This window comes from Scyliorhinus torazame, chromosome 2, assembly GCF_047496885.1.
Source record: "Scyliorhinus torazame isolate Kashiwa2021f chromosome 2, sScyTor2.1, whole genome shotgun sequence".
Taxonomy (NCBI): Eukaryota; Metazoa; Chordata; class Chondrichthyes; order Carcharhiniformes; family Scyliorhinidae; genus Scyliorhinus; species Scyliorhinus torazame.
Genome location: NC_092708.1, coordinates 44,879,336 through 45,023,514, shown reverse-complemented (window position 1 = coordinate 45,023,514; position 144,179 = coordinate 44,879,336).

Below are 144,179 nucleotides of genomic sequence, written 5' to 3'. Positions count from 1 at the left end.
TGGTGGGGGATGAATGTAATGCGACATGAATCCCAGGTCCCGGTTGAGGCCGCACTCATGTGTGCGGAACTTGGCTATAAGTTTCTGCTTGGCGATTCTGCGTTGTCGCGCGTCCTGAAGGCCGCCTTGGAGAACGCTTACCCGGAGATCAGAGGCTGAATGCCCTTGACTGCTGAAGTGTTCCCCGACTGGAAGGGAACATTCCTGCCTGGTGATTGTTGCGCGATGTCCGTTCATTTGTTGTCGCAGCGTCTGCATAGTCTCGCCAATGTACCACGCTTCGGGACATCCTTTCCTGCAGCGTATGAGGTAGACAACATTGGCCGAGTCGCATGAGTATGTACCGCGTACCTGGTGGGTGGTGTTCTCACATGTAATAGTGGTATCCATGTCGATGATCTGGCACGTCTTGCAGAGATTGCCATGGCAGGGTTGTGTGGTGTCGTGGTCACTGTTCTGAAGACTGGGTAGTTTGCTGCAAACAATGGTTCGTTTGAGGTTGCGCGGTTGTTTGAAGGCAAGTAGTGGGGGTGTGGGGATGACCTTGGCAAGATGTTCATCGTCATCAATGACATGTTGAAGGCTGTGAAGAAGATGACGTAGTTTCTCCGCTCCGGGGAAGTACTGGACGACGAAGGGTATTCTGTCGGTTGTGTCCCATGTTTGTCTTCTGAGGAGGTCGGTGCGGTTTTTCGCTGTGGCGCGTTGGAACTGTCGCTCGATGAGTCGAGTGCCATATCCCGTTCGTACGAGGGCATCTTTCAACGTCTGTAGATGTCTGTTGCGCTCCTCCTCGTCTGAGCAGATCCTGTGTATACGGAGAGCTTGTCCATAGGGGATGGCTTCTTTAATGTGTTTAGGGTGGAAGCTGGAGAAGTGGAGCATCGTGAGGTTATCCGTGGGTTTGCGGTAAAGCAAAATGCTGAGGTGACCGTCCTTGATGGAGATGAGTGTGTCCAAGAATGCAACTGATTTTGGAGAGTAGTCCATGGTGAGTCTGATGGTTGGATGGAACTTATTAATGTCATCGTGTAGTCGTTTCAGTGATTCTTCGCCGTGGGTCCAAAGGAAAAAAATGTCATCGATGTATCTGGTGTATAACGTCGGTTGAAGGTCCTGTGCGGTGAGTAGGTCCTGTTCAAACTTGTGCATGAAGATGTTGGCGTATTGGGGTGCGAATTTGGTCCCCATGGCTGTTCCGTGCATCTGGATGAAGAACTTGTTGTCGAAGGTGAAGACGTTGTGATCCAGAATGAAGCGGATGAGTTGCAGAATTGCGTCTGGAGATTGGCAGTTGTCGGTGTTGAGTACTGAGGCTGTTGCAGCAATGCCGTCGTCATGGGGGATACTGGTGTAGAGTGCAGAGACGTCCATTGTGACGAGGAATGTTCCTGGTTCAACTGGTCCATGGGTGCTGAGTTTCTGTAGGAAGTCTGTCGTGTCGCGACAGAAGCTGGGTGTACCTTGTACGATGGGTTTCAAGATGCCCTCGATGTAGCCAGAGAGGTTCTCACACAGGGTCCCATTGCCTGAAACGATAGGGCGGCCTGGTGTGTTGGCCTTATGTATTTTCGGGAGGCAGTAGAGATCTCCAATGCGGGGAGTACGTGGGATGAGAGCACGTAGGGTGCTCTGAAGATCTGGATCCAAGGTCTTGATCAGTCTGTTAAGTTGGCGGATGTGTTCCTTGGTCGGATCTGCGGGTAACTGTCTATAGTGTTCTTGGTTGTTCAGTTGTCGGTATACTTCTTTGCAGTAGTCCGTTCTGTTCAGTATGACAGTGGCCCCCCCTTTGTCTGCTGGTTTGATGACGATGCTGCGGTTGGGCTTGAGAGCGCGGATGGCATTGCGTTGTGCTTGGGTGACGTTCGGGGCTGTCTTGTGAATGCGACTGATGAATCTGGCATTGACGCGACTCCTGACGGCTTGAGCATACATGTCGAGTCTAAGGCAGCGGCCTTCCGGAGGGGTCCAATTCGACTCTTTCCTCTTCGGTTGCCGCACCGCAGATCTCTCGGTCTGCTGTTCCGGTTCATTGGTAGTCTGCTTGAGTTCGCTGTTGGCCTCTTGGGGTCTGTGAAAGAATTCCCGGATCCTCATTCGCCTGATGAATTCCTCCGTGTCTGCCGCGAGACTGATGGGGTGCATTTTGGTGGTGGTGCAGAAAATGAGCCCTCTGCTGAGGACTTCGATTTTGTCTGGTTGAAGGGTGTAGTCTGACAAGTTGACAATAGATTTCCCTGTATTGTTTTCTACTGTGACACCGGGGGTGGCTTGGTTGCTGCCGGTGATGATGCCAAGTTTCTCAAGCTTTCTGTTCTTGGTGTGCATATAGGTGGCATAGTATTGTTGTCTCATCTGTTTGGCGGTGTTCCGCAGCTGGTCTGCTGCATCCTGAGCGCAAGTTGAGAATATGGCCTCTATCTTGGATTCCAGGTTGATTCGTCTGCTGTAGAGCTGGCGGACGAGGTGGTTAAGTTCCATCCAACCATCAGACTCACCATGGACTACTCTCCAAAATCAGTTGCATTCTTGGACACACTCATCTCCATCAAGGACGGTCACCTCAGCACTTCGCTTTACCGCAAACCCACGGATAACCTCATGATGCTCCACTTCTCCAGCTTCCACCTTAAACACATTAAAGAAGCCATCCCCTATGGACAAGCGCTCCGTATACACAGGATCTGCTCAGACGAGGAGGAGCGCAACAGACATCTACAGACGTTGAAAGATGCCCTCGTACGAACGGGATATGGCACTCGACTCATCGAGCGACAGTTCCAACGCGCCACAGCGAAAAACCGCACCGACCTCCTCAGAAGACAAACATGGGACACAACCGACAGAATACCCTTCGTCGTCCAGTACTTCCCCGGAGTGGAGAAACTACGTCATCTTCTTCACAGCCTTCAACACGTCATTGATGACGATGAACATCTTGCCAAGGTCATCCCCACACCCCCACTACTTGCCTTCAAACAACCGCGCAACCTCAAACGAACCATTGTTTGCAGCAAACTACCCAGTCTTCAGAACAGTGACCACGACACCACACAACCCTGCCATGGCAATCTCTGCAAGACGTGCCAGATCATCGACATGGATACCACTATTACACGTGAGAACACCACCCACCAGGTACGCGGTACATACTCGTGCGACTCGGCCAACGTTGTCTACCTCATACGCTGCAGGAAAGGATGTCCCGAAGCGTGGTACATTGGCGAGACCATGCAGACGCTGCGACAACGAATGAACGGACATCGCGCAACAATCACCAGGCAGGAATGTTCCCTTCCAGTCGGGGAACACTTCAGCAGTCAAGGGCATTCAGCCTCTGATCTCCGGGTAAGCGTTCTCCAAGGCGGCCTTCAGGACGCGCGACAACGCAGAATCGCTGAGCAGAAACTTATAGCCAGGTTCCGCACACTTGAGTGCGGCCTCAACCGGGACCTGGGATTCATGTCGCATTACATTCATCCCCCACCATCTGGCCTGCAAAATCCTACCAACTGTCCTGGCTTGATGCAATTCACACCTCTTTAACCTGGGGTTACCCCATCTCTGGATCTGTAAAGATTTAATCACCTGCTAATGCTCGCATTCCTAGCATTGTTTGGCATCTTTGAATTTGTCTATATATGTGTTTCTGGAACATACCTCTTCATTCACCTGAGGAAGGAGCAGCGCTCTGAAAGCTAGTGACATCGAAACAAACCTGTTGGACTTTAACCTGGTGTTGTAAGACTTCGTACTGTGCTCACCCCAGTCCAACGCCGGCATCTCCACATCATGTTAGGAAGTAGGTATTGCGGTTGGTGGACGGGAGGGGGCATTTGAAGTCCACACTTAGTTGCTCAAAGGGCCCCGAGGCCTTTACAAGGCGAGCCTTGTCCGGCCGTTAGAAGTGCGGTTTGCACTCCGCCCAGATCTGGCAAGCCCTGGTCATGGCCTTGACCTCCTTGGTGGAGTAAGGTAGGTTTCGGGACTTGATGAAGTGGGTGAGCCGGGTAACCCCCGGGTGACAGAGGTCATCGTGGATAGCTCGTTGAGCTCCCCAGGACGATACTTGATATCGTATGTTTAGGTGGAGCGTTCGATCCTCCACCTCAAGATTTTATCATTTTTAATTTTGCCCCGTTGTGCGTTATCAAACATGAAGGCTACCGACCGTTGGTCGGTAACAAGGGTGAACCTCCTATCGGCTAGGTAGTGCCTTCAGTGCCGCACAGCCTCCACAATGGCTTGTGCCTCCTTTTCGACTGCAGAGTGCTGAATCTCGGAGGCGGTGAGTGTCCGGAAGAAGAACACTTCTGGCCTGCCTGCCTGGTTGAGGGTAGCAGCCAGGCCGATGTCTGATGCGTCGCTCTCTACCTGGAAAGGGATGGTTTCGTGCATCGCGTGCATAGCGGCCTTGATGATGTCGGCCTTGATGCGACTGAAGGCCGACCGGGCCTCAGCCGTCAGGGGAAATCTCGTGGTCTTTATGAATGGGCGGGCTTTGTCCGCATATCTGGGGACCCACTGGGCGTAATAGGAGAAAAGCCCCAAGCACCGTTTGAGGGCCTTGAGGCTACAGGGAAGGGTAAATTCCTTAAGTGCGACGGGGTCGGGACCTAGAACCCCGTTTTCCACGACGTAGCCGAGGATGGTTGTTGGGTTGTGTGGAAAACGCATTTTTCCTCGTTGTAGGTCAGGTTGAGGGCCCAGGCGGTCTGGAGGAACTTTTCAAGGTTCGCGTCATGGTGCTGCTGATCATGGCCACAGATGGTGACATTGTCCGAGTACGGGTAAGTAGCCCGCAGGCCGTACTGGTCCACCATTTGGTCCATCGCCCCCTGGAAGACGGAGACCCCATTTGAAATGAAATGAATGAAAATCGCTTATTGTCACAAGTAGGCTTCAAATGAAGTTACTGTGTAAAGCCCCTAGTCGCCACATTCCGTCGCCTGTTCGGGGAGGCTGTTACGGGAATTTGTGACGCCAAAGGGGACCCTGAAGAAGTGGAAGAGCTGGCCGGCTGCTTCGAAAGCAGTATAGGGGCGGTCTTTCGGTCGGATAGGGAGCTGGTGGTAGGCGGATTTGAGGTCGATAGTGGAGAATACACGATATTGAGCAATCTGAATGACCACCTCTGCTATGCGGGGAAGGGGGTACGCATCGAGCTGCGTGAAGCGGTTTATGGTCTGGCTGTAGTCCACAACCATCCGTTTCTTTTCCCCGGACCGTACTACCACCACTTGTGCTCTCTAGAGGCTGTTGCAAGCCTCGATGACCCCCTCTGCCAGTAAACGCTGGACCTCTGACTTGATAAAAGTCCTATCTTGAGCACTGTACCGCCGGCTCCTGGCTTACAGTCGGGGGTGAGATTCGCGAATAGTGAGGGGGGTGCAACTTTCAGTGTTGCAAGGCTGCATACAGTGAGGGGGGGCAAGGGTCCGCCGAACTTCAGGGTCAGGCTTCGGTGGCTGCATTGGAAACCCAGACCAAGCAGCAGGGCGGGTGCAGAGGTGAGGGAGGATATAGAGCTTGAAGCGAGTGTTTTCGCCGCCCTGGATCGCGAGATCCGCAATACAATACCTCTTGATTTGGACCGAGTGGGACCCGGAGGTGAGGGCTATGGTTTGGGAGGTGGGATAGGTGCACAAGGAGCAGCGCCTTACCGTTTTTGAGTGGATAAAGCTCTCCGTGCTCCTGGAGTCGAAGAGGCAGGGAGTGTCACGCCCATTGATCTGGACCTGCATCATGGAATTCTGCAGGTGCTCTTGGTCAAGGGTGATCGCTCCCAGTTGTGGGTAGTCCGAGTCCTCAGCCGAGTCAGATTCACAAAATGGCCCCCGCCGCACGTGTTGGGTCTAGAAGATGGCCGCCGCCAAGATGGCCGCCCCGTGCCTCACGAGAGGCCGATGACGCGTCAGAAAGGGGTGTGTCTGGCCAGTGCGCAGCCGCTTTGCGGGGCCTGCGGGCCTGTGAGCTTGATTTTGGGGCCTGGTGATCTTTTTATTTCTGGGCCTTGGGCCTGGCCAGGCAGACCCTCGAGAAATGCCCCTTCTTCCCGCAGTCGCTGCAGATGGTGGAGCGGGCTGGGCAGCGTGGACGTGGGTGCTGGCCCTGCCCTCAGAAATAGCATGGTGTGTCCCCTGTCTGGGCGGGTCGCCACGCGGCGCAGGCCCGTAGCGTGGCCAAGTCTGGGCAAGTCCGAGGGGGGCTCGCAGGGTCCGCGGGGTACGTGCCTAGGTTGTGGCGGGGCCACCTCCAGTGAGGTGGCGAGCGTTACCGTGTCCTGAAGGTCTTTTGCTCCATTTTCGAGGAGTCGCTGCATGATATAGATGGAATGGATGCTGGACACGAACGCGTCTCGGATGTGCAGGTTCATGTGGATTTCCACTGTCACATCCTGAAGATTACAGTTCCTGGCGAGCACGGTAAGCTATTCTACGAACTCGTCTAGCGTTTCCCCTGAGCGCTGCCGGCAGGTCGAGAGCAGGTGCCGTGCATGTAACTCATTTATGGGTTTGACGAAACACTTTCGCAGGATCTCGATGGCCTCGTCGTAAGTGGTCGCTTTCTCGATCATGGCGGAGATTCTATGGCTCACCTGGGCGTGGAGTTAGGCACAGCTTGCGAGGCCCGAGGACGGAAGTTTCCAAGGATTCCAGGTAGCCTCGAAGTAGTGGAGCCAGTACTTAAAAATGTCTTTGGCCTCCGGTGTCCGTGCTTCCAGGTTGAGCTTTTCTGGCTTGAGACCGGTGTCCATCCTAACGCAGTCTACTTATTAAATTGTAGTACCCTCAATAACCACACGAGAGTGTGGAATGGTAAATGAAGGCTTTAATAAGCAGAGAACTAGTCAGTGACCGAGACGTGTGCTTACTGAGTGTCACCTACAGGGTGTCACCTTATATACGGCTCCCTGGTGGGTGGAGCCGGAGGCGAAGTCCCCCAGGGTTCCAAACCCTATCTTAAAGGGGCATCACCTACATGGTGTTAAGGGTACAGTAACCATTCACCACACTTGCCATAGAGGGAGTGCAGCAAAGGTTCACCAGACTGATTCCTGCGATGGCAGGATTCCGCATGAGGAGAAATTAAGTCGACTAGGCCTGCATTTACTGGAATTTAGAAGAATGAGAGGCAATCTACTTGAAACATGTAAAATTCTGACAGGATACTGTTTCCTCTGACTGGAGGGTCTAGAACAAGGGGTCATAGTCTAATGTTAACGGGTAGGTCATTTGGGACTGAAATGAGGAGAAACATCTTCCCTCAGAGGGTGGACAACATTCATAGAATTTACAGTGCAGAAGTAGGCCAATGAACCCACCGAGTCTGCACCGGCCCTTGGAAAGTTTCAGTCGGTGATTACTTTGGGAATAGCGATCACAATTCCGTAAGTTTTAGAATACTCATGGACAAAGACGAGAGTGGTCCGAAAGAAAGAGTGCTAAATTGGGGAAAGGCCAGTATAACAAAATTCGGCAGGAGCTAGGGAATGTGGATTGGGAGCAGCTGTTTAAGGGTAAATCCACATTTGAAATGTGGGAGTCTTTTAAGGAAAGGTTGATTAGAGTGCAGGACAGACATGTCCCTGTGAAAATGAGGGATAGCAATGGCAAGATTAGGGAACTGTGGTAGTAGCAGGTATTGCGGTACCTAAGAGGCTGATGACCATTGGTTAAACCCAGGAGTTTACCATTGGCTGTTGTTACGTAGCTCCGCCCTGACATGCGGAGTATAAGAAACGGTGCCATCCCAGCAGCCTTCACTTTCTGTACCAAAGCTGCTGGGGAACAAGTTCTAGTAGATTAAAGCCTTCAGTTATGAATTCACTTTGTCTTGAGTGTAAACGATCGTGCATCAGGAACCATGGATGACGGGTGGAATTGTGAGACTAGCTAAGATGAACAAGGAAGCATACATAAGATCTAGGCGACTTAAATCTGATGAAGCTTTGGAGGAATATCGGGAAAGTAGGACAAATCTCAAACGTGCAATAAAGAGGGCTAAAAGGGGTCATGAAATATCTTTGGCTAATAGGGTTAAGGAAAATCCCAAAGCCTTTTATTCGTATATAAGGAGCAAGAGGGTAACTGGAGAAAGGATTGGCCCACTCAAAGACAAAAGAGGGAATTTATGCGTGGAGTCAGAGGAAATGGTTAAGATTCTTAATGAGTACTTTGCATCGGTATTCACCAAGGAGAGGGACATGGCGGATGTTGAGGCTAAGGATGGATGTTTAAATACTCTAGGTCAAGTCAGCATAAGGAAGGGGGAAGTTTTGGGTATTCTAAAAGGCATTAAGGTGGACAAGTCCCCAGGTCCGGATGGGATCTATCCCAGGTTACTGAGGGAAGCGAGGGAAGAAATAACTGGGGCCTTAACAGATATCTTTGCAGCATTCTTGAGCACGGGTGAGGTCCCGGAGGACTGGAGAATTGCTAATGTTGTCCCTTTGTTTAAGAAGGGTAGTAGGGATAATCCAGAGAATTATAGACCTGTGAGCTTGACGTCAGTTGGAGCAATCTGTTGGAGAAGATACTGAGGGATAGGATCTATTCACATTTGGAAGAAAATAGACTTACCAGTGATAGGCAGCATGGTTTTGTGCAGGGAAGGTCATGTCTTACAAACCTAATAGAATTCTTTGAGGACGTGACAATGTTAATTGATGAGGGAAGGGCTGTAGATGTCATATACATGGACTTCAGTAAGGCGTTTGATAAAGTTTCCCATGGCAGGATGATGGAAAAAGTGAAGTCGTATGGGGTTCAGGGTGTACTAGCTAGATGGATGTTGATCTCCTATTTTCTTTCTCTGTCAGTCTGGCCTCAATAAAAGTTGAGACGGATTCACACGTAAACAGAAGTTATTTATTTAGCTTGCAAGCTTAATCATCTTACAGAATGTAACAGGACATCCTGCCTCTTACACTCCAGAAAACGACTGAACTAACAGACAAAGGAATCTCTGCAAAATCAGTTCAAATGGTATCAAGTTTCACATACTCGACGGACATAGGTCAGCCTAGGTCCCTCCTGACCTGTTTAATCCATTCTGATTGGCTCACTTCCAATCCCTTTCTCTGGCCCCTATCAATGCATCCTCACTATTATAGACACACCTCTTCCTGCTTTTTCCATGCGGTCCCAAATTCCTTTGTTCCTAACTGCAAAAATCAAAGTGGCTTATTTCTACATTACATTAACTAGTATCTCTAAAGTAACTATTTTATATCACATTCGTCATTCCCTCCTTTTATCATTCCATGATAACCGAACTATCCAATCTATAGCTACGGTTCCTCATCTAAAAAGATTCGTCGCTGCATTTCCAATTCCTGTCTTAGCCCCCCTTCATCTGCTTCACCCTCATGGATTTTAACAGTTAAATTTTTTTCTCGGTGATTGGGGCGGTGATCTGATCCAGTGCACCCAGCATTCTACCCATCACACATTTAAGGATGGCCAGGCCCACAAAGATGCAGCCGATAGCTACCACTAGATACATGGCCATATTTATCAACCAGTCCTTCCATCCTCCAAATCCCCAGTTACCCCAAGAGCCAGGATCCTGCATCCCGTCCAAGTGATCCCGTATGCGATCCATAAATTTAGTAATGTTAGCAGTCAAGTCCTGAATCCCCATAATACACTTGCCCTGTACTATGGCGCATACCCCACCCTCACGGGCCAGAAGATAGTCAAGAGCATACCGGTTCTGCATTGCAAACAACCGTAGCTGAGACAACTCCTTAGTTATTGCCCCGAGGGCTCCCAAGGTTTCATTTCCCAAAAGGGTAAGGCCGCAAATAAAATAATTCCGATCACTAACAGCCAAGGAACCCCCCACACCTCCCAGTGTCAATACGCTCAGAATGCCCCACCCGGCTGAGTGGCCCCGGTTGGGTGCAAGAACCTGAGGTTTTTTCCAGTTCTCGCAAAATTCAGCAGAGACTGCCCGGCGTGCTAACTGATTATGCAGGTTCCACGCCGAAGGGCAGGGGACTGTGGTAGGGACTAGAGTCCCTATAGCAATTCGGCAGGGAAATAGGGGTGACAAAACGTTGGTCGCCGTACCATTAAATAAAAAGTAGTATCCTTGTTCCGTGTGGAGACTAGCATCACAATCAGTATATCGGTTGCGTAAGGACCTCCCAGTAGCCCAGTTTATCCAATTTTGAAATGCCCATTCGGGCCGCCCAGCAATGCGGAAAGCCCTATTCCCGACAGTGATATGAGAGACATTCGCCCAGCCACAAAGGAGCTGGAGGCCAGCGTTCAATGGAACGCAAGTGGTGCTATAACAAACGCATTGGCCAGACGCCTGGGTGATATGGCACCTCCTGTCCGTACAGGTGGGAAACAGACATGTTATATTTGTGTCCACCTCTACCAGCAAACAGCCATATCCTTCACTGCTGAAGCAATTCTCGTACGACCGGGAATCCCTATTGGGAGTGAAGTGGCTAGGTATGTACGCCCTCCACCGTCGCAGCCTATCGTACTGTGAATGGGAATTATCCCGAGGGAGGGGAAGGCAAATAGCCGGTGGTGCTGAATCCGGATCGTAAGGAAGAGTGACTTGCTCGGGCAATGGCTCGGAACGCTGACAATGAACCACCGTTTGGGGAGTGCCCCAAAGCGGTGAAACAGAAAATAACCTAGACACCGCTGCGGGGTTTGGGTATCAGACAACCCGTCCCTGGCCATACAGACGGTGGTAAATCTGGTAGAAGAGATTCATACTACCCGGGTTTTCCTCAGTTTGGCCTTTAATTAACTTAAGTGCATCTCCCGGTAACCTACGTTCCAGCTGTACTTCCCTTCTCACACGCCCCGTCCTCTCTCTAGTCCCTTTCTCTTTCTCATGGTCTCTTCCTACACTCTTCTGACAGCTTGATGTTACCTTTATTGTACCACTTTTAACACATCCAAAATCAAATTTACATGTATTCCAAAAACAAGGCAATGTCCATATAATGTTCCCTTCCCATCGCCGGGACCGGTGCAACTGCTTCATGACTCCCGCATTCTCCTTAACTTTGATGACCTTCCATGAGTCGATACCATGTCCTCGTATATGGGGGCAGTGAAGAACATCACCTGTGCATAGGTGATGTATCCTTGTAGATTGGTTGGGGCTACACAGATACATAATATTCCCCTTTTCCATGTCCATCGCCAATAACACGCCAAGCGAAGTGAGGCCAAATATCAGACAGACGATGCGTAGCCACTCCATCATGCTCCACACCTGTAAAATAGCACTGGAGAAGGGAGGCAGGTTAGTATCCGACCTTTTACAGTAGTGGAGATGGGCTCAATTTACAGTGATGTAGGTGGACCCAAGCACTTCGCCCCTCCACTTTAACTGCTGTGGGGGTGGCAAGGAGAACTTGGAAGGGCCCGTCCCATCGCGGCTCCGACCCCTTCCTAGTCCAATTTTTGACCATTACATAACTACCGGGCTGGACTGAAAGTGAGCTAGGTACTGGGGGCAATGGCTGGTGAGCCGCGCGGACCTGGCCATGGAGTTCCTTGAGCACTTGCGTAAGGGCCAGAACATAGGTGGTCATTTCCTCAGTCATCTGATGAAACTGAACCCGTCTGGGAACCTGCAGGCTCCAAGGAGTTCTAAGAGGCCTGCCATAGAGAATCTCGGCGGGAGAGAGCCGGGCTGGTCCCGCAGGTGTAACCCGCAGCTGGAAGAGGGCAACGGGGAGCAACTTAAGCCATGTCAGTCCCGTGTCTGCTCTTAATTTAGCCAATTTAGTTTTGAGGGTCTGATTGTGTCTTTCAACCACCCCGGCTGCCTGTGGTCTGTAAGCACAGTGTAACTGCTGGCGTATGCCCAACTGGGAGCAAAACTCCTTGTTAATTTGTCCAATAAAATGAGGCCCATTATCAGAACTTAACTGAGCTGGTATACCGTACCGGGGAATGATTTCCCTCATCAAGACTTTAACCACAGTAGCAGCTTTACTATAGATAGTCGGATACGCCTCAACCCATCTGCTGAACACATCCACAATGACCAAAACATATTTATAACATTGACACCTTTCCAACTCAATGTAATCCATTTGGAGCGTCTCAAAGGGACCACTGGGCAACGGGGTTTGCCCCTTCCCACAAGGGATACCTTTTCCGGTGTTATATTGCTGACAAATCAAACACCGATTACTGATACTTTGGGCCAACCCCTGCATTTTAGGGTGCCACCAAGTGTCCAGCAACAAATCACTAGTCCCCCGAGCCCCACAATGAGTTGCAAAGTGTACACATTCGATGACCCATAAAGCCAGCACATCAGACATACAAGTCTGATGTGCAGGCGTGGTCCATAAAGAGGAAACAGAATCATATGTACAACCTAACCGTTTCTACATTTGTTTATCACTCTCAGGAGCGTCCTCCTGTAACCTTATGACGTCTTGGATGGTTGGCATTGGCTTGTCAGAAGCAGACACATTCATAGTAGATCGTTTAGTCTGACTTAACATTTTAGGCACCATCACTTGCTGAATTTGTGCGGCTGTGCGCGCTGCACAATCTGCTCGTTCATTACCAACGTCAACTGGGGTTGTACCATTCGTGTGGGCAGCACATTTAATAACGGAAATCTGCGCTGGCAGAAGGAGGGCCTGCAGTAGGTCATTAACTAAACCCCGGTGGGATATTTGACCACACATAATCATGTCAGGTTGTTCTGACGAAATGTCACTCAAATCGCCCCTTATTGTGGTAGTTTCCTGAATCAAGGCTAAACAGTCGTGGCCAGGTGCGTCTTCATGGACAGGGGGACCACTAAGAAAACAGGCTGGATTGATAGTGGTACAGTATTTAAATGTCAGACGTGGATTGTTCAAAAGGTATATCTCATACCTATTCTGACGAGCTGCGGTAAGATGCTGACCATTCGCCCCATATCCCTGGCATGGTACTGGTCATGGACCTGACGTGTAATATGAGGGCTTACCGAAGCTGACTGTGGCCATAAATGTGGTGATATTGTAACAAAATCGGCTGTACCTTCTTTTCCCGTGACTGTGGCTGTAACCTTGACTGGCCATTCGGTCTCAAGTAATGGCCAGTATTTGTCCTCCAACTCCCTGTTTCGTCCAGTTCTGTCATAGGCCAGGGTAACGTGATGCAGTGATAGTGGCTGTTCAATGTCTAACGTCCACCACTGGGGGGTGATAGAAATATAGCACTGTTGTCTCATCCTCCTCTTCGCTGATCCGCCCACCCAAAGTCACTATATTGGAGCTCCTGCTGGTAAACTACCATTTCTGCCGCTTGTTGGGATCGCAGATCATCCTTTTTCATTACATACTCAGTCTTAACCTTTGTAACTGAGCCTCCTTCTTGGCCTACACCCTCCTTCCAGTAAAATCTGACTGCCCTTGCCATCTGGGAAGGGTCGTTCTCTGTCCAATTCATGTTATTACATTTCACAGCAGTAACCACAGAAGGTGGTAGGCAATGCATTAACATAGCACAGTGTTGAGGGGAATTCTGACCATTTTGATACAGCAAATCGCCTGACTGCCCCCGGTAGATTTCATTAAAACGCCCCAGACATTCCTATGGCTCACCAATCTTCCTAGGTTTTAGGTCTAAGATAACAGAAAGATTCATGGGCCCCTGAAATGTGCTATTCAACGCATTCAAGATCTGTGTCCTTCTTTTCTCTATTTGCTCTCTTTTTTTTTTAAAACTTCAAAATGTTTGAAAATTCAAATTGAATTACTGCAACTTGCAAGCTTAGCTCCGATCTCAACTCAGAACTAAATTTACAATTTGCTTAACACAAACTTGTATAACATTTACAACTTAATTATTTCTTTATCTTAACAATTTTTTCTTTTAACAAGTTTTTTTTTCTGTTACATACATACTGTTATTAGCAAAATCAACTATCATAAGTATTAGCAAAATCAATTATCATCTTCAAATTGACACTTTTTAAAATGGTGTCCATTATCTTCTTTAAGTTTCTATTAATCTCCAGATAAAATGAGATAAACCTTATTTCAAGTAAGTAAAATTTAAGATTCTGGCAATTTCAATCAATTGCTTTCGAAAATAATAACTTTTATCAAAGAGGTGGAGAAACCCACTGGTTTCCTTTAATTAATTCAAAACGTAACTTTGCTGGTGTTCACTGACTCAAAGGAAAGGTATCCGATTACACTGCAGACTGTTATCTCAAGGCCTGAGTGAGAAGCACTGTCTGTTTTCAACTCCGCCTGCTGCTGTTAACCCTTTGAGAGACTTCTGCTTCAACCTCACAATCTCAACTAGACCTCGGAACTTTACAGTCCAAGGAGACAATTTTAGCTTAATCAACTATATATTTAAAACACTCACACATAGAGTTGAACCATCTTCAGATTTAAAAACAGTTATACTGGACTGAACCCCCATTTATTTAAGTCACATCAGCCTCTGAACCCCGATAATAGACTGAACCTTTATTATTTAAAGTCACATCAGCCTCTGAACCCCGATAATAGACTGAACCTTTATTATTTAAAGTCACATCAGCCTCTGAACCCCAATAATAGACTGAACCTTTATTATTTAAAGTCACATCAGCCTCTGAACCCCAATAATAGACTGAACCTTTATTATTTAAAGTCACGTCAGCCTCTGAACCCCAATAATAGACTGAACCTTTATTATTTAAAGTCACATCAGCCTCTGAACCCCAATAATAGACTGAACCTTTATTATTTAAAGTCACATCAGCCTCTGAACCCCAATAATAGACTGAACCTTTATTATTTAAAGTCACATCAGCCTCTGAACCCCAATAATAGACTGAACCTTTATTATTTAAAGTCACATCAGCCCAAAACCCTAACCCAAGCCGAAACAACAATATGAAATCCCATCAATTAAAGTGCTAATCCCCAGACTGACCTGTGATTTCGTCGAGGCGGTCTTTCTGTGCCAACCGCGAGTGACCAGACTAATCAGACGATAAGAAGAGGGGAACAATCAATGCTGGTCGTTTTCCATTTCTACATTGAGGGCCCTTTGTTCCCGTCCTCCTGTTCATAATCAGTCTAATTCTGATTTCGCAGTTGGAACAGGATCGCCCAGAGAAATCCCGGTTTTCGGCACCAAATGTTGATCTCCTATTTTCTTTCTCTGTCAGTCTGGCCTCAATAAAAGTTGAGACGGATTCGCACGTAAACAGAAGTTATTTATTTAGCTTGCAAGCTTAATCATCTTACAGAATGTAACAGGACATCCTGCCTCTTACACTCCAGAAAACGACTGAACTAACAGACAAAGGAATCTCTGCAAAATCAGTTCAAATGGTATCAAGTTTCACATACTCGACGGACATAGGTCAGCCTAGGTCCCTCCTGACCTGTTTAATCCATTCTGATTGGCTCACTTCCAATCCCTTTCTCTGGCCCCTATCAATGCATCCTCACTCTTATAGACACACCTCTTCCTGCTTTTTCCATGCGGTCCCAAATTCCTTTGTCCCTAACTGCAAAAATCAAAGTGGCTTATTTCTACATTACATTAACTAGTATCTCTAAAGTAACTATTTTATATCACATTCGTCATGGATAAAGAACTGGCTGGGCAACAGGAGACAGAGAGTAGTGGTGGAAGGGAGTGTCTCAAAATGGAGAAAGGTGACTAGTGGTGTTCCACAGGGATCCGTGCTCGGACCACTGTTGTTTGTGATATACATAAATGATCTGGACGAAGGTATAGGTGGTCTGATTAGCAAGTTTGAAGATGATACTAAGATTGGTGGAGTTTCAGATAGCGAGGAGGACTGTCAGAGAATACAGCAAAATATAAATAGATAGGAGAGTTGGGCAGAGAAATGGCAGATGGAGTTCAATCCAGGCAAATGCGAGGTGATGCATTTTGGAAGATCTACTTCAAGAGCGGACTATACGGTCAATGGAAGAGTCCTGGGGAAAATTGATGTACAGAGAGATCTGGGAGTTCAGGTCCATTGTACCCTGAAGGTGGCAACGCAGGTTGACAGAGTGGTCAAGAAGGCATACAGCATGCTTACCTTCATCGGACGGGGTATTGAGTACAAGAGTCGGCAGGTCATGTTACAGTTGTATAGGACTTTGGTTAGGCCACATTTGGAATACTGCGTGCAGTTCTGGTCGCCACATTACCAGAAGGATGTGGATGCTTTAGAGAGGGTGCAGAGGAGGTTCACCAGGATGTTGCCTGGTATGGAGGGTGCTAGCTATGAAGAAAGGTTGAGTAGATTGATTGTTTTCGTTGGAAAGACGGAGGTTGAGGGGGGACCTGATTGAGGTCTACAAAATTATGAGAGGTATGGACAGGGTGGATAGCAACAAGCTTTTTCCAAGAGTGGTGGTGTCAATTACAAGGGGCCACGATTTCAAGGTGAGAGGGGGAAAGTTTAAGGGAGATGTGCGTGGAAAGTTTTTTACGCAGAGGGTGGTGGGTGCCTGGAATGCTTTCCCAGCGGAGGTGGTAGAGGCGGGCACGATAGCATCATTTAAGATGCATCTAGACAGGCATATGAACAGGCGGGGAACAGAGGGAAGTAGATCCTTGGAAAATAGGTGACAGGTTTAGATAAAGGATCTGGATCAGCGCAGGCTGGGAGGGCCGAAGGGCCTGTTCCTGTTCTGGAATTTTCTTTGTTCTTTGTTCTAACCCAAGCCCACACCTCCACCCTATCCCCATAACCGAGTAACCCCACCCAACCTTTTTGAACACTACGGGCAATTTTAGCATGGCCAATCCACCTAGCCTGCTGGACTGTGGGAGGAAACCGGAGCACCCGGAGGAAACCGGGGGAAAACGTGCAGACTCCGCACAGGCAGTGACCCAAGCTGGGAATCGAACCTGGGACCCTGGAGCTCTGAAGCAACTGTGCTAACCACTATGCTAACGTGCTGCCTGTGGAGTTTTCTACCATGGCAGGCTGTGGAGGCCAAGTCACTGAATGTATTTAAGGAGGAAATAGATTTCAACATCCAGAAGGTTTCAAGCGATATGGGGATAGCATGGGAGTGTGGCGTGGCTAAGGATCAACTGTGATCATATTGGATGGCGGATCAGGCTCAAAGGGCCAAATGGCCTATTCCCGCTTCTATTTACTAAGTTTCTATCTTTTTATAATGAGTGTAGATTAAAAGGTTAACTCTCATAATGGCTACTGAGCATGTGAATAAGGAGCTATGTCATAGTGATGTCACTCACTGAAGAAAAGTGAGTCTGGTTGATCTTGGCGAGTAGGTCACACTTATGTCTTAGTCATACTTAACCTTTGTAAACACTTAGTATGTAAACACAATGGCCGGGATTCTCCAAACCCGCGGCCAAGTTCTGACGCCAGCGTGAAAAGCGGCGCGAGCCACTCCGGTGTCAACAGGCCTCAAACTAACGGGCAGGTATTCACCCCTTCCTCGTGGTGTCTGCAGCTCCGGCGCCCAAATGCCGGCGTACCACGGCCGCGCGAGTCCACGCTTGCACGCCACGGCCGGTGCGAGTCCGCGCATATGCGTGGGTTCCCGTCTCTTCGCCAGCCCCCGGGCAATATGGCGGGCCACGGAACTAGCCCGCCCACCGATCGGTAGGCCCCGATCGCGGGCCAGGCCACCGTGGAGGCGCCCCCGGGTTCGGATCGTCCCGTTCCCCCACCAGTTCGGCCCCCACAGCCAGAACTCTGAGGTCCCGCTGGGTGGGACCAGACGTAACCCACGCCGGCGGGACTCGGCCGAACTCGGCGGGCACTTGGCCCGTCGAGGCCCCGAAATCTGCCCCGGAGAATCAGCGGGCCGGCGTCGGGGCGGCATGGTGCGATTCTCGTGCCCCCCCCCCCCCCCCGGCGATTCTCCGACCTGGCACTGTAACCAATCACTATTTGTCTATGTCTATTTTTCGATGTATTCTGCCGAGTATTCTTTTGGTCTACTGTGTATGTACTGTGTACGTTCCCTTGGCCGCAGAAAAATACTTTTCTTGTACTTCGGTACATGTGACAATCAATCAATCAATCAATCAATCAACCAATCAATGATGCAGAGGCTATTGCAATGGGGCATTGTGGCACACAGGACTGTGATAAACTAACAGCTCCTGTTTCCAGGCAGAGCAAGTTGCTAATACTTATCCCTCACTATTTGGTTTTCTATCCTCTGTTTACCCAGGCTGGTGGCTCCTTATTTGCAACACACTTTAGCATTTATCTTCATGTACATTGATTTATAACAGCCAAATTAAATTACATTATTAACGCCAGCCCAATTTGCGGCAAACTGTGCTGCTATGCAGACCCCTCGCGCACATCAGAACCTGCACAGCATTCTGTTCCCCTGTAAGGATGTCCGGGCTGCCTTGGGGACACAGGAGAACCTCCAGCTGCCATATCTGGGAAAGACGCTCTCCCGCCTTTTCAGAAAGGCTGGAGGGGAACCTGCGGGGGGGCAGTGCTGAACAGTGGGGTTACATGCTGCCTTCAGATGGATACAGAGTTCTTGGCTTGCAGTGATTGAATGGATATATGGGCCCTTTAAATATGGTGCTCATGGCTTTGCCCCTATGAGGTAAGGGCAAGGGCAGCAACCTCTGGCCCACCCTGCTGCAAGATTCGCCGTGCTCCTCGAGCATACATATGTAATGAGCTGAAACATCACAGTGCACCAGCCATCCTGCCCTGAGCAGAAGTGACTATAATTGCTCAAGTTTCTACTCAAATCCATTAAAATAATCATAAATTTTCATGAACCAACACAATCAGGCAGCATTTGAATCAAAGTTATTTAATTGTCCCTTGCTTTAAAGATATTCCTTGATATATGTCGGAGTGGGAAAGTGGTGCAGTGTTATTAATACTGAAGCTGAAATGGGTTTATCACAAAAGATAAACATGTTTAATAAGGGTGCCCAGTCCACCAGCTGTTAATGAACCATTCTGACGTAAAAGTTAAAAATTACTTTTCAAAACGATACATAAAAACATAAGAGCTGGGAGCAGGAGTGGGCAATTCGGCCCCTCGAGCTCCCTCCGGCATTCAATATGATCACGGCTGATCTGCCCTCGGCCTCAACTCCACTTTCCTGCCCGCTCTCCATAACCTTCCAACCCATTACTAACTAAAAATCTGTCTATCTCCCCCTTAAATTTACTCACTGTCCCAGAATCCACCATAGTCTGGGGTAACCTTATCCTAAAACTATAACCTCTCATTCTAGATTGCCCCACGAGAGGAAACATCCACTCTACATCTACTTTGTTAATACCTTTTATCATCTTATATTCAGATCTATTTACTATTAATATTGGTGCATACTAGTCAGTTTCTTATATTCTTCAATCCTTAGAAACTTTTAAAATGTACCCACTGACATAGACACAGCCTTCAAAGGGCCGCATGCAGAAGTTCCCCACGATGATTAATTTGATCGGGGGGTGTTGACATTTCTGTCAGCAGAGTCACTTCCAGCTCAATGTTTTTGAAACCAACACAAAAACATTGTGGAAACAGAGGGCTGGATTCTCTGATTGCCAACGTCGATATCGCTCCCGCTGATTGGCTGGAGAATCTGTTTTTACACCGAAACCAATGCAACGGATACCCCTCAAAAATGGTGTCATCGCTGAGTCCACTGAGGCTCTCCCCCGATGCTCTGCCTCCGATGGGCCGGCTGCCCGACGGTGTGGGGCATGTGTGCTCATGGTTATCGGGGGCCTCACGTGGCGGTTGCGAACTGTCGGCAGGGGGGGGCCATTCTGTTGGCCGGGGGGTTTCGGCGGAGGGCTGGGGGACTGGTGGAGGGTGGTCAGGGGGTGGTGAGGGGATTATAGGGGGCCACTATCTGTCAGGCCATGTCCGCCATGGCTGGTGCCATGTTGAACGGCACGACCGCTGTAGATCGCCGCCGTGCGCATGTGCGGCGACGGAACCAGCAATTATCTGTCCCTATCTGCAGGTAAAGCCGGGGGCTTTACGTGGAGCAACTGCTAACCGCCCCCCCCCCCCCCCCAACGGGCGGAGCATTGGTGAGGGGGCAGGGCCGACCTTCTGGTCGTAGGAATAGACACATGCTCCACGCATAGCCCCACAATCGGAGAATCAAGCCCATGGTTTGAGCTGGACCTAACTTGCACTTCTCATCGCTTGGTCTTTGGTGCTGATTTGGGGTGAATTTTGCTGGTATGACCAGTGCAACTTGGAAAATTTTTGTCACGGTTTTTAAAGATTTCCTTTTTCTTCCAACCAATTATCTCCTGAGCACATGAATTAATTACTCCGGTAAAACTCAGCAGACGCCTGGCAACAACTCAGTCAGTAAGGCCAAGTCTTCATGTGTAAACGTCAGTAAGCTGTATGACTCTCAGAGGCATCACGCATCAGCCAGCCCTTGCCCTCGGTTCCTGCCTGCACACATGCAAATCTAGCAGGGACCACTAGATTGTGTAGCAGTAGCTCCGACTGAATGTTCGGAGATGCTGATGCCCCTTCTGTCATTGCCATCAGCTGGAAGATTGTCTAATTCACACAAGGCAATAAGGAAACCTGCCTTGGTCACCTGCCCACTTGCCTTCGCAAACTGAGTCATCCGGGGAACCTGGAAAAGGCATTTCAGTGGACAATACCAACAATGCAACAACCGGCAAAATCCTGTGCGTAAATATAGTACAAAGAGAGATGGGTGATAAGAAATTTAGAGTATCAGGACCAAGATCCGGGAAAATAGGCTTATTTAGGAGGTTTCTGAGGGTAGAGCTTAAAATGACAAGACAAAATAATTGTCGAAGAAAGTTCTAAATGGTTGAGTGATTAATTACTGAAGGTAGCATGAACAAAGAAGGGACAAGTAGTGATCCAGGGTCAAAGGGGAAAAGGCTGCCCATTGGGATGTGCAAAGGGGCAGAGAGCAGGGAGGAACTTTAAAAATGAGGATATAGTAATTGATTAGATGGAATGAGGATAGAGCTGCTGATGAGTGTTCTGGACTTTGTATAGCAGGGGACTGAGGCCAACAGTCCTTGCTTTGATGACGTTTGTTAAAGGTGGACACTGGCAAGGTCGTTCGTTTAATCTTTGAGACAACATGAACAAGGCTGTGAGTATAAAGGGATTGCAGGGCAGGGCTGTAAACAACCCATTAGCACTTATTAATGTCTGCCTTGAATTAATCTTTCTGTTTCAGTCATTTAAAACATCTCGGGCACGATGTACCGGAATGGGACAGAGTCCCGTAGTGAGCACATTTAGTAGGGTGTTTCCAACGCTCGGAATGCCGAGAAACACCACACTGTCAGGTAGATACGGGTCAGGTAGATCCCTCAGCAGGGAACTCGCTGATTAGGCAGCACTTAGTCCCATTTTCTCCACTGAAGAGATCCATTCGCCAGTTTTTAAATGGCGACCCAATCTCTTTCCCCTTGAACCCCTCCAAAGTCCCAACTCACCCATAAGGGTGACCTCAGGCTTCCTGGACACCTCCCACTCCCGCATATGCAAGGGGCACTCCCAGGCCTGATTGCCGTTGCGTGAAAAATGCCAGGTTGGCTCCACCAGCCTGGCACTCTGGCAGTGCCCTGGCAGTGCCAGGCTGACACCCATGTAGCACTGACAGGGTACCAGGCTGGCAGTGCCAATGTGCCAAGTGGCACCAGCAGTGCCAGGGTGCCATCCTGCTAAGATGGCAAACACCCGGAGGCCTCCGATCCCCTGGCAGACACTCATGACTGACGTTCGTCTGTGCCCCATTTGAGGGATCTCCCTCAATCTACCAGCCACGTTGCACCGCATCGTGTTGCCTTTCGGGCAAAATGTGGCCAGCAGATCATGCCCCTCATTTGCCACATTCTTCTCCGAATATCCAATACATCCGAGCACGTATTGCGCAGGAAAAAGGCTATGCATGTGACGGGGTAAAGTTCAAGGTACGGCGTCAGGTAAGTGTCAGGGAGGTTAGCAGAAGAACCCAGATCGCTAGCTGGCTGTGTGAGTGGGAGGAGAGGCAGAGTAAGTGTCTGTGACATTGATGGAAGATAGCAAGCTGAATCTGATAACTACAGAATGAATATTATTGATGCGAATATTTAAGAGGAAGGTTGGAATGGAAAAGCCATAAACAGAGGAGTTGGGAGGGTTACTAATGGAATATTTTGACCAGCTGAATGTTTTATGTTTTAGTCACTGCCAAGTATTAGCAAACACTCAATAGAGATTGAAATCAAATAGACATCCAGCCACAATCAGTCCCTAAAGAGACATAAATGCCCCCATTAATTGTTCTCAGCAGACATGTTGTAAGCCGATCCGTTTTCTCAATGTCAGTTCACTGTAACTATCCCATTCAGAGTTCCTGGAATAGTCATTGTTTGTTACGAGGATTCTAAAACACAGTCATTTATGTTTTATTCATTTTTACGGGATGTGGGCTTGGATGGCTAGGCCATAATTTGTTTCCCATTCCTAATTGCACTTGAGAAGGTGGTGGTGAGCTTCCTCCTTGAACCGCTGCAGTCCATATGGTGTAGGTACACCCACTGTTCTATTAGGGTGGGAATTCTAGTATTTTAACCCAGCGACAGTGAAGGAATGACAATGTATTTTGATAGGTTGGTCATGAGACACATCAACTCCATACTCCCAGAATGCTTTGGTCCACAGCAATTGACATACCGCCTCACCCGGTCCACAGCAGACGCCATCTCTCTGGCCCTACACTCATCCCTTGAGTGTCTCGACAACAAGGATCCTATGTCAGACTCCTATTCGTTGATTACAGCTCCGCCTTCAGCACCATAATCCCAGCCAAGCTCATATCAAAACACCAAAACCAAGGACCTGGCTCCTCCCTCTGCAACTGGATCCTCAACGTCCAGGCCCATAGACCACAGTCAGCAAGGATAAACAATAGTCCTCAATACCAGGACTCTGCAAGCTGCATACTTATCCCCCTACAACACATCTGGTACACACATAACTGTGTGCAAAATGTGGCTGCAACTCCATCTACAAGTTTGCTGATGACACGTCGGTAGTTGCTCGGATTTTGAACAACGATGAGTCAGAGTACTGGAGGTAGATGGAGAACCTAGTGGAGTGGAGTAATGACAACAATCTCTCCCTCAACATCAGCAAAATTAAGGAGCTAGTCATTGACTTCAGGAAGCGAAGAATCATACACACCCTGTCTGCGCCAATGGTGCCGAGGTGGAGATGGTTGACAGCTTCAAATTCCGAGGTGTGCACATCACCAACGATCTGTCCTGGTCCACCCACGTTGACGCTACGACCAAGAAAGCACAACAGCGCCTGTACTTCCTCTGGAAACTGAGGAAATTCGGCATGTCCACAGTGACTCTCACCAATTTTTACAGATGCACCATAGAAAGCATCCTCTCTGGCTACATCACAGCCTGGTATGGCAACTGCTCGGACCAAGATCGTAAGAAACTACAGCCCAGTCCATAATCAAAGACCTCTCCCACCCGAATTATTCTCTCTTCTAACCTCTTCCACCGGGCAGGAGATACAAAAGTCTGAGAACACTCAGTAACAGACTCAAAAACAGCTTCTTCCCGCTATTACCAGACTCTCTAATAACCCTTCTTATGGACTGAACTGATTGCTCCACGCATCTTCTCTATTGAGCAGTACTACACTCCTGTATGCTTCACCCGATGTCTATGTCTATATATTTATGTCTTTCGTACGTCCTATGTTTATTCATGTATGGAACAATCTGTCTGGACTGTATGCAGAACAATACTTTTCACTGTATCTTGGCACACATGACAGTAAACTCAAATTTAGTACCCTCACCGCAGTCGAGCAGAGGGCACGGGACGTGGTCGGTGGGCCAAAGGAAAGGGCAGTCGCCGGGGCGGAGATCGCCATCGGGCAAGAAGTGAAACCCTGCTGAGTTATGATTCCCCATGGCACGTGTATCACCTCCCACACCACCCCCACACCAGCCCCATGCCATCCCCACACCCACCACCACCACCCCCCACAACCACCACCACCCCCACACCAGCCCCATGCCACCCCTGCCCCCACCCCCGCCACCCCCCACCACTACCACCCCCACCCCCACACCACCCTCACGCCCACCACCACCCCCACACCAGCCCCACGCCAACCCCACCCCCACCACCCCCCCACCAGCACCAGCCCCATGCCACCCCCACCCCCACCCCCCCACCACCACCACTCCCACACCAGCCCCACGCCACCCCCACACCCACCACCACCTCCCACACCAGCCCCATGCCACCCCCCACCACCTCACCCCCACCACCACCCCCACATCACCCCCACACCAGCCCCACGCCACCCCCGCACCCACCATCACCCCCATATGCCGTTTGCACCAGCACCCCTATGCTCCCTCCTCCCCTCCCATCAGTCCGCAATGCAATCATGCATCTTGACTTGCGCCTTGCAGGAGCTGCTGGTGACGGAGTGGGCCCTTCTGGTGTGCTCCAGCCCTGACCCCAGCCACAGCCTGAACTCCAGTTGTTGACTAGCGACAAGGCTGACAGCGACAAGAACGGGAACCATCGGCCCGCATCCCGGGACACCCCAGAGCCTAAGTCCGGGGATGACACTGACTTCCTGTCACAGCCTCCAACACCCTCCACCATCCCCGAGACACTCACCTTGGTTAGAGGTCTAACAAACCTGTTAGAGTTCTTTGAAGAGATAACAAATAGGTTAGACCAAGGAGAGCCAATGGATGTTATCTATCTTGACTTCCAAAAGGCCTTTGATAAGGTGCCTCACGGGAGACTGCTGAGTAAAATAAGGGCCCATGGTATTCGAGGCAAGGTACTAACATGGATTGACGATTGGCTGTCAGGCAGAAGGCAGAGAGTTGGGATAAAAGGTTCTTTTTCGGAATGGCAACCAGTGACGAGTGGTGTCCCGCAGGGTTCAGTGTTGGGGCCACAGCTGTTTTCTTTATATATTAACGATCTAGATGACGGGACTGAGGGCATTCTGGCTAAGTTTGCCGATGATACGAAGATAGGTGGAGGGGCAGGTAGTATGGAGGAGGTGGGGAGGCTTCAGAAAGATTTAGACAGTTTAGAAGAGTGGTCCAAGAAATGGCTGATGAAATTCAACGTGGGCAAGTGCGAGGTCTTGCACTTTGGAAAAAAGAATAGAGGCATGGACTATTTTCTAAACGGTGACAAAATTCATAATGCTGAAGTGCAAAGGGACTTGGGAGTCCTAGTCCAGGATTCTCTAAAGGTAAACTTGCAGGTTGAGTCCGTAATTAAGAAAGCAAATGCAATGTTGTCATTCATCTCAAGAGGCTTGTAATATAAAAGCAGGGATGTACTTCTGAAGCTTTATAAAGCATGAGTTAGGCCCCATTTAGAATACTGTGATCAATTTTGGGCCCCGCACCTCAGGAAGGACATACTGGCACTGGAGCCCGTCCAGCGGAGATTCACACGGATGATCCCAGGAATGGTAGACCTAACATACGATGAACGTCTGAGGATCTTGGGATTATATTCATTGGAGTTTAGGAGGTTGAGGGGAGATCTAATAGAAACTTACAAGATAATGAATGGCTTAGATAGGGTGGATGTAGGGAAGTTGTTTCCATTAACAGGGGAGACTAGGACCCGGGGGCACAGCCTTAGAATAAAAGGGAGTCACTTTAGAACAGAGATGAGGAGAAATTTCTTCAGCCAGAGAGTGGTGGGTCTGTGGAATTCATTGCCACAGAGGGCAGTGGAGGCCGGGACGTTGAGTGTCTTTAAGACAGAAGTTGATAAATTCTTGATTTCTCGAGGAATTAAGGGCTATGGAGAGAGAGCGGGTAAATGGAGTTGAAATCAGCCATGATTGAATGGTGGAGTGGACTCGATGGGCCGAATGGCCTTACTTCCACTCCTATGTCTTATGGTCTTATGGTCTTATGGTTGGGCACTTTAGTTAAGAGGCTCCTGGGTGTGGTAACCTAGCGAGGCCTAGATGTAGGCCCGATTAAAATTGGGTATTTTAAATTAAAGAACTGTGCACTTTAAATCAAGCAGCATACAGCACCATGGGAATTCAAACTGGCCAAGTTCGAATACACAACCAACAGACAACCTGCCAGAATATGTCTAGACCTGCCCCATCAATCAACAATCAGGAGATCATCACACCCTATTGAAAGGTATTCTGAGAGACAGGATCTACAAGCATTTAGACAGGCAAGGACTGATTCGGGGCAGTCAGCATGGCTTTGTGCGTGGAAAATCATGTCTCACAAATTTGATTGAGTTTTTTGAGGGGGTGACCAAGAAGGTAGATGAGGGCAGTGCAGTAGACGTTGTCTACATAGACTTTAGCAAAGCCTTTGACAAGGTACCGCATGGTAGGTTGTTGCAGAAGGTTAAAGCTCACGGGATCCAGGGTGAGGTTGCCAATTGGATTCAAAATTGGCTGGACGACAGAAGGCAGAGTGGTTGTAGAGGGTTGTTTTTCAAACTGGAGGCCTGTGACCAGTGGTGTGCCTCAGGGATCGGTGCTGGGTCCACTGTTATATGTGATTTATATTAATGATTTGGATGAGAATTTAGGAGGCATGGTTAGTAAGTTTGCAGATGACACCAAGATTGGTGGCACAGTGGATAGTGAAGAAGGTTATCTAGGATTGCAACGGGATCTTGATCAATTAGGCCAGTGGGCCGACGAATGGCAGATGGAGTTTAATTTAGATAAATGTGAGGTGATGCATTTTGGCAGATCGAATCAGGCCAGGACCTACTCAGTTAATGGTATGGTGTTGGGGAGAGTTATAGAACAAAGAGATCTAGGAGTACAGGTTCATAGCTCCTTGAAGGTGGAGTCGCAGGTGGACAGGGTGGTGAAGAAGGCATTCGGCATGCTTGGTTTCATTGGTCAGAACATTGAATACAGGAGTTGGGACGTCTTGTTGAAGTTGTACAAGATATTGGTACGGCCACACTTGGAATACTGTGTGCAGTTCTGGTCACCCTATTATAGAAAGGATATTATTAAACTGGAAGGAGTGCAGAAAAAATTTACTAGGATGTTGCCGGGACTTGATGGTTTGAGTTATAAGGAGAGGCTGGAAAGACTGGGACTTTTTTCCCTGGAGCGTAGGAGGCTTAGGGGTGATCTTATAGAGGTCTATAAAATAATGAGGGGCATAGATAAGGTAGATAGTCAACATCTTTTCCCAAAGGTAGGGGAGTCTAAAACTAGAGGGCATAGGTTTAAGGTGAGAGGGGAGAGATTCAGAAGGGCCCAGAGGGGCAATTTCTTCACTCAGAGGGTAGTGAGTGTCTGGAATGGGCTGCCAGAGGTAGTAGTAGAGGCGGGTACAATTGTGTCTTTTAAAAAGCATTTAGATAGTTACATGGGTAAGATGGGTATAGAGGGTTATGGGCCAAGTGCGGGCAACTGGGACTAGCTTAATGGGAAAAACTGGGCGGCATGGACTGGTTGGGCCGAAGGACCTGTTTCCATGCTGTAAACTTCTATGATTCTATGATTCTATAAATGCACAGGTCTATTGTCAGTAGCCCAGATCGGGCCAGGCTTTCTGTCACCCAGAGTTTCTGCTATTACCTTATATGGGAACAGCTTGTGTGCAGCCCACACCACCGCAGATGGACACCTGGGGCGGGCTCAGGTGGCCTGTTAAACGGTCATCAACTGGACCATTAGGTGCTGAGACTCAATCTCGGAGGCCTCATTGGCCACAAGCCAGAGGAAATGGCAAAATGGCGTGAAGGAGGGAGGGATAAAACAGGCACCCAAGGCACACCAGGAGTGGAGACTCTAAGCAGAGGCAATCAAGACGGCTGACCAGAGAAGGAAGGAAGGAAGAAACAGCGTGCGAGAACCACCTTCGTGATGAAGAACAAGAGGGGCTCACGGATCAGATGCACAACCTACCAAGTGATCCTTGCGGGTTGCATAAACCAATCTGGGGTACCTCTGGATTATATTTGTGGGTAGTGTGCGGGTAAATAGTGTGTTAAATAAATATTGTTCGACTTGAATTTGTGTTTGTGGTTTGTTCCCCTCATTACTAAAGACACCCGGATAAAACCTTTGAGTAAGTGAACTGGTCGAAAGTATCTGACATGTTAATAATGATAATCTTTAATAGTGTCACAAGTAGGCTTACATTAACACTGCAATGAAGTTACTGTGAAAATCCCCTAGTTGCCACACTCCGGCGCCTGTTCGAGTACACAGACGGAGAATTCAGAATATCTAATTCACCTAACAAGACGTCTTTCGGGACTTGTGGGAGGAAACTGGAGCACCCGGAGGAAACCCACGCAGACACAGGGAGAACGTGCAGACTCCGCATAGCCAGTGACCCAAGCTGGGAATTGAACCTGGAACCCTGGCGCTGTGAGGCAACAGGGCTAACCATTGTGCTACCAGGTACAACATTTGGTGCAACATGGGGTACTATCTGGTGCGCACCACACAAATGCTCCGCCGCACCAGGTAGAGGTTGGAACCCCCGAGGGGCAGACGGTCGGAGGGCGGGCGAACCCCAGGGACTAGCTGTCACCCAGTCGAGTTTCGGACTTCAGGAACACGCGGTCCCATCGATTGTGGAGATACAGTCGCAGAGCCAGGGACTACATGAGGGGTTGTCGGCGAGCATCCAGTACCGGCAGGTGCAGTTGGATGAGTCTCACCATGTGCAGGAACAGGAGGTGATGCCAACCATGTGTGCCACCCAAGCCAACACCACACAGGTGGCGTCCGCGGTGGACGCCTCGGGGGCGAAGATTTCGGCCATGGTTCAGGATGTCCAAGGCCTGACCATCCTCTCCAGGCAGTGGCTGAGGCCCAGGAGAGGGCTGCCCGATCACAGTATCCATGTGTCAGCCACCTGGACATTGCAGAGGCACTCCTGAGCATGGCCCAGACGCTGGTCGATGTGGCACCGGAACAGAGGGAGATGGCCCAGTCCCAGAATGAGATGGTGCAGCCACTGGCTGATGTGGCACACACACAGAAGATGGTGGCATAGTCTCAGTGTGGTGTGGCGCAGTCCCAGATAGAGGTGGTCCACCCCCTGTGCTCCATGGCTACGAGTGTGCGGACCCTGGTCGAGACGGCAATGGGCCTCCAGGCCTGGCAGCACCAGGTTGCGGGGGAGTCTCAGAGCTCTGCTCACACCTCTGTTCCAAGGTGTAGCACGGGGGCCACCGGGCACCCTGAGGGAGGAGGAGGTGATGGGGCCTGTGACGGTGACGCCCACAGGGGAGGTGCCGGACGGACACCACAGCCCTCGGACTCCCCCGCCCCTCCTGTGTCTGGCACATCTGATGGGCAGCGGGCAAAACAGGGCAGCACCATGCCACCTGGGACACCCGAGCAGCAGACGGGCACATCCAGGCCTGGTCGCCCCAGAAGACGGCCGCCAAAGGGGATCCAGGTCACAGGGCGGAAATCACAGTAGGCTGCCTCCACTCCTGATGTACCATCTGGGGATCCACCTAGGCCTAGCATTAGGGCCCGCAGGGCCAGAAAAGTAGACACCAGTTAAGTTGGTTCGGGTGCAGGGCACAGTGTAGCAATAGGGACTAGGGCACAAACCTGAATATATTTGTTCATCATCTTCCATCGCATGTACCAGACCCACCGTAACTGCCAAACAAGGGCCCGCACCCCATAGTGAGGTAATAGGTATCACAGAAGGGGTTTCCGGTGGAGGGGTGGCCAAGGGAGGATGGTGTGTGAAGGTGGGATGCGTTGTCCACACCCTTGGCCTTTACCCTCCCTAGCCGGTGAATCTGGAGGCGATAATAGCATCCTATGCATGTTGGCCCTGGCGTACATGTTGTGCAGACACCCATGCCTGCTCCAGCCCCATGTCCTACCAGTCCTCGCCCTCCACCGCATCCTCCTCGTCTGACGAGGACTGACGTTCATCCTCCAACTCCAGCACTTCGCCCCTCTGACGCGCAATGTTATGGAGGACGCAACTGACCATCACAATGTGGGTGACCCTCCCAGCACTATACTGGAGGGCCCATTCAGAGAGGTCTAGGCACGTGAACCGCATCTTGAGGATGCCAACGCACCGCTTGATCACACCTCTGGTCACTGCATGAGACTCATTGTACTGGGCCTCCGCGTCGGTCTGTGGCCTGCGGACCACAGTGGTAACTCCTGTCACCCAGGAGCCAACCCCCCAGCTAGGGGTGCACTTCGAAGAGGCTAGGAACCATCAAGTGTGCCAGGATGAGGGTGTCATGCACCCCTCCCTGGTTTTGGACGCAGACGTGCATGATGCGCAGCTCATGGTCAAACACCAGCTGCATGTTCATCGAGTGAAACAGATTTTGACCTGTCACCTGCAGGTGCACATAGGGTGACATGCGTCCCATCGATCACCCCCTAGACCCGTGGCATCTCGATGGTGGCGGTGAACCCCACTGCCCGGGCATCCTGGTGGGCTCGGTCCACATTGAAATGGATGTATTGTGCCGACCGGGCATATAGGGCCTTTGTGATGGCACGGACGCACCTATGCACGGAGCTCTGTGAGATCCCAGACAGGTCCCCACCCAGCGCCTGGAAGGAGTCCGTGGCATAGAAGTCCAGGGTGATCGTTACCTTGACAGCCACCGGGAGTGGATATCCCACCGCATTCCCCCGCGGTGCCATGTGAGCCATGATCGGGCATAGCGGAGCACGTCCCCCCGTTCAGCCGGAGTCTTCGACAGCATGCCCGGTCCAGCAGGTCCTCGAATGACAGGCACTGCCGGCGTACGAGGCCTCATGTGATGCTTCTTTTGCACCGTCTCCTCCTCCTCGGCCTGGTAGGTGGCCGGCTCTCCATCATCAGCGGATGCCTCCTGTTCCTCTGGGTAGGCTCCGCTGCTGAAACTTCCTCCTCCTCGAGCAACCCCAGCTCGTACAGCCACAGTGTATCACCCAGGGCTGCAGCAACTAGGAGGAAGGCCACCATTGTTGGTTGTATTCCAATATCCATTGTCTGCAAGGGGTGAAAGGCCGACATGTTAGCACGGTATGTACCCCATGCCCAACCAGGTGCAACGGGCTACATGGTGGCCCGGGTTGCCACTGCAGACCCCGCCCCATATGTTCCCCCCTCCTCCATTTTGCATCCCTGGCCCCAACGGTGCTCGGCATCATGGGGGCCTCTGACCCTGGCGCCCATCCTTGCTGAAATGGGTACCATCGGCTTGCACTGCCCTTGCCAACGGTACATTCCGTAGCCCCCTTCCGGCATCCCTGTAGGGGCTACTGTGGGAATTGCCCTTGGTTTGTCCACGTGATGTCTCACCGGCAGGTGGCGGCCGGTTAAGTGTGGGGAGTGGTATGGTGGAGTGTGGGGTGCGGAGATGGTTGTGGTGTAGTGGTAGTGGGGTGGAGGGTGGGGTCTGGTGTGCGGGAGGCTGGGGTGAGGGCACCCATATGGCTGGTGGCACTCTGCAGAACCAGGGGCCAAGGTGGATGGTCAGTGAGGTGCGCAGCAAGATGGCTGTCTAGCATACCACGACAATGGCGGTCCATGCCTGGACACCTCCCCCGGCCCATGGGGGGGGGGTCACCTTCCCACAGCCCATGCCCCCACCACCCCCCTGGCCCTGGCATTGCCCCTCGTCCACCGCAGTCAGCCGGCCAGTGTCACAACCAGCAGCCCCCGGTCGCGCATCTGCATTTCCTACCTCCTCTCTCTCCCTCATCCACCACGGCGCCTGTTTCCGATTTTTAAAAGCACAAGTGAACCTTGCCATCGGGAATTCCCCCCTGTGGAGGCGGAGAATTGTGGAAGCCCCGGAGAATACCGGGTCAGGCTGCTAATAATATACAAAAGGCATTTACTGTCGGTCTGGCGTGGAACGCATTGACACCGCTGTCGAGGCACCGGAGAATTACAATTCGGCGTCAACCCGACGCCCGCCACACTTTCGGCGTCAAAACCCCCAATTCTCCACCTAATCGCTTTTCGGAGTAGGCCGAAGGAGAATCCACCCATGATCTCCCAATATATATATAAGAACACTGTGATTGATAGCCTGACAAGAATATTCAACCAGGACACCAGATGAATCCTTAACCCCTTCACCTTAACTTCTTGTCAAGGAACATTCTGTCCCTGTGTTCATACCTTGGAGTTAATGGTGTCTATAACTTGCAGAATTATCTTTCTCGACCAGTTCAATTAAATATATTCTATTAGGATGCACTACTGAGTGAATGAATTAACTTATTAATGATCAAGAAAGTCAAACAACCAAGTCATGAACTGACAATTGTTTATGAACTATAGAATCATAATTAGCAGCACTTAAAGACTGAGCATCAAATTAATTAATGGAAAGTGTTAATTGGCAAAATAAAGGAAAGTGTTCACTTGTCTCACAGAAATTCAATTTATCGTCGAGATCAGTATCTGAGACTGACATAAATTGGAAAAATTAATTTGAAATACGACCCTTTATAAAACTGACAAATTAACCGCATTGGCTAGCCAGTCTAGTGAACAGAACATATTAAAGTCTATGTGGTAGAAATTGTAAGTGTTACACCAGTTTTTCAGGCATGAAATCATCGAATTAACAGTGCAGAAGGAGACCATTCGGCCCATCGAGTCTGCACCAGCCTTTGGAAAGAGCTCCGTACTTAAGCCCATGCCTCCACCCTCTCCCCGTAACCCAGTAACCTAACCTAACCTTTTGGACACGAAGGGGCAATTTAGAATGGCCAATCCACCTAACCTGCACATCTTTGGACTGTGGGAGGAAAGTGGAGCACCCGGAGGAAATCCACGCACACACGGGGAGAAAGTGCAAACTCCACACAGACAGCCACCCGAGGCCGGAATTCAACCAGCTCCCTGGAGCTGTGAGGCAACACAGCCACCGTGCCGTCCTGAATAGATGCAAGGAGTGCTAATTTAGTGTTGATCAGGGCCCTTTTTGTAGGTAACTTGGACGTCCACCTAATACTGGCATTCGGTCGCTTAACAAAGTAAATGAGAGGGGCAATGCCGTCCCTACTCAGTACCTCTTGTTTATTCAATTAAGGGGTGTGGGAGTCTCTGGCAAGGTCAACTGGTCATCCCTAATTACCCCTAAGCCACCTTCATGAACCATTTCAGAAGCTCCCTTCACTGCCTGTTGTCCCCTCAATATTAGAGAGTAAATTAGTAAAGAAGGCTTTAATAAGCAAAGAACTAGCCTGGTGCCAAGACGGGTGCTAACTGGGTGCCGCCCACAAGGCGGCCCCTTATATACGGCTCCTAGCTGGGCGGAGCTGGAGGCGGAGTCCCCCAGGGTGCCAAGCCCGGTCTTAAAGGGGACATCACCTTACATGATGACAAGGGTACAGTAGTACAGTCACCGTTCATCACATTCATCCACTGTTTTTAAAAAAGGTCCGGCGGGGGTGAAGTGCCATCATAAGTCCATTCGTCTCGGTGGCCTGATCGTCCTTATCGAACTCCTCAGCTCGGGCGGTGGTGCGGCGGACACGGACGTCTTAGTTGAGGGTACGTCCGGGAGCACGGTGGTTGGAGCCTTGGTCTGGGTCGGGGTAGGGGATTGGGGCGCAGGGGGAATAGATGGGGCTGGGGGTAGCGGTGCCAGCGCCGGCAGGGTGTGTAGAGGGGGGGGTGCTAGGGGGCGCGTGTGGTAGGTGCCCACCAATGGGGAGCGGGGTCAGCAGGGGGGGGTGTTGTAGTGGATGCCGGGTACTGCAGGGGAGCTGTGAGGGAGGGGGCGTCTGTAGTGGGGGAACCAGCGGGTGCCAGATCCCGGAGGGAAACCGTATCTTGCCTGCCGTCAGGGTACTCGACGTAGGCGTAACTGGGGTCTGCATGTAGTAATCGGACCATCTCAACCAGGGGGTCCGTTTTATGGCTCCTCGTGTGCCTCTGGAGAAGAGCAGGTTCCGGAGCCGTCAATCAAGGTGGAAGGGAGACTCCGGAGGTAGACTTCCTGGGGAAGACAAACAATCGGCTGTGAGGGGTCTCATTCGTGGCCATGCAGAGGAGCGACCTAATGGAGTGTAGGGCCTCGGGCAGGACCTCCTGCCAGCGGGTGGTTGGGAGACTTCTCGACCCTAGGGCCAGAAGGACAACATTCCAAACTGTCGCATTCTCCCTCTCCACCTGCCCGTTTCCCCGCGGGTTATAACTGGTCGTTCTGCTCGAGGCAATGCCTTTGCTGAGCAGATACTGATGCAGTTCATCGCTCATGAACGATGTACCCCGGTCGCTGTGGATATAAGCGGAGAAACCGAACAGGGTGAAGATGCTGTGCAGCGCCTTTATCACGGTGGCAGAGGTCATGTCGGGGCAGGGAATGGCGAATGGGAAGCGGGAGAACTCATCAATAACGGTGAGGAAATAGGCATTGCGGTTGTTGGATGAGAGGGGCCCTTGAAGTCCACGCTTAGTTGCTCAAAGGGCCCCGAGGCCTTCACTAGCTGAGCCTTGTCTGGCTGGTAGAAGTGCAGTTTGCACTCTGCACAGATCTCGCAGGCCCTGACCATGGCCTTGACCTCCTTGGTTTAGTAAGGTAGGTTGCGGGACTTGATAAAGTGGACGAGCCGGGTAACCCCCGGGTGGCAGAGGTCATTGTGGATGGCTTGCAGGCAGTCCACCTGCGTATTGGCGCACGTGCCGCGCGCGGGACAGGACATCTGGGGGCTCGTTGAGCTCCCCTGGACGATACTTGATATCGTACGTGTCGATGGAGAGTTCAATCCTCCACCTCAAAATTTTATCGTTTTTTATTTTGCCCCGTTGCGCGTTATCAAACATAAAGGCAACCGACCGTTGGTCGGTGACGAGGGTGAACCTCCTACCGGCTAGGTAGTGCCTCCAGTGCCATACAGCCTCCACAATGGCTTGTGCCTCCTTCTCGACTGCAGAGTGTCGAATCTCGGAGGCAGTGATTGTCTCAGAGAAGAACGCTACTGGTCTGCCTGCCTGGTTGAGGGTAGCAGCCAGGGCGATGTCTGACGCATCGCTCTCCACCTGGATGGGGATAGTTTCGTTCACCGTGCGCATAGCGGCCTTGGTGATATCGGCCTTGATGCGGTTGAAGGCCAATCGTGCCTCAGCTGAGGGAGGAAATATCGTGGTCTTTATGAGTGGGCGGGCTTTGGCCGCATATTTGGGGACCCACTGGGCGTGATAGGAGAAGAGCCCCTAGCACCGTTTGAGGGCCTTGAGGCTGCGGGGAAGGGGGAGTTCCTTTAGGGGACACATGCGGTCAGGGTCGGGACCGAGGACCCCGTTTTCCACGACATAGCCGAGGATGGCTAGTCGGGTTGTGTGGAAAACGCATTTTTCCTCGTTATAGGTCAGGTTAAGGGCTCGGGCGGTCTGGAGGAACTTTTCAAGTTTCGCGTCATGGTCCTGCTGGTCATGGCCGCAGATGGTGACATTGTCCAAGTACGGGTCTGTAGCCCGCAAACTGTACTGGTCCACCATTTGGTCCATCGCCCTTTGAAAGGCGGAGACCCCATTTGTGACGCCGAAGGGGACCCTGAGGAAGTGGAAGAGCCGGCCGGCTGTTTCGAAGGCAGTATAGGGACGGTCTTTTGGTCGGATGGGGAGCTGGTGGTAGGCGGATTTGAGGTCGACCGTGGAAAAGACTCGGTATTAGGCGATCCGATTGACCTTTTCTGCTATGCGAGGAAGTGGGTACGCATCAAGCTGCATGAAGCGGTTTATGGTCTGGCTATAATCCACGACCATCCGTTTCTTAGCCCCGGACCGGACTACCAGCACTTGTGATCTCCAAGGGCTGTTGCTCGCCTCGATGACCCCCTCTCCCAGTAAACGCTGGACCTCTGACTTGATAAAAGTCATGTCTTGGGCACTGTGCCGCCGGCTCCTGGTGGCGACGGGCTTACAGTCGGGAGTGAGGTTCGCGAATAGCGAGGGGGGTGCGACTTTCAGTGTTTCAAGGCTGCATACCTTGAGGGGGGGGCAAGGGTCCGCCGAACCTCAGTGTCAGGCTTCGGTGGCTGCACTGGAAATCCAGTCCGAGCAGCAGGGGGGCACAGGGGTGGGGGAGGATATAAAGTTTGAAACGGGTGTATTTGGCGTCCTGGATCGAGAGAACCGCGATACAGTACCCCTTAATTTGTACCGAGTGGGACCCGGATGCAGGGGTTATGATTTGGGACGCGGGATGGGTGCGCAAGGAGCAGTGCCTTACCGTTTCTGGATGGATAAAGCTCTCCGTGCTCCCGGAGTCGAAGAGGCATGAAGTGTCGCGCCCGTTGACTTGGACCTTCATCATCGAGTTCTGCAGATGTTTTGGCCATGTTTGGTCGAGGGTGATCGCTCCCACTCGCGGGTAGTCTGAGTCCTTTGCCGAGTCGGACTCGTAAAATGGCCGCCGCCATCGGTCGCACGTGTCGGGTCAAGAAGATGGCCGCTGACAAGATGGCCGCTCCATGATTCGCACGAGGCGGATGACGCGTCAGAAGGGGCATGTCGGGTCGGTGCGCAGCCGCATTGCGAGGCCTGTGGGCCTGAGAGCCTGATTTTCGGGCCGGCTGTTCTTTGTCTTTCTGGCCCCTGTGTCTGGCCAGGCAAACCCTCGCAAAATGCCCCTTCTTCCCGCAGTCACTGCAGATCGCGGAGCGGGCTGGGCAGCGTGGGCGTGGATGCTGGCCCTGCCCGCAGAAGTAGCACGGTGTGCCCCCAGGATGCGGGTTGCCGCGCGGCGCAGGCCCGTAACGTGGCTGAGTCTGAGGAAGTCCGAGGGGGCTCGCAGAGTCCATGGGGTACGTACCCAAATTATATTGGGCCACCTCCAGCGAGGAGGCGAGCGTTAGCATGTCCTGGAGGTCTTTTGCCCCGTTTTCGAGTAGCCGCTGCCAGATGTAGGTCGAGCGGATGCCGTACACAAACACATCTCTGATGTGCAGGTTCATATGGGTTTCCCCTGTCACATCCTGATGGTCACAGTTCCTGGCAAGCGCGGTGAGTTTTTCAACAAATTCGTCCAGCGATTCCCCTGAGTGCTGCCGGCAGGTAGAGATCAGGTGCCTGGCGTGTACTTCGTTGATGGGTTTGACGAACCGCTTGCGGAGTAACTCGACCGCCTCTTCATAAGTAGTCGCCTTTTCGAGTGTGGCGGAGATTCTGTGCCTCACCCGGGCATGGAGTAGACGCAGCTTGCGTGGCCCCAGGATGGGGGTCTCTGGGAGTCCAGGTAGGCCTCGAAACATCGGTGCCAGTAATTAAACATTTCTTTTGCTTCCGGTGTCCGTGCTTCCAGGTTGAGCTTCTCTGGTTTTAGGCATGCGGCCATCCTGATGTAGTTTAGCTTATTAAATTGTTGTACCCTCAATAACGACGCTTAGAGAATAAAATGGTAAAGAAGGCTTTAATAAGCTAAGAACTAGCCTGGTGCCGAGACGAGTCCTAACTGGGTGCCGCCCACAAGGCGGACCCTTATATACGGCTCGCAGGTGGGCGGAGCCGGAGGCGGAGTCCCCCAGGGTTCCAACCCCGATCTTAAAGGGGACATCACCTTACGTAATGGCAAGGGTACAGTAATACAGTAACCGTTCATCTCACTGCCAATATAAGATAAGTAATAAAACAGTTCTGTGGAAAATGCCTTCCTATGGAGGCAGGAGGTGCAGGATTACCAATCCATTTCTAGTCCACTCCACTGCTGCCTTGTGAGACTTACCTGAGTGCAAGGCATTGATGGTCCTGATGTCAATGATACCCAATGTCAATGTCTTCCTTTGGGTGAGCTGCCTATATGCTCAAAGTTACCTTGGTGAGTGTGCCCTCAGTGAGCAATGTACCTTATTGTGGTCCCTTGGTTTAGGAATTTCACTGCACTTCTGCATCATTTTGGAAGACAATTATTACCAGTCCCAGCAGAGATTTAACTGATCGTTGAAACTATTGAGTACGTTTTTTTCACAGATGAAAGTGATTCGGCATGAATTCCTGCAGGAACTTCTTCACATTAACCTCAGGTTTATCAGCTGTGAAAACTCTGGAGAAGCAGCCTAAACAATGCCTGCTGAGCTTTCCTCGAAAAGGGTTGAATTTTACCCAGGGGGAACCAATCAAATAACTAACATCTTCTTGGTTCGGCAGTACCAAGAGGAGCCATGGCCACTGCTGGGACTGCAGCAATGTAGCCCTCTCAAGAAGAGGAGACATGGAAACTGGATGAAGCTACGTCTAAGGTTTCGACAGGACCACGTTGGCAGACCCCAGCTGGGGGTCGGCGAGCTGGGGTGGACAGGGCAAGGGGAGCAAGGGAAATGCTCAGGAGGGGGGTGGAACTACCTGTGAGAGGACTCTGATGGGCACAGGGGGGTCTGAAAATAGGGAACACCTCCCTTTCCCAGCCACTAGTCCACCAGATTAAACTTGTGGGCTGGACAATTGGCACTGGCCTCACTGCAGGTAAAGTCCCGGCAGTGGCAGGAGGAGGTCCTTAAGTGGTCATTAATTGGATCCAACCATAACTAACTGGTACATCAATATACACATCTGGATTGTCAATGGAAGGCTTATCCTGCTGGGTAGCACTTATTGGAAATTCAGAACCACACTTCTCTGGATCTTCCAACTATTTTGTGCATTTTGGATGTATCGCTTCCATTCGGTGCTGGAACAGGCAAAAGCAAGGAACAGGAAAATTAGCCCAATATCATATACCCTGACAGAAAGAACCAAACCCAATACTGAAATTAACACATTATGTATAAAAGTGCATCGTTTTGCCACCTCTCCTACATCACCAAGGAAATATGCCTTTCCAGACTCCTCTTCACCTGGGTGACATTAACATTAGTATTTCCTGCTCGTACAAACATACGAAAACAGACATTAAAAAACGCTAAAGAAGAGTAATAAGGAGTCAAAACATTGGGTGCGACTTAACGGGCTCATCACGTCTGATCTGGTGTCGGGACTAGGCCGTTGAATCTTGCGAGAGGCCTCTCGCGGGATTTGCGATGCTCGGAACGCCTCGCCAGATTTAACAGAGTCTTGCGAGACGCCGTGTCAGGATCGCGCCCTCACTGGGCATGATCCAGGTCAGCATATTTAAATGAGCCATTCGACTTCGCTTGGATGACCTCACCAGGGCGCTGATTTGGACTGGTTTCCACAAACGTGAACCAGTCGTAATGACACCTGGGGGGTCTTGCAGGATGGGGAGACAGGGCAGGATGGCACATTGGCACCACCTCTGGCACCCGGTCTCCTTGGTATTGCCAGACTGGCACCCTAGCAGCGCCACCCAGGTACCCTGGAAGTACTAGCCTGGCAATGCCCAGGTAGCATGGACCCAATGGGCCGATGGGCCTCTTCCGCACTGTATTATTCAGTGAATCTGTGATCAGGTCCCGGGGGCCTTTCCAGGTGGAGGGGGGTTAAGGGGGTGTTCCCGGTGGCCACCCCCAAGGCTGGGGGAGTGGGGGGGGTCAAAAATGGGGGGCTAAAGGAAGTGGGGGGGGAGATTGGTGGAGCCAGACAAAATGGCAGCCCAACCTGTGAGGAGCTCGCCAGAAGAAAATTACCCTAAGTGCGGTCTCGGGAGAGAGACACTCCCCAAGGCCAAAAATAACAGCAAAGTGCCGTTAAATAGCGGGGTATTTCTCAGCGCTGCAGCCGCTGAGGAACACCCCGTTAAACATGCCCAAAACCAGACATAGGTTTTTGTTCTGCTCAAATCATATCCATGAACTCTGCTTCTCTCTCTGTAGGTGCTTCCAAATCTCCTGGGTTTTCCAGCACTTCTGTTTCCGTCTTGGCTTTCCAACATCCACAGTATTTTCTAATTATTAGAAAACACATTTGCTTCCTCAAGAACATTGCATTCAACTATGTTGCAGAACCCTCAATATTCCCCACCCACAAAACCTTCTGGAAGAAACAGGTTCTGCTTCGTTGACTCTTGTCGCCATTTGATCTTGCCAAACATGTTGCACTGTTTTTGGGAACTGCATCCTAGAGCGGTGCTCCTCTTTAAGCAGCTTTCTTCCATTGAAGTGGAGTCCTTTAAGTGTTGCAGCCCCACCCGTTTCTCTTTCGGTTCCCATGCTCTCACCCTCAGTGAACAAGGTCCCAGCAGCAATCCCCAAGGCAAGCTCATTTTGGTTACTGAATACCTAATTATTGAAAATATAACTAGGCAGAGTATGAAAGATCTGGGAAGACCTAGGTCCCTACTTCAATCAAGCTCAAATCCCTAGCACCGAGTTCCACAGCCCTATTCGAGGCAACAGGACATCTGACCTGGCATTCCTTAGTGGCACATCAAAGCCCACTGCCTTAAAGCTGCAAATTCACTGACATCTGCTATTCCCAGTTGATGTATGTCCCCTTGTCTGCTATTGTAAGTGCCTGCGATAAATTAGTCATGTCATTGTGTAGCATCCTTTGGAATGACACTGACCAGTGGGTATTATTTGAGAAAATCGCAGCTGTGTTCTTGACTGAAAAAATCATATTCATTTCCTTCACCGTTCAGATGTTTAATGGGCATATCTGTGAGTTGCTGAGAGGAACAGCTATAATTTCTCCTCCCACCACCTGTCCATAAACAGAAATGTGTTTCTGATTTGTTTCCCTCTTTGTTAGCCGTGGTTATTGCCCAAACCCTCGGTTTTGATGCGATCCAATTTGCCATGACTAACCCCACAGCAGACTCGAGATAGGATGAACTCAAAGGGTTAGTTTTTTTTTTGCACATGCTCAAAATGCAGAAAGCAGGTTCACAATGCCCCCCCGCCCCCCCCTCCCACCCCATCTCATGTTTAGGTAGTCAAGAGAGGAATGGAGAAAAGAAAGATTTGCAGGATGGATACCACTGAGGGTGGGTTCAAAATCCAATCAGGTAATCCTTCATGAGGTGGGTGGAAAGCAATGTTGTATAATTCACTTTTCCGGCGGTGCTGACTTCATATGATGAGACAGGCATGCAGAGGTGCATCAGTCTTGTAGGTGATTGTACAGAATTTCCAGTAGCAGAGGTGTAGGTGGGAGCTAGGTACTCCACCTGGGCAGAGTTCCTATTCCGTAAAACTGCGGGTTAGATGTTAAATAGCAGACTGAGCTATGCAGTTCATCAGGCAATACTACATTTTCCACAAGCTAGAGGCCCATATCACATGGCTCCCACCCCTCTGCCAGGTCTTTGACAAAGGATGTATATCCATCATCTGGATTCCAAGGATTATTTACTGTTTCAGCCATGAGGAATTGGAAGGAAGGTTGCAGGGTCTTTGTCTTAACTGATGATCCATACCTTTCTGGCCAGTCTGGGTTATTAAATGCAGATAGCCTTTGTGTAACTCTCTTTGAATTTGGACTGCACCGTCCCCAGGTAGTTGTTAGTGGCTCCTCAGAGATAACGAGGTGCGTGTTTTCCTAAAACTGCCAAGTAGTTTCTTTTGATCAGAGTTCACAGACAAACATAGGTTAGGCCATTTTAAAGGTACTTGTTCAGTTTTAAAATTTTAGAAATAGCAAGAAGCAACTCTACATATTTTATAAATTATAGAGTGTGGGATCTTAGTCCCTCTCAAAATATACAATACATTTCCCGTACCAGCCTCCCCGAACAGGCGCTGGAATGTGGCGACTGGGGGCTTTTCACAGTAACTTCATTTGAAGCCTACTTGTGATAATAAGCGATTTTCATTTTAATTTCATTTTTTCATTTCAGACCAAGCTAAGGTGGTACACAATCAGGTCGAATGCAACAATTATCACAAGCGGTTAATTAATTAGTCTCAATGGCTTCAGGGCCAAGATTTGATTAAACAATGGTTGGATGGAAGCCCTCCCAGAAATATTTCCGAAATAGGCAGGGAACACTTACTGGATTTAATTCAAGAGGATAATGAAAGTGAGTTTGTTTGCTCTTGTTTTTAATCTCATTTTAGGTAAAGCAAGACCTTTTAATGAGTCATCAGTCCCCAATAAATCAAGAGGGTATATTTCAGTTGGGATTTTCATGCTTTAACGTCATTGGGCGAACCACGGAAACCCCCCAAAAAATGGCACTGAAGAACTTCTGAAGCCCTTATGGCGAAGCTACAGTAGATGGATGGAAAACCCACCTGGAAATTCAATCCCCAAATGAGTATGTGTGTGCATGTGCACACATGTCCAACCACTTTGCAGAACAATTTACAGTTTTACAGTGGATCTAATAAAACAACAGCTTGCATTTTATATGGTGAATTTAATAGAGATAGATGTCCCACGATTCTTCAGAGACACAAAAGTAAAGAGCAAATGCCAAGCCAAAGAAGAAAGTCACTTGGTGGCACAGCATATGAATGTTGCTGTAAAGAGAGACATGTCGCAGAAACTTTTCATCCTGGACTCATCAGAACAAATGTAAGAATGTCAAATTTCAAACAATCACAACAATTTATACTGTAGGAGAAAAGATTGGTGATTGATTGGCAAGTTGATTCTAATTGGCCAAGATGTTGCCATGGATAAAGCAACAGAGAATAATGGATTGGTGATATTTTTAATTAACAGGATGTTGCCGTCAATCCAAAAAGATTTTCCGCCTGTCACACAATTGCGCAACATCGTGTATGAATTTCAGAGCCATTGCGAAGCCTCGTACATAGACCGTATATGCCATGAATTGGCTGATCGAATAATTTAGCAAGTTCCTTTGGTTTTTCATGGTCGGCAGAGTATAGACCATGTTCACCTAAAAACCCAAAACAAAATGTTCACTGTTAGATGTGAGCCCATAACTGGGAAATGCTTACTGAACAATCCTGAGCTTGTTAATAGTTACACGAGCCACCGATTTAAAATATTCAGTGCACTCGTAATCTTGCTCATTTACACTTGCTAGAAGTAACATACATTCCTTTGCAGGTCTGTCTTCTCGGAAAAAGCCTTACACCTGTTTTAAATACCCAGGAGACTGGGGTGCCTAAGCTCACCCTCAGGAAAGGACCTGCCATGGTCGCTGCATCTTAATGGAAACTGCGATATAAGCAGCCATAAAAATAGACAAATAAACATTTTGGATGTTTTATTCCTGCCACTGAAATTGCAATCATTATATTTGCACCAATTGTCCTTTGAGCTGTGTATTTAAGCAATTTGGGGCGTGTGAGTGCTGTACAAGTTGTGCCAACAACGAAAGTGTTATAGTCCTTTTAAATATTGTATGTGGTTACAATGTACAGTGGAATTGTGTATCAATAATATTGCATTTGGATCGTTGGGCAGCAATTACACAACATGGTGCAGTATACTGTGAAAGCCTCAATTGATTTTTAAAAATTGAAGTTCAAGACATTAATTTTGGATGTGAATCATTGTTATTGAAGCTACTGCTGTCATATAACACATTTTAAAAAATATATAGCTGACTGGGATACAACCGTGCAAAGCAGCCTTGATCAAAACCCAGCATTGAAACCTCACAATTGGCACAATCTGTGTTCTCAGGTTTCAATATCGGCAGACGACATGTTTGAACTTCAACTGTTTGTGGGAACTATGAAGGCATCCGATTAATTATGAAGGAGACTAGCAACAAAAGTCTTAGGAACATGGGCCAGAATGTAATAGAACAAAGAACAAAGAATAATACAGCACAGGAACAGGCCCTTCAGCCCTCCAAGCCTGCGTCGATCACGTGTCCAATCTAAATCAAACGCCTGTAACCTTCTATACCCCGTCTGTTCATGTGCCTATCCAGATAAGTCTTAATGGTCGTTAACGTATCTGCTGGAAACACCTCACTTGGCAGCGCATTCTAGGCCACCACCACCCTTTGTGTAAAAAAACTTCCTCCACATATCTCCACTGAACCTTTCCCCCCTCACCTTGAATTTGTGCCCCCTTGTAATTGTCATTTCCGCCCTGGGAAAAAGCCTCCAACTGTCCACCCTATCTATACCTCTAATAATTTTATGAACTTCTATCAGGTCGCCCCTCAGCATCCGTCTCACAATGAAGAACAATCCTATTTGATTCAATCTCTCCTCATCGCCCCTTGGTCAGCACGGTAGCATAGTGGCTAGCACTATGGCTTCACAGCGGCAGGGTTCCAGGTTCAATTCCCGGCTTGGGTCACTGTCTGTGCGGAGTCTGCACATTCTCCCTGTGTCTACGTGGGTTTCCTCCGGGTGCTCCGATTTCCTCCCACAAGTCCCGAAAGATGTGCTATTAGGTAATTTGGGCATTCTGAATTCTCATTCTGTGTACCCGAACAGGCGCTGGAATGTGGCCACGAGGGTCTTTTCACAGTAACTTCATTGCAGTGTTAATGTAAGCCTACTTGTGACAATAAAGATTATTATTAGCTAATACCCTCCATACCAGGCAACATCCTGGTAAACCTTTTCTGTACTTTCTCCAAAGCCTCCACGTCCTGGTAGTGCAGTGACCAGAATTGGACAACGACCAACGTTCTGTATAATTGTAATATAATTTTTGAGCTTTTATACTCGACACCCCGTCCTATGAAAGCAAGCATGCCACATGCTTTCTTTACCACCATTTCCACCTGTGCTGCCACTTTAAAGGATCTGTGGATCTGCACGCCCAGATCTTTGTGTCTCTATGCTTCTGCCATTTATTTTATAGCTCCCATCTGAATTGGATCACCTTGCATTTGTCCGGGTTAAATTCCATTTGCCACTTCTCTGCCCAATTTTGCAGCCTATCTATATCCTGTTGTATTCTCTGACAATCTTCATCAGTATCTGCAACTCCTGCAATCTTAGTATCATCCGCAAACTTGCTAATCAGACCCGCTATGTTTTCATCCAAGACATTTATATATATTACAAAGAGCAGAGGTCCCAGAACTGATCCCTGCGGAATAACTGGTTACAGACCTCCATTCAAAAAACACCCTTCCACTGCTACCCTCTGTCTTCTATGGCCAAGCCAGTTCTGGATCCATCCAGATAATTAAACCCTGACCCCATGTGATCTAATCTTTTGCACCAGCCTGCCATGAGGGACCTTATCAAATGCTTTACTAAAGTCCATGTAGACAACACCAACAGCCCTTCATCATCAATGATTTTTGTCACCTCTTCAAAAAATTCAATCAAATTAATGAGACATGACCTCCCTTGTACAAAACCATGCTGTCTGTCACTAATAAGGGGGGGGTTTCTCCGACACCCCGCCGGGTCGGAGAATCGTCGGGGGTCGGAGAATCGTCGGGGGGCGGCGTGAATCCCGCTCCCGCCGGCTACCGGATTCTCTGGCGCCGGGGTTTGGGCAGGGGCGGGAATGTCGCCGTGCCAGTTGGGGGCCGTTCGCAGCGGCCCCCCCCCGGCGATTCTCCGGCCCGCGATGGGCCGAGTGGCTGCCAGTTTTCGGCCGGTCCCACTGGCGTAAATCACAACAGGTCCTTACTGGCGGATCCTGGCTCTACCAGCGGCCTGCAGAGTCCTCGGGGGAGGGGCGCGGGGGGGATCTGGCCTGGGGAGTGCCACCATGGTGGCCTGGCCCGCGATCGGGGCCCACCGATCCGCTGGAGGGCCTGTGCCGTGGAGGCACTCTTTCCCTCCACAACGGCCGTTGTCAACCTCCACCATGGCTGGTGTGGAGAAGAACTCCCCTGTGCATGCACTGGGATGATGCCAGCACATGCTGGTGCTCCACCATGCGCCAACTTGCGTCGGCCGGCGGAGGCCCTTCCGCGCCGGCTGGCGCAGCGCCAAACACTCCGGCGCCGTCCTAGCCACTGAGGGTGTGGAAGATTCCGCACCTTCGGGGTGGCCCCACGCCGGAGTGGATCACGCCACTCCTCGGCGCCGGCGTGGCCCGCCCCGCCGGTTCGCGGAGAATCCCGCCCAAGACCATTCACTTCCAAATGTGCATAGATCAGGGGCGGATTCTCCCACCGCCTGCCGGGTCGGAGAATCGTCGGGAGGGGGCGGCGTGAATCCCGTCCAGCCGCTCCGACGCCGGCTGCCGAATTCTCCGCCACCGGTTTTTGGGCAGGGGCGGGGATCGCGCCATGCCAGTCGGGGGCCGTTGGCGGTGGCCCCCCTGGCGATTCTCCGGGCTCCGATGGGCCGAGCGACCGCTCACCTTTGGCCAGTCCCGCCGGCGTGAAATGGACATGGTCCATACTGGCGGGATCTGGCTTTGAGGGCGGCCTGCGGAGTCATCGGGGATCCAGCCCCATGGGAGGCGGGGGGTGGGGGGGGCCACTGTGGCCTGGCCTGCGATTGGGGCCAACTGGTCTGCGGGCGGGCCTGTGCCGTAGAGGCGCTCTTTCCCTCTGCGCCGGCCTGTGTAAGGCACCGCGATGGTCAGCACGGAGAAGAAACCCCTTGCGCATGCACAGGAAACACGCCAGCGGTTCTGCGCATGCGCCAGAACATGCTGGCGCTCCTGCCTGGTACCTTGGCAGTGCTTTGGCACCCTGGCAGTGGCACCGAGGCACCCTGACAGTGCCAGAGTGGTACTGCCAGGATGCCAGACTGCCAGTGCCAAGTGCCAGGTGCCAGGGAAGTGCCAGAGTGCTACCCTGCCCTGTCCCCGACCACCCCAGAGGGGGGGTCTGAAATGACCTATGAGACCCCCTGAGACGTTGTTATGCCTGGTCCACATTTGTGGAAACCAAAATGGTTCCCTGGCGAGGTCTCACAGATGCGGCCATTGACCTCCGGACACTGGGTGCATACGGTATTTAAACAAGCTGGCTCATTGGCTCAACAAATGGCTCATTCAAATATGCAAATCTGGATCACGGTCAGCGAGGACGAGATCCAGATTGCACCGGGTGGAGCAACTCGTGCGATTCGCGATCAGCCCGGAGCGGAGCCCAATTTGGGCACTTGTATGATTCACCTATTGCGCCCGGATCAATGCCAGGCACAACGTGGCGGCTGAATCATGCCCATGGTCGCTAAACCTGCAGATGACACAAAGTTAGGTAGGAAAGTAAATCGCGAAGGAGGCTACAAAGGGACACAGTTAAGTTGTGAGTGGGAAAACATATGGCAAATGAAGTATAATGTGGTGTAATGTGAAATTGGCCATTTTGACAGGAAGAATAGAAGAAATAATAATACTCTTTAGTGTCACAAGTAGGCTTGCATTAACACTGCAATGACGTTACTGTGAAAATCCCCTCGTCGCCACATTCCGGCGCCTTGGGCGGGATTCTCCCAGACCGCGCAGGGTCAGAGAATTGGCGATCGCGCCGATTTTTCATGCGATGCCGTTCCGCCATTCTCTCAACCGTCGTGAACTGCGTCATCGTGAACGGCGCCGCACCGCCCGGAGAATCGGCCGAGGGGGCAAGTCCCCCGATTCTCCAGGGTCCCGTGGATTCTGCGGCCCGGATGGGCCGAAGTCCCGACGACGTGACACGGGGTCACGCCGGGGCCGCTCACACCTGCAAATAAAAATTGTCAGCCAGTTTCGCTGCTGAGACTCTCGGGACGGACACGGACGGGGCTGCGGGCGAGGGGACGGGGGGGGGGGGAGGCCGGGCCTCCATGTTGGGGGGCGGGGCCACCATGTGTGGGTGGGGGGGTGGGGAGGGGGCTTCCATGTTGAGGGGGCGCAATCAATTACACTCAAGACGAAGTGATTTCATAACTGAAGGCTTTAATCAACTAGAACTGTTCCCCAGCAGCTTCGGTACAGAAAGTGAAGGCTGCTGGGATGGCACCGGTTCTTATACTCCGCCTTCAGGGCAGAGCTACGTAATACAGCCAATGGTAGACTCCTGGGTCTAACCAATGGTACCGCAATACCTCGTACTACCACATTCACCCCCTGTTAAAAAAGAGTCCGGCGGGGTTAGTGGCCAGTGGTAACAGTCGCCTTTAACATGGTATGACCAGGTATGCAGGTACCGTGCTGTCGAGGATATTTACAAAGTTCACAGTTATAGTCACAGCGAAGCAATCAGTCGATCGGGTGGCCTCGTCGTCCTCCTGGAGCGCCTGGGCTTCGGTGGTGATTCTGGTGGGGGTCCCGGTGGTTGCGACTCCGGGAGCGTGGTTTCGTCCTCCCTGGCAGATTCGTCATCCCTAGGCGGCGCTGTTGGGGCAAAAGGTTGACACGGGGGGGGGGGGGGGGGGCGCCTGTAAGGGGCATTGGTGGGTGGGCGGGCCTAGGCAGGTGCGGCGGGAGCACTGACCCTCCAGTGAGGTGCTGTGGGGGGGGGGTGGGGGGGGGGGGCAGTGGTTCGGGTGCGCGTGGGGTTCCGGCGGGCGCCAGATCCGGAAGGGAGACTGTATCTTGCCGGCCATCAGGGAACGCCACGTAGGCATACTGGGGGTTAGCGTGCAGCAGGTGGACCCTCTCGACCAACGGGTCCGACTTGTGCGCCCACACATGCTTCCGAAGCAGGATGGCTCCGGGTGTCGCTAGCCAGGTTGGGAGCGAGGTCCCGGAGGAGGACTTCCTGGGGAAAACAAGGAGACGTTCATGAGGTGTCTGATTTGTGGTTGTACAGAGCAGCGACCGGATGGCGTGGAGGGCCATCGGGAGGACTTCTTGCCAGCGGGAGGCTGGGAGATTCCTGGACCGTAGGGCCAGTAGGACAGTCTTCCAGACCGTTCCGTTATCCCTCTCCACCTGTCCGTTTCCCCGGGGGTTGTAACTGGTCGTCCTGCTTGAGGCAATGCCCCTGCTGAGCAGGAATTGACGCAGTTCGTCACTCATAAAGGAGGACCCCCTATCACTGTGTATGTACGCGGGGAAACCGAACAGTGTAAAGATACCATGGAGGGCCTTGATGACGGTGGTTGTGGTCATGTCTGGGCAGGGGATGGCGAAAGGGAACCGGGAGTACTCATCAATCACGTTCAGGAAATACGTGTTGTGGTCGGTGGAGGGGAGGGGGCCTTTGAAATCCATGCTGAGGCGTTCAAAGGGACGGGAAGCCTTTATCAGGTGCGCCCTCTCTGGCCGGTAGAAGTGCGGTTTGCACTCTGCGCAGATTTGGCAGTCCCTGGTGACTGACCTGACCTCCTCGATGGAGTAGGGCAGGTTGCGGGTCTTGACAAAATGGAAAAAGCGAGTGTCCCCCGGGTGGCAGAGGTCCTCGTGGAGGGATCAGAGGTGGTCCACTTGTGCAGTGGCACAAGTGCCGCGGGACAGGGCATCAGGAGGCTCGTTTAGCTTTCCCGGACGGTACAAGATCTCGTAGTTGAAGGTGGAGAGTTCTATCCTCCACCGCAAGATCTTGTCGTTTTTAATCTTGCCCCGCTGTGCATTATCGAACATGAAGGCAACCGACCGTTGGTCCGTGAGGAGAGTGAATCTCCTGCCGGCCAGGTAATGCCTCCAATGTCGCACAGCTTCTACTATGGCTTGTGCCTCTTTTTCAACCGAGGAATGGTGAATTTCGGAAGCATGGAGGGTACAGGAGAAGAAAGCCATGGGCCTGCCCACTTGGTTGAGGGTGGCCGCCAGAGCTACGTCAGACGCATCGCTCTCGACCTGGAAGGGGAGGGACTCATCAATGGTGTGCATCGTGGCCTTTGCAATGTCTGCTTTGATGCGGCTGAAGGCCTGGCGGGCCTCCGTCGACAGGGGGAAGGTTGTGGACTGGATTATGGGTCGGGCTTTGTCTGCGTAGTTGGGGACCCACTGTGCATAATAGCTGAAGAACCCAAGGCAGTGCTTCAGGGTCTTGGGGCAGTGAGGGAGGGGGAACTCCATAAGGGGCCGCATGCGCTCAGGGTCGGGGCCTATAACTCCACTTCGCACTACGTAGCCTAGAATGGCTAGACGGTCGGTGCTAAACACGCATTTATCCTTATTGTATGTCAGATTAAGGATTTTTGCGGTCTGGAGAAATTTGCGGAGGTTGGTGTCGTGGTCCTGCTGGTCATGGCCGCAGATGGTGACGTTATCCAGATACGGGAACGTTGCGCGTAAGCCGTACCGGTCAACCTTTCGGTCCATCTCTCGCTGAAAGACCGAGACCCCATTAGTGACACCAAAGGGAACTCTTAAAAATTGATAGAGCCGCCCATCTGCTTCGAAGGCAGTGTACTTGCGGTCACTATTACGGAGGGGTAGCTGGTGGTAGGCGGACTTGAGATCCACCGTGGAGAAGAACTTGTATTGTGCGATCCTGTTTACCAGGTCAGCTATACGGGGGAGAGTGAATGCGTCCAGCTGCGTAAACCTGTTGATGGTCTGGCTGTAGTCAATGACCATCCTATACGTTTCCCCGGTCTTTACCACCACTACTTGAGCTCTCCAGGGACTGTTGCTCGCTTCGATAACCCCTTCCCCCAGCAGCCTTTGGACCTCTGACCTGATGAAGGTCCGGTCCTGGGCACTGTACCGCCTCCTCCTGGTGGCGACGGGTTTGCAATCCGGGGTGAAGTTCGCAAACAGGGAAGGCGGGTCGACCTTAAGGGTCGCGAGGCCACAGACAGTAAGGGGAGGTATAGGACCGCCGAATTTAAAGGTCAGGCTTTGCAAATGGCATTGGAAGTCCAGTCCCAGGAGGGTAGCCGCGCAGAGGTGCGGCAGGACATACAGGCGGAAATTGTCGAATTTCCTGCTTTGGACAGTGAGGTTCGCTAGGCAGAACCCCTTTATCTCCACCGAGTGTGACCCGGAGGCCAGGAAGATCCTTTGATTTACAGGGTGGGTTCCAAGTGAACAGCGCCTTACCGTGTCGGGGTGAACAAAGCTTTCCGTGCTCCCAGAGTCAATCAGGCAAGGCGTCTCGTGGCCGTTGATGAAGACCGTCGTCGTTGCTGTTGCGAGTGTCCGGGGTCGACTTTGGTCCAGTGTCACCGAGGCCAGATGAAGCAATTGCGAGTTCAGATCGGGCAGCGTGTAGTCGGCCGTGCTGGGGGCCTGGGGCCCCATCCAAGATGGCATCACCCATGGGTCGCACATGGTGTCCGGGGATGAACAAGATGGCGGCGGCGATGGACAAAGTGGCGGCGCCCACCCGTCCAGCGTCGTGTCCGGGGGGGCAAGATGGCCACGCCCGTGGGTTGCACGTGGCCCTAGGATAGGGGGGTGGCGGTGAGCGCTGGCCGGTCGGGGCCTGAAGGGGGGGTTGCCGCGCAGTCCTATGCGCCCGACTGCGCGGCGTCCCCCTGGGCTGCGTGGCATAGTTGGTTCATAGTCATTGGAGACCGCGGCCACGGCGCGGGCCTGGCAGACCCCCACAAAGTGGCCCTTCTTGTCGCACCCTTTGCAGGTGGCGGTGCGGGCCGGGCAGCGCGGGCGGGGTTGATTCGCCTGCCCGCAGAAGAAACAGCGGGGCCCAGCGGCGTTAGCGGGCCGTCTCGTAGCGCAGGCCTGCGGGGTCAGGGGGAAGGTCTGTGGGGCTGCCACTGCAGGGTGCCACGCAGCCCAGGGAATCGCCGCGCAGTCAGTCGCATAGGACTGCAGGTTTCTGTAGGCAACGTCCATGGACCGTGCCAGGGCCCGTGCCTCTCTAAGTCCAAGAGTGTCCCTTTCTAGGAGTCTTCGGTGGATATCTGGGGCGCTCATACCTGCTACGAAAGCATCCCTGATTAAAGGTTCCGTGTGCTCGCTCCCCGAAACTTGTGGGCAGCCACAGTTTCGGCCCAGCACCAATAGCGCCCGGTAGAAATCTTCCAACGATTCTTCAGGGCTTTGCCGTCTAGTCGCAAGCAAATGATGAGCGTAGACCTGATTTACAGGGCAGATAAAATGTCCTTCTAGCAGTTCAATCGCAGCATCATAGTTTGCCGCCTCCTCGATAAGGGGGTAGATCCCAGGGCTGACCCTTCAGTGCAGGAGATGCATTTTCTGTCCTTCTGTGGGGGTACCTCCGGCCGTCTCGAGGTAGCCTTTAAAGCACGCCAGCCAGTGTTTAAAAATTGCAGCTGAGTTCGCCACGTGGGGGCTGAGTTGAAGGCACTCTGGTTTGATTCGGAGATCCATCCTTCCAGCTTAAGTCTAGTCGATTAAATTGAGGCACGATCAATTACACTCAAGACAAAGTGAATTCATAACTGAAGGCTTTAATCTACTAGAACCTGTCCCCCAGCAGCTTTGATACAGAAAGTGAAGGCTGCTGGGATGGCACCACCTCTTATACTCCGCCTTCAGGGCGGAGCTACGTAATACAGCCAATGGTAGACTCCTGGGTCTAACCAATGGTCATCAGCCTCTCAGGTACCGCAATATCTGGTACTACCACAGGGGAGGGGGCCTCCATGTTGGGGGGGCAGGGCCTCCATTGTCAGGGGAGTTTGGGGAGGGAGCTTCCATGTTGGGGTGCGGGGCCTGCATGGTCAGGGGGGAGTTGGGAAGGGGGCCTCCATGTTGGGGGGGCAGGGCGTCCATGGTCGGGGGGGGGTTGTTTGTGAAGAGGACCTCCATGTTGGGGGGTGGGGCCTCCATGGTCGGGGGGGGGGGGTTGGGTAGGGGATCTCCATGTTGGGGGGGCGGGGCCTATATGTTGGGGGGCTTGACGGCGTTAGGACAACATGCCAGCCGGCCTGCCAGGGCAGGGCGTTGCCAGAGCCACGGCCGCCAGTATGGCAGCCAGGCTGATGGGCACTGGACCCGGGCGCTGGCTGCCCACATGGCCCCGGGCCTTGCCCATGGGTGCCGGACCCCCAGGGGCAGACCTCCGAGCAGCCGGCAACCATCGGCGGGAAGGGGCAGGTCCGCACCCGTGGCAGCCCCCAGTGAGAACATAGCCATCCAACGATGACACTATCAGGAGGGATGGGCAGTACTGGGCAGAGCACGGAGGGTGTCGGCAAGGGTCTGGGTGCATGCGTGGCTGTGGCGCAATCAGCAAACCGGGGCAGACATGTAGCCCAGGGATGCCTGGCTGTAGAGGGGCCATGCGCCATCCCTGAACATGTTTTATACCCCCCACCCCCTGCAGATCATAATGTTTTGCACCAGCCAGCGATGTTGGCTGCCGAGTTGGGAGCCGCTACCCTGCATCTGGCCCTGTGGCAGCGTCGACGCAGGCGGCTGCTGCTGCGGCGGCTGCAGCAGAGGGACGGGCTGCAGCAGAGCGATGGGCTGCAGCAGAGGGACGGGCTGCTGCAGAGGGACGGGCTGCAGCAGAGGGACGGGCTACAGCAGAGGGACGGGCTGCAGCAGAGGGACGGGCTACAGCAGAGCGATGGGCTGCAGCAGAGGGACGGGCTGCAGCAGAGGGACGGGCTACAGCAGAGGGACGGGCTGCAGCAGAGCGATGGGCTGCAGCAGAGGGACGGGCTGCTGCAGAGGGACGGGCTGCAGTAGAGGGACGGGCTGCAGCAGAGCGATGGGCTGCAGCAGAGGGACGGGCTGCTGCAGAGGGACGGGCTGCAGCAGAGGGACGGGCTACAGCAGAGGGACGGGCTGCAGCAGAGCGATGGGCTGCAGCAGAGGGACGGACTGCAGCAGAGGGACGGGCTGCAGCAGAGCGATGGGCTGCAGCAGAGGGACGGGCTGCAGCAGAGGGACGGGCTGCAGCAGACGGACGGGCTGCAGCAGAGGGACGGACTGCAGCAGAGGGACGGGCTGCAGCAGAGGGACGGGCTGCAGCAGAGGGACGAATTCTCCGGCACCAGATATTTGGCGGGGGCGGCAATCGTGCCGCGCCGGTTGGCGGGCCCCCCCCCCGCGATTCTCCGGCCTGGATGGGCCGAAGTCCCGCAGCTAAAATGCCTGTCCCGCCGGCGTAGATTAAACCACCTACCTTACCGGTGGGACAAGACGGCGTGGGCGGGCTTAGGGGTCCTGGGGGGGGTGCGCGGGGCGATCTGGCCCCGGGGGGTACCCCCACCGTGGCCTGGCCCGCGGCCGGGGCCCACCGATCCGCGGGCGGGCCTGTGCCGTGGGGGCACTCTTTTCCTTCCGCCTTCGCCACGGTCTCCACCATGGCGGAGCCGGAAGAGACTCCCTCCACTGCGCATGCGTGGGAATGCCGTCAGCGGCCGCTGACGCTCCCGCGCATGCGCCGCCCGGAGATGTCATTTCCGCGCCAGCTGGCGGGGCACCAAAAGCCTTTTCCGCCAGCTGGCGGGGCAGTAATTCGTCCGGCGCCGGCCTAGCCCCTTAAAGTTGGGGCTCGGCCCCCAAAGATGCGGAGCATTCCGCACCTTTGGGGCGGCGCGATGCCTGACTGATTTGCGCCATTTTTGGCGCCAGTCGGCGGACATCGCGCCGATACCGGAGAATTTTGCCCATGCTCTCCCGATGGCCGTCAAGGTTACGGTGGCCCTGAACCTTTATGCGACCAGGTCATTCCAGTCGCCGAGTAGGGACCTGTCTGGCATCTCCCAGCCATCAGCGCATCTGTGCATCTGTGCAGTGACTGACGCCCTGTTCAACATCGTGGACCGGTACATACAGTTCCCACTGGACCGCGCCCACCAGAATGCCCGGGCAGCGGAATTCGCTGCGTGGCCAGGATACCCATGGTACAGGGGGTGAACGATGGGGTGCACGTCGCCATGTGGCCACCAGCGGAGAACAGGGACGTGTTCATGAACAGGAAGGGGTCCTACCCCATGAACATTCAGGTGGTCTGTGACCACCACATGAAGATCATGCACGTCTGTGCACAGTACCCGGGCAGTGTACATGATGCGTTTATCCTGGCACAATCGTTCATTCCCTCCATGTTGGAGGACCCCCCCCCCGGGCTGTGGGGATGGTTGCTGGGTGACAAGGGTTACCCGTTGCGGTCATGGCTGATGACACCTATACGGAGGCCACAGACCGACGCGGAGACCCGATACAATGAGGCCCATGCAGCGACCAGGGCTGTGATCGAGAGGTGCTTTGGCCTGTTGAAGATGGTGCCTGGAGGGGCCCTCCAGTACCATTCGGAGAGGGTCGACCACATCGTTGTTGTCTGCTGCGTCCTCCACAATATTGCCCAGCAGAGGGGCGAAGTACTGGAGGAGGAGGAGGGGGCAGAGGGGGAGCCCGCGGGAGGGGATGCTTCTCCAGATGAGGAGGATGGGAATGAGGGGGGCAACAGACGCGACATGAGGGCTGGATATGGACGGGATGCTGCAAGCGCCATCGACTTGGCCAGCGAGCACGCAAGGCGTTAATTGCCGCACATTTCACCAACTAGGGGGGTAGGGGCTCTCTGAGCAGGGGCACTGGCAACACTGTACCACCCCACCTCACCACCCAGCACCCCCACCTCCCACACCACCCGACAACCTTACCTCCCACACCACCACATGCACAGCACCCTCCAACTGCAGCACAACAGGCTGGTATCACACAATTGCCTGTGGAAGCGGGTGTGGTCAATGCCATGGTGAATGATGACAACCCGCTCTGCGATGAGCTGTGAGCTCACCATTCCACCGACCTTTGACCACAGTGTCACTCAGTCCCCTTCACCACCCCGTGGGCACCGGACATAGAACAGAGGCATCTTGCATTGGCGTAGGAGTGAGTTTAATTGTAACGGTAACATAGAAGTGCCCTAGCCCCTATAACTATACTGTGCCCTGCACCCGTACCAACTTACTGGGTGTCAAACTTCTTGGCCTTACGGGCCCTACCACTACGTCTTGGTATTTCCCCAGATGGTACAGCAGGAGTGGAGGCGGACTGCTGAGACTCCTGCCCTGCGACTTGGCTCCCCATTGGCATGTGTTTCCTGGGGCGGCCCAGCTTCGATGGGCCAGGTTGCTCCGCGGAGGTGCTGGTTGGCTTGGTGGCACCCTGTTCTGCCCGCTGCCCACCAGATGCACCAGGGACGACGGAGGTTGAGGGGCGACCTGATAGAGGTCTACAAAATTATGAGGGGCATAGACAGAGTGGATAGTCAGAGGCTTTTTCCCAGGATAGACGGGTCAATTAATAGGGGGCATAGGTTTTACGTGCGAGGAGCAAGGTTTAGAGGAGATGTACGAGCAAGTTTTTTACACAGAGGGTAGTGGGTGCCTGGAACTCGCTGCCGGAGGAGGTGGTGGAAGCAGGGACGTAGTGACATTTAGGGGGCATCTTGACAAATACATGAATAGGATGGGAATAGAGGGATACGGACCTTTTCTTTGTTCTTTGACGGAACGGGGGGAGTCCGAGGATCCGCTGTATTTCGGGACCTCCCTTGCAGGAGTCACCGTGACGGGCCCCAGAACCTCCTCCTCCCTCGGGGTGCCCGTGGCCCCCAGGCCTCTGTATGGGACGGGGGAGCGAGCGGAGACATGCCCCGAGGCACCCCCAACACCTGCCGCTGCCAGTCCTGGATGCCCGCTGTGGTATCGACCAGGGTCCAAAACTCAGCAGCGATGGAGCTCAGGGAGTGGGCCATTCATGTCTGGAACTGCGCCACCTCCCTCTGGGCTTGTGCGACGCCATCCAGCATCTGGGCGAGGCCGCCGATGCTCTCAGCGATGGCCTGGTGAGACTGAGCCATCTCCTGGGCAATGCCGCTGATGCTCTCAGCGGTGGCCTGCTGAGACTCGGCCAGACTGCGGAGAGCGGCTGCAATGTCCAGCTGGCTCTGGCTCATGGTTGCCTGTGAGAGGGCAACCCTGTCCTGGGCCACGGATGACGCGTGCACATGAAGCCCCACGCCTTGCATAACCTGACCCATGGCCGAAACCATTGCACCCATTGCCTCCACCGCGGACGCCACCCATGCAGTGTTGGCCTGAGTGGCAGCCATGACTGGCACCACTCCCTGCTCCTGGGCGCGGATGGACTCCTCCACCTGTGTCTGCAGCTGCTGGAAGCCGGCCGTTATCGCGTTGTCTAGTCCCTGGGTTTCTAACTGCATCGGGTCTATATGTGGGACTGGAAAGTCCAGGAACCCGGGAACCGTCTGGGCGGCAGCTGGTTGCTGGGGCTGGGCTGCGCTCCGACCCTCCGACCCCTCAGCCCCTCCTAACTCCACCAGCTGGACCGATACGGCTGTGTGGTGCGCTCCAGTCTGTGTCCCACCAGCCTCATCACTAAAATGTCCAACTGAGGTGAGAGTCTCTGCGATGGTGGAGGGTGTGGGTAACTGCAGTGACGCCAAGTCTAGGTCCTCATCGGACCCAAAGTCTGGGGGCTCCTGCGTCGAGCCCTGAGTCGATGTTCTTTCTGTTGCCCCCATCTGATGGGCACTGTCCGGTCTGTCCGTCATCTGTCTGGCCGTCCTCTGTGCATCACTGTCCTGGATCTCGTGCACATCAGTGTCCATCGTCACTATTTCTGGGCTGTCGCTGTCCTGGGTGTCCGTCCTCTGTTCTTCGCTGTCCTGGGTCTCAGTCCTCTGTGCATCCGGTTCCTGTGTCCCAGTGATGGGAGAAGGCCTTCCTTGCCGTCTGCCCTCCCCACCATGGCGTGCATCCCTGGGGGCATCTGGACCTGGCACGTGTTGTTGGCGAGGTACGCCAGACGGGCCAGGATGATCGGAGGCAGGTCCTGGAACACACAATACATCATGCATCGTTACACACGCGGACTGTGGTGAGGGGGTGGAGTGGGGGGGGGGGAGGAAAGATGGTGAGGGGGTGGAGTGGGGGGGAATGAGGTGAGGGGGTGGAGTGGGGGGGGGAATAGGGTGAGGGGGTGGAGTGCGGGGGGTAATGGGGGAAGTGGGTGTAGCAAGGCAGGGGAATGGGGGTGAGGGGGTGGATCCAGGCAGGGGAGTCGCACTTGCTGGTGTGCCTCCGATCTGGCAAGGGGCAACCTCTCGGTCCCCGGCTCTGCCAACGAGGTCCAGTGCCCTCTGCTTGTGTACTGTGAGGGTGTGCCGTACAGGTGAACCCCTTGCAGTTCTCGCACGCTCCCTGTGGTTGTGGGCAGTCTGATGGGAGACAATAAAGAGAGTGTACCTCAGATTAAAAAAGAAATCCAGGAGGGTGGAAAAGAAACAAAAAGTTTCAAATGTTTTCACTGTAATAAACTAGGCCATGTAAAGTCACTGTGTTGGTGGTTGAAGAAAAGCACTGGGAAGGCTGATGTGGTAACACAGGATAAGACAGTGGGATTTGTTAGAGTGGTAAAGGAAAGCCCAAGGGAAGAGAAGGAGGTGCAAATGATTGTACAGCCTATTCAAGAAGTAATTGTTAAGAAGGTGCCAGATGTCGTGAAAGAATTTACTTGTGTGGGTAAAGTTTGCTCATGTGTACCAGGAGGAGCAGGTAAAGAAGTCACAATTTTAAGAGATGCAGGGGCTAGTCAATCTTTAATGGTAAGAGATGAGGAATTATGTAGTTTAGGAAGAACGTTGCCAGAAAAGGTGGTGATATGTGGAATTCAGGGTGAGAGGAGTAGCGTTCCTTTATATAAGGTAAGGTTGGAAAGTCCAGTGAAGAGTGGTGAAGTGGTATTAGGAGTAATAGAGAAACTATCTTGTCCAGGAATACAGTTTATCTTGGTTAATGATATAGCTGGATCGCAGGTGGGAGTGATGCCTACTGTGGTTGATAAGCCAGTGGAAAATCAGTCAACTGAAGTGTTGAGGGACAAATATCCTGGGATTTTTCCGGATTGTGCAGTAACCAGGTCGCAAAGTCACAGGTTAAGACAAGAGGAAAAATCAAAGAGTGAAGATGAAGTTGAAGGGCAATTATCAGAAACGATTTTTGATCAGATGGTTGAAAAAGAACAAGAATAGGTGGAGGATGAGGTGGATATTTTTAGTTCAGGAAAATTGGCGGAGTTACAACAGAAAGATGTAGAAATAAAACGGATATTTCAGAAAGCATATACGGAAGAGGAATCTGAGAGTATACCAGAGTGTTATTACCGTAAAAATGATGTCTTGATGAGAAAATGGAGACCTGTACATATGCAGGCGGATGAAAAGTGGGCAGAAGTTCATCAAATAGTATTTCCGGTAGGGTATAGAAAGGAGGTGTTCCGAGTTGCACATGAGGTACCAGTGGGAGGTCATTTGGTAATAAGGAAAACTCAAGCTAAAATCCAGAAACATTTTTATTGGCCTTGACGACATAAAGATGTAGTTAAATTTTGTCAATCATGTCACACATGACAAGTGATAGGGAAACCTCAAGCAGTGATAAAGCCAGCACCCTTAATACTCATTCCAGCATTTGAGGAACCTTTTACAAGGGTCCTAATCGATTGTGTAGGACCGCTTCCTAAAACAAAAAGTGGGAATCAATATCTTTTGACTGTAATGGATGTGTCTACTAGGTTTCCAGAGGCCATTCCAGTACGTAATATTACAGCTAAAAGGATTGTGGAGGAGTTACTTATATTCTTTACTAGATATGGACTATCCACAGAAATTCAATCGGATCAAGGAACAAATTTTACTTCAAAGTTATTCAAATAAGTTATGGATAGCTCAGGAATAAAACAATTTAAATCAACTGCGTACCAGCCAGAATCGCAGGGAGCATTAGAAAGGTGGCATCAGACATTAAAGACAATGTTGAGGGCGTATTGTCAAGATTATCCAGAGGATTGGGATAAAGGAATCCCATTCGTATTGTTTGCAATTAGGGATGCACCTAATGAGACTACCAAATGTAATCCTTTTGAACTAATCTTTGGTCATGAGGTAAGAGGACCACTTAAATTGATTAAGGAAAAATTGATGGGTGAGAAGTTGGAAATTACACTACTGAATTTGCGTCAAATTTTAGGGAACGATTAAATAGAGCAGGTGAATTGGCGAGACAACATTTGAAAGTTGCACAAAATGTGATGAAACGGGGAGCGGACAAGAAATCCAATGTTCGTAGTTTTACCAGTGGGGATAAAGTTTTTGTGTTGTTACCAGTGGTAGGGGAGCATTTAAAAGCTAGATTTTGTGGACCTTATCAGATTGAAAGGAAATGAAGTGAGGTGAATTATGTGGTAAAAACACCAGATAGAAGGAAGACTCACCGAGTGTGTCATGTGAATATGCTTAAAAGGTAATTTGAAAGGGAAGGAGAGAAAAAGGAGGTTTTAATGATTCTAACTCAAAGTGACGAACCAAATCCAGATGACTGTGAATTTGACATACCTCAAATTAAGTTGGAAAATGAGGATGTTCTTAAAAATTGGGATGAATTGTTAAGTTACCTTCCAGAGGAAAAACGCACTGACCTGAAAGAGTTATTGATATCACATGGGAAAGTTTGTAGAGATAAATTGGGAAGTACTAAAATGGCTATACATGATGTAGATGTGGGAAATGCTGTTCCTATCAAACAACATCCATATAGACTTAATCCTTTAAAATTGGCACAGGTTAACACAGAGATTGAGAGTATTCTGAAGAATGGCGTAATTGAAGTGGGTTGCAGCCAATGGAGCTCACCCATAGTGATGGTACCTAGACCAGATGGTACCCAATGGTTGTGTGTGGACTATAGAAAGGTGAATGCAGTTACAAGAACGGACTCTTATCCTGTCCCACCATTGAAGGATTGCATGGAGAAAGTGGGACAATCTGCTTTTATTTCCAACTTCCAGACATGGAAAGAACATTTAAAACATCGTATGGAGTTCTTCGATCGACTTCAGGTGGCTGGTTTGGTGATGAGCCTAGCCGAAAGTGAATTTGGAGAAGCCCGAATCACTTTCCTTGAGGAGTTTCCGATACCCTCAAGACGAAGGGAAATAATGCGATCTCTTAACATGAATGAATTTGATCGACCCTGTGTGCAAAAGTTTTGTGGCGTGATTACTCCACTGATGGACTTGCTAAAGAAACGTCAAAGATTTCAAGGGACAGCGGACTTTCAACAGGCATTTGACTGCCTGAAAGCTGTGGTAACCAATGCTCCTGTATTGGAGAATTGCAAGGGACTCTGTGGCCAGATTGAACTAAAGTATCTGATTCTAAAGAGAAATGCCGAGGAGTAGAGGAATGCATGGATCGTGCAGAGACTTTGTTCCAAGAGACTGTCAATCGAGAAGGATTTCGGTTGGAGGAAGAAGAACAAAGAAAAATGGACTATATTATTATACCTGTTTGCATGTGTTGTTTTTTTTTTAAAACAAAAAGGTTTATTTACTGTGTACATTTCTTAGTGGATGGTGCAAAAGTGAAAAATGAAACCATCTTGAAGTTGATGGTTTATTTTTTTTTCTTGGGGGGAGGTGTCATGTGAGGGTACCTTTAAGACATGGATGTTTAAGCAATGTACCTTTAAGAAAACAGTGATGTCAGAGAGTGGGTGGGGCTGAGGTCAGGTCCTAGGGGGAGTGCAGCAAAGCATCAGAGTTAGGCGGTACACAGCATCCCGCACAGATGTTGGCTACATGATGGCATGGGAGCACTGGGCACCCGGCCACGGCGGCTCTCAGGAGTGTGTGCAGCCCATGAAGGTTAGGTGGGTGGTTTTGCCTCCCTCCTGGGGGGGGGGGTTACTGTCACATGTGTGGGTGGTAGAGGTTGGGTGGTGCCAGGGGCACGCCTCGGTGGACTCACACTGGCTGCACTCGTCAGGTCATGCATCTTCTTGCGGCACTGCTCGCCCGTCTGAGGGGTGTGCTCCACCGCGCTTACGGCATTGCCCACCTTACGCCAATTCTGCTGCCTGGGTGCCGGTGGCCACGTCCACTACACAGGATCGCCCTCCTCTCCTTGACCGCGTCCAGCAGCGTCTTGAGGTCATGGTCCCTGAACCTCGGGGCAGCACGGCGGGGGGGTGACTATCTCGCCGGTCTCGGGTCTGTGCGCCACTCGCGCACATTTTATGCGACGGATACCGCGTCATCGGGGCGTCGCGGTAATGACACCGGTCTGGCTCCACGCTCCCCGCGTTTCTCGCCGCGCTATTGCTGGCCCCTTTTGCGGGCCAGAATTAGCCATCGGGGCAGCCCGTTCACGTCGTCGTAAAATGCGTGTGGACACTCTGCCGTGGGACTAGAGAATCTCGCCCCTTGTTCGGGTACACAGAGGGACAATTCAGAATGTCCAAATTACCTAACAGCGCGCCTTTTGGAGGAAACTGGAGCACTGGGAGGAAATTTAGCATGGCCAATCCACCTAACCTGCACATCTTTAGACTGTGGGAGGAAACCAGAGAACTCAGAAGAAACCTACGCAGACACGGGGAGAAAGTGCAAACTTCACACAGACAGTCACCCGAGGCTGGAAGTGAACCCAGGGCCACTGGAGCTGTGATGCAGCAGTGCTAACCACTGTGCCACCATGCCGTCCTGGGTATCCTCGTGCATGTGTCACAAAAGGCAAACATACAGGTACAGCAAGTAATTGAAATTTAATAGACTGTTATCATTTATTATGAGGGGAATTCATTTCCCTTGTACAGTTCAGTTTTAAAGGGCATTGGTGAGACCACAACTGGAGTACTGTGGACAGAATTGTTCAAGGAAAGATGGAAATGCATTATAAACAGTTCAGAGAAAGCTGGCAGCACAGTAGCCTTGTGGATAGCACAATTGCTTCACAGCTCCAGGGTCACAGGTTTGATTCTGGCTTGGGTCACTTTCTGTGCGGAGTCTGCACGTCCTCCCCGTGTGTGCGTGGGTTTCCTCTGGGTGCTCCGGTTTCCTCCCACAGTCCAAAGATGTGCAGGTCAGGTGGATTGGCCATGATAAATTGCCCTTAGTGTCCAAAATTGCCCTTAGTGTTGGGTGGGGTTACTGGGTTATGGGGATAGGGTGGAGGTGTTGACTTTGGGTAGGGTGCTCTTTCCAAGAGCCGGTGCAGACTCGATGGGCCGAATGGCCTCCTTCTGCACTGTAAATTCTATGATACCAGGAATGGGCGCGTTGTCTTATGAGGAATGGTTGGAGAGGTTAGATGTGTATCCACTGGAGTTTAGAAGCGAAAGAGGCTACTTGATCAAAACCATTAGAACCCTAAGAGGTCTTTACAGTGTGCATGTGAAGAGAATGTTTCTCCTTATTGGAAACTCGAACTAGAGATTAATTTAAGACCAAGATGAGGAGAAAATTTGAAAGTCATGCTGCCTGGTTTAAATTTTAAACAATGCTTGGCATTTAACTGTGTGTCACCATCAACTGGTGCAGTCTCCATTGCAATGCCTCTATTAATCAGAGTCCACTTGCCAACCAATTAACATGCTCTTCCCATAGAGTATAAATTTGTTACTTTCCATTCCATTGAATTCTTGCAAATGCCCCGATGAGTGTAAGGTGAAATTCTTTGCAAAAAATGTCTCCTTTTTTTCCAGCAATCAACATCTCTGTCACTCTTTGTCCTCCATCAAGGTTGAAGAACAAAGAACAAAGAAAATGTCAGCACAGGAACAGGCCCTTCGGCCCTCCAGCCTGCGCTGATCCAATCCTTTATTTAAACCTGTCGCCTATTTTCCAAGGATCTACTTCCCTCTGTTCCCCGCCCGTTCATATATCTGTTTAGATGCATCTTAAATGATGCTATCGTGCCCGCCTCTACCACCTCCGCTGGCAAAGCGTTCCAGGCACCCACCACCCACCACCCTCTGCGTAAAAAACTTTCCACGCACATCTCCCTTAAACTTTCCCCCTCTCACCTTGAAATCATGACCCCTTGTAATTGACACCCCCACTCTTGGAAAAAGCTTGTTGCTATCCACCCTGTCCATACATCTCATAATTTTGTAGACCTCAATCAGGTCCCCCCTCAACCTCCGTCTTTCCAACAAAAACAATCCTAATCTACTCAATCTTTCTTCATAGCTAGCACCCTCCAAATCAGGCAACATCCTGGTGAACCTCCTCTGCACCCTCTCTGATGCATCCACATCCTTCTGGTAATGAGGCGACCAGAACTGCACGCAGTATTCCAAATGTGGCCTAACCAAAGTCCTATACAATTGATACATGACCTGCCGACTCTTGTACTCAATGCCCCATCCAATGAAGGCAAGCATGCTGTATGCCTTCTTGACCACTCTATCGACCTGCGTTGCCACCTTCAGGGTACAATGGACCTGAACTCCCAGATCTTTCTGGACATCAATTTTCCCCAGGACTCATCTTCCAAAATACATCACCTCACATTTGCCTGGATTGAACTCCATCTGCCATTTCTCTGCCCAACTCTCCAATCTATCTATATTTTGCTGTATTCTCTGACAGTTCTCCTCGCTATCTGCAACTCCACCAATCTTAGTATCATCTGCAAATTTGCTAATCAGACCACCAATACCTTCGTCCAGATCATTTATGTATATCACAAACAACAGTGGTCCGAGCACGGATCCCTGTGGAAAACCACTAGTCACCCTCCTCCATTTTGAGACACTCCCTTCCACCACTGCTCTCTGTCTCCTGTTGCCCAGCCAATTCTTTATCCATCTAGCTTGTACACCATGAACCCCACGCGACTTCACTTTTTCCATCAACCTGCCATGGGAAACTTTATCAAACGCCTTACTGAAGCCCATGTATATGATATCTACAGCCCTTCCCTCATCAATTAACTTTGTCACTTCCTCAAAGAATTCTATTAGGTTTGTAAGACATGACCTTCCCTGCACAACACCATGCTGCCTATCACTGATAAGTCTATTTTCTTCCAAATGTGAATAGATCCTATCCCTCAGTATCTTCTCCAACAGTTTGCCTACCACTGACGTCAAGCTCACAGGTCTATAATTCCCTGGATTATCCCTGCTACCCTTCTTAAACAAAGGGACAACATTAGCAATTCTCCAGTCCTCCGGGACCTCACCCGTGCTCAAGGATGCTGCAAAGATATCTGTTAAGGCCCCAGCTATTTCGTCCCTCACTTCCCTCAGTAACCTGGGATAGATTCCATCCGGACCTGGTGGACCTGTCCACCTTAATGCCTTTTAGAATACCCAAAACTTCCCCCTTCCTTATGCCGACTTGACCTGGAGTATTTAAACATCCATCCCTAACCTCAACATCCGTCATGTCCCTCTCCTTGGTGAATACCGATGCAAAGTACTCATTAAGAATCTCACCCATTTCCTCTGACTCCACGCATGAATTCCCTCTTTTGTCTTTGAGTGGGCCAGTCCTTTCTCTAATTACCCCTTTGCTCCTTCTATACGAATCAAAGGCTTTGGGATTTTCCTTAACCCTGTTAGCCAAAGATATTTCATGACCTCTTTTTGCCCTCTTTATTGCGTGTTTGAGATTTGTCCTACTTTTCCGATATTCCTCCAAAGCTTCATCAGTTTTAAGTCGCTTAGATCTTATGTATGCTTCCTTTTTCATCTTAGCTAGTCTCACAATTCCACCCGTCATCCATGGTTCCCTAATCTTGCCATTTCTATCCCTCATTTTCACAGGGACATGTCTGTCCTGCACTCTAGTCAACCTTTCTCAATTTTCTTCTCCTAGTCAAGCTTCTCATTTTTCTTCTCCTAGTTAAGGCTCTGTCAATAATAGAGCTAATGACTATTCCATGCATCACCTACCGGGATTAAGCATTTCCCTCAGTTTTCAGTAACCAAAACTGGACCCAATACTCAGGATGGATTCTAAACAATGCATGACATAGCTTCGGTGCAGCAATCCCCAATGCCCATTCTTGTGATTTAATCAATATTGTTGTTATGATGGCCATGAAGGACATGGGGAATCATCAATAGAACTCCCCATGGCCCTTGTGGAATATGAACTTCCCTATTTAGCGGGCAGAGGCTCGCCTAATAGGAAGTGTATGGCAGGAGTTTCGAACCCACAGTTCCAACCCTGACTGGCATCTCCGTAGGTCCCCAGGCTGGGACGCAAGTGTTGGAAGCCGTGGTAGCAGCCCTTTGTATTCCTTAAACAAAGGGAGTTATTGTTAGAAGACTGGCCCTGGTGAAGTCGTTACAATTGTTTTGCGTTCTATTTGCTTTGTTAAGCAAAGACTGTGACATCTATTCAATCTCTTACAGCTTTATTCGCCTTAGCCACTTGAGCATCTTGGGTATAATATGTGTGTACACTACCTTGTTCCGCCGGGTCGGAGAATCCCCGGGGGGCGGTGCGAATCCCACCCCGCCGCCCCGACGCCGGCTGCCGTATTCTCCAGTGCCGGGTTTCGGGCATGGGCGGGGTTCACGCCACGCTGGTCGGGGGCCTTTGGCAGCGCCCCCCCCCCCCCCGGCAATTCTCGAGGCCCCGATGGGCCGAGCTGCCATCCGTTTGTGGCCAGTCCTGCCGGCGTGGGTTAGACATGGTCCCACACGGCGGGGCCTGGCAGGAATGTCGGCGGGGGCGGTCCTCAGGGGAGCGCGGAGGGATCCGACCCCGAAGTGGGCCCCCACGGTGACCTGGCCCGCAATCAGGCCTACCAATCTGCGGGCGGGCCTGTGCCGTGGGGGCACTTCTTCCTTCTGCGCCCTTTAGGGCTCCGCCATGGCCAGCACATGCGCCAAAACACGCCGGCAGTTCCACGCATGCGCGAGATCACGCCAGCCTTTTGGCGCATGCGCAAACTCGCGCAGTCCCTTCGGCACCGGCTGCCGCGGCGCCAACCCCTCCGCCGTCCACCTAGCCCCCGGCAGTGCAGAGAATTCCGCACTTTCGGGGGCTCTTGACGCCGGAGTGGCTCGTGCCAGTTTTCCCGCCGGCGTGGGGACTTAGTCCCCAGAAAGGAGAATTCCGCCCTACATATTTAATCCAGCTGAAATATCCTCCATGCTGCACCATTGTCAGATGCAGTAAAGGACAAGCAGTACTATTGACCTTTACTTTTCTCGGAGAGCTGGGATGATAACGATTGAAATAGAAATTGGCCAACCACTTTTAGGTGAAAGTACGGAACAAGCTAAAGACAATCTGCGGGGCAGCATGGTAGCATTGTGGATAGCACAATTGTTCCACAGCTCCAGGGTCCCAGGTTCGATTCCGGCTTGGGTCGCTGTCTGTGCGGAGTCTGCACATCCTCCCCGTGTGTGCGTGGGTTTCCTCCGGGTGCTCCGGTTTCCTCCCACAGTCCAAAGATGTGCAGGTTAGGTGGATTGGCCATGATAAATTGCCCTTAGTGTCCAAAATTGCCCTTAGTGTGAGGTGGGGTTACTGGGTTATGGGGATAGGGTGGAGGTGTTGACCTTGGGTAGGGTGCTCTTTCCAAGAGCCGGTGCAGACTCGATGGGCCGAATGGCCTCCTTCTGCACTGTAAATTCTATGATCTATGAGCAACATTGCTTCAAGGTTAACACGCAGCAAACTCTTTGGTGGTTTTGGAAAGTTGACAGTATTAAATTCTGTTCCTTTCCAAGGTTAGAGCTCTTTGTCTGTAACTCTGTGGTTCATTCATCAGCCGGAAATTGCCTGCCATTCCCCAAAGTTAAACTGCAACGAGCAAGCCTACTCTCTCTCCGACATTCCTTTTCTGGTTTATAATGCTTCACTGGATGAATTGGTTATAGATTGTTCCAGACACACTCATTTTAAATGGTTTAGCTCACTGGGCTAAATCACTGGCTTTTAAAGCAGACCAAGGCAGGCCAGCAGCACGGTTCAATTCCCGTACCAGCCTCCCCGAACAGGCGCCGGAATGTGGCGACTAGGGGCTTTTCACAGTAACTTCATTGAAGCCTACTTGTGACAATAAGCGATTTTCATTTCATTTCAAATGAAATTAAGGCTGTTTGAATCCTTTATCTGTGGAATGCATCCTGATAAGACAGCTGAACTTAGGCAATGACAACTTGATATTACTTTTCTGTATTCTTACATGGGATGTGACAGTCACTGACAAGGTCAGTATTTGTTACCCATCCCTAATTTCCCATGAACTGAGTGTCTTGCTCGGCCCATTTCAGAGGGCAGTTAAGGGTCACCCGCATTACTGTGTATTTTCAATCACATGCAGGCCACACTGGGTAAGGCATATTTCCTTCACTCGAGGACATGAGTGAACCAGATGGGTTTTTATGGCAATCGATGATAGTTTGATGGTCACCGTGACTCAAATTCCAAATTTTCATCCATTCATTGAATTTCAATTCCATCAGCTGCCATGGTGGGATTTGAACCCACCTCCTCAGGGCATTGGCTTCGGCCTCTGGTTTACTAGTCCAGAGATATTACCATTACGCCACCATCAACACCAAAGTTAGTCAAGTGTTTATTTTTAATTAAATTTAGCTGTTCTTCGCAAATGTTACTGTGGGGGTTGGGGGGAGGGTGTTGTTACGTTCAGTTGGTTAGACAGGGAGAGTGCGATGTTAAATGACAACACTAGCGTTTGAAGAAGTCTTACAATACCAGGCTAAAGTCCAACAGGTTTGTTTCGAATCACTAGCTTGCAGAGCACAGCTCCTTCCTCAAGTGTTGGACTTTAACCTGTTGTAAGACTTCTTACTGTGCTCACCCCAGTCCAACGCCGGCATCTCCACATCAACACTGGCATTGGTTCAATCCCTGTATTGGTTGTGCTAGTTCGTGAAGGCCTGCCTCTACATCTTGCCCCACACTTGCGGAATGCTGCCCCTCAAACCCTATCTGACCAACTGTCCCCCTCTGATGGAGAGAGATGGCCCTTTGTGGACTATGGCTCAATACCTTACATTATGTTATTCTGAACTGCCAAGTCATATTTAATTCCCAGGCGATATTTTACACCGAATGTATTGTTACTAGAGGGCAAATCCTCAATCTGAGCAATAACCAATTAAGAGGTGAACCCAAAGGTTTACACATCGAACTTACCATGCACCCAATTTCCTGCTGATTTATTTTTAATTGTCAAATGGATCAGCACATGATTAATAAGGTGGCTAAAGGAATGGCTGATGGACATTAATATAAATATAGAACAAAGAACAATACAGCACAGGAACAGGCCCTTCGGCCCTCCGTGCCTGCGCCGAAAATGTGTCGTATCTAGACCAACTGCCTGTATACTTCTATACCCCGTCTGTTCATGTGCCTATCCAGATACGTCTTAAAGGTCGCTATGTATCTGACTCAACCACCTCACTTGGCAGTGAATTCCAGGCCACCACCACTCTCTGTGTAAAAAACGTCTTCCGTACATCTCCACTGAACCTTCCCCCCTAACCTTGAACTTGTGCCCCCTTGTAATTGTAATTTCTGCCCTGGGAAAAGCCTCCAACTGTTCACCCTATCTATCCCCCTAATAATTTTATAAACTTCTAACAGGTCGCCCCTCAGCCTCCGTCACTCTCGGGAGAACAATCCCAGTTTATTAAATCTCTCCTCATAGCTAATACCCTCCATGCCAGGCAACATGCTGGTAAACCTTTTCTGGACACAGTAATGGATTTTAATGGCTGCAACTTTGTCCATGTCGACATAATGAATTGTTGCTGGTTGGTCAAAGGTCAAATGGAAGAAAAAGATTTAGGTGCAGTTATTAGCCATTTGATGAATGAATTCAGTTATTACGGAACTCGTATTAACAAGATCAGTGATGAATTGAGCTGAATGATCAAATTACCAGAAGTCTAGTCAAGCCACACCTTGAATATTACTTCCAGGTCTAGCCAACAAGAAACTAAAGAGACAATGAAATGCTGGAACTGTGCTGTGAGACGCACTGGGTTAATCCCCAAAGCCAGGGCTACGTGTCATGAATGAAAAGACAGGAGAAACTTGGGCTTTTAATGCTGGAAGATGGACATATCAGAGGTGATCTTATAGAATTATATGAAATTGTTACAGATGTAGAAAACATTAACCTTGAATATTACTTTTCATCAAACCGTGGGAGTATAACACGGAAACAAAGATTCAAATCATCAGGACTTTTTTCTTCATAAACAAGTGAACAACATGTGGAATATAAACTCCCAAGAGTAAAAGCAAAAACTCAGGGGTCATTTAAGAACAAACTGAATATGCTGAAGATGAGAGAGGAAAAGAGAAGCTTCAGTGAGCGTTGGTTCTCAGACTGCAATGAATAATTTCACTGGTGGAACTTGCAATCATCGGGGCTATCCCCTCTCCCATCTCACCACCACACCCTTGCAGTCATCGGGGTTCTTTCCACTCCTCCCCCTTGTAGTCATCGGGGCTCTCCCCTCTCCGCCCCACCCTTGCAGCCACTGGGGCTCTCCACTCATGCCCTCCCCTCCCCAACACTCATAAAGGGAGCCCTCCCAATGGAGGATGATTACTTCCACTGCCAGAGCCGCCATGGCACTGCTCCTCTCATGTGCCCCTGGCACTGCTCCCTTGGCACTGCCCAGGGTACTTGGGGCAAAGCCCTGCCTTTTCTATGAACCTCCGAGTCCAACAGGCACCCCCATGCTAAAGCATGGTCATCACGCCTAGTTTTACTTTTGAAAATCAGTAGTCATTCAAGAACAAAGAACAAAGAAATGTACCGCACAGGAACAGGCCCTTCGGCCCTCCAAGCCCGTGCCTACCATGCTGCCCGACTAAACTACAATCTTCTACACTTCCTGGGTCCGTATCCCTCTATTCCCATCCTATTCATGTATTTGTCAAGATGCCCCTTAAATGTCACTATCGTCCCTGCTTCCACCACCTCCTCCAGCAGCAAGTTCCGGGCACCCACTACCCTCTGTGTAAAAAACTAGCCTCGTACATCTACTCTAAACCTTGCCCTTCTCACCTTAAACCAATGTCCCCTAGTAATTGACCCCTCTACCCTGGGAAAAGCCTCTAACTATCCACTCTGTCTATGCCCCTCATAATTTTGTAGACCTCTATCAGGTCGCCCCTCAACCTCCGTCGTTCCAGTGAGAACAAACCGAGTTTATTCAACCGCTCCTCATGGCTAATGCCCTCCAAACCAGGCAATGTTGCTCTTATTAGCCTTAGTTTTATTAGCTCTAATTCTGTCACCTTTGCTCACGAGTCGTCAGGTATCTTTCTGATACCGCAACGTGGTTCAAGCTCAAGTAATGATTAATAATGCAGCACACCGCTTAGTAAAGGTTAAATCAACGATCATTTATTAGAGATAGCAATAAATACTTATACAATAATCCTACTTCTAGACTACTACCTACCACTAAAGGCCAATACTTAACTTTGGAAATGCCCCACCAGGTCAGGGAAACGAATGTTCTATCGAATTGGGTCTGGCCTGCGGGATTCAAAGGCTGGTACAAGTCGATAGTCAGGAGCGCCTATCTGGTAGCGATCGCTGGAGTAAGACTTACTGTTTTCTTTGTCGAATAGTCTCGAAGGTTGCGAGCAGGAAGAGAAGGGTCGATCTGAACTGCCCCTATTCTTATAGTTCCCAGGGGCTTCCCGCCTCTCGGGGCGGACTTCATACATGGTTCCAAGTGATTGGACTTGGTCCCAATCACTTGGTTCGATATGCTCCAATAATGGGGCGATTCCTTGATTGGGGGGTGGTCGTCTACCTTCCTTTGTGTCAGCCCCTGCTGGCGCCGACAGGTCTGGACCGGCTTTATGTTGCTAATGTGTAGCAATTGTTCCCGGGGATGGCTGCTTAATATGCAAATGGCTGGGTTGTTGTGATGTTGATGGCTGCAGGTATCGGTCTGGGCTGACTTCCCCAGAGCCGAATACACTGTTTTATCTGCAGCTGTCCGTTTGAGTTCTGTTGGCTGATTTTCCCATCAGCCTCTTTCATTCGCCATTTTAGATCGGGGTTTGACCATTCTAATCGGGAATCAGCCATTTTAGGTGGCTACACACCCTCCTTGTGATCCTAACACGAAACGTGAAGGATCACATAAATTTTGTTCTTTCCATTCCCTGACATGGGGGGACACCTCCTACATAGCCACTGCTCTGACCCTAGCTATGCACAAAAAATGTTACCTGCAATTCTAAGGGTGCTATGTCAGACCGGGACATGCATTTACAAATTAACAAACTTGGAACCTCTAATTTTATCCTGATTACACTATACTCGCTAAATATTGCATTATCCTATCTTCCTAAAACATACATCAAAAATCACATTATTCCATAATCTTTCCTGGCTTGGCAGTCAAGCTCAGGATCATACAGTGTTTTTCATGAAAAATTTGTACATTTCTTTATTCACAGTAATAACGCAAGCGAATGCTCTTTATTGTTTTTATAGATCGCGGGGGTCGGGGGTCTGGTCGTAACCGAATATAGGGGATCTGATCCGATATACCGGGGTTCAAGCACGGTATGCTCTCCTTCTCCATTTGCGGAGGCGCATAGTCTGCACTACACAGCAGAGTATCGCCAACGCTAACAATGCTTTGATCACGTAGGACAAGGAGTACCAGGTTATGAACCTGGCACACCAGGAAGATGCAGTGTCGCTGGTGACTGGGCTCTGGGTACTGCGGGGCAGTGAAACATTAACGGCAGGGAGGTTTGAAGTAATGGGGTTCGCGTTCCCGCGCAACCAAATGTCCACAAAAAGCATGTTGAGCACGATGAAGGGAGTCCTCATGGCTGTCCTCTTTCCTTTTCTTTCTGTGTGTTCTTTGTTTTCTCCGGTCCTGGAGCTTCTGGCGTTCTGTAAAACAAGCATAGTATCTGTAACTATCTTGGATCAATATCCGGTATGCTAGTGTGTCTGTCCTTTGGGGCCAATTATACCCTTATAATTGGTCACTATGTGTGACTCCCTCATTTTTTTTCAAAAACAAATTTTAGGACACGGCACACTTCCCAATGACGGACCAGTGCTGATTTACCATCCCAATGTTCCAGGATGTAAATAGCAGATGGCAGCAACCTAAAGGTCGCCTAAACAAATAAAAACTTTTTGAAATGAAAGAATGTCAAATGAGATGCGTATGGGCCACGACCGGTAAGATTTGGATGGAATCCCCGGGTAGGACGGCTACCAATGCCGTATCTCCCCTACCCGAGCGTGTTTGACCAACGGGGGGGTCCCCAGGCAGGGTGGGTCTCACGCCGTTTCTCCACTGCCTGAGCAACCGACAAGAACGGGCACAAATGTAGTCATCGTGGTGGGGCTGCTATCGTGATTCTATCCTTGAATCTGAAGAGCAGTTATGATCGGGCGTCTGATGCCCGAACCGGTATCAGCTGAAGTGTCTGCAGACAAGCCAGTTCCGTTGAACAAGCGTCTGGTCTGTTGACCAGGTATCTGCAGATAGGTTGGTACCGCTGAACAAGCGGCTGGAAAAAAATTCTCCTGTCGGACGAACAACACAAAACAAACGTACGAACAACATAAAACATCCTGCAGGTTCCATCAGGAAGGACAACACTTCTCCCAAGTGTTTCCTTTAAACATCATGTGGACACCTCAGTTCTCTGTTGCGAACAAGGTCGCAAAGAGGTTGGCAGCTTGGGAGTCAGACTCGAGGTCGTCCCCTTCTCCCGGGTGCCAAATTCTGGAATGAATTAGGGCTAAAAGGGCTGCTTGGTGTGAGTTGGGGTCGCTCTCGTCATTGCAGATGAGTCTGTAGGAATTGTCGCGGTGCCAATGCGTTGTGTCGAGTTGTGTGGGGACACGGTCGGGGTCGTCCGTGTGGTTCGGTGGTCAGTGGTGGGTTTATTTAGAAAAGTGATCAGGAAGGGATCACTGGGATCGTAGTCGGAGACGATGGGTGTGGGTCCGGTTGCATGGGGATAGTAGGGAGGCGTGCTGTGGCTATCGTCCGAGTCACAGTCGCTGTCTCTGCTGCTGCAGTCTGTGGGCGTTCCGGGGCGGAGTGTATATTTTGGGGGTGGAGTCGAGGTCGAGTCCATGGCTGGGCTGGACGTGGTGGGGGTTGGTCGGGTTACGTTGGCTGTGGGCGGGGTGTGGTCTGCTGCGCCAAGCATGATGTGGTGGGCGTGGTTTGACTGTGTTCCATAAGCCTTTAACTGGTTTATATGAAACCACGCAGTCTTACCATTTGGGTATTTTATTTTGTGTACTGATGGGCTTACTTTATCCGCAATGGAGTACGGACCCGAGTATTTTGGAGACAGGAATGTGCTGGGGTTATATACAGAAAACATCACTTGCTGTCCTATATCATACTCCATTGCATGCACTGCCTTATCGAAACAGGCCTTGCTCTGTTTCTTTTTGGTGCCCAATTTAACTGTGGCTGCTAACTGAGCCGTTTTTACATTAGCAATTAATTGCTCCACAGCTTTCTCGTGGGTGAGGGCCGTTACTTCGGCGCTGGTCAGGTCTAAACCTAACAAGTATTCTGTCCCTTTCATGGGGCGTCCGGTCATGAGAGTGTGTGGGGTGTAACCTGTGGAGGTGGAAACAGTGTTACGCAAAAACATCAGCGCAAAGGGGAGGACTGAGTCCCAAGTGGTGTTGTTCTGCTGGACCGTTTTTCTGAGGGTGGTTTTTAGGGTCCGATTCATGCGCTCCACTATACCACTCAACTGTGGGTGGTGCGCAATGTGGAATTTTTGGGTGATGCCAAATATCGTGAGGACGCTCTGCATGACCCGTCCCGTAAAGTGAGAACCTTGGTCCAATTCAATACTGTGGGGGAGTCCCCATCTTGTAAAGATGTGGTGGGTTAGGATCCTGGCTATGGTTTTCGCGGTGTTGGTGCGGGCTGGAAATGCTTCCACCCACTTGGTAAAAGTGTCTATGACCACCAGGACATATTTATAGCCATTCCTGCAAGGGGGCAATGGGCCTATAAAATCAATCTAGAGGTTAGTCCAGGGGCCGTTAACGGATCGGGTGTGGCTGAGTTGGGCCTTTTTGGCATATCTATCGGGGTTGTTCTGCGCACAGATAAGGCAATTCTCAATGTAATGGCTTACATCTTCCTTGAAATTTGGCCACCAACAAAGCTGTTTGAGGTGGGCTGTAGATCGATTCCCTGGTGTCCATGACTATCATGGAACAAACAAATCAATTGGTTCCTATCCTGCTCAGAAACTACATAAAGGGTGTCTTTAACACCACACCGTCATGTGTGGTTAGTGTATTTCTGAACCTCTCGTAGGAGGCTGGAAACTTCACTTTCACAATCTCAGTGAGAGTGCTATCCTGCTTCTGGGCCTCTACTAGATCCTCGATCCTAGTCTGCGTGACCTGAACTGCACTCACTGGCGCACTCACTGGCACGCTTTCGGGGGGTTTCCAGAAATACCCATGCCTGGATCCTGCCTTAGCCAGTGCGTCGGCTTTTACATTTCCAGGGGGGAGGAACAATGGTGGCTGCGGACTTTTATGATGCCAAAAGTCCTGTTCTGGGCTTTTTGTAAAATATGGCAGAGTAATGGGGCTGAGGGGAGGGGTTTCCCATCCGCAGAAACAAATCCTCTTGTTTCCCACAGGGGCAGAAATTCTGTAAGGCTGTTACAGACATAGAGGCTGTCTGAGTATATGTCTGCTGGGCTGGGGAAGGAATCTGGGTGCTCTACAATGTACGCGATGGCCGCAAGCTCAGCTGCCTGCGTGCCTAAGTGCCCGGGGAGTTTTAATGCTATCTCCTCGAGGGCGCGTCCCTGTGCGTCCTCAACATAAATCCCGCAACCTGTTATGCGTTGCCCACCTAAGACTGTGGAAGATCCATCCACATAAATCTTAATGGGTTCACACGTGTCCGGTGAGGGGGGCTCAGAGATGGATTTCCTATTTTTCTGGGGGGTGTTTTAGCTATAAAGGGGCCTGTATTATGGTGGGGAGAGATGATTTCACACTCGTGGGGGGTTCCGGGGTACTGCAAATTGTCCGCTAAGTATGTGTGAGTCTTTGTCCGTTTTACTGTGATGTCCCGTCCCTGCAAGAGAAGGGTCCATCTGGCTGCGCGTATTTGGCTGACGGTACCGTCCTTGAGTCGTCCGTCCAGTAAACGTTGGGTGGGGGTGTGTTCGGTCAAAATGGTGATGGGGTTCAGTCCGGTAATGTAGGAAAAGTACTGGACTGCCCAGAAAACTGCGAGCAGGTGCCTCTCACAGGCTGAAAATCCCTGCTCCACAGCATCTAAAAGTCGGGAGGCGTAAGCTACGGGTCTTAACTGGTCGTGCCGTTCCTGCAGGAGCACAGCTGAAAGGGTGCGGTCTGTGGTCACTACCTCTATTGCGTAAGGGGAAAGCGGGTCTGGAACTTGCAGTGCGGGGGCGGCTATGAGCGTCTGTTTTAATGATTCCACAGCATCCGTATGCTGTGGAAGCCACTCCCAGGGGGCTCCTTTCTTTAGGAGGTCTGAGAGGGGCGCTGCCTTGCTGGCGAAACCGTCAATGTGGTTTCGGCAGTAGCCAACCAGTCCTAAAAATGAAACTTTCGGGGGAAGGGGTAATTAACTTTCCAAAGTTAAGTATTGGCCTTTAGTGGTAGGTAGTAGTCTAGAAGTAGGATTATTGTATAAGTATTTATTGCTATCTCTAATAAATGATCGTCTATCGAATTGGGTCTGGCCTGCGGGACCTATTTAGTGTCAAAAGTATTCAGTGAAAATCACCCCTCATTTTCCTTATTATCATAAGAAAAATATGCCTGGCTCCAGAAAGCTGCATTATAATTGCCTTGGAATGTATTATCTCTGTGTAACAAAATAGCCCATTATGTGAAGCCCATTGGCAATGCTAAAGTACTTTAGGAGTAAACTGATTGACAGCTGCCTGACAGGCAGTGTCTCTCTGTTTCACTGAGACATAGGCTAATTCTACCTTTTGCCAGTAGATCAGGTACAAGACAGTCAAACTGCAAAGATAAGATGTTACCAGAAGCAGCTAATGGCTATTATTTCATTTTCCTGCCTGCTGGCAGCAGCACATCCCCAAGGAATACGGCATTAACAGCACAACGATTAGGCAGATTACAAACCCATTACAATATGCTGGGCTCCTTTTAATTTTAAAAGGACAGAGCACTTAAAACAATGAATTTATGACTGGAAATATATATTTATTCTTTTCTCTGCCGTGTATACATTAAAAAGTTCTTTTCAGCTTTTCGATATGGGTGTTCTGAGGTTGCTGAGGTTTCTTATTGCTTTGTATGAATTTGCAGCTATTACTGTTTAGCAGATGCATCACATTAGTATTTTTAAAATAACATTAGTACATAATTATGGGGGAATAGCAATATGTTTGATTTTCACATTCATGGATGGAAAATACAGATTGTAAGTTAATATCTTAAACTGTAACGCTAATAATTCAGTGGTTCACTGATTTAATGCAAACATTAAAGATCATTATTTCTCTATGAGCTGTGACTATTTATTCGGGACTGTTACGACCTGGGGGCCGAGGAATGTGTTCTATACAATTCCCCCCTTACTTTATTTTACTGAGGCAATGTGGGCGGCATGGTAGCACAGAGGTTACCACTGTTGCTTCACAGCCCCAGGGTCACAGGTTCGATTCCCGGCTTGGGTCACTGTCTGTGCGGAGTTTGCACGTTCTCCCTGTGTCTGCGTGGGTTTCCTCCGGGTGCTCCGGTTTCCTCCCTCAAGTCCCCAAAAACGTGCTGCCAGGTAATTTGGACATTCTGAATTCTCCCTCCATGTACCCGAACAGGCGCCGGAATGTGGCGACTCGGGGCTTTTCACAGTAACTTCATTGCAGTGTTAATGTAAGCCTAATTGAGATAATAAAAATCATTCTTATTTTCGGGTCAGCTAAGTAGAATACCAGAAATTAATTGAGGGATAAATTAAAAGGGGCTGCTCCTGGTAGGGGCACTGCCCAAAAATAACAAATCACAACAGAAACTTAGCAACATTAAATCATAATGTGAAAAGAGGGATCGATAAAACAATCTATCCCTGCAGTGCCCACCGGATACGGAAGGCCTCAAGAGGGCCCGTGGACACTGCATGCATCCTTTCCAGGACATCCAGCTGTGAATAAAGCCGCGGAAGATTCCCCCCTTACACAGGGTATTAGCTCCTCCGGCAATTGCATGCAGAGTTTCCTCTTAACAAACGGGAACTACTCAGTATGAAAACCCTGACCTGGGTGCCCTGAACTGTTCGGGTGATTGCCATAGGCTGTGGGGGGGAGGTGCATTAAGGGGCTTTTCTTCTGTGAGGCCTTCAAGCCATCTTTAAATATTATGGATACCCACAACAGGGGTAAATACAGCTGCTTCCAGGACAAAGCCCTGATCTTGCTAATATACTGACCGACACTTTAACTCCGTTTGACTGTGAGCAGTCTGTAGCTTCACAGCTGAATCAGGCGCTGGCCTTGTAAATTGTGAGAGCACTTCACAGCTGCAGGTTGTGTTTACTGCTTGCTCTTGCTGGTGGCTGCAGATGCCTGGAGGCTGCTGTTGCTGTTGTCTCCCTTTTCTACAGCCAGAAAGAGGAATATTTTTTTCCAAGATACCTGGGTGCTGGAACATTGAGCTCAGGAAGACGTATGAGTCCAGAGGGCAATCGGATTTGAGGCAAGAAGATGCTGCGGGACCTGGTGCACAACATTCATCCAAATGGGCCACCTGATGATGCTGTTGAAGAAATGCTTCAGCAGATTTCTAATGCTTTTGTTGCTGGTGTGGTGAGTGCTGCATGTAACTGGCATGTCACCACGGGTTAAACACGCTGGAAGTCAAGGATATTCAACTGCACCCTGAGCGTCAGTGGAATATGTGGATGTCAGGATTTGGTTCCAGTGAGATTGGGCCGTATGGGAGGGTCGCACAGCTGCAGCTCCTGGTTAGAGAATGGCACTGATACGTGGGACAAGTAACACATTGGTAGACAGATCATTTCTATGACAAAGTTTTGAACATGATAACACATTCTCAGGCTTATCCTCGGCATCTGTTGAGGAACCTGTTATGGGGCGAGGTGTTTTCAGAACCCCAAAATGTATCAAGGAGTTCAACCAACCTCTCCCTTTAATGGATTTGCTGCTTTTCCTAGCACACGGCTTTTCCCCTAGGTGTGGGATTACAATTATGGACACGTAAGAACATAAGAACTAGGAACAGGAGTAGGCCATCTGGCCCCTCGAGCCTGCTCCGCCATTTAATGAGATCATGGCTGATCTTTGTGGACTCAGCTCCACTCTCCGGCCCGTACACCATATCCCGAAATCCCTTTATTCTATAGAAAGGTATCCATCTTTTTCTTAAAAACGTTTATAGAAGGAGCCTCAACTGCTTCGCTGGGCAAGGAATTCCAGAGATTCACAACCCTTTGGGTGAAGAAGTTCCTCCTACACTCCGTCCTAAATCTACTTCCCCTTATTTTGAGGCTATGCCCCCTAGCTCTGCTTTCCCCGACCAGTGGAAACAACCTGCCCGCATCTCTCCTATCTATTCCCTTCATAATTTTATATGTTTCAATAAGATCCCCCCGCATCCTTCGAAACTCCAATGAGTACAGTCCCAGTCTACTCAACCTCTCATCATAATCTAATCCCCTCAACTCTGGGATCAACCTAGTGAATCTCCTCTGCACTCCCTCCAGTGCCAATATGTCCTTTCTCAGGTAAGGAGACCAAAACTGAACACAATACTCCAGATGTGGCCTCACCAACACCTTATACAATTGCAGCATAACCTCCCTAGTCTTGAACTCCATCCCTCTAGCATCGAAAGACAAAACTCGATTAGCCTTCTTAATCACCTGTTGCACCTGCACACCAACTTTTTGCGACTCGTGCACCAGCACACCCAGGTCCCTCTGCACAGCAGCATGTTTTAACATCTTACCGTTTAAATAATAATCCATTCTGCTGTTATTCCTCCCAAAATGGATAGCCTCACACTTGGCAACATTGAATTCCATCTGCCAGACCCTAGCCCATTCACCCAACCTATCCAAATCCTTCTGCAGACTTCCGGTATCCTCTGCACTTTTTGCTTTACCACTCATCTTAGTGTCGTCTGCAAACTTTGCCACATTGCACTTGGACCCCAACTCCAAATCGTCTATGTAAATTGTGAACAACTGCGGGCCTAAAACTGATCCTTGAGGGACCCCACTAGTTACAGGTTGCCAACCAGAGAAATACCCATTTATCCCCACTCTCTGCTTTCTGTTAGTTAACCAATCCTCTACCCATGCTACCACTTTACCCTCAATGCCATGCATCTTTAGTATATGCAGCAACCTTTTGTGTGGCACCTTGTCAAAAGCGTGGGTTTTTAAACACAAAACACTGTTTATTCCATGAACTCAACTTAACATCTTAAATAAACATTGGATCTCTTAACACCCCTTACTTCAAAGATAACTCAGAAAATATTGCAATAGTAAATAACTCCTTAAACTGTTCCTTCAAACTTCCAAGAGACTTAACACCTTTAAACAAAATCACATCAGGTTAAAGGTTTTACTTTAAATCACCCAAATGATCCAGAGGTAGACTTTCATGGCAGAGATCCAGCTCACTGCAAAACACAGACACACACACAGCTCTTTCCCTCCAAACTGCAAAACTAAACTGCAAAACTAAACTGCAAAATGGCTGACCTGACCTCAGCCCCACCCACACTCTGACATCACTGTTTTCTTAAAGGTACGTTGCTCAAACATCCATGTCTTAAAGGTACCCTCACATGACAAACCTGTGAGGGTTGATACCATGGGCGGGATTCCCTAATCCGGCGGCAGAGTGTCCATGCCGTCGTAAACGGCGTCGTGTTTTAGAACGGCATGAACGGGCCGACCCAACGACTAATTCTGGCCCCTACAGTGGGCCAGCACAGCATTGGAGTGGTTCACGCTGCTCCAGCTGCAGATCCCGGCGTGAACTGTGCGCCGTGGTATCCGCGCATGCGCAGTGGCGCCGGCGCCAATGCGCGCATGTGCAGTGGCTTCCTTCAACGCACCGGCCCCGACGCAACATGGTGCAGGACTACACGGGCCGGTGCATAAGAAAGGAGGCCCCCAGCCGGAGAGGCCGGCCCGCCGATCGGTGGGCCCCCGATCACAGGCCAGGCCACAATGGAAGACCCTCCCCAGAGTCGGACACCCTGTCCCCCCCCCACAGGCCCGCCACCTGACCCTTACACGCTGAGCTCCCACCGGCTGAGAGCAGGTGTGGACGGCGACGGCGGGACTCGGCGTTTTGACGACAGCCGCTCGGCCTCCCGGGCCGAGAATCGGCGGGCCGGCTGCGTAGAGCGGCCCCCGACCGGCGCCGCGCCAACCACGCCGGCCCGGCTCTGCAGAGAATCACGTGCCGGCGTCGGGGTGGCGTGGCACGATTCGCGCCGGTCGCGGGTTTCTCTTGCCAGGCCCCAGACTGAGAGAATCCCACCCCCAGTGTTTGTTACCATTGACAATTTAATAAACAGAATATTCTTAGTGGCTGCAGGTTGTGTATGCTGTTTGCTCCTGCTTTGGCTGAAAAATGCCTGAAGGCCTAGTTTGTTTGCTTCTCCCTCTTCTGCTTCTGTGGCCTGGAATAAGCGCAAGGAGGATGTAAGCAGGCCTGTTTTTGGTCTATGGAAGGTGAAGGGGTGCTCTTTCAACTCAGGTCATGATTGTTCCTGCCTTTGAGTCTGCTGCTGGGAGCTGCCACAGGGGGGGTGGAGAGAGGCAGAGTGACCAAAATGCTTTCCAGCTGCCTGGAAGCTGTGTGTCTGTTTGCTTCTGTGGCCTGCAGTAAGGAAGCTACTGACTGCTGATGGAGGGGAAGGGTGGTGGCCTGATTCAACTGAGCAACTTGCTGGAGGTATGAGGAAGTGCTTTTGCAGCTTGTTGGTGCCTTTATTGTATTGCTGACTGTTCAATGTGTGTAAGCTGTGTGTTAGCTTGTAACTGCCCCTTTTACCTCTGTGGCCTGGACCAAGGACAGGTGGGAAGTCAGGTACCCTGCTGCTGGTACAGCAGGAGGGGAAGGGTGCTGGTCCAATTCCACTCAGCAATTTGAAAGTCTTCAAGAAATGCCTTTGGAGATTGCTGGTGGCTTTATTGTGCTGGTGACTGTTTATTGTTTAATGTCTGGACGCTGTGCAGATTACTGGTGACTTTTTGTGCTGTTGCTTGTTTATGGTTAATGTCTGGAATTTGTGTGTTTACTATTATACTGATAAGTGGTTACTGTATGATATCTGGAGGCCTTGTGTTTGTCTGCTGCAGCTCCTTATGCTTCTGTGGCCTGTAGTCTGGAAGCTACTGCCAGTGCTGGAGCAGGGAAGGGGCACTCTCTCAATCTTACACCATACATGTAACTTTCCCGGTATATTGTTATGCTCACCCGTGAGCGGTTTTCCACTGATGTGGGTCCACTGCTGGAACTGCGGGGTGGGTGGGGGTGGGGGGAGTTATTTTACTGTTGACTGTTTACTGTTTGATGTCTGGAGGCCATGTGTTTGTCTGCTTCAGCCCCTTTTGTCTGAGGCCTCAAGTCTGGAAAAGGGTGCTCTCTCGCTCTTTCGCCATGCTCTGTGTCAGTGTGACTTTCCGGTGCATTGTTGCGTTACCCCCAAGCGGTTTTCCACTGATATGAGTCTGCTGCTGGGAGCTGTGGGAGGGGGGAGAGCAGTGGGTTGATTTGGATGCTTGTAACTTCCTTGTACCACCCTAGGACCCATGCTACCTCTCTCCTCCTATTCCTGGGACATCATGTCTCTTCCAACCACCACAGCGCCATGCTTGGAGGGACCAGAGAGCTGCCTGCCAATTTTCTACATTGCTAGGTAAATGCTGGTTGTAGCTGTACTGGGACATCTTGGCAGGGGCATGGCTAGTTCTAGAGCACAAGTCTTCAGTACTGTTGTTGTAATGCTGAAAGGGTCCACTGCCTTTGCAGCATTCAGTGTCTTCAGCTGTTTCATATTGCCCTGAGGGTAGGAAAAATAATTGAGAACCATAATTGATGTACACAAGAGCTCCCAAATAACTTATAAGCCTTTAAAGAATAAATTTAAAGGAATGTGAATCATGGCGAAGTGACTGAATGGGAGAGAGGGAAAAATATGCTCTTAGCATTTCAACAATGAAACATTTGTCAGCCTTTCTATACGTTTGAGTGGAAAAAAATGGCTGGTCAAAGTAAATGTGAAGAGGGCAAAATTATCATATTGATAGACGGAGCAGACTTGACTGGCCCAATGGCCTATTCCTGGTCCTATTTCTTGTATTCGCCTGGCAGATCATTGCCTTATCCAAAACTCACAAAATGGACTTGGGAAGGAGATGAGAAAAGTTTGACTCTCCCACAAAACAAGTGTACCTTACTCAGTGGGAGCATCTTCAAAGTTACAGTACCTGCAACACTGGTCATCCCTGAACACAGAAGGTTTATAATGCAAGGAAAGGCATTCCCTGAATCTCGTTCAGGAGGCAATCTCAGGCATTATTGAAGCTAAGAGCTGGTGCAATCTTTTGTTTTGTTTGTTTATGGGAAATGGGCATCACTGACAAAGCCAACCTTTATTGCCCATCGTGATGGTGAGTCACATTTTTGAACTGCTTCAATCTGTAAGGTGTAGGTACAACGGGCACAATTCTCCCATCGGGAGTCTAAGTGACGACACCGGAGTGAAAACCGGAGTGATTCACTCCGGCATCAGAGCCTGCTCCCAGCCCCCTATTTTCCCGCCCCCGGGGGGGCTAGGAGCGGCGTCACGTCATTTACGCGCGCCGGGCATTGGCGCCGCATAAAAGCGGCGTTGCATAAATTACGCGGCCGGCGCCGCCCAACTGGCGTCACCCGAGCATGCGCGAGTTGGTGCCATCCTCCCCGAGGCCGCCCCACAAGAAGATGTCAGATGGATCTTGCGGGGCGGCGGAGGAAAGGAGTCCTCCTTCAGAGAGGCCGGCCCGCAGATCGGTGGGCACCGATCGTGGGCCAGACCCCATTTGAGGCCCCCCCACCCCCGGTGCAGGAACCCCCCCCCCCACAGGTCGCCCCCTCCAGCGTTCCTGCGCTGTTCCCGCCAGCAGCGACCAAGTGTGGACGGCGCCGGTGGGAACCCGTCGTATTGGGCAGGCCGCTCGGCCCATCCGGGACGGAGAATCGCCGCTTGCCCGTTGCAAATGGCGAGTAGCGATTCTCCCAGCGGCCAGCCTTGATTCTCGCCACGCCGGTTTGGAGGGGGTGGGAGAATCACGTGCGGGCATCGGGGCGGCGTGGCGGGACATGCACGGTGCCCCGGCAATTCTCCCACCCGGCGTGGGGAGGGGGGAGAATTCGCCCAACCACTGTCATGTTCGATAGGAAACGCTAGGAATCTGGGGCGGAATTCTCCGCAATCGGCGCGATGTCCTCCGACTGGCACTAAAAACGGCGCAAATAAGTCCGGCATCGCGCCGCCCCAAAGGTGCGGAATCCTCCGCACCTTGAGCGGCCGAGCCCTAACCTTGAGGGGCTAGGCCCGCGCCGGACTGATTTCCGCCCCGCCAGCTGGCGGGAAAGGCCTTTGGTGCCCCGCCAGCTGGCGCAGAAATGACTTTGCCGGGCGGCGCAAGCGCGGGAGCGTCAGCGGCCGCTCACGGCATCCCCGCGCATGCGCAGTGAAGGGGGTCTCTTCCACCTCCGCCATGGTGGAGACCGTGGCGAAGGCGTAAGGAAAAGAGTGCCCCCACGGCACAGGTCCGCCCGCGGATCGGTGGGCCCCGATCGCGGGCCAGGCCACCGTGGGGGCACCCCCCGGGGCCAGATCGCCCCGCGCCCCCCCCCAGGACCCCGGAGCCTGCCCGCGCCACCTTGTCCCGCCGGTAAGAGAGGTGGTTTAATCCACACCGGTGGGACAGGCATTCCAGCAGCGGGACTTGGGCCCATCCAGGCCAGAGAATCGCCGGGGGAGGTGCCCGCCAACCGGCGTGGCGCGATTCCCACCCCCGCCGAATATCCGGTGCCGGAGAATTCGGCAACCGGCGGAGGCAGAATTCACGCCAGCCCCCGGCAATTCTCCGACCCGGCGGGGGGTCCCGATCTAGTAATAATGAGAAAATGCCAGTTTATTTCCAAGTCAGGATGGTGTGTGACTTGGAGTGCTATGTGCCTCATCTTGGAGGGGTTGTGTTCCCATTAACCTGCTGCCGTAAAGGTTACAGGTTTGGAAAATACTTTCGATGAAAGATTTGGCAAGTGGCCACAATGCATCTTGTCGACGCTGCATCCGGTTGCCATTCACACCCTCTTGCCTTGTATGCTGGTTGTGGAGTGAGTGATGTTTAAGGTCATGGAGGATGCCAATTAAACAGGCTGCTTTTTCCTGGACGGTGTTGAATTGTTCGTGTTGTTCGAACTGAACTCACATAGGCAAGGACCCTGTTTTATATCTTTTTCCAATTCAGATACATGGACAAACAGACATGCACTAACTGAAATCGCTTCTTGTCGAAAGTGGACGTCAAATGAAGCTATTGTGAAAAGCCCCTTGTCGCCACATTCCGGCGCCTGTTCATGGAGGCTGGTGTGGGAATTGAACCATGCTGCTGGCCTGCCCTGGGCTGCTTTAAAAGCCAGCGATTTAGCTCTGTTCTAAACCAGCCCCTCACATGGACGTCGCACGCTGCATACTTCAAGACAGATTCTGTTTGAAGGTGTCTTCCAGCCAACATTCGACAACTGTTCCCTTCAGAGCGATTGCTGATCTGAATTAAAAACCTAGCGATAGAACCAATAACCCAGGGTGAGCCTTTAACACAAAGCTCTCACCAATGTTGGCACATCCTCCAATCTCCCCCCTACCCGAACCCTTCCCCGTGTCCATCCTGTGCGTGTGCTACCGATGCACAGCGCACTGAATTGGGCTGCTTACATGAGAAGCAACTCCAGATGTTCCTTTGAGAAGTAATAGGGTACTAGACAGATGCAAGCCTTCTTTTCCCCTACTCCCCCCCCCCCCCTCTCACACACACATATTTAAGACAAGAAGTCACAGTAAGTTGTCATAGCATTCTTTGATTACGTTAATTGCTCTTTTAGGCACTTGTTCCTTCAACCAGCTCAATTTGTACAGAGATGCAAAAGGGGACTGACAGTTCTACATCCCAATGACACAGCGACCAGGGCAGGGGATGAATGGGCCCCATTCATTCAAGCTCCGATGCATGTACAGAATATGATTTAATGACTTCTTGTACCCTGCCAGTGTTTACTACAGATTGAAAAGATGCTGATGGGGTACATCATCTCTTTCCAATGAGCAGAACCTGGCAGTTGCCGAAAGCTTTTTTTTTAACCCTATAAAAGCAGACGACACAACGTAAAATTACCGTGAGACAATCTCTTGAGTCATCTTTAAAATTGAAATTGACAGTGGTGTGCTGAATTTCAACTGCTGGTCTGGTTAGAGCACAGAAGGAAACCATTAGGCCCATTGTGTCTGTGCTAGTTCTCTGCATTGGTTGCAACAGATGCTTGCAGGTTTGTGAAACAGATTGACAGCATGGAACAGTGTGAAATTCAAACATCCAAAGAAAGGGTTAGTTGTGGCAATATGGAAGTTCATGGTGAAGCAATATGCAGTGAGTTATTGAGAAGTCCTGGGCAGGATTCTCCGTTCCTGAGATACAGGGCGGGATTCTTCGGAAACCGGCGGGCAACTCGAAGGAGTGGCGTGAACCACTCCGGCGTCGGGCCGCCCCGAAGGTGCGGAATCCTCCGCACCCTCAGGGGCTAGGCGGCGGCGGAGTGGTTTGCGCCGAGCCGGCCGACTTGGCGCCATACCAACCGGCGCCGAAGGGCCTTGGCCGGCCGGCACAAGTTGGCGGGTGCACGGGAGCGCCAGCATGTGCTGCCGTCATCCCAGCGCATGCGCAGAGGGGGTTCATCTCCCTGCCGGCCATCGCGGACCGGTACACCAGCCCGCGCGGAGGAACAGAGTGCCCCCACGGCACAGGCCTGCCCGCGGATCGGTGGGCTCCGAACGCGGGCCAGGCCACCATGGGGGCACTCCCCGGGACCAAAACCCCCCCCCCCCCCCCCCCAAGGACCCCGGAGGCCCCCCGCGCAGCCAGGTCCTGCCGGTAAGCACCTGTCGGGAATCGCGCCAGCAGCCGCCGACCGGCACGGTACGATTACCGTCCCCGCCAAATCCCCGGCGGCGGAGAATTCGGCTGCCGATTGGGGCGGGATTCACGCCGCCCCCCGGCGATCCTCCGACCCGGCGGGGGGTCGGAGAATCCCGCCCACAGTGTCGACGCCGGGTTAGAATTTGTGGACTTCTATGACAGCAAAACGAGCGCGGCACCTGGATCAATTCAGCAACTGTGGAGGGGCTAGCACTGGCGCCACATGGAACACAATTGATCCCAATAAAAAATGGTGCCGGATTCGCTGGGTCCGTGATTGACACTCGAGAGGCTGACAAGCTGCAGCCGCATATACACAGTTCACTCCCCACACACACATATCCCAGCCAACAAGATGGTAATGGTCACGCTGGAACGCGCCCATCCCATTGATGGGTTGGCTGGGGCCAGAGAGCACCTATGGGGGTGACCTGGGGCGGGAGGGGGGGGGAGGGACCTATACGATCCAGGGCCCTAAGGTCATAGTGGGTCCTTGGCGGCATGCACAGCAGGCTGTGACATTGGCCATGCCCGTCCACCCCGACCCCACAGCCCACCTCCTGGCCGCCAACAGCTCCTCCCCCCGGCCCTGGCAGAATCCCCCAGCCATCAGTACAACTGTCAGAACACGATGGCGGTGTTGGACACTTTCTGTACCACCTCTCTCCCCCTCAGCAGCCACAGAGCCTGTTTCACGATCTTTAAAAGCACAAGTGAACCTTGCGGTCGGATATTCTCCCCAGTGGAGGCGGAGAATCGCAGAGGCTTTGGAGAATATGGAGTCAGGCCCGCTAATGCTATGCAAATGGCATTTACTGTACCTGTGGAGTGAATTGCATTAACGCCGCTGTTGAGGCACTGGAGAATTGCGATTTGGTGTGAACTCGGCATCTGCCATGATTTCGGCGTCAAAACCGATTCTCCGCCCAATCGCCTTTCCTGATTTCGGCATCAGCCAACGGATAATCCTGCCCCCCTGTGTCTAAGTGCGTTATTACACTAATGTGCTTTATTTATTTTAACACGAGGTGTGTATGTATGCATGTCTGTGTGTGTGTGTGTGCATTTGCATCGGAGAAGCATTAGAATCCTTACAGAGAGAATTAGCAGCTGGAATATTCTTTACATTGTCAGGTAAAATTTGCAAAAGGCACTATGTTTGTTGCACGAAATCAGCCATGTGAGTCTAGAAACTTGGGCATATAAGGGGTGGAATTCTCTGAAAATGGGGTTATGTCCCGACACCCGCGAGAAAACGGGTGCAAATCACTCTGGACTTTCCTGGGGCCCTGCACTTCCGGCCGCGGGCCTGCCCATGCGCGCGGCGGCGGACCGCACAACATGGCGTACCCACACAGCAAGCCAGGCCCAACAATATAGCCCCCCCCCCCACATCGCATGCGCCCATCGATCGGTGGCCCCCGATCGCGAGCCTGGCCATCCTGGAGGCCCACCCCGGTGACGGTGACGGATACTCCCGCCCCCCCCACCAGGGCAGACGCGGACCCGAGCTCCTGTCAGGTGGAACCATGAGTGAACTACACCGGCGGGAACTCGGCCAGCTGCCGGCTGTGAATCGCCGCTGAGGCCTCTTTCAATGGCCCCTGACCGGCACCGCACCGACCGCGCGATTTCGCCTGACGCCCTATTCTCCGCCCCCGAGCGCGATTCTCGGCGGGGAGGCTCGGAGAATCCTGCCCCCGAACTGAAAATGCTGGCTAAACTCAGCAGGCCTGACAGCACCTGTGGAGAGAGGAATAGAGTTAACATTTTGGATCTAAATGATCTCTTCAGCAGATTTTGTTGTTTGTTTTTTTTGTTATTTTTGTTATTTACAGCACAGAATTATTGGGATGAATTTTCGGAGAAGTGATCATCATCATTGGATTGCCATTTTGCCGCTCTTTATTTTCACACAATGCCGGAGTTTCGCATTTCTGGCTTGGAATTCTGAACTGGGCTTCTTCAGAAGCTGTACTTGTTCTCAGAGTCCTCCTCCACAGCACAGGACCATCGGGGGGATAACCTCTGTATTTTGGTAAATCTTCATTGACGAACATGGTGAAATGCTTTGGGACTTTTAATAGCGTTTGACTGTTTTGGTGAATGAGCGTAAGGTAAGTGGCTAGAGTGATAGGATGGCAGGGTTGTAGGGGGCAGGTTGGAATAGCGGTAGTCCAGGTTAGATGCATCTGCTATGCTAAGTTGCCCCTTTGTGTCCAAAGATATGCAGGTGAGGTTAAGAGGTTATTGGAATAGGGTGGGGGATTGAGCAGGCATAGAGTGCTTTTTCGATGGACTGATTGACCTCCTTCTACACTGTAGGAATTTTATGATTCTAGCTGGCAGTGTGGTAGGTGACAGGATGGTGGGGTGGGAGTGGTAGGGTGGAAGTGTGGGTAGTGTGATGCGGTCAGGTCAAGTTGCGAGGTGTCAGAGAGTCAATGGAGTCGGACGTCCGGGGTCATCGAAGGTCAGGGGGTGTCAGGGGGCTGGGAGGGAGTCGCAGCAGGGGGTTGTAGTTTCAGAGGAATCATGGCAGTAGGGCGTCAGAGGAAGTCAAAGGGTCAGTTCGGAATTGAGGGTCAGGGAGGAGTCAGAGGGTCAGGGGAGTCGGAGGGTTGGGGGGGATTCAGATGGCTGACTGGGGTGGGGGAGGTTTTTGAGAGTCGGAAGAGAATTGTTGGAGCTGGGATGGTCTATTTTATGTGCTTCCCCTGGCAGAAACACACCTAACAAGGGCACTGAGAGGGTAGCCTATGGATTTTCTCCTGTCTAACATTTCCTGTCTAACTTTCCAGGTAAGTAAGCCAGAACTGTCCAAAGTCTCCAACTCTAACTCAGAATTGGAGTCTTTTACAAAGGGTTCTGATCGCAGGGGAATTACCCATTGGAAGTTGAAACTTCCTGGGCGATTCCCAGGGCGTCCTTGTATCGAGACCTCCGAGGGGTGCCTCTGTGCATCTTCCGGCATACCTCCAGAGTATGACCAACAAGAGACCAGAAGACCTCGCCCATTGTTTCCCCCGTGAACTCGTGAAAGGGATGAATGTTCAGGATCTTCACTTTGACAGTTAACATCAGCGCAAATTAGACTTAAAAGCTGCCTTGGACTGACATCCCTTCCTTTCTGGCAGGATCACCCAGCATGCTTAACCTGCCAAATCAGACTGGATTTTACTGCCACCTCCTGGATTCCAACCTGGAAACGGAGTGGGAGTTCTCGAACACACAAATGCCAACAGAAAGATCTTCGAAACAATCCTCCGGAAGGCAGCTTCCTGATTGGCCTCCTCCGTACCCCTCACTGAGGACTTGCAGACCTGCAGCCTCAGCAGCCCGACTGGGAGAGGTGAGGTGCTATCAAATCAGATCAGGGACCACAAAGGATGTGGCTTCACTGATCAACATAGAAGGAATCCACTAAAGACTCTCGAAACCAGTCGGGGCATTGGAATAGAGGCATTTTTTCTCACAAAAGTGTAGTAGAAATCTAGATTTGGGGAGGCAGTTGCATAGTGGTATTGTTATTGGACTAGTAATCAAGAGACCCAGGGTAATGCTCCGTGGACCTGGGTTCGAATCCCGCCAGGACAGATGGTGGAATTTGAATTTCTTTAAAAATCTGGAATTATAAGTCTAATGGTGACCATGAGACCATTGCCGATTGTCATAAAAAACCATCTGGTTCGCTAATGTCCCTTAGGGGAGGAAATCTGTCATCCTTACCTTGGTCTGGCCTACACGTGACTCCAGACCCACAGCAATGTGGTTGACTCTTAAATACCCTCCGGGACGGCCAATAAATGCTGGCCCAGCCAGTGATGCCTCTATCCCATAAACGAATAAAGAAAAAAGGAATTCTCTGCCTCAAACATGGATGCTGGGTTAACATCGCTCGATTTATGTTTCACAAAGGTAGCAAGGGATTCAAGTAAAGCCAAATGAAGCTGAGATACATATCAGCCATGATCTAATTGATTAGCGGATCAGAATTAAAGGGCTAAAAGGCCCACTCCTGCTCTTAATGCTTCTAATGGTCCTCTAGCAAAATCCATTGTGATAAACTACGGGCTGAATTCTGCCGCCCCACCAGCTGCTAGAGCGCCATGGGCGGGACGCAGACTATGTAAAGATCTATTGACATCGGGCAGGAATTTGCGGTAGGCAAATCCCACCCGATATAATGAAGTGAATATAATTTATATTGTTTCCAAAGATTCCCTGTGAATAGGTTGGTTTTCAGTCACGCAGTTGATGACACCAAGAGACTAGAAAATGATCCATGTCTGTACCATTCCCACAGAGTATACATTGAAGAAATGTCTTAATTTACCATGGCCAATCTCAAGAGCTCATGAAACCACTTCTGGCACAGTATGGCAGTTTGTGGGCTGTCAGAGGTTGCACTCATTGCGTCTGTCACCTCTCTCTATAAATGTTGGATCAGCCCATGTGCAGCTTCTATCCTCAAGTGCGGATGTCTTCTTCTTTTCTGGAACTTACTTCTGCCAGAAGGATATGCATCAAAACCATTTGTAAACCTTGGAGCATTTAATCACCCAATTTATAGGCTGTTCCATCGCGCCTCATCTGCTGTTCCCTGGCGAAGAGTTGTGTGGGCCTACCCTCAGTTTTTAAGCCAGCTTTGCACTTTAAAAGAAGGTGTCTAGCCATCTCATAATTGTCCTGCCAATCCAACACTTGCTATCCTTCAATTTTTCTCTTCCTGTGTCCTGTTTGCCAGCAGAGCCATGCTGTTTCATTATCATGCCAGGCCTTTCTTCTGCCAACCTGTCAGTGCTGACCTGGCTGACCTCTTTCCCAGTCATCTCCTGAAATGGCCCCCAAGCCTCTTCTCTAATCTTTGAGGTTATAGGCACAATGAGCACTTTTAGAACTTGCTGCCAGTGAAGCCGAAAAGAGCAGGTCTGGGGACATTCAGGGACTAAGGGGTTATATATATATTCACAGGCATTCACCAGGCAAGCTGCCAGATTGGGAAAACAAAGCAACATTTCTTGCTGGCTGTTGGCCTTTACAAATCTTGGCAGGTTTGCCTTAGGGTAGCAGCCAGTTGTGCTCGGATCATGCTCCGTGAATTGTACTGTACTCGTGTTGAGAGCACAGCTTAAAATTATTTCGTCGCCCACCCAAATACGAAGCAAATGATTCAGTAATCACCCTCTACAATGCTGCCGTTGGCAGCCACACGAAAGGCATATTATGTGGAGAGGTGTTTACAAGGGGGATTTTCTGCTTCAGTGCTCCCTGAGCAAGGGTCTTGCCCACCAGACAAGCCTAGGAGTGGGTTGGGGCACCTCCGCCTGTACCTTCCCTTTAAATGGAGATTGTGTTGTATAAAGAAGCCGCTCACATACAGGTCAGTACGGTGGTTCTGGTCAATATATTCTGAACCCCTTCAGTCAAAAAAAAATGGGAGTCGCGTACATGAATTGAATGGCCAAGTCATTATAACACATTGTGGACATGAAGGCTCTTTGTCCACAGGAAAGAGTTGGAATTCGGGATAACACTAACCAATAATAGTAGGAAACATCAATTCAAGAGAAAGCAGTATAGTTGTCACTGGATTTTCCCACTTTTATACGCACATCAGGCTAAAGGATGTTATTGTTGGCAACTGAAACATTTTTGCCTTTTTGGCTTCTCCTTGGAAATCAGCGTCAACATTCAAGGTCAAGTTAGTTACTCAGCAAGCTTCCTTTACTTTGCCCCAACAAATTACCTTGGCAACGAGCTCAGAAGAACATTCCGGGCTGCACCAGTATTATCATTTTTTTCATTTCACACACCAGCCATGTCTCTGCGGTGTCTTAGTGGGAGCGGCATTTAGTTCAAAATGAGGGGTGGTTTCTGTGCTGGGCCCAAAATATCCAAACTTATTTTGTGATGATCACGTTGGAGACAGTAGTTTTTTCTTTAAAAAAGAAGAGATTCAAAATCCCAGTTAGGTTCTTAATGAATGAAGCCACGGTATTTTCCACAGATTAAAACATGGAAACTCAGAGGGCAGGAGTAGGACATTTAGCCCTTTGAGCCGGCTCCACCATTCAACCTGACCATGGCTGATCCTCTTTCTCAACACTATCCTCCTTGACACCTTTAGGGTGCGCTTTACCCACCGCGTTGGCCTGGCACTGATCCAGTTGTGCTGGGTGCAAAGTGGGAGAGGCCCAAGAAAGAGGGTGCTGAGCCGATCGTAAGTCACCTGACTCGTGACGCCCGGTGTGATCTGGATCACGTACTTGCGGGACGTGATCCAGACAATCATATTTAAATGAGCCACTCGGGTCAGGTAAATATGGGCGGTCGGTTTGAGGCTGCATTCTCCCAGTGCTGATCAGTACTGGTCTCCACAAGCGAAGAAGAGGTGCAATGGCCACACCGGGGAGCTCGGAAGCTATTGGAGCCCTCCAGGTGGTCGGGGACGGGGCAGAGCAGTACCCAGGCACCCTGGCAGTGCCTCTTTAAAATGGCGCCCCAATCTCTAAGGAACCAGAGAACCATTCTCTGGCCTGGAGAATGTCCTTGGCCGCGCATGCGCACAGCGGAGGCCTGCAGTGCCCTGCGTGCAACATGGTGCCGGCCGCTCGTGGACACGACCTACAAAATAGTGCCCCCCCCTTTGACCGGCTCGTGCACCGTGGTCCACCCCCAACAGTGCCCTCAGCCCCTGGCAAAGTCACCCCCGCCCGCAGATCGGCCCTCCCCCGACTGTGGTGGCGCTGGACTGAGTCTGCAGCCGCCACGCCGAGTCCCGACAGATGAGACCACACGCGACCGATGCCGTCGGGTACTCGGCCAGTCAGGGGCGGAGCATCAGGGGGTGGGTCTCAGGCAATGATGCTCCGCCCCACTCCGAGTACGCCGCTTTGGAGGGGCGGAGCATTGTGAAAGCGGCACCGCCCCTGATTCAGTCGTAAACGGGGATTCTCCGGCTGATCGCCGAATGCGATTTTGCCATCGATGACTGGAGAATCCCGCCCATGAAGTCTAGAAATTCATCTATTTCCCCCTTAAATATATTCAGTGATTGACCTCCACAATCTTCTGTGGTAGACAATTACACAGGTTCACCACCCTTTGATTGAAGAAATTTCTCCTCATCTCAGTCCTAAATGGTCTTATTCTGACACTGTGACCCCTTGTTCAGACCCCCAGCCGGAGGAAACAACGTTGGTGTATCCACTCTGTCCAGCCCTGTCAGAATGTTACACATTCAAATTAGATCCCCTCTCATTCTTCTAAATTCTATTTGGTACAGGCCCAGTCAACCCAATCTCTCTTCATATGACAATCCTACTATCCCAGGAATCAGTCTGATGAACCTTTGCTGCACTCCCTCTATGGTAATGTATCTTTTCTTTGATAAGGGGACCAAAACTGGACACACTACGCCAGGTGCAGTCTCAGCAAAGCTCTCTACAGATGCAGTAAGACATCCTTGCTCCTGAACTCCAAGTTTCTCTTGCAATAAAGGCCCCCATACCATTTGCCTTCCTAACTGCTTCCTGTACCTGCATGTTTGCTTTCAATGGCTGTACAAGGACACCCAGATCCCTTTGAATGTCAACACTTCCCAAACCATGACCAATGAACTAATACTCTGCCATTCTGTTTCTCCATCCAAAGTGGGTAACTTCACATTTCTCCACGTTAAACTGCATTCGCCATGTATTTGCCCACTTACTCAACTTATCTAAATCATCTTGAATCCTGCTAACATCCTCCTCACCACTCAGACACCTTTTCATCAGGTTGCGTGTTATCAGCAAACTTGGAAGTCATTTGGTTCCCTCATCCAAATCATTGATGTATATTGTGAATAGCTGGAACTAACATGCAGAATCAACATGTGTTAAACATGGATGAATGGGCAAACTGTGGTCGATTATAAACTATAAGTTGCACATTAAATGGCAGATATAACGAAGGCAGATCTTACCATTGACTCAGCAATCCACAAAGCATATATGCATTAAACTCAGCCACAAAGTCCTTCAAAACGCTGTCTTCCTTATGAAGAATTTCAGTTCCTCTTCTTTTAGGGACTAGTCTGATCCCCCACCAACAGCAGCGCATGACCAACCCGTGTCCCACGGTTTGGTCTTCACCAAAAATGGCACAATTTCTGCCCAACTTGGTCTAGATGACATAAACCCACCAATCTAATAATAATAGCTTATTGTCACAAGTGGGCTTCAACAAAGTTACTGTGAAAAGCCCCTAGTTGCCACATTCCAGCACCTGTTTGGGGAGGCCGGTACGGGAATTGAACCCATGCTGCTGGGCTTGTTCTGCATTACAAGCCTGCTGTTTAGCCAACTGTGCTAAGCCCCTTTTCACCTAGTCACAGAAACAGCTGAAGCAACTTATTCTTCGCTTCTGGATCTGAGCTCAGCCTTCTTTAATTGCCTAAATGGCATCCCTGGACTCATCAACAGCTACTACCCAGCTTGGATTGATCTGTATCCTTTTATACCTTTTAGCCAGATTCAGTCTACCCAAAGGTTTTGGCTTCCAGATATCCTTAAGACTATAAGACATTGGAGCAGAATTAAGCCATTCGGCCTGTTGAATCTGCTCTGCCATTCAACCGCGGCTATATTTCTCATCCCCAGTCCCGTGCCTTTTCCTCATAACCCTTGATCCCCTTATTAATCACGAACCTATATATCTCTGCCTTAAAGACACTCAGTGACTTGATCTTCACAGCATTCTGCGGCAATGAGTTCCACAGATTCACCACCCTCTGCCGGAAGAAATTTCTCCTCATCTCTGTTTTAATGGATCGTCCCTTCAGTCTGAGGCTGTGTCCTCGGGATCTAGTTTTTCTTATTACTGGAAACATCCTCTCCATGTTCATTCTATCTAGGTCTCTCAGCAAGTCATATTCTGTAAGTTTCAATGAGATCCCTCCTCATCCTTCTAAACTTCATCGCGTGCAGACCCAGAGTCCTCAGCCGCTCCTCATTCTGGGGATCATTCTTGTGAACCTCCTCTGGACCCTCTCCAAGGCCAGCACATCCTTCCTTAGATTCGGGGCCCAAAACTGCTCACAATATTCCAAATGAGGTCTGACCAGAGCCTCATACAGCCTCAACAATACATCCCTGCTTTTGTATTCTAGCCTCTCGACATGAATGCTAACATTGCATTTGCCTTCCGAACTGCCAACTGAACCTGCATGTTAACCTTAACTAGAACTCCTAAGTCCCTTTGTGTTCCTGATTCCTGAAGCCTTTTCCCATTTAGAAACTAGTCTCTGCCTCTATTCTTTCTACCAAAGTGCACAACCTCAGACTCTTCCACATTGTTTTCCATCTGCCAATTCTTTGCCCACTCTCCTAGCCTGTCCAGGTCCTTCCGCAGCCTCCCTGCTTCCTCAACACAACCTGTCCCTCTACACATCTTTGTCAGTTTATTTTGTTTCTTGAGAAACTGGGAGGGTCAATTTCCTTTCGATGTTTACCATTTCTGTTTCCAGTAAGGGCCTGCCTCAAAAGATGCAAACTTTAAAAACACAGATTTCCTCATAATGTGTGAAAAGGTCAAAGGACACTGACTATCCCATAGATGGTCTATTTTGAGCAAAGTTAGTCCCTTTCCCTCTCTTCTGATGTTCTGAAAGGGCATTGGCGACAATGGAATTCTGTGTTGAGCCATTCTTACGCCTGGCAAGATATTACAGTGGTTTGCCAATTCCTTCTGCAGGTGGATGACCAGGAAACCCACCTGCCAAAGGTGTATCCGAAGGGTTTACAGGTTGATAAGCAATCTTTTTGGCCACATTATAAATCCACCTTCCGTGGCCACCTTGTCCTGGGGTGGGACTCGAATCCAGAGCTTCTGACGCAGAGGGATGCTACCCACTGTGCCACCAGATGTTCCAACATCAGTCTAGATTTACAAATTGATTTTGAATTATGTCCTGAGGCAGCTGTCAAGAACATCTTGCTGACACAATTTTGGCAATTTTCTAAAGCTTTCATGAATTTCTCGCAGCTGCTGAACAGTATATTAAAATGTTGCAGGGAGAATTTTGATATTGAGAAACACAGAGGTGTATAAAACTGAAACTGAAAGCATTGATCATAGAAAGAGGACTGAATTTCAAAGAGACGCTCCTGTAGTAACTTAATATTGAGTGTAATTAAATCATTATCAGTATTGATCTATATTGAGTGATGTGAGAGAAGATAAAAGCGATGTAGATGCAGTAACTTATTTATGCAGTACAATCACTTTATTGGTCTTTGAAATTTATTCATAGAAAATAAAACAGATTAACAACAGCATGATAGTGACTATCCTACAATACATTTTACCTGAGGTCACTGGTTTGAGCTCTGAATTTTGTGTCTCAAGTGAATCTCTCAATTCAAACATGTCATCAAGCCATCACACACAATCTTGGCACCTCCAAGGTGGGAAGCAATGAACATTCAGGTGATAATTCATCACAAGACATTACACCATCTCCTGCCAAGTTGCCAGTTCAAGTGACACTAGTATTCACAGCGCTTGCTACAACGCTGAAAAAAATGGGGCGCAATTCTCCCAAAATTTCCCAAACAAGTTAATTTGTGGTGGGTTTTTCAGGGAGTTTCCTGCCGGCTCTGGCGGTCAGTTCCCCGCCACAGTTCAATAACACTTTGGGCTGGATTCTCCGTAGCCTGACACCGATATCGTGGGCCGGATTCTCCTCTACCCGGCGGGACGGGCCGTACCGGCACCGAGGAGTGGCGTGAACCGCCTGGAAGGTGCGGAATCCAACGCACCTTCAGGGGCTCGGTCGGCGGTGGCGGGGTTGGCGCCGTGCCAAGCGGCACCAAAGGGCCTCCGCTGGCCGGCGCGAGTTGGCACATGCGCGGGGCGGTTCTTCTCCGCGCCGGCCATGGCGGAGGTTGACAGCAGCCGGAGCGGAGGGAAAGAGTGGGCCAGGCCGCCGTAGGGGCACCCCCCGGGGCTAGATCCCCCGCCACCCCCCCGAAGACTCGGCAGGCCGCCCCCAGAGCCAGGTCCCGTCGGTACGGACCTGGTTTGATTTACGCCGGCGGGACCGGCCGAAAGCAGGCGGCCGCTCGACCCATCGCGGGGCGGAGAATTGTCGGGGGGGCCACTGCCAACGGCCACCGACCGGCGTGCGCTATTCCCGCCCCCGCCGAAAAACCGGCGCCGGAGAATTCGGCAGCCAGCGTCAGAGCGGCGGGGTGGGATTCACGCTGCCCCCCGGCAATTCTCCGACATGGCGGGGGGTCGGAAAATCCCGCCCCGTGTTCGGTGATCGGGCGGAGAATGGATTTTAGCGCCGAAATCGGGGCCGGTGCCGGTTTGATGCCGGTCTGCCATGCTCCGCCCCCTCCAAACTGCCGTCATTGCGACACGCGCCACGCTCCATTTCAACGGCACGTCATTGGCTGGCCCACCTCTGATGCTCTGCCCCCGATGGGCCGAGTTCCCTGAGCTGGACATGTGTGGTCCTAACCATGCGGGAACCCGGCGTGACGGCTGCGGACTGTGTCCAGCATCGCCAGACTTAGCCGAAATCCATGCCCCGGCCCGGGGGGGCTTCTGCAAGGGCTGGGGGGACTGGTGGGGGGTGGCCAGGAGGTGGGCTGTGGGGTCGTGATTGGTGGATTGTGGTGGTGCACGGCCGGAACCATATTGTACGTCATGACAGTGCAGGTCGTCAGCCTTGTGCATGCGCTTCCCGGGTCCCAGCCATTCTCCGGCTGTTTCCGGTGCGGGCAGCGGGGGTTTCAGTCGGAGCCGGTGCTAGCCCCCCACCGGTGTCGGAATCGGTGAGGGTTGCACAGCAATTTTTTAATTGTGAAGGAACACCCATGCTCCGCTGGCACTGGCACCGAACTGCCGAAATGGAGAGTCCAGCACAGGGTCCCTTTCTCACCGGTTTCGCCCACACTTAGAGGGCTGGATTCTCCGATCCTGCGGCTTTGTCCACAGGATCCGTCTGGTCTTACTATCAGAAAGTTGATGCTGCCCTCGCACCGGTCCTCCGTCCACGGGGGGCTAGCAGCCGCGCAGTGCTGGAAAATGGCCGGGTCCGTGTCTGTGAATGTGCATGCCGGCGGCCTGTGGCGGACGCGCCGTGTAACATGACACCGGCCGTACACAGACCCAGCCTGCCAAAAACTTCCCCCCTGTAACCAGCCTCGCCACCCCTGGATCACCCCCACCAATCCCCCCAGCCCCCGCCAAAGCCCTTCTAGGAACCCCACCTATCACCCACCCAACCTCCCAGAGGCCTCGGCTTACTTTCCCTGCACTCCCCCACCCTTCAAATCCCCCTCCACCCTCATTTCCTGCGCATGGTCCCCCTTGCCACCTGACCCATGGCAGTGCCACCCTGGCACTCGGGCACCCTTGCGCTGCCACCTTGACACCCAGGCAGTGCTCCTGCTGGCTTGGCAGTGCCATACGGCCACCTTGGCAGTGCCATACGGCCACCTTGGCAGTGCCACAGTGGCAGTCCAAAGGTGCCAGCTGGGCAGTGCCAAGGTTCCCACTTTCCAGGGGGAGGGGGGCCAGGGAGCCACCTCCTGCACTTACCCTGACCACCCTGGGGTCTCCGGTGGCCCGGGAGACCTCCGAGTGTCGTTCGCCTGGTCCACGTTTGTGTGGGCCAGCGCTGATTGGCACCTGGCTGCAGCCTCCCTGTGGAGGCTGAAGAATTGCGGGAGGCCGGTGGATGCCGTGCAGGGAGGTAGTAAGTAAGTTTAGCATGAGCGAGCGTCATTCGGTCCCATTTGGGGCGGGGTTCTGACTCCGACATCTTGCAGGACTTCAGAGAATTCCGGGAGGCACGGAGCCTGTCAGGAGGCTCGCTTGAGGCCACTCCCGGCATTCTCCGGCAGCGTTACGCTCAAGCAAGAGCACAATGCGGACGGAGAATCGCCCCAACAATTTCTCCATTTTCATTCTGAGATGTGCAGCCACAATGGACCGTTTGGTTTTATATTCAATTGGGTGAATGAAGATTTAGCTTGTTCAGTTGCCAGCATCTTGCTGATGAGCGATAAGAAAGTGTTTCACCATCACTTGCAAAATCTAGCTTGGCATCTGTTCTGAATGTGGGACTTTTCAAAACTCTTTTATCTTCACATGAGACAGAATGTTCTAAATGGAGGCTGGTGATCAGACTAATTCTGCCTGTGTACAGGCACGTGTGATCTTCAACACAAAGCCATTGAAAATCAAGAGTGACAGTTTTCACAACTTGTCACAAAAGAGGGGCAGCTGTTTTTCTGGGCACAGAGACACACAGACACCGAAGCACACACACACACACACACACAGAAACAGAAAAGGACAATGCTGTTTTTGAGTGTTGGCCACCAAGGAGGAGGCTGAGGAAAACTGATTCTCTGATCAAAGAGATGCGACTTGTGGAGATAAAAGGAACAAGGGTCTTTATTTTTTGCCCCCTTTACTACCGGGCATGTTTTCAGCAGGGGGGGCATGTAATTTATGATGAGGGATCATCATCATAATGAGCGATAGGCTGTTGGAAGTCAGGGGCGGGATTCTCTCAGTCCAGGGCCGGGCCTGAGATTCCCCACGACCGGTGCGAATGCCGGCACGTGATTCTCCGCAGAGCGTGGTGGCGTGGCGCAGGTCAGGGGTCGCTCTACGCGGCCGGCCCACTGGATCTCGGCCCGGGATGGGCCGAGCGGCTGTCGTAAAAACACCAAATCCCGCCAGCGCCGTCCACACCTGCTCTCAGCCGGCAGGAACTCAGCGTGGAAGGGTTGGGGGGGGGGCGGCCTGTAGGGGGGCCTCCGATGTGGCCTGGCCCGTGATTGGGGCCGACTGATCGGCCTCTCTGGCTCGGGGCCTCCTTTCTTCCGCGCCGACCCCTGTAGTCCTGCGCCATGTTGCGTCGGGGCAGGCACGTTGAAGGAAGCCACTGCGCATGTGCGTGTTGGCGCTGGTGCCACTGCGCAAGCGCAGATCCCGCAGCGCCCAGTTGACACCGGGATCAGCAGCTGGAGCAGCGTGAACCGCTCCAGTGCCGTGCTGGCCCCCTGTCGGAGCCAGAATTGCTGATCCTGAGGCCATGTTGAAGCCGTCGAGAAACGCGACGGCGTTTCCGACGGCGTCAACACTTAGCCTCAGGATCACAGAATCCCGCCCCAGTTTGGGGATACGTAGAAGACTTGTGTAATGATCTCAGTAGAGACCAATCATGTGTTTATTTATTTATTTTTCATGCTAAAAACCCAGACTAAGGGCAGGTAAATCCCACCCTAAGAGAATGAAGGTGCAGGTTCATGGTTTACATCAAAATAATTTTGCTAAACAAAAATCAAAGAATATCACAGAATCACAGAATTGTGACAGCAATTCTGTCACAGTAGGAGACCATTCTGCCCTCCAGATGAGCATCGTGACTTAGTGCCGTTCCTCTGCCTTTTCCCCCATACCCCTGCACATTGTTTCTATTCAAGTAATCATCTAATGCTCTCACGAATGTCTCGATTGAACCTGCCCCCACCACACTTCCAGGCAGTGCATTCCAGACCCGAACCACCTCGTGTGAAAAAGTTTTCCTCACATCACAATTTCTTCCTTTGCTTTCAATATTTGCCTCTCGTTCTTGATCCTTTTACGACCGGGAACAGTTTCATAAGTTGTTAAGATATAGGAGTCGAATTAGGCCATTCGGCTCATCTTTTTGTGCTTTCCCCTTATTTCTAGCAAGGTAGTCACTTCAATTCCTCTCCAGCCATTCCGCGTTTGTTGATTTCCAGTTCAATACGAATGTTGCTGACGTCTTGCATGTAACTACCTCGGGTCAGAACTTCCTGTGTTCTGGTATTCTTTAATCCTGGAGTCTTGAATCTAAAACTCTTTCTCTCTCCTTTCCCAGCTTGACAACCCTTGGAGATTAAATCACTATTCAGAATCCTTCAGTTAATAAGAGGTTTAAACACTTCTTGCCAACACACAGAATTCCATATGAACTCTGCTCAAAAGAAATGTTTCCTGCAGCAAGCTTGTTCTAAAGTAAAACTAAAACCCTGCTTGAAAGCTGAGCCACACCCAGAAACAACTCACCCCTGTAATTAACTTTGTGTTAACCCTTTGCTATTCTATTCTTTACCTTCCAGGCAATTTGGTCATCTGATCAGTTATGGGAAGGTTAGCTGCTTTTCCAGAAATCATCTCCAAAAGAAAATAAGGACTGAGATTTCCCATACCCCCACTGGCGGGTTCAATGGTGGGCAGGGGGGTAAAATTTGCCAGAAGGCTCAATAATTAGTGAGCAGCACGGTAGCATTGTGGATAGCACAATTGCTTCACATCTCCAGGGTCCCAGGTTCGATTCCAGCTTGGGCCACTGTCTGTGCGGAGTCTGCACATCCTCCCCGTGTGTGCGTGGGTTTCCTCTGGGTGCTCCGGTTTCCTCCCACAGTCCAAAGATATGCAGGTTAGGTGGATTGGCCATGATAAATTGCCCTTAGTGTCCAAAATTGCCCTTAGTATCGGGTGGGGTTACTGGGTTATGGGGATAGGGTGGAGGTGTTGACCTTGGGTAGGGTGCTCTTTCCAAGAGCCGGTGCAGACTCGATGGGCTGAATGGCCTCCTTCTGCACTGTAAATTCTATGAAAAAAACTATGAATTGCGGGCCTGAAACTGATGGTGCCCGCCATGGTGGATCGGGAAACACACTGGAAGCCAGCCTGAAATTGACGTGCATCCCGCCAATGGGATAGGTGAAGGCCCAATGGCTCACTCCTGTTTCTCCACAGTGCCAGCAGGAGAACATGCCACTGCAAACCACGTCTGGAACACTGTGATGTCGAGATTCACCTGAACAATACCTGGGGCTTCGTCCGGAACTCAGGATGGAGGCTGCCAGTGACTCTGGAACCTGGAACACAGCAGCAGTGGGAGGCAGAGCCATCTACAGGTGGACCTTCCAGATGTGGCATGCTGGAGGAAGTTCACGTTGCAGCCTCAGAATGTTCCCAGAATTCCATCTTCACTTTCTTCAGTAATGGGTCGCTGATAATAAGCACCTTTTCAGTATGGTGCAGGGATAAGGTGGCAGATTGCATGCCATCAGGCCTGTCTCCCCATGGAATACTGCGAAAAAAGGGTTGTGTAATTAATGAGGTCAGGGCCAGAAGATTTGGCATGTTTCCCCATCACCTTCCACAGTGCGAAGCACTCCACATTTCCACCCCGCCATGGGGCTTAGTCCCCAGAGGAAGGAATTCCACCCTAGTTCTCAAAGGGACAATTTTACCAACATACCTCAAAGGTTCCTGGGCTATCACAATTGGAAGTGTTTCCTTAATGTGGCAGGAAGAAGGGAGCCTGATGAAAAGTCGGGGAGTTTGGAACTTAATTTTAAGGCAATATATCAGCTGGAAGTATCACATAAGGTAAAGAATGTCATAAAGTATATTTTAGTTGTGTTACATGGTTAATGGGGAAGTATCTTTTCTTTAGTTTGCTGTCTGAGCCATTTTTAATTTATGTTGATTTTAGTTTGCATGCTGCAGGGAAGTCTTCAAACATGAAGAGGTGGATTCTCTATTGTCCGATGTCGGTCGTGGTCTTCCTGATTGGGCGGTGAATGGTGCAACTAAGTCCTTTCACTTCCTCTTTTTCACAGCAGAAAGCAATTAACTGTTTTTGATGTGGTGAGGAACTGTCAAACATAGCAAGACTGTTTACGAATTTTGGGGTTAGCATCAATGCACGGCAATGGAGATGCATTCAAGCATGAAGGGAACGACGGATCAACAATCCACAGAGCACCTGTCTGTGGAGTAATAAAACTGTCAATTACTGGCTAACGCAATGTATTGCTGTGAGTGTCAGTGGGAGATGTTGGGTGTCGGGGTGGGTCCCATTATTCCCATGGTGTGGGAGGCAGAATTTGCATTATGGGCGAAGGGGGATCTGCCGCCGGACCTTGGTATCAGGCCGCCAACTCAAAATGATGTACCGTTACCAGGATTGTGACGGAATCCAGCGAGTTTGCCTCCATGCATAAATTTAAATGGTAAAGGAGAGGGAATCACAAGTGGGTACCGCTCCTAGCACCAGTGGAGATCACAAGCGAACCTCCGCTGGTGGGAGCACTGAGGGCAGGATTCACCATTCCCCGACGGCAATATCGTAATCGGTGATCAGCCGGAGAGTCCCTTCCGATGCCCAAATCGGGGGCGGAGCCGGTTTGACACTGGTTTTCTATCCTCCGCCCCTCCAAAATGACATCATCGCATCGCTCGCCGAACGCCATTGGAATGGTGTTGGCGCTTCACCTGAAGGCCCGTCCCCGATGGGCCGGGTTCACGACCGCATGGGGGACATGTGATCTCAGCGGTCAAGAACCCGGCGTGACGACTGCGTGGCGACTGCGGACTATGTCCAGCGCCACCACAGTCGGCTGGGATCTGTGCTGCTGGCCGGTGAGGCTTCCACGAGGGCTTGGGGAGACTGGTGGGGGGTGGCCAGGGGTGGCAGGGAGCACTATTTGGCAGGTTGTGTCCGCGCACGGCTGGCGTTTTTTTTACGGTGACTGCTGCAGGTCTTCGCCGTGCGCATGCGCGGCCGCGGACCCGGCCATTCTTCAGCTGTTTATATCGTGGGAGCCGGGAGTTTTACTCGGCACGGCTGCTAGCCCCTCGCCGGTCGCAGGATCGGTGAGGGTGCGGCGCCGATTTTGGCGTCGTAAAATTCCACAGTTCCCACGCCGACGTTGGCACTTAGCCTCAAAAACATTGAATCCAGCCTTTAGTTTCCAGAATCCAGTCTGAAATCCATTCCTTCAGTCATGTCTGTTGATGGCTGGTGAATTAGTTTCTTTTTAAAAGTTGTCAGTCTCTATGGGAATTGTCACACACCTCAAAGCAGAATGAGGATGATAAACCAAGGTCCTGTTCTGCTGATTTGGGGGATCATTAAAGCATATAAATCCTTGGCTAATTGCCCTCTTAAAACAAATAGCCAGATCTGCTCCCTTGTAGGATTGTTGGGGATGTCACGGTCTTTCTTACATTTTTCTTCACTTCTCGGTCCGAAGGCAGGTCCAATCCACAATGTTACAATGAGGTGGAGATGGTTGACAGCTTCAAATTCTTAGGTGTGCACATCACCAACAATCTGTCCTGGACCACCCACCTATACTTTCTCAGGAAACTAAGGAAATTCAGCATGTCCACATTGACTCTTACCAATTTTTATAGATGCACCATAGAAAGCATCCGATCTGGCTGCTTCACAGCCTGGTTTGGAAACTGCTCGGCCCAAGACCGTAAGAATCTACAGAATCGTGAACACAGCCCCGTCCATCATGCAAACCCGCCACCCATCCATTGACTCTGTCACACCTCCCGCTGCCTGGGGAAAGTGGGCAGCGTCATCAAAGACGGCTCCCATCTGGGTTATTCACTCTTCCAACTTCTTTCATCGGGCAGGAGATACAAAAACTAACAGATTCAAAAACAGCTTCTTCCCTGCTGTTACCAGACTCCTGACTGACCCTCTTATGGACTGATCTCTTCACACATCTTCTCCAGTGAGTAGTACTACACACCGTATGCTTCACCCAATTACGGTGTCTATGTATTTACATTGTGTATCTGTCGTATGTCCTATGCTTTTTCATGTATAGAACGATCTATCTGGACTGTATGCAGAACAATACTTTTCACTGTACCTCAGTACATGTGACAATAAAACTAAGAGATCCAACAAATCCAAATCTAACAACCTCCATCATAGATGGGGCAAGGGGACGGGCCCCCAATCCACCCAAGCTGTGACAGGGATCAAACCCCATGCTGTTGACACTAATATGATCCACACCGTGCGTTCAGCCAACTGAGGCAACTATCCCCCTCCACCCCACCTTAAGGAGTATGAGTTATTGTGGCAACATACACTTTTGCATTCATGTTGCAGTCCTGGAGCTATGGATATCATAGAGACATAGAATCCTTACAGTGCAGAAGCAGGCCATTGGGCCCATCGAGCCAGCACCAACATTCCGAAAGAGCACTCCGACGAGGCCCACTCCCCCACCCCATTGGCGCAACCCCAGATCATGATGGTCGAGGCTCCAATTTCTTTCCATCACAGTGCTGATGAGGAATCTCTCCAGCTCTTACTGCCTGCCATTGGCATATTTTGGAAGGATTGACAAGTTGCTAATCAATCTGATTGACCACATTATGTACGCACTTTCCTTGGCCATCAAACCCGGCAGTCAAACTTGAACCTTCAGCTTCTAGCTTAGAAATGAAGACACTACCATGGCAACACAAGACCTCCTTGCTTACATTAATAAATTACATTCCAACACAATCTGAAATCTGATAGCCAAACATTTCCTCACTCCTCCATCAGCATCAAGCCAGATACCGGGCAGCACGGTAGCTAGTGGTCCGCACAATGGCTTCACAGTGCCAGGGTCCCAGGTACGATTCCCGGTTTGGGTCACTGTCTGTGCGGAGTCTGCACATTCTCCCCTTGTTTGCGTGGGTTTCCTCCGGGTGATCCGGTTTCCTCCCACAAGTCCCAAACGACGTGCTGTTAGCTAATTTGGACATTCCGAATTCTCCCTCCGTGTACCCGAACAGGCGCCGGAATGCGACGTCTAGGGGCTTTTCACAGTAACTTCATTGCTGTGTTAATGTAAGCCTACTTGTGACAATAATAAAGATTCTTCTTATCATTATAGATGAACCCTGTGTTACGGAAGAGTATTGACGAGCATGCGCTCTTCGACATTAGGTGCTCACCCGGTGAAAGGACACACTGGACTAAACAGAGGATGCTGCATGCCCTGGAAGGAGCCATGTGATCCCGCAGGACTTCTATGAACGGGCGGTAAATTTTCACCTTGTCATCACTGCCTCCATTCCAAGTCGCTGCATTTCAAAGTAATTCAGAGTTGATTAACGACTTTGAGGCAGCAAGATACTGTAGAAATAAAAATCTTTCTTTGGAGAAAAAAAACAGAGTGTTGAATCCGATATTTCTGATATCTTGGTGAGTAAAAGGCGGTTGTAGATGCAGAGCAATCCTGAATCAAGAGGGAATTGCCCTTCAAAATAATGACCCTGAAATTATGTGCCGAGAGGATTAGCATTTGAACATTTAGCGTATTAACTCCCTACCCTGCTATTTGGAATAAAAGCAACAGCCTGGCCTCTTTGCTACATTTAATGGGCTAGATTTTATCAACCCAAGCAATGGGATTGGAAGCAGAGGTGTGTGTGCGGGGGAAGGGGTGTGGGGGATCTTGCAGGAACATTCTTTTGTTTTTAATATATTTTACCCCATTCTATGTGATTGACAGGAACTATTATCAGGGATCAGGGGTTATGGGAAGAAGGCAGGAGAATGGAGATGAGAAAAATATCAGCCATGACTGAATGGCAGAGCAGACTCGATGGGCCGAGTGGCCTAATTCTATTCCTATGTCTTATGGTCTTATGGTCTTATTATACGTACAGCTAACCCAGGTCAGTGGAAGCTGCAATGGGATTACAACTCTCAATTGCACTTAAAGCTCTTAGTGTTCCAGTCATTTTAGGCACAACCTAACAAAGGGACATCATACGCTCGACTCTCATATTCTCCAACAGCTTCCCAATGACCCCTGAAATGGTGAGGTGCAATGAGAAGCTGTAATATTTCCTTCACAGTTAGGTGCTACTAGGTGTGGAACAGCAATGGGATTTACCTGTCCAGATACACAAATCGGCAAAAGCGAACGCATAGGTGTGAAAAGTAACCCGAAGGTCGAGGAATGATGGCCTTTACCTGAAGAGGGTCACAATTCAGAAATGAAGATCTGGGGTGGGATTCTCCAGTCCGCCAGCTCCGTTTCCTGGCACGGCATGTCCCAGCCTGCAGCAGAATTCTCCCTTTCCCTTTTTGGCCACCCGCGCCGGCGGGAAACCGGCGGGCGTGAGTGCGCTGCCAACAGACCGGAGGAGCCCACCGACAGAGAATTCCACTGGTGATGCTTTGATTGTACATAACCTATGGCTGATTTCATCTGAGGTATTACATTTAGTTTTTTAAAATATTTAATGGCTTTGTAGAGGGGGTTTGGGGTCAATACTGACAGATTCACTAAAAATATACCAGGGTCACAATTCAATGTAATTTTGAGTGGGTTTGGTGGGGTGTCTCCCGTTAATTCTGACCTGTATTCACCCACATTTGGTCATTTTTGGGGGGCTTGGGGAGTTTCTCACCAGTCAACCCCACATCTGTGGCGTTGTTTAGTGGAAAACTTTCTAAATGTGGGAGCGAGTGAGCTTACACAGTTGGCGAGGCCGTCACCGCTATAAAACGTTAATTGATCCGCTTAACAAGGCCCACGGGCTTCACGCTGCAATTGATAGTCCTGATGGCTGAATCTCCAGGACCACGCTCGATGGCCCCCTGTTAACAAGAGAGAGCAGCACTTCAACCAATCCTGCACAGCCAACCCAACACAACATGCAACCATGCCTCTGAGAAGACCAGCCCCACGATTCAGGGATGCCAACCTGGGCAGAATATTGGACATGATCGAGGCCAGATGGGATGCCCTGTTCCCCGAGGGTCTCGGAGGGTTAGTCACAGGGCAGCCAGTGCCACCTGGGAGGAAGTGGCAGCGGCCGTCAGTTCAGGGAGCGTGACCAGGAGGACCAGCACCCAGTGCCAGAGGAAGATCAACGACGTCCAGCAGGCCGAACGGGTGGGTTGGCACCAGATCCCCAACGCCCCCCCCCCTCCCATGAGAATGTGCCTGGCAACACCCAATTCCAGCAGTGCAACCCACGCCACCCACCGACTATGGCCAGCCACAACCCCCCCCCACACCCGTGCTGAACCACAGTTGTGGCTAACGATGCCCCCTTTATGTCCCCGCAGGAGGAGCTGGACAACAACGGATGGGGGAGAGGGCCCAGATGGATGTCGAGGTGCCAGACATCAGATTCCTCACCCACTATGGGAACGGGCCCTGGACGTGTCGCAGGGGTGGCTGAGGGCAGATCTGTCACAAACATAAAGGTTGGCGTACGATGCAGAAGTGACGGTCCACCGGGCTCCACCCAGATGGGCTGTTACATGTGAGTTGTTAATGCCAAACAGAATGACCAATTCCTCCCACTGACCACATGTCCATTCTCCCGCAGGATCCTCATCCGACGGTGCCGTCTCATCGGGGGAGGTGCCCCCCTTGCCTCCCATCAAAACATCTTGGAGGATCACGGCGCCGAGGTCCCGGGTTCAATCCTGGCTCTGGGTCACTGTCTGTGTGGAGTTTGTAAATTCTCCCCGTGTTTGCATGAGTTTCGCCCCCAGAAACCAAAGATGTGCAAGGTAGGTGGATTGGCCATGCTAAATTGCCCCTTAATTGGGGGAAAAAATGAATTGGGGACTCTCAATTTTAAAAAAAAGAAGAAAAAAACATCTTGGAGGAGAGCTCCAAGGATGACACCTTCGATGCATCACAGCTGTCACCCCCACCATCCACCAGCGCAGAGACATACACATTGGTGGGCTATGGTCGTGGACAGGCTTCTGGGGCACTTTCTGGTGAGCACCACACAGTTGCTGATGCACATCAGGTGGAGGCAGGAATGCCCAGGTGAGACAGCAGTCGGAGAGCTGCTGGATCCCAGGATTCTGGTGGGTCCCAGTCAGATGTGAGCCTCTGGACGAGGGTTACCTGGAGCTGATGGAGATGTTACGGTGTGGCCGAGACATTCAGAGGGGGATGTCAATAACACTCCAGCAGGTCCATAGCCGTTTTGAGGAGTCGCACAGTCGGTGACGGCCATAGCTGAGGGTCTCGGCAGAATGTCCGGCTCGCTTGGAGATGTGACCCAGTACCAAGCGGTGCTGCGGGACATGTCCCGTTCTCAGATGGGAATGGCCGAGGCACTGCGGAGCTTGGCCCAGTCCTGAGGAGCATTGCCGAGGGCATCAACACCTTGGTACAGACATCAGGGAGCTGCAAGTGCTGGCAGAGCCAGATGATGCAGGGGCAACCAGGTCTCGAACCAGCTGCCCCCCCCCATCTTAAGGGAAACCCCAGGGCCCTAAGGGTACCAAACAGGAGGAGGGCACACTCGGTGCCAACCTGGACTCCTCCCATGGAGTGGGGATGGTGGCCACCAGCTGCTCCGAATTCCACCCCTCTGATGAAACCTCGGCCCGAGGTCAGCACACGGGACAGGGCGGCGCATCTGTGCATCTGCTATCGACAAGTACGCCGTGGCCCTCCAGCCCCAGAGCCCCAAAGAACATCACCAGGGGCATCATTGCCACAGGATGAGGTAAGCAGCTGGCTGTCTCCACCACAGATGTCCATCCTGGGGAGACACCTAGATGTAGCGGTAGAGCTAAGTAGGTGAAGCACGTTGAGGATCACTGAGAGCACCAAGGGAGGGGGGGAGAGAGTGGTGGGGGTAGGTAGAGGATGAGGGAGGGTGAGGGAGGCATCATTGGGAATGGGGAATTGTATGACACCTGTGACACATTAAACACCCTTGAGCACAACCAGTATGATGCCTCTGTTACTTTCTCTGTCCTCTGAACCCTTGGCCCATCTCTCCAAGCATCTTGCCCTCCCCGTAGCACTCATCCACCCTCCGGCCATGGACATGCCTCCGGACCTGTCTTCCATCCCCTGGGTGTTCAGATGTTGGCTGCTGCATGTGTGGTGTTGCCTCACGCAGTGTTCAAGCACAGTGTCCATTCAGCAAGGTGTGATTGGGATGCTGGGCAATGACTCCCACATGCTACATGGATCGCCCACCCACGGGAATCCACTTGGGTTGTGTGAAGTGCTCACTTAACCACGTTTGCCCATTCCCTATTAGCAATAGCTTTCAGCCGCAAAGCCAGAGGCCTCGGCGGTCAGTGGGGGTCATGGGTGGTTGATTGGACATACAGGCAGAGGCTAGGGTCACCACCGGAATGAGTACACACGATCCACAGATTGGTGCCGCGTGGGGTAGCCCTCCCAGCGCCTCCACCCCCATCCCTCCTCCCACCCCTCCCCCTTCCCATGGCGGCCATCCATCCGGAGGGTGGCCCCCCCACCCAGCCGAGGGTCCTCCACCCACCCCCCCCACACCTCCGCCGAGCACTGGGGCGGCAGGCCCAGCACCACTGGGGTCTTTGCCAGTGAGGAAAGATGGCTACTCACCACAGAAGCCCTTCTGCCAGGTTCATGGTTTTCAAAAGGAGTACTAATCGGCGCCAGCGTGACCACTTGCTGGGGAGGCCAATGAATCACAGGAGGCCGTTGGATATGGGGTGGCTCTCATTAATCATATGGAAATAGGGCTTAAGTGGTGATAATTGGTTTCTCGCCACACTGTGGCGAGATCGCGACTTCGCTACGGGAGTGGGCCGCTTGCATTGCAAACGGTTTGCCGCTTGGTGTGGTTCTCGTTTTTGGCCAACCTAAGATGTGGTTGAAATTGAAGACCAGGATAGCAAATCCAAGACAAGAGGGGGAAATGCCAATGAGAAAGGAGCAGCAGTGTCAGCAACAATAATAGTTTCCTCGGTGCTAAACCCAGATGCCCTTCAATGAATGTGTCAGCTGTAAGATTTCATCATGACACAATTCAGATGTGCCAAAGATCTCTGTGCAAACTACCTTGTCCAAAACCTTCTTGCTCAGTTAACTGAGTACAATTTATCAACTTCTTTGAAAACTTGTTAAAGATCATCACCCAATGTGGGGCTCAAGATCATGATCCCAGAATTAAGACTCTCATTAACTCTGAACTGAGTTAATCTGGGTGTGCAGGGAACTGGTGCACAAAGGCTTGACAGCTGCAAACTCTCTGCCTGAAACTTTTCAAACTTTTTCCCTCTGTCATTCCGAGCCAGAAATCTTTCCACAAGATAGATCCGACTGTCCTTTGCGGTGCTAAACGTTTTCAAAGTAACTCCCAAAATATTTGCCGATGCTCCTGCCCACCTACCGACCAGGAAGGCACCATGAATTGTTGCGCCCTGTGGCCACAGTGCAGGCCGAGTGTTTCTATATCCCCTTTTTATAAGGCCAAGAAGGAGTCCACACTGAGTGATTCAAGGAAACTTTGTTTATTTACAATAACTATGATATACATCACACGGTAGATCGCAACTGAGTCGGTCTTGCCGGTGCCCAACTGGCCGGCTTTATGTAACATACAACTAACTATACATTGTTTAGAGGTTCCCCCATTCCCCTTAACGGGGGCGCTCATATTGTGCAAGATTCACAGGGAAGTCAATTGTTCCCACCCTGTAAGATATTTGCGGGGTTTAGCACTCCTCATGATCATTTTAAACACCGTCCGCTGTAACTCCTGCCACTGACTGGAAAGGTGTCAGGAATGGTTGTGCATGTGCACGGTACGGTAGCAGAGTGGTTGGCACTGTTGCTTCACAGTGCCAGGGACTAGGGTTCGAGTCCCGGCTTGGCTCACTGTCTGTGCGGAGTCTGCACATTTTCGTCGTGTCTTCATGGGTTTCCTCCGGGTGCTCCGTTTTCCTCCCACAAGTCCCGAAAGACATGCTGTTAGGTGTATTGGGCATTCTGAATTCTCCCTCAGTGTACCCGAACAGGCGCCGGAATGTGGCGATAGGGGATTTTCACAGTAACTTCATTGCAGTGTTAATGTAAGCCTACTTGTGACGCTAATAAAGATTGTGATGTGCACTCAGCCCACATCGCAGCCGAGGGAGCCAGTTATTGCTGCTGACACTGCTGTTACTCTCTCATTGGGATTTTCCCCCTTAATCTGTCGTGGTTTTGCTATCCTGATCTTCATTTCCAGGCATACTTTTTTGGGACGGAGTAGATGCAACACTGTAAATCCTATCACAGGAATGCATCTGTGCATGTGCATGAAGTGCTCCCCCTAGTGTTGCAGCACAGATAAATGCAACCGCAAAATGTCAAGTGAAGGTAAAGTCACCATTGCCCCAGATGACCACAGGCTGTTTTCCCCCTCAAAGGGTGACTGGTGGTGATTTAACCTGAGGGTCACCACACCTCAGGCAAGGGGCAAGGTTGAGAAGGCCGGGCCTTCATGAATGACCTCAACCGGTATGGGAATTGAATCTGCGCTGCTGGCGTCAATCTGCATCACAAACCAGCCGTCCAGCCAAATGAGCTAAACCAACCGTCGTACACGCTGCGTGATCAGCATGAAAACAGCCCAGTGAATTTGAAAATCTCACCGATTGCTGGATGCTGTGCACAGATAGCCTTGTGAAAACAGGAATTGGCCATCAACGTCCCAGTGAGTTACATTTGTACTGTTCAAATCAACGAAGAAAGTAGGGTCCATACTCAGTATTGACATTCAGCCCCCTTCAATAACAAGATTTATGGTACTCAGCCTCTCCAGCCCAGAAAAGGAAAAATTGAAACTGTGGAGTCTCTCTCTTGGAGGTGGTAAATTGTTCTTCGAGTTTTTTTTAAATTTTAAATGTAAATATTTAAAATTATTTTCTTTCCTGTCTTTTTTCTCTCCCATTGCAATCATTATTCCTCTCCACTATTTTTCTTTCTCTGTACATGATTTAGTTCAAATTTACCCCATATTTCCTTCTGTGTTGTTCTGGGTTTCATTCGCTACCCTTAAACCTCGTTGGTTCAAACATTAGATTGTTGGACTCATTGTGTTCCAAGGTCTGAGACGCCCTGTTAACAACTTACACTTCCAGCAACTCGCAAGCTGAGGAGGATGGGAAGAAATCCAACAGCAGACAGTGCAGTCCCAACCCCTGTACATTCTGGGTCATTATGCTGCACAGAATAAGTTAATTTCTCTGAATTCACAGGATGCCCGTGGCTTCTCAGATCATTATCATGTCAGTTGTCGAAGTTCTAATTGCCTGTCGAACGATAGTCTTGGCACGGTCAGTCGCTTCTGAAGGATACGTTCTGACCTCAGCTCATTCTCCCTCCCTGGAAGGAACTAAACAGGATTGGCTGCAGCCAGCAAAGTTTCTGTGGTTGGGAAATAGAGGGTGAGTCAGTTTCAGTGTGACTGAGCTGAATCATCGGTATGAAAGCCCTGTAATAATTTTATCAGCGCCACGGGCACAAGAAAATAATAAGGCTTTTCTCATCTCTGGAAGGTTCTTTATTTCCCTGGAATTCCGGGAAACGATGAAAATGAAAATTGCTTATTGTCACAAGTAGGCTTCAATTAAGTTACTGCGAAAAGCCCCTAGTCGCCACATTCTGGCACCTGTTCGGGGAGGCTGGTATGGGAATTGAACCGTGCTGCTGGCCTGCCTTGGTCTGCTTTCAAAGCCAGTGATTTAGCCCAGTGTGCTAAACCAGCCCCTGTTAAACAAATCCCCTACCTTGCAGATTACAGTAAATAGCCAGTCCTTTATCACTCCGGAAATTGCTGGGGTGGGGGCTTTCGAGAGGTAACTGATGTCCTTCTTTGTTCAAGACTAAGGACAGAATTTTTCGGGGGCAGTGCCAGGGGTTGGTGTCAGGGGTCTGTGCCTGGGCAGTCCCCGGGTACTGCCCAGTCATGACCCTGTCCGCCTGAGCCATGCACTTACCTGAGCTCCTCTGGCGGGTTTGCCTGCCAGGTGCATGCCTTGGGGGACCAGTTGTAAATGAATGCAGGTCACCCTGCACTGACTTGAATGGATTATCTAATGGGGCCGGGGGGTGAGCAAACCTAAAATTTGCATGATTAGTGACATCCAAATTTAGTATAATTGAGTTGCTGAGGTTGAACATCAGGATTCCAATTCTGTCACTGGTGGGGGGAGGGGGCGAGGACAGGGACAATCACGAGTAGACTTCCTGCAGATTTGGGCCTCTCACGAGATTCTCAGCTCCTGTCACCAAACCTACCTGAGAAGAACAAGAGCAGGAAATCTCATCCTAGGTATATAGGGTCAGACAGAGCATAACTGATTTTTCCTCTTGGATAAAATCCCGACAGTGCAGAAGGAGGCCATTTGGCCCATCGAGTCTGCACCGACCCTCTGAAAGAACTCTCTGCCCATATCCATACCCCGCCCTACCCCCGGAACCCCAGTAGAGCTGCACACCTTTCAACAGTAAGGGACGATTTAGCTTGGCCAATCCACCCAACCTGCGCATCATTGGACAGTGGGAGGAAATGGAGGCACTCGGAGGAAACCCACGCAGACACAGGGAGACTGCGCAGACTCCGCGCAGACAATCACCCAAGGTCGGAATCAAACTGGGTCCCTGGCACAGTGCTAACCATTGTGCCACTGTGCCACCCCAGATGATGTGTGCTTTCGGCAAGAATTGCAGAACACTGGGTAATGAGAGGTGAACTATTAAAAACTCCACCTTGCTGCAACTTCCTGGTAGGTTCTGACCTCAGAGTCACAAAGACCTCAAATTATTATTGAAACCAAAAAGAAATGCTGCAAAGCAAAGTGAAAAACATCTTTCCTGCCAAATTGTTGGAGCATCTTTCCTAGTAACAAAGGTTACTTCATGGTGACTGTAGCATCTCTTTGAGACCAAGACTGTAGGACAGATTTCATGAGACATAAAGGTGGGATATCCACACATGTATTCTTCCAATTATGCACCCCCCCCCCATGTAAATGGTTGTGAAATTGATGGTTATCAGCCAAAAGTGCCAATCTCCGGAATCTTTTGCCCTGAGATACAAGGCTATGGTGGCAAGCCCACTGTTTCAAATATGCACACACATCAAACATACATAGAAACTTACACAGAAAATGGAAGCAGGTGGAGGCCATTCGGCCCTTCTAGCCTGTTCGGCCATTCATTATGATAATGGCTGATCATCGCGTTCACCACCCTGGTCCTGCCTTTCCCCCATATCCCTCGATCCCTTTAGCCCCAAGAGCTATATCTAATTCCTTCTCAAAATTACACACTGTTTTCACCTCAACTACTTTTTATGATAGTGAATTCCACAGATTCACCTCTCTCTGGGTGAATAAATTTCTCCTCACCTCAGTCCTAAAAGGTTTGCACCTTATTCTCAAACTATGAACCTTGGTTCTGGACTCCCCCACCATCAGGAACATTCTTTCTGAACCTACCCTCTCTAATCCTGTTACAATTTTGTAAGTTTCTATGAGTTCTTCACTCATTCTTCTAAACTCCAATGGATATAATCCTAATCGATTTAGTCGCTCCTCATACAACTGTCCCGCATCCTTGGAATCAGCCTGTCAACCTTTGCTGCACTCCCTCCATAGCAAGAACATCCTTCCTCAGATAAGGAAAACTGCACACAATACTCCAGGTGTGGTCTGACCAATGCCCTATACAATTGTAGTAAAACATCTCTATTCCTACACTCAAATCCTCTCACTATGAAGGCCAACATACTACTTGCTCTTCTTACTGCCTGCTGTACCTACGTGCTTACCTTCAGTGACTGATGCACGAGGACACCAAGGTCTCGCTGTATATCCACTTCTCTCAATTTACACCCATTCAAATAATAATCTGCCTTCCTATTTTTGCTACCAAAGTGGATAACCTCACATTTATCCACATTATATTGCATCTGCCATGCATGTGCCCACTCATTCGGCATATCCAAATCCTGCTGAAGCAACTCTGCATCCTCCTAACACCCTCCCATCAACTTTGTATCATTTAGAAATACTATATTCAGTTCAAATACTATATTTGTGGGCAGCACGGTAACACAGGTGGAAAGCACTGTGGCTTCACAGCGCCAGGGTCCCAGGTTCGATTCCCCGCTGGGTCACTGTCTGTGCGGAGTCTGCACATTCTCCCCGTGTCTGCGTGGGTCTCCTCCGGGTGCTCTGGTTTTCTCCCACAGTCCAAAGACGTGCAGGTTAGGTGGATTAGCCGTGAGGAAATTACCCTTAGTGACCAAAAAGGTTAGGAGGAGTTATTGTGATACAGGGATAGGGTGGAAGTGAGGGCTTAAGTGGGTCGGTGCAGACCCGATGGGCCGAATGGCCTCCTTCTGCACTGTAATATTGTATGTTCCCTCATCCAAATCATTAATATATAATGTGAACAGTTGGGGTCCTAGCACGGATCCCTGCAGCACCCACTAGTCACTCCCTGCCAATCGGAAAAAGATCCATTTATTCCAACTTTCTGCTTCCTGCCTGCTAACCAGCTTTCTATCCATCTCAAGACACTACTCGTAATCCCATGCACTTTAACTTTGGTCAATATACCACCCCTAAGAATGTTTTTTGCCCCGTGTTGATTCTTAACTCAACCCATAGAGATTCCATATCGGCTGTCCTAATATCTTTCCTCAGTATTATTAGGTTATCTTTATTAGTGTCACAGGTATGCTTACATTAACACTGCAATAATGTTACTGCGAAAATCCCCTAGTCGCCACACCCCGGTGCCTGTTCGGGTACACTGAGAGAGAATTCAGTATGTGCAAATCACCTAACAAGCACGTCTTTCGGGACTTGTGGGAGGAAATCGGAGCACCCGGAGGAAACCCACACAGTCACGGGGGGGAATGTGCAGACTCTACACAGACAGTGACCCAAGCCAGGAATCGAACCTGGGACACTGGCGCTGTGAAGCAACAGTGCTAACCACTGTGCTACCAGCCGATACTGTATCAATATTTTCTTTAATCAACAATGCAACTCTACCACCTTTTCCTTTCAGCCTGTCCTTTCTAAAAACTGAATAGCCCTCAATGTTTAGTTCCCATCCTTGGTCAACTTGGAACCATGTCTCCATAATCCCAATTATATCATACCCCTTACATCTATCTGAGCAACCAAGTCATCAATTTTATTTTGAATGCTCAAAGCATTCAGGTACCAAAACTTAAGGCTAATCCTTTTAACATTCCTTGACCAGTTCTTACTTTGTACAATGTCGTTACCTGATATTGGCCCTTGGTTTCTCTGCCCATCACTTTTCTTATTCTCCTTGCTGTGTTTTTCTCTTGTTCTTGATTCCCCCCGCCATATTGGTTTAAACCCTCCCCAACCACTCTATCAAGTTACCCCAAATATATCAGTCCCAATTCTGCCCAGGTCTAACCCATCCAATTTGTACAGGTCCCACCTCTCCCATAACTGGTCCTAATGCCCCAAGAATCTGAAACCCTCCCCGCTAACACCATCTCTCCTGTCACGTATTCATCTCATATACTCTGCTAATTCCACTCTGACTAACACGTGGCACTGGTAGTAATCCTAAGGTCACTAGCTCTGAGGTCCGAGTTCTCAACTTTCTCCCTAATTCCCTATATTCTGCTTTCAGAACCTCGTCCCAATTTTTTACCTATGTTGTTTGTACCAATGTGGACCACGACAACTGCTGTTCACCCTCTCCCTCCAGAATGCCTTGTAACCGCTCAGTGACATCCTTGACCCGAGCACCCGGGAGGCAATACACCATCTTGGAATCTTGAATCCCCTGTAACTATTGCATTGCCACACTTTTTACTCCTTCCCTCTGCAGTACAAGCAACCGTGGTGCTATGAATTTGGCTGTTGCTGTTTTTCCCTGAGAGGTCATTCCCCTCAACAATATCCAAAACAATGTATCTGCTTTGCAGGGGAATGGTGACAGGAGATTCCTGTACTGCCTGCCTTGTTCTCTTGCTCTGCCTGGTGGTCACCCATTTCCTGCCTGCCTGTGGGGTCTGAGACTGCGGTAAGACCACCTCTCTATACGTGCTATCCATGACACTCTCCACCTCACAGATGCTCCACAGTGTCCCCAGCCTGGTTACCTACTTTCAGGCAGGTAGTGAGAATAAGAATTTTCCGATTTGGCGCACCCACCTTGAGAGAAAGTACCTGAAAAGGCAAGATTTCTGTTTGGTGGTGGTTGGGGGGAGGGGGGCATGTTGTGGCTATGGGAGCACGTGTTAACTGGAGTTGGGCCCAACACAGACAAGGAAAGTTCAGAGGCAGCCACAGGATCTGCTGGGTGGCTATGTGGGCTGTTTAAAAGGCTGATCCCAGTGCTCATGGGCCTAATTCCTGTCACAATAAAATCAATAAAACAAAAGCAGCCCTCTAACCTCATGCCCCCTCACCTCTCACAAATTCCCAAAATACCATCCATGCCATCACATGCCACCCACTCCCATTACCCTTCATTACCTCTATGCCAACCTCTGCACCTACCCATCCATGCCAACATAGTCCCTCCACCCATCTACCAGCCTCTTGCCCTCCCATGCCCAGTCACCCAATATACATTCCCCAAACTGTTAATCAAGAAATTAAGTAATGTTTTCCCAGGACGCTGCTGCTTCAACAGAGTGAAAATATTGTTTCCCTGCCATCTCTCTCTCTGATCTATTCTGTCAATTACACAATGTTTATTTACATAAGACAAAGAGGATTGAAGTGCTTGCGGTTTCCGCTATCGATACTTTAAAATGTCTGGATGATAAACACTGTTATAGGGCTGTAATAAAAGCTGATTTTATGAATACATTACGTTTTAAAGCTTTTCCACACAGACTATTGTTCAATAGGTTTCAATTTTTCTGTGCAGAGTGCAGACGGTATGAGAAGGATGGGGGTACATACATTAGCAAGAGGCCATTGCTAAGACCTTTTGAGCTTATCTTTCAAAAGATTCCCTTATCCAGGTTGTGGTTCATGGCATCTCTGAGTGGCTGTGAACCACAAATCCTTGTAAAGCTGGCTGGACTCCATGGAAATTCTGGATGGCTGGGAGATGCCTGCCCCGGAATGGAGCAGGCTAGGTTGGGTGTGGGTTTGCACCCGTACCCGCCCGTACCCTTACCATGCACTGGTGAAACTTGGGGACACCAAGAATCGGGCACCAGCCGAGTGAGGTATCCCCATTGCCACAATAATCAAGCCCGTAATCCAAGTGAAATTTCATTTGCTGCACTGAGTAAGAGCTGTCCTGATGGAGGTACTGTCTTTCAGGTGAAATATTCAACCTAATCCTTCGAAGCGGAGTAATTGATCCATGGCAATATGCCACAATCACCACCACCCTGAATACATTATCGGGTAGATAACTTCACTGTTGTTTGTGAATCCTTGAAGTATGCAAGTTGACTCTGATGTTACCCTACATGGCAGTAGTGTCTAAACATCAAAATTACTTTATGAAGATATGCAGAGGGACAGGTAGTATTGAGGAAGCAGGGGGGCCGCAGAAGGACTTGGACAAGCTGGGAGAGTGGGCAAAGAAGTGGCAAATGGCATACAATGTGGAAAAGTGTGAGGGAATGCACTTTGGAAGGAAGGATGAAGGCAGAGACTATTTTCTAAATGGGAAAATGCTGAGCAAATCAGAAGCACAAAGGGACTTAGGGGTCCCTCTTCAAGATTCTCTTGAGATTAACATGCAGGTTCAATCGGCAGTTAGGAAGACAAATGCAATGTTAGCATTCATGTCAAGAGGGCTAGAATACAAGACCAGGGATGTACTTCTGAGGCTGTATAAGACTCTGATCAGATCCCATTTGGAGTATTGTGAGCAGTTGAGCCCCGTATCTAAGGAAGGATGTGCTGGCCTTGGAAAGTGTCCAGAGGAGGTTCACAAGAATGGTCCCTGGAATGAAGAGCTTGTCATAGGAGTAGCGGTTGAGGACTCTGGGTCTGTACTTGTCTTAGTTTAGAAGAATGAGGGGGGATCTTATTAAAACTTACAGGACACTGCGAGGCCTGGATAGGGTGGACGTGGAGAGGATGTTTCCACTAATAGGAAAAACCAGAAGCAGAGGACATGAAATGAAATGAAATGAAAATCGCTTATTGTCACAAGTAGGCTTCAAATGAAGTTACTGTGAAAAGCCCCTAGTCGCCACATTCCGGCGCCTGTTCGGGGAGGCTGGTACGGGAATTGAATCGTGCTGCTGGCCTGCTTTGGTCTGCTTTAAAAGCCAGCGGTTTAGCCTTGTGCTAAACCAGACGAAAGGAATGATCCTTTAAAACAGTACGAAGTCTTACAACACCAGGTTAAAGTCCAACAGGTTTGTTTCGATGTCACTAGCTTTCGGAGCGCTTCTCCTTCCTCAGGTGAATGAAGAGGTATGTTCCAGATACACATATATAGACAAATTCAAAGATGCCAAACAATGCTTGGGATGCGACCATTAGCAGGTGATTAAATCTTTACAGATCCAGAGATGGGGTAACCCCAGGTTAAACAGGTGTGAATTGTATCAAGCCAGGACAGTTGGTAGGATTTCGCAGGCCAGATGGTGGGGGATGAATGTAATGCGACATGAACCCCAGGTCCCGGTTGAGGCCGCGCTCATGTGTGCGGAACTTGGCTATAAGTTTCTGCTCGGCGATTCTGTGTTGTCGCGCGTCCTGAAGGCCGCCTTGGAGAACGCTTACCCGGAGATCAGAGGCTGAATGCTCTTGACTGCTGAAGTGTTCCCCGACTGGAAGGGAACATTCCTGCCTGGTGATTGTTGCGCGATGTCCGTTCATTCGTTGTCGCAGCGTCTGCATGGTCTCGCCAATGTACCACGCTTCGGGACATCCTTTCCTGCAGCGTATGATGAGGTAGACAACGTTGGCCGAGTTGCACGAGTATGTACCGCGTACCTGGTGGGTGGTGTTGTCACGTGTAATAGTGGTATCCATGTCGATGATCTGGCACGTCTTGCAGAGATTGCCATGGCAGGGTTGTGTGGTCGTCACTGTTCTGAAGACTAGGTAGTTTGCTGCAAACAATGGTTCGTTTGAGGTTGCGCGCTTGTTTGAAGGCAAGTAGTGGGGGTGTGGGGATGACCTTGGCAAGATGTTCATCGTCATCAATGATGTGTTGAAGGCTGTGATGAAGATGACGTAGTTTCTCCGCTCCGGGGAAGTACTGGACTCATACGCTGCAGGAAAGGATGTCCCGAAGCGTGGTACATTGGCGAGACCATGCAGACGCTGCGACAACGAATGAACGGACATCGCGCAACAATCACCAGGCAGGAATGTTCCCTTCCAGTCGGGGAACACTTCAGCAGTCAAGGGCATTCAGTCTCTGATCTCCGGGTAAGCGTTCTCCAAGACGGCCTTCAGGACGCGCGCCAACGCAGAATCGCCGAGCAGAAACTTATAGCCAAGTTTCGCACATATGAGCGCGGCCTCAACCGGGGCCCTGGGATTCATGTCGCATTACATTCATCCCCCACCATCTGGCCTGCGAAATCCTACCAACTGTCCTGGCTTGATACAATTCACACCTCTTTAACCTGGGGTTACCCCATCTCTGGATCTGTAAAGATTTAATCACCTGCTAATGGTCGCATTCCAAGCATTGTTTGGCATCTTTGAATTTGTCTATATATGTGTTTCTGGAACATACCTCTTCATTCACCTGAGGAAGGAGCAGCGCTCCGAAAGCTAGTGACATCGAAACAAACCTGTTGGACTTTAACCTGGTGTTGTAAGACTTCGTACTGTGCTCACCCCAGTCCAACGCCGGCATCTCCACATCATGGCTACCTTTAAAACCGAGATGAGGAAGAATTTCTTCAGCTAGAGGGTGGCAAATCTGTGGAACTCTTTGCCACAGAAGGCTGTGAAGGCCAAATCACTGAGTATCTTTAAGACTGAGATGGATAGGTTTTTGTAAGGGGATCAGGGGTTATGGGAGAAGGTAGGAGAATGGGGGTGAGAAAAATATCAGCCATGATTGAATGGCGGAGCAGACTCGATGGGCCAAGTGGTCTAGTTCTGCTCCTATGTCTTATGGTCTTATAGGCTGCAAAGTTCTTTGGGAATTCCTCAGGTGAATGGTACTACGTTAATGGATATAAATGGAGCAATGCTGATATTGGTACTGCAGCCATCTGGGATGGCCACTCACAACCAGGAACAGAGAAGGTCGCAAAGCATAGCGGGAAAATGGACAATGCAAGATTCAGGCAGGTTCAGAGGCTGAATGTATATTTGCGAGTGAGGAATCCAGACGGTATCGAAACCCCCAACTGATTAGCATTTGATGGCCCATCTCCGCCAGACAAAGGACTGATACATGAGCGGCCTATACAACCCCAGACATTTCGGTGCCACTCCCGAGGAGTGTACTAGGGAAACATAAACAACAGAGTCAATGACCGCTTGGGACACGCCCAGCCATCAAGGCACCCGCCCATTTATTGATTCGAATCGAACACATTGATCAGGAATTACCCAATTAGTGGGGTCCAAACCGAAGGACCGCCCAAAAGAGTGCGAAAACCCCCAAGAATAAAAATAGAGACCACCATGTGTTCGGCCTCTCGTGGACCTGGCGCTCCGGCAACTTCCACTTCTAATCGCAGCACCACCAGAAGCAAGTTCAAGTTTAACGCCCGCTACCAGACGGATGAGCCTAGCTGAGCAGCAGTTACTTCTCCTGACCCGATAGACCCAGACTCGAACAACGGCCACTGCTCCTCTGACCTAAGCCGGGTGCCTGAAGTTAAGTACAGATTGTCATAGTTGACAGGTGTAGTTTAACTAGTAGTGTTTATGTTGCATGATTAATTGTGTGTATAAATAAAGTACCCTTGACCTTGAACTAACTAACTGGTGTTTGGCTCTTTGATCGATAGCCGGTTGAACCTTGTGGTGGTATCATTTGATACCTGGCGACTCTGAGCAATAGAAGATCGATATCCAAAGGAAGGAGGGCAACCTCACTGACTGCCATACTTACAGGAGGTAACAAAAAGGCAACAGTACTTTATCCACAGTGCCAATAGCATCCAAACCATTGTTTCCCATGCCCTTCCTTGAACCAATTCGGATTCTTCCAACACCCCTGTTCTCATTGACCTACATTGACTGTTGATCAAGCAATGCATCAATTTTAAAATGTTGATCCTTGTTTTCAAATCTCTCCATTGCCTTGCTCCCCCTTATCTCTATAATCTCCTCCAGCCCACGACCCTCCGATCCTCTGGCTACTTGCCTGTTCCCCATTTTAAGTGCTCCGCCATTCAGCTGCCTAGGCCCCAAACATTGGAATCCACTCCTCTAACCTCTCTGCCTCTCAACCTCTCTTTACTCCTTTAAGATGCTCCTTAAAACTCTCATTGAAACTTACAGAATACTGGAGGTCTAGATAGAGTGGATGTAGAGAGGATGTTTCCACTAATAAGAGAAACTAGGACCCGATGGCACAGCCTCAGACTGAAGGGACGGATCTTTAAAACAGAGAAAAGGAGGAATTTCTTCAGCCAGGGTAATGTATCTGTGGAACTCTTTGTCGCAGAAGGCTGTGGAGCCCAAACCACTGAGTCTCTTTAAGACAGAGATAGATAGGTTCTTGATTAATAAGGGAATCAGGGGTTATGGGGAGAAGACAGAAGATTGGGGATGAGAAACATATCAGCCATGATTGAATGGCGGAGCAGGCTCGATGGGCTGAATGGCCTAATTCTGCTCCTATGTCTTATGGTCTTATGGCCTTAAAACCTACCTCTTTGGCCAATCATCTATCTTAATATCACTCTATGTGGCTAGGTGTCAAGTCTTACTTCATGGCCTTCCTGTGAAGTTCCACAAGGTGATTTAGTTGAAGTGCTACAAACATTCACCAGTGGCGCACCCCCGTTGTGGGTTTCATGGTGGTGAGGAGTACATTCAATAGCAGCTCCACTGATAACAGCATGACCAGGAGATCCCGCTACAAGGGTTGCCTCCGCTGTCGCAAAACAGGTGATGGGTTGCGCGGCAAATCCCGGCCAACATGTCTACTTGGCCAGGTGAGCACAGGCACTGAAGTCCAGCTCTGTGAATAATTTTGCCTGAGTAAGACTGATATAGAACAAACAAAGAACAAAGAAATGTACAGCACAGGAACAGGCCCTCCAAGCCCGTGCCGACCATGCTGCCCGACTAAACTACAATCTTCTACACTTCCTGGGTCTGTATCCCTCTATTCCCATCCTATTCATGTATTTGTCAAGATGCCCCTTAAATGTCACTATCGTCCCTGCTTCCACCACCTCCTCCGGTAGCGAGTTCCAGGCACCCACTACCCTCTGCGTAAAAAACTTGCCTCGTACATCTACTCTAAACCTTACCCCTCTCACCTTAAACCTATGCCCCCTAGTAATTGACCCCTCTACCCCGGGGAAAAGCCTCTGACTATCCACTCTGTCTATGCCCCTCATAATATTGTAGACCTCTATCAGGTCGCCCCTCAACCTCCTTCGTTCCAGTGAGAACAAACCGAGTTTATTCAACCGCTCCTCATAGCTAATGCCCTCCATACCAGGCAACATTCTGGTAAATCCCTTCTGCGCCCTCTCTAAAGTCTCCACGTCCTTCTGGTAGTGTGGCGACCAGAATTGAACACTATACTCCAAGTGTGGCCTAACTAAGGTTCTATACAGGATATCATCCATTCCTGACCCAGGAAATTTAAATCTTCGCGTCACAATGTATTGACAGGGCCAGAGTTAAAAACAAAGTCCCAAATATGTCACTGTGATGGCACGCACCAATAACACCAAATCACAGTCACATCCTCACAGTGTTCCATGTCTAGACCTCTAGTACTCATAGAATTTGCTGATGTCAAGGGCATCCAAATATTCTTGGGCCATTGACTGCATCACTAAGTCACTAATGGACAGCACAGTAGAACATTTGTTAGCACTGTTGCTTCACAGCGGCAGGGTCCAGGTTCGATTCCCGGCTTGGGTCACTTGGGAGTCTGCACGTTCTCCTCGTGTCTGCGTAGGATTCCTCCGGGTGCTCCGGTTTCCTCTCACAAGCCCTGAAAGACGCGCTTGTTAGGTGAATTGGACATTCTGAATTCTCCCTCAGCGTACACGAACACGTGCCGGAGTGTGGCGACTGGAGGATTTTCACAGTAACTTCGTTGTGGTGTTAATGTAAGCCTACTTGTGACACTAATAAAGATTATTATTATAAGTTCCAGGTGCTCCCAGGTAATACATAAAACGTACATATTCCTGCCACTAAGCCCCGATCGCACGTCATTGCCACACTACTCGAGTAGGATCCATGTACCCAAGTTACACAAATGTAATAAGACTCGCCTCCAAGAAGGCTGACATAATTTAGTAATTCAGTGAACATAATTTGAAGATTCATTGCTGCACTTTAACGGTTTGAGCTATTGAATTAATCGAAAAAATATATTAACAAATGAAGTTACGATTTCCTATTTTGAACCCCCCCCTCTGACTTAGATGGTGATCTTTGCTTTTGATAATGCCCTCTAGCTTTGCAGAAAAATGTTCCATTATCGGACTGAGCGGCTCACTTATTAACTGTCTTCATAACAGATGGAGTTTAAAACAATGCTGCAACGTGATATTCATCAAATTATCCTGTTGTAATCATGAAATTAAATGACTCCATATGCTCGCGTAATAAATGATTAGCCCAGGGAAAGGTATCGTGCTCAATTACGCGACATCCAAACCAATAGCAGTTCAGAACTGCTTCTACATTAAATGGTCTTCGTGCTGCTTAACATTCACTGACCTCTGTCAGAGCTGTAGGGTAAGTGGCTGCAAGGTGGAGGCCATGTTGAACTCGGTTGCAACAGTTCCTGTGATGAAATAGGATATCGAGGCTCACTTTACATCTTTATCCATAAAGAATGACCACAGGGCAATCAACAGGATGAGTGGGGGCTTGAGCTGTGAACATCAGGGCAGGGTGGAAAATCAGAGGTAAATCGGAGGTGCAGATGGCAGCATTAAAACCGTAGCGTTCATTTCAAGGTGGCGTGCCTCACCATACGCTCGGGATATATATGCATATATTAGGAAATATTAGGCATAACGTAGTTCATGGTTTCCTGATACGTTCAGGCAACAGGAGAGATGGCTGATGGCTCAGCAGTCAAATGCCACTACAACCCCTAAGCAGGAATAATGCCTCCATTGTACTTCAGCTGCCATGGTGAATGTAGCATTTGCAGATATTTTGTATTATATGCATTTGGTGTAGTAAGGGCTAAAAGCCTTGGTTAATGTGTGACTGTTGCAGTCCCGTTTTTAAAAATCCTGGTTAAAAAGGCAGAGGAAACAGTGGTGCAATTAAAGCATCGTAAAATTAAGATCATCATAAAGTCAGGCCATTAATATTGTTTGCTGAAGTTGGACTAATGGAATTTTGTTCATATTAAGAGTGTTCAATGGGGAGTAGATAATTGGAGGCAATGGATGTGATACTAATATGGGCGGGCCTTATCGCCCCTGACTTGGTGTCGGGATAAGACCATTAAATCTTATGAGAGGACTTTAGCGAGGTTTGCGATGCTCAAAACGCATCATGTGATTTAACAAAATCACGCAAGATGTTAGGATTTATGCTCATTTAAATATGCATTTGCGGATCTCACACGGCACCCGGGACCTAAAGACTGTGAGCGGGATTCTCCGACCCCCCGCCGGGTCGGAGAATCGCCGGGGGATGGGGCGTGAATCCCGCCCCCGCCGGCCGCCAAATTCTCCGGCGCCAGAGATTCGGTGGGGGTGGGAATCGCGCCGCGCCGGTCGGCGGGCCCCCCCCCGGCGATTCTCCGGCCCGTGATGGGCCGAAGTCCCGCTGCTGTCATGCCAGTCCCACCGGCGGAATTAAACCACCTCTCTTGCCGGCGGACTGGCGGCGCGGGCAGGCTCCGGGGACTGGGCGGGGTGGGGGGCGATCTGGCCCCAGGAGGTGCCCCCACGGTGGCCTGGCTGGTGATCGGGGCCCACCGATCCGCGGGCGGGCCTGTGCCGTGTGGGCACTCTTTTACTACGCGTCAGCCGCACCTTTAGGGCGGCCTGACGCCGGAGTGGTTCACGCCACTCCATCCCTCCGGGACCCACCGCCCCGCCGGGTAGGGGAGAATCCCGGCCCATGTCTGGGAGACCACACTAGGGCGCCATTTAGTACTGGTTTCCACAAATGTGGATCAGTCGTAACACCACCTTGGGGGGGGGGGGGCTCCCAGGCCATTGGAGACCCCCTGGTGGTTGGGGACAGTGATGGGTGGCAGTGCCAGATTGTTCAGGTGCAAGGTTGGCACTGCCAAGGATCAGGTGGGGGATGGGCCTTACCAAGGGAGTGTTCCCGGGGCCTCCGCGAGGTTATGGAGAGAAGGGAGGTTGAAAGTGGGGGGGGGGGGGGGGGGGGGGGGGGGGATCAGGTCAGACTTTCAAAATAATTTACAATATTAATTTAACAATCTTTATTATTGTCACAAGTAGGCTTACATTAACAATTGCAAAGAAGCTACTGGGAAAATCCTCTAGTTTCCACACTTGGGCGCCTGTTCGGGTACACAGTGGGAGAATTCAGAATGTCCAAATTACCTAACAGCACGTCTTTCGAGATTTGTGGGAGGAAACCGGAGCACCTGGAGGAAACCCACGCAGACGCGGGGAGAACGAGCAGGCTCCACACAGACAGTTACCAAGCCGGAATCGAGCCTGGGACCCTGGCGCTGTGAAGCTGCCGCGCTGCCCCTAATTATTAGGCAGGAATGGAGGAATGTAGATTGGGGGCAGATGTTTGAGAGAAAATCAACAGCTGGCACGTGGGAGACTTTCAAGTGTAAGTTGGTAGGAATTCAGGACCGGCACCCTCCTGTAAGGATGAAGGATAAGTATGGCAAGTTTTGGGAACCTTGGACAACGAGAGATATTGTGAGCCGAGTCAAAAAGAAAAAGGAAGCATTTGTCAAGGCTCGGAAGCTGGGAACAGCAAGTGTGGGAATACAAGGAGAGTAGAAAGAAACTTAAGCAAAGAGTCAGGAGGACTAAAAGGGGTCACGAAAAGTCATTGACTTGCAGGATTAAGGAAAATCCCAAGGCTTTTTATAGTTATAGAAAGGCCAAGAAGGTGGCCAGGGAGAGAGTTGACCCACTCAAGGACAGGGGATGGAATCTATGCATGTAGCCAGAGGAAATGGGCAAGGTATTAAATGAGTACTTTGCGTCAGTATTCACCAAAGAGAAGGACTTTGTGGATGATGAGTTTGGGGAAGGGTGTGAAGATAGATTGGGTCATGTTGACATCAAAAAGGAGGTGGTATTGGGAGTTTTGAAAAACATTAAGGGACACAAGTCCCCCAGGATCTGATTGGATATACTCCAGAAAACTGAGCGAGGCAAGGGAGGAAATTGCTGGGGCCTTGAGAGAAATCTTTGTATGCTCACTGGCTACGGGGGAGGTCCCAGAGGATTGGAGAATAGCCAATGTTGTTCCTTTGTTTAAGAGGTCCACCGCGTCAGGGCCTGTAGTGATTCTCATCCATGTGATTCCTGGACCATTTGCATCCTCCTGTTGGCACGGGGTGAACCGTGTTCCCGCCACCAGCAGGGGGCCGGACCATTGGAAACGGATGGCGCCCGGCGGCGATCCCGTTTTCCTTCACGACGCTGAATTCTCCGCCTCATCAGTAAGGCATGAGGCGTAGAGCTTTGTCCATTATTTCAGTTCACCCTCTGAATATAACATTCCCATCAATCTTCAGGATGCATCTCAACAACCTTTCCTGTGTATTCCCACATTTGCCAGGAATTCATTTACAAGTGTAACCGAGATTCAGGAATATTTAAATCACACTCTTAGCTGTCCAAACAGTCCATTTCTCAGGTTTGAATTGAGTGTAGGGCACAGGTGGAATGGTAACCAAAGCTATTAAATGCAAGCACAATGGGGTCTGAAGAGTAATTAACTTTTTTTTTTCCCAAGATTCATGTGTGCTGCTCTGCAGGCAATTTTCATAATTTTCATTTTTCAATAATGCTGCACATAGCTTAACAGGATTTCAATGCTTAATCTTAGGCCAAGTCCAAGGCCAAAGCCTCAAGTCAAGCATCATTACACTCAATTAGTGGCACTGAGAGCAAAAGTAAGGTCTCTATACGTATATTGCTCTTGTTTTTCCACATAGATTTCAAATAAAAACATAGTCCTGCCAGTGACTGAAAAGAGTGTATAAATCATAACAGGCTAGTTTTTTTGTTGCCTTCTGTGGTCCATTAACAATACCCTCCCCCACCACCCCAAACAAATTCTGCTAGATTCTCGGCCCCAAATTACCATGGCAACCATCAAGCTGCAAAGACCCTATTTTGGGAGAGTAAAGGTCAATGCATTCCTTCCATCTGCTCCTATTACTTTTGTTGTAATAATAGAGGACCATTAAAATAAATTGAGGCAATTGGCACATGTCCCATGCCGTGTGCCCCCCCCCCCCCCCCCCCCCCACCCCCACACACACACACCCGCAGCCGGCTGCTTTAAGACATTGTGTTCCAGGATTACCGTGTTTAAAAATTTTGCATTTCTGCAATATTCAAAGTGATTCACAAATGCTTTTCCGTTGATAAGGGTGGTACGTTTTATTAGGGGTGAGCGCAAACTGGAAACGAAAATCCAAAATCAGTTGAACATAATGATTTATGGATTATTCATTAATATATATAATTGGTTCAAATCAACAGGCATGTTTTATTCATAATAACAAATGGAGTTGAATAGGTGACAAGCATAGTGGTTCCAATTTACCCCTATAATTATGGTGAATTTAGGCAATTCAGTGTAAAAACAGGCCTTTCCTTTGTTACGCTTATTCTGAATTTTATAAAAAAGCGTTGTTACCATTATTTGTAAAAGAGGGCCCCGCAGTTGCATCTGGAGGCACAGATTAACAATCCTGTCACTAACCCCACCTTTCTGCTCTGGATCTGATCACCCTTTAAACAATTGTAAATAATAAAAGGATAGAATTTATAACATGGGAGAAAAGACAGCACAAGAGGTCTGTGCTGGTTCTTTTGCCCTTACCTTCTGCTGTTTTTCAAGTATCTCCATCACTATTTCTAGAACACATTCCAATTCTTAACAGTCCTTATGTAAAATTAATTATGCTCATCTTTGCTTTATGGACGGCACGGTGGCAGAGTGGTTAGCACTGCTGTCTCACAGCGCCAGGGAACCGGGTTCAATTCCAGCCTCGGGTGACTGTCTGTGTGGAGTTTGCACTTAATCTCCCTGTCCACGTGGGTTTCATCCGGGTGCTCCGCTTTCCTCCCACAGTCCAAAGATGTGCAGGTTAGTTGGATTGGCCATGCTAAATTTCCCAAAAGGATAGGGGTTACAGGGAAAGAGCAGGGGCTGGGGCTTGGGTGGGGTGCTCTTTCGCAGGATCAGTGCAGACTCGATGGGCCAAATGGCCGCTTCTCACTGCATGGATTCGGTTAGCAAAGATCTTAAATTTATGATCCCTATTTACCGACTCACTAACTAATTTATCCCTATTCATCTCATTGAGGCCTCTGTCAGATGCCTGTTTTGGAGAGAGAGCCCCACTTGCTTTAGTCACCATCACTGGGTTTGTGATTTTGTTACACACAATGTACAGAGGAAGTCTTCCACCCTATTTATTAATAGCAGCATCATAAACATTGGACAATTTTGTTGAGTCGCTGTTGATGGTAAAATCATAAGTGCAGACTTCTAGAATGCGAAAAATAGAAATCGGAGGAAACCTTTTCCAGGTTTATGATGTTTATTTCAATTACTCCCAAGAAATGAGGGGAAATGTGGGACATAACCAATGATGAAAGACGAAAGGCATTCATTGGCTGGGGCAAAGAGTGGGAGCGGGGGTGTTGGAATTCTGTCTGGTGTCGCATAGTGGTCGTGGTTAGCACTGCTGCATCACAGCTCCATGGACCCAGGTTCAATGCCGACCTCGGGTGACTGCCTATGCGGAGTCTGCACGTTCTTCCCATGTCTGCGTGGGTTTCCTCCGGGTGCTCCGGTTTCCTCCCACAGTCCAAAGATGTGCAGGTTAGGTGGATTGGGCATGCCAAATTGCCCCTTAGTGTCCAAAAAGGTTAGGTGGGGTTACTGGGTTATGGGGATAAGGTGGAGACGTGGGCTTAAGTAGGGTGCTCTTTCCAAGGGCCAGTGCAGACTCGATGGTCCAAATGGCCTCTTTCTGCACTGTAAATTCTGTGATTCTACTGTTTAATAACAAATAAGATCTTTCGACTATTGGTGCCCCCCCTCTGTGAGTTTTCCGGTGGCATGGGGTGGATTCAATAGGAAATTCCGCTGACAGCGATGGGACCGGAAAATCCCACCACCGGCCAGAGAAGCTCGCCCAGTTTCATAAAGCTGGCAAAGATTTCCTTTGACTTTTATTTCTCGTGAACTCACCAGGACATTCTAGCAGTCCACATGATTTTACTATCAACAGCGATTAGAGGAAATATTGCAGCCTTTATGATGTTGTTTTTAATAAATAGAGCAGAAGACTTCCTCTGTCCAAAAATCACAAACCCATTGATAACGATTAAAGCAACTGGGGCTCCTTTCACCAAAATCGACATCTGGTCGACGTTTCAATGAGATGAACAGGGATAAATTATTTCCACTAGTCAGTGAGTCTACAGATAAGGAGCATAAATGTCAGAACCTTGCCAATAAAGGAAAGATTAGCATTTATTTTACTTGAGTCTTTTTATGACGTGTAATGTTCTCCGGAATTAAAGGGTGGAATTTTCGGAAAAAGTGACAAAGTGTCAGGACAGAATGTAATTTTCCACGTGAAACTCGGCGCGATTCCTGTTGGCCCCGGCGGTGTGAGCTGGACTGCAATTTTCAGGCACTTTGAAAAAGGAATTACCCGCATGAAGATGCTGCGCCTGAGACACAAAACATCTGGAGCTGGATTCTCCATCCCGCCACGCCACATTTCTGTTTCTCCCCACCGGCGGGCTGCTCCATTACGCCGGCCGGCCAATGGGGTTTCCCATTGTGGAGCAGCCCCACGCCGTCGGGAAACCCCCAGGCTGCCGGCAAAAACGGAGCATCCCGCCGGTGAAGAATCCAGCCCCGGATTCGCCCACCCTGGGTACTTCTGAGCACGTCAATGAAGCTGCATTGAAACGGCTCCACAGTATTTGTTCTCATTCAAGGCAGGAGGATACATTTACGGAGGGGACCCTCACGCATATGCAGGATGCGGTGGCTGAAAGGCGGGCAACAATATACCCTTGGGCTAGCAGGAGGGCCTCCAGCAAGGTGACAAATCCTGTCTGGGATACGGTGACTGCGCTGCTCAGCGCCAGCAGCCTGACCAAGAGAACGGTGTGCAACGCAGAAAAAAGATGAATGGCCTACTCTGATCAGCCAGGGTAAGTGCTCCTCTCTGCACTCCACCCTTCCTTCACCGTCGGAATGTCACCTCGATTACATATGCTGCCGCCTCGATGGGCTGTCTGTGGGACTGGAAGATCGCAGCATCCTCAAACCTCCCCTCGCACTCTTCATCAGAACCCCTCCCTGCTTAAGCACAGTGCCCACACATTCCAAGTCATTGACCTCTGACCCGCCAGGCATCCAGTTCACATTATTCCCATTTGTATTCGTGCAGGAGAAGCCCTCCCACAACCGCTGAGAGTGAGAGAAAACGGGCGGTGGGATGCCCGAGCTGAGGATCCTGGCTCTGTACGAGGAGAGAGCCATGGAGCTCAGAAGGAAGGAGCAGGAACGGACCTGAACTGAGAGCGAGGTGGGTCTGCGAGAGGACATTGAGGAACAACTGCACCTTTATCCTGGGGAGCAGAGTAGCACAGTGGTTAGCATTGTTGCTTCACAGCGCCCGGGACCCCGGTTCGAATCCCGGCTTGGGTCACTGTCTGTGCGGAGTCTGCACGTTCTCTCCGTGTCTGCGTGGGTTTCCTCCAGGTGCTCCGGTTTCCTCCCACAAGTCCTGAAAGACATGCTGTTAGGTGAATTGGACATTCTGAATTCTCCTTCAGTGTACGCGAACAGGCGCCAGAGTGTGGCGACTAGGGGATTTTCACAGTAACTTCATTGCAGTGTTAATGTAAGCCGACTTGTGACACGAATAAAGATTATTATTATTACTATTACGATTGTGAACAGTCTCAAGTGAGTTCTGTCTTGTCCAAACTGTTGACCATGCATGTACTAAAACCATGGCCCTTACCTTGCAAGAACATCAACTAACGAGCTTGGCCCATTGACCAACAATGTTCCACCACCCACACTACCTCAGAGAAGATTTGGAGGTGGACATGGCAGAGGCATCAAAGCTATCACCCGCACCATCTACCATCACAGAGACACACACCTTGGTGGGCAAACCCAGCAGACAGGCTTCTGGGTCACTCTCTGGTGAGCACCACACAGCTTCTGACGCACTTCAGGTGTAGGCAAGAGCGTCCCAGAGATCAGACATTCGGAGGGCCCAGGACTCAGCCGATGTCGTACCTCTGGACACATTCATCACTGCTGGAGATGCAAAGACAGAGCCAGGAGTACCAGGCGGGGGTGTCAGCAACACTCCTGAAACTACAACGCCGAACGGAGGAATCCGAAAGCCTTCTGTCACAGGGGATGTTGCCAGCAAGTGTGGCACCCAGGCAACACTGGAAGGTTGGCAACTACAGTGAACCCTGGGGCAAGAGGTCAGAACCATAGAATTCCAAAACATGGCTCAAACCTTGAGCACCCTGGTTGAGGGCTACAACTGCAAAGGCAGGCCTTCAGGATTGGCACAGCTAGATGATGTTGAGGCTTCTGGAGCTCACTCCAGTTGCCTCCATCCCACGGAGTAACCCAGGGGCCCACAGGCAGACGAAGGGAGGAGCATCCACTGGAGCACATCCCTGGAGTCTTCCACCCAAGAGATCCTGGAGGCGACTAGCCAATCTCAATCCCCCCTTCCAGGGACTGAACAATTCAGGTGCAGCAGGTAGAACAGGGTGAACACATAAAAGTGGGCTGGGGCCCTCCAGAGGATGCCCACCAAAGGCATCTCAGGCAACAGGGCATGGAAGGCATAGGCCGCCCCTGCCTCTGGTGTGCATCCTAGGAACACACCCAGACATAGTGGGAGGGTTCACAAGTGTAAGGAATTGTAGGGGCACAGTGTTGGTAAGGGTGAAGTTAGGCACAGATAAGTGGGAGTCAATATCACTTGTAATTTTTTCATATGCCACTGAGTTAGATATTATTGTTCTTCACCACTTTAATGTCTCACATTCTTTAACCTTCCTCCCAGCGGCATAGCGCTTCTCCCCATCTAGGCACACTTGTTCTCATTGGCCCTCATGGATAGGTAGACGATTAGGCCCACTCGTTGCCAACGTCTCACTCACAGTGAAATGACTCAGGCATAATTCTTTTTTAAAATAAATTTAGAGTACCCAATTATTTTTTTCCAGTTAAGGGGCAAATTAGTGTGGCCAATCCACCTAACCTGCACATCTTTGGGCTGTGGGGGTGAAATCCACACAGACCTGAGATCGAACCCGGGTCTTCAGTGCCGTAGGCAGCAGTGCTAACCACTGCTTCACCGTTCCGCCCCGACTCAGGCATAATTCAGTGAACCCTAGACCCTCACTCCAAATCCCCTTCTAGAGCCAAGGGACGAAGGAATGTAGAGCCGAACCTCACTCACACATGAGACGGGGAGTCAGATAGCTGAGGGACAGCACAAAGCATTCCTCACTGCGAATAATCATCTGCCTTCTGCATTGACTAGGCACTCAAGGACTCTCCAGTCCCAGCACCCTGATGAATCACATCTCTGCAACCTTCATCCCTTGGTCGGATAGGAGTCATGACGTACTGGGAGCTGGGGGAGGGGGGGTGGGGGGAGCTGCTGCGCGGTTGGACGACACGCCGGTCCTACTCCATGAAGCGGCAGGCATGCCTAGCCCTCCTTCCCATGTGCACCCTCGCCCCCACCTGGCCTCCATCCTCCAGATCCTCGGCAGCCTCTTCCTCAACTACCTTCTGAATGTCCCCCTTATCTGAGGACTCATGCCGCTCCTCCAGGTCTTCCTCACGAAGGCCATTGCCCCGTTGCAGAGCCAGATTATGTAGGGCACAGGAAACCACCATAATGTGGGAGGCCCTCTGGGGGCTGCTGTACTGGAGAGCCCCTGGATCTGCCGAGGCACCTCTCTATCACAGACCTGGTAGCATTGTGAACTTTGTTATACCCGCCCTCTGCTGCGGTCTCTGGCTTGGCGTCACCAACAAAGACCTCAGAGGATATCCCTGGAAAAAATGCACACACGTCCATGACTCGTACCTGGTGGTCACACACCAGCTACACATTGAGGGTGTGGAACCCCTTCCTGTTTCTGAGGGGATTCCCTGATGCCACAGAGCACGTAAAGCAGCATGGGTGCAACTGCTCACCTCCTGCACTTAGAGCAGACCTGCTATGATGCCAAATCCCATAGCCCTCTTGTCTTTCTGCGCCTGGTTAAGGCCAAAATGAATAAAATCCTTAGGTCTTGGATAGAGTGCATTCATGACCTCACGGATACACTTATGCACAGATGCCACACAGGTCACCCGTGGAGCCCTGGAATGGCCCCGTCGGGTACAGGTTGAGGACAGCTATGACCTTCACGGAATGGGCTTTCTCTGCCGTCACATTGCACCAACTCAGCAAGGATGTGGCACAAGTACCCCACAGTCTCTTGAGTGAGGCAGAGTCTCCTATGGGACGTGTTGTCAGACAACTCCATGAAGGACTCTCGGGTACTATTAACCCTCAGTCTCCTTCTGCGCCGTTGTGCCCCCTGATCCTGCCTTGCAACCCCCTGGTCTCCTGGCGCTGGGTCGTCCCTGGGTGCCAGCGTACATTGTTGCTGGAGACTGAGCTCCTCCAGGCTGTAATAAAAAGAGTAGCCCCCTTCACTGGTGTCAGACCAATCTTGCTCAGATACCTGTGAGGGATGAGAGAGAGAGAAAGAAAGACATTCACAATGGTGTCACAGCCAGATGACATCAATATCTCCCCTAAACCATTGGCCTCCCGGACATGGAAGAAGCCAGTTCCAAACCTTATCCACCTGCTACCGGTTCACTCGCAGCTCAGGTGCCCTTCCATCTCCATTGCACGACTGGCTCTGACCTCTGGCCTCCCATCTGGTTCTTCCCTCCCTGATTCTCTATATCACTGGGAGTTCTGACAGCAGGTTTACGGTTTAGCTCAGTGGGCTAGACAGTTGGTTTGTAATGCAGAGCAAGGCCAGCAGCGTGGGTTCAATTCCCATACTGGCTGAGAATTCTGAATTCTCCCTCTGTGGACCCGAATAGGTGCCGGAATGTGGCCACTCGGGGCTTTTCACTGTAACTTCATTGCAGTGTTAATGAAATGAAAATTGCTTATTGTTACAAGTAGGCTTTAAATTAAGTTACTGTGAAAAGCCCCTAGTCGCCACATTCCGGCGCCTGTTCGGGGAGGCTGTTACGGGAATTGAACCATGCTGCTGGCCTGCCTTGGTCTGCTTTAAAAGCCAGCTCTTTAGCCCTGTGCTAAACCAGCCCACAGTTGATGCGTTCTTTGTAGACTCTGTGGGTTTTATCTGACATCACACAATGTAAGGAGGTGTACTTATTCCGACTCTCCATTACTGCCCTCTTGCGTTGGATTAGACCCCATCCACGCTGCAGCCAAACCTGCCAGGTCACCCCGTACAAAGACCATCTGGGCTTGGTGACTGGATGTCACCTGAGACTGGGCCCCCATACCCTGCCCTCCAGGATAAGGAAAGCAAATGCGTCCACACAACGAATTTTGATAGAGAAGAGATGGAGAAATTGCTTCCCCTGACTGGATGTTCAGTAATTGGAAGGCACAGGGAGGAATCTTGTGGGGCGACAGGTGTCTTGGCAGCTTGCTGGACAGCCAACAGGAATCGCTCATTGCCCTTTTTTGAGAAGGCTCACCAGATCTTGCTCCACTCAGGCACTTTACAGGTCAGTAAGAAGTCTTACAACACCAGGTTAAAGTCCAACAGGTTTGTTTCGATGTCACTAGCTTTCGGAGCGCTGCTCCTTCCTTCCTGAGGAAGGAGCAGCGCTCCGAAAGCTAGTGACATCGAAACAAACGTGTTGGACTTTAACCTGGTGTTGTAAGACTTCTTACTGTGCTCACCCCAGTTCAACGCCGGCATCTCCACATCATGACTTTACAGGTCAGCAGCAGCCTTTCCCCGGGATTCAGGCCCCGAGGGGGAGAAGCCTCCTGGACTTAAGAGGCCGGCAGCTCTATTGAACAGCAGCATCACCGGAGAGGTAGTGGCTGCTGACAGTATGACACCCACCCAAATCCACAGAGGGACCCAGGCCGCAGGTGAGTCTTAGCATGAGGGGAGGTGGTGGGGGTACCGGGAGAGGGGTTTTACAGCAAGGACAAGGCTTTTAAGCCCCTCCCCCTCCCTCCCCCACTGCGACCCTGCCAATTACTGATGCTGGATCCCTCCAGCATGGGAGCCTTTGAATGAGGGGAGCCCCGTTGGAACCCCAACAGCGCTTGCTTGTCCTGCCCCCCACATGGGGATCTCACCTGTCTGCCACTGCGATGGGATGAAACCCTCTGCCTCCAAACTCACCATAAGGGAGGGCACAAGATTCTGGCCACAGACTGAAAATAATTAGCAGAAAGGGGAAGATTTTTTCTTTAATCAGTGAGTTAAGATCTGGAATGCACTGCCCGAAACCCGAGTGAAAGTAAATTCAGTAGTTGTCAAAAGAGAATGGGTCTTTACTTAAAAAGGAAAGATTTGCAGTGGCTGTGGGCAAAGAGGAGGGGAGTGGGATTAATTGATAGCTCAATTGGAAGAGAGCTTGAAACCCCTGATGGGCCGCGTGGCCTCATTCAGTGCCCCACGATTACATGACTCGAGGGAAACGTTGGGAGCAAAATTGCTTTCAGTAGCTGAGCAAAATCCCAGCAAGGTATTAAATTTAAGATTGAAGTATTTCTACAGGCACAAACATCAAGAAAGGTTTATGGGGAGGGGTAGGAAGGGGCCTGAGGGGTAATGCAAACTCAGCTTAACCATCATTTTCCCAAAAAGCTGTTCAAATCCATAAATATAAAACATAAAAAAGCTCCTTGCTGGTGTGAGACCTCTCTTAAGCCCTTGGGAGGAAGCAGCATTCGATCTGCAGGCAGGTGGAGTTTGATTTCTGTCAGTTCTGACTTGCAGCCTGGAATGTTAAACCAAAGGGGAAAAAAAGATGCTCCTTCTTTGAAAATGGGTGGAAAAGGGGTAGAGAGCACATGCGTTGATAAACTATCAACACTGTAATCATGCAGACATTGGATGTGGATTTATGTCAGGGATTCTTTCTATTTTTTGAACACACGGCATCTACACTGGCTTGCTGCACATCAGGACATGACTATCAGTCAGAGCAGGTTGTTTGTTCATTTAACTAGATACCATCTGTTTGCCAGACACAGATCAGCACACTCTGGTGTATGTGATTAAAATACCTCCCAAAACGGCAACAGCTGTCAAACAGAACATTCATCTTGTTCCTTTGAGTCTTTCCTGGAATCACTGTGATCTACAACTCCTGTAATACAATGTAAGAATGTAAAGTCTCAAATAACACACTTGTAATGCTTTGCAATACGTATTTTAATCATTCTCTGATCAGGAAGTAATAACACACTGTTCTCCGTTGTTGCCCATTTTGTGAGATTTATTACGCAGAAGAATTACAAGTCTTTCTTTCCTTGAAGATATTTTATCGTCCCAAAGTACTTTGCTTTCAATTTTGCTTTATCCATGGGAATGATGTTTACCGCATATTAGGACATATCCCCTGACGACAAGGAATTACACTGTAATAACTGCGGTGCAAAATATTCCAAAACAAAGGCAAAAATGTCAATGGTCCTCAGATTCTATCCCTGGATTTACCATCTTATCTCCAATCTTTTCTATCACATACAACATGACTCCACCACTAAACCCATTAGTCCTAAAATTCCACGGAAGTTGTTTGGAGAGAGTACAGAAAAGGATTACCAGGATGTTGCCTGGTATGGAGGGTATTAGCTATGAGGAGAGATTGAATAAACTGGAATTGTTCTCCCTAGAGAGACGGAGGCTGAGGGGTGACCTGATAGAAGTTTATAAAATTATTAGGGGTATAGATAGGGTGAACAGTTGGAGGCTTTTTCCCAGGACGGAAATGACAATTACAAGGGGGCACAAGTTCAAGGTGAGGGGGGAAAAGTTCAGTGGAGATGTGCGGGGAAAGTTTTCTACACAGAGGGTGGTGGTGGCCTGGAATGCGCTGCCAAGTGAGGTGGTTGAGGCAGATACATTAGCGACCTTTAAGGCTTATCTAGATAGACACATGAACAGACGGGGTATAGAAGGGTACAGGCATTTGTTCTAGATAGGACACATGATCGGCGCAGGCTTGGAGGGCCGAAGGGCCTGTTCCTGTGCTCTATTGTTCTTTGTTCTTTGTTTGTACTAGTATGTTGTCATAAATCCAGCAGACTGGTGCCACTGTCTGGGAAATAATAATAAAATAATCTTTTATTGTCACAAGTATGAATTTACTGCGAAAAGCCCCCAGTGGCCACATTCCAGCGCCTGTTCGGGTAAGCTGGTACAGGAATTGAACCCGCGCTGCTGGCCTTGTTCTGGTGCATTACAAACCAGCTGTCTAGCCCACTGAGCTAAACCAGCCCTAGTGCAAATAGTGCAAATGATTGGAACAAAGGGCCAGATGTACCAATTTTCCGGGGGTTTCTCCAGTGTTTTCTATTCCTTTTCTCTCCTCTGTGCTTTCGTGCGAACTGTTTTTTCCCTGAAAACCCTGGTTTGCCCTTTTACTGATCCAAGTTCCAGCTGCCCCTTCCCCTGTTTCTTTGCAATGCAAATCCCTGCCAAATCACCTCTCCCCATGCCATATCCCAAGGCCACAATCACCTCTTCCCTGTTAGATAGCAACTTGGATGTACTTCCTACAATCTCATGTACCATGGCCCAGAAAGTCCTCAGAGCCACTCCCATCACACTGTTACTACTCATTTACAAAAAGTAACATTGGCAGGGCAGAACCAGCTCCAAGGTATTTTTTGCTCTATTTATTGTGGAATGTGCAGTATGCTTTGCATCGGGAAGGGTCAATATGATGAGGTAACCGCTCTGCTGAAAACCTATGTTGATTGCCCCATCTAATTAGCCTCTCCAATGTTTTACAAAGGACAGTGATGGCATGAGGAATGTCATTTTCCTCTTCCTTTCTCACGGAGTAACGTGGTCTCAACTTGCATCTCACAGGCTTTTTCCAAGCTGAAACAATGGACGAAGACAACATAGAACATAGAACATACAGTGCAGAAGGAGGCCATTCGGCCCATCAAGTGTGCACCGACCCGCTTAAGCCCTCACTTCCACACTATCCCCGTAACCCAATAAGCCCTCCTAACCTTTTTGGTCACCAAGGGCAATTTATCATGGCCAATCAAATTTCTTATGTCCAATCCCATTGTCAAAGGGAAGTCGTGTCTGACAATTCTGTTCGAGTTCTTTGAGGAGGTAACAAGGAAGTTAGACAAAGAAGAACCAGTGGACGTGATTTATTTAGATTTCCAGAAAGCCTTTGACAAGGTGCCGCATAGGAGACTGTTAAATAAGTTAAGAGCCATGGTGTTCAGGGTAAGATCCTGGCATGGATAGAGGATTGGCTGACTGGCAGAAGGCAGAGAGTGGGGATAAAGGGGTATTTTTCAGGATGGCAGCTGGTGACTCGTGGTGTGCCTCAGGAGTCTGTGCTGGGACCACAACTTTTAACAATATACATTCATGATCTGGAAGAAGGAACTGAAGGCACTGTTGCTAAGTTTGCAGATGATACAAAGATCTGTAGAGGGACAGGTAGTATTGAGGAAGCAAGGGGTTGCAGAAGGACTTAGACAAGCTAGGAGAGTGGGCAATGAAGTGGCAAATGAAATACAATGTGGAAAAGTGTGAGGTTATGCACTTTAGAAGGAGGAATTTAGGCATAGACTATTTTCTTCATGGGGAAATGCTTCGGAAAGCAAAAGCACAAAGGGACTTGGGAATTCTTGTTCACGATTCTCTGAAGGTTAATGTGCAGGTTCAGTCAGCAGTTAAGAAGGCAAATGCAATGTTAGCATTCACGTCAAGAGGGCTAGAATACAATACCAGGGTTGTACTTCTGAGGCTGTTTCAGGCTCTGGTCAGACCCCATTTGGAGTATGATGAGCAGTTTTGGGCCCCGTATCTAAGGAACGATGTGCTGGCCTTGGAAAGGGTCCAGAGGAGGTTCACAAGAATGATCCCTGGAATGAAGAACTTGTCATATGAGGAACGTTTGAGGACTCTAGGTCTGTACTCGTTCGAGTTTAGAAGGATGAGAGGGGATCTTATTGAAACTTACAAGATACTGCGAGGCCTGGATAGAGTGGGCGTGGAGAGGATGTTTCCACTTGTAGGAAAAACTAGAACCAGAGGACACCATCTCAAACTAAAGAAATGATTCTTTAAAACAGAGATGAGGAGGAATTTCTTCAGCCAGAGGGTGGTGAATCGGTGGAACTTTTTACCACAGAAGGCTGCGGAGGCCAATTCACTGAGTATCTTTAAGACAGAGATAGATAGGTTCTTGATTAATAAGGGGATCAGGGGTTATGGGGAGAAGGCAGGAGAATGGGGATGAGAAAATATCATTGAACGGCGGAGCAGACTCGATGGGCCGAGTGGCCTAATTCTGCTCCTATGTCTTATGGTCTAATCCACCTAACCTGCACGTCTTTGGACTGTGTGAGGAACCCGGAGCACCCGGTGGAAACCCACGCAGCCACGGGGAGAACGTGCAGACTCCGCACAGACAGTGACCCAGCAGGGAATCGAACCTGGGACCCTGGTGCTGTGAAGCTACAGTGCTATCCATTTGTGCTACCGTGCTATCCTCATGGGTCAAGTCACCAATACGATCTTCAAAGAGTTCAGAAAATTCATTCATTTTGCAATGATTTCCAGATAGTAACATGAAAAGGCTTCCATCATACTAGTGAGTTCCACAGAGTTCAGAAGCAATAGCAACATCCAGATTGCACCACGAGCTCTTATTTTGGAAGCATTGCTTTTTCCTGTGGAGAACAATATTGCACTCCCTGTCTGTCAGACAAGCTGTGACCAGCGTCAATGAAGCCTGCATGTCAGTGCCAGATTTGCAATGCGTTGTCACAATCCAGAATTGAATTAGTCGAGCCTAGAGTTATAGTTCGGAATTTCAGAAGGTTGAAGCAGGGACAGAGTGGATGATAATGTGGAGGAAGTACGACACCTTTCTTATGGAGGAAGAGGCTGAGCTTGGTTTCATATAGGGCACCAATGTTGCAGTCTGGTTCAACCTAAGAAAACCTGCCTCGGGCAGCATGGTAGCACATGTGGATAGCACTGTGGCTTCACAGCGCCAGGGTCCCAGGTTCGATTCCCGGCTTGGGTCACTGTCTGTGCAGAGTTTGCACGTTCTCCCCGTGTCTGCGTGGGCTTTCACCGGGTGCTCTGGTTTCCTCCCACAGTCCAAAGACGTGCAGGTTAGGTGGATTGTCCATGATAAATTGCCCTTAGTGACCAAAAAGGTTAGGAGGGGTTATTGGGTTATGGGGATAGGGTGGCTGTGAGGGCTTAAGTGGGTTGGTGCAGACTCGATAGGCCGAATGGCCTCCTTCTGCACTGTATGTATGTTCTATAATAGGAGACAGAATGGAATTGAAATGGTGGTGATGGTGTGGAGTTTCTAGCAGGGCCTAAAGACAATGGTGTTAGGTTTTGCATTGTTGATCAGGCGATACAGGTGTTGCTCTTTTTAGCCTTAGTTTTATTAGCTCTGATTATGTCACTTTTGCTCACGAGTCGCCAGGTATCTTTTGGATACCGCCACGTGGTTCAAGCTCGAGTTGTGATTAATAAGTCAGCACACCGCTTAGTAAGATTGAAATCAACGGTCATTTATTATGTACAGCAATAAATACTTACACAATAATCCTACTATCTATATCAAAACCTACCACTACTGGCCAATACTTAACTTTTGGGGATGGCCCACCAGGTCAGGGAAACGAATGGTTTATCGAATTGGATCTGGCCTGTGGGACTCAAAAGGCTGATACGGGTCGATGGCTAGGAGTCTCTATCGGGTAGCGATCGCTGGAGTCAAACTTACAGTTTCTGGTCGATGTTCTTGCGAAGGTTGCGAGCAGGAGAAGAAGGGAGAGAGAGCGAGACCTGAACTTGGCCCCTCAATTTATAGGGCCCAGGGGCTTCCCGCCTCTCGGGGCGGCCCTTGACCCTGAGTCCCAAGTGATTGGACTTGTTCCCAATCACTGGGTTCGATATGCTCCAATAATGGGGCGATTCCTCGATCGGGGGGTGGTCGTTCACCTGTCTTTGTTTCGGCCATTGCAGGCGCCGACAGGTCTGGCCCGGCATTCAATTGCTAATATGTTGCAATTGTTCCCGGGGATAGCCGATTAAACTGCAGATGCCTGTGTTGATGTGCTGCTAATGGTCGCAGGTATCGATCTGGGCCGACTTCCCCAGAGCCGAATACGCTATTCTGTCTGCAGCTGGCCGTTTGTGTCCTGTTGGCTGCTTTTCCCATCAGCCTTTTCGGTTAGCTATTTTATATCGGGTTTTGGCCAAATTAATCGGGAATCAGCCATTTTAGGTGGCTACACAGGTCACCTCCTATAATAAACTATTTATGGTGCTT